The 140782-nt window shown below is 34.6% G+C and overlaps 18 protein-coding genes across 34 annotated transcripts in view; 8 read left to right on the top strand and 10 right to left on the bottom strand.

Moving 5' to 3' along the window:
* Positions 1–11023: 11023 nt before the first annotated feature.
* LOC104887984 (glycerol-3-phosphate acyltransferase 9-like) lies at positions 11024–20121 on the top strand. Of its 4 annotated transcripts, XR_007272366.2 has the most exons (10): positions 11027–11206; positions 12569–12751; positions 12852–12909; positions 14798–14916; positions 15594–15693; positions 16395–16490; positions 17627–17746; positions 17863–17964; positions 18795–18884; positions 19731–20121. XR_007272366.2 is itself a non-coding variant. In XM_048640762.2 (7 exons), exons 2-7 carry the CDS (start codon positions 12615–12617, stop codon positions 16664–16666), a joined length of 579 nt encoding a protein of 192 aa, XP_048496719.1. In that variant the 5' UTR covers positions 11025–11206; positions 12569–12614; the 3' UTR covers positions 16667–17052. The 4 variants fall into 4 exon arrangements, 2 of the variants coding, with proteins under 2 accessions (XP_048496722.1, XP_048496719.1); XR_007272367.2 differs by lacking the exon at positions 18795–18884; XM_048640762.2 differs by lacking the exons at positions 17627–17746; positions 17863–17964; positions 18795–18884; positions 19731–20121 and adding an exon at positions 16598–17052 and having other exon boundaries at positions 11025–11206.
* Positions 20122–20310: 189 nt separating this feature from the next.
* LOC104887985 (zinc finger CCCH domain-containing protein 56) lies at positions 20311–24688 on the bottom strand. The gene is made up of 2 exons (XM_010672782.4): positions 23136–24688; positions 20311–20869 (listed from the first exon to the last, which is right to left on the bottom strand). Exons 1-2 carry the CDS (start codon positions 23896–23898, stop codon positions 20592–20594), a joined length of 1041 nt encoding a protein of 346 aa, XP_010671084.2. The 5' UTR covers positions 23899–24688; the 3' UTR covers positions 20311–20591.
* Positions 24689–26688: 2000 nt separating this feature from the next.
* Positions 26689–32034, bottom strand: LOC104887986 (uncharacterized). The gene is made up of 5 exons (XM_010672783.4): positions 31342–32034; positions 30157–30419; positions 29538–29655; positions 28182–28390; positions 26689–27255 (listed from the first exon to the last, which is right to left on the bottom strand). The coding sequence occupies exons 1-5, from the start codon at positions 31771–31773 to the stop codon at positions 26838–26840; spliced, it is 1440 nt and encodes a 479-aa protein (XP_010671085.2). The 5' UTR covers positions 31774–32034; the 3' UTR covers positions 26689–26837.
* A 5358-nt stretch (positions 32035–37392) lies between these two features.
* Positions 37393–40669, top strand: LOC104887987 (hypothetical protein). Its single transcript, XM_010672784.4, has 2 exons — positions 37393–37586; positions 40314–40669. The coding sequence occupies exons 1-2, from the start codon at positions 37453–37455 to the stop codon at positions 40435–40437; spliced, it is 258 nt and encodes an 85-aa protein (XP_010671086.2). The 5' UTR covers positions 37393–37452; the 3' UTR covers positions 40438–40669.
* An 871-nt stretch (positions 40670–41540) lies between these two features.
* On the top strand, positions 41541–48350 carry LOC104887988 (hypothetical protein). The gene is made up of 7 exons (XM_010672785.4): positions 41541–41880; positions 42028–42129; positions 42873–42987; positions 43672–43787; positions 45972–46160; positions 47010–47152; positions 47939–48350. Exons 1-7 carry the CDS (start codon positions 41759–41761, stop codon positions 48118–48120), a joined length of 969 nt encoding a protein of 322 aa, XP_010671087.1. The 5' UTR covers positions 41541–41758; the 3' UTR covers positions 48121–48350.
* Positions 48351–49025: 675 nt separating this feature from the next.
* Positions 49026–53124, bottom strand: LOC104887989 (cinnamoyl-CoA reductase 1). Its single transcript, XM_010672786.4, has 5 exons — positions 52596–53124; positions 50430–50593; positions 50123–50323; positions 49329–49708; positions 49026–49235 (listed from the first exon to the last, which is right to left on the bottom strand). The coding sequence occupies exons 1-5, from the start codon at positions 52807–52809 to the stop codon at positions 49157–49159; spliced, it is 1038 nt and encodes a 345-aa protein (XP_010671088.2). The 5' UTR covers positions 52810–53124; the 3' UTR covers positions 49026–49156.
* A 3277-nt stretch (positions 53125–56401) lies between these two features.
* LOC104887990 (uncharacterized) lies at positions 56402–62743 on the bottom strand. Of its 5 annotated transcripts, none has more exons than XR_007272373.1 (11): positions 62560–62712; positions 60539–60662; positions 60361–60455; positions 59968–60173; positions 59094–59282; positions 58543–58743; positions 58063–58216; positions 57885–57948; positions 57737–57802; positions 57336–57639; positions 56402–57090 (listed from the first exon to the last, which is right to left on the bottom strand). XR_007272373.1 is itself a non-coding variant. In XM_010672787.3 (11 exons), the coding sequence occupies exons 1-11, from the start codon at positions 62616–62618 to the stop codon at positions 57563–57565; spliced, it is 1299 nt and encodes a 432-aa protein (XP_010671089.2). In that variant the 5' UTR covers positions 62619–62743; the 3' UTR covers positions 56402–57562. The 5 variants fall into 5 exon arrangements, 2 of the variants coding, with proteins under 2 accessions (XP_010671089.2, XP_048496724.1); XR_007272372.1 differs by having other exon boundaries at positions 56402–57128; XR_007272371.1 differs by having other exon boundaries at positions 56402–56841; positions 56962–57639.
* Positions 62744–66144: 3401 nt separating this feature from the next.
* Positions 66145–67393, top strand: LOC104887991 (inositol-tetrakisphosphate 1-kinase 1). The gene has a single exon (XM_010672790.4). The coding sequence runs from the start codon at positions 66214–66216 to the stop codon at positions 67207–67209; it is 996 nt and encodes a 331-aa protein (XP_010671092.2). The 5' UTR covers positions 66145–66213; the 3' UTR covers positions 67210–67393.
* A 3506-nt stretch (positions 67394–70899) lies between these two features.
* LOC104905807 (uncharacterized) lies at positions 70900–73313 on the top strand. Its single transcript, XM_048641446.1, has 3 exons — positions 70900–71066; positions 71225–71904; positions 72016–73313. The coding sequence occupies exons 1-3, from the start codon at positions 70900–70902 to the stop codon at positions 73311–73313; spliced, it is 2145 nt and encodes a 714-aa protein (XP_048497403.1).
* An 842-nt stretch (positions 73314–74155) lies between these two features.
* LOC104887992 (inositol-tetrakisphosphate 1-kinase 1) lies at positions 74156–75722 on the top strand. Its single transcript, XM_057393464.1, has one exon. The coding sequence runs from the start codon at positions 74524–74526 to the stop codon at positions 75481–75483; it is 960 nt and encodes a 319-aa protein (XP_057249447.1). The 5' UTR covers positions 74156–74523; the 3' UTR covers positions 75484–75722.
* A 9362-nt stretch (positions 75723–85084) lies between these two features.
* On the bottom strand, positions 85085–86829 carry LOC104887993 (transcription factor MYB53). Of its 2 annotated transcripts, XM_010672792.4 has the most exons (4): positions 86743–86829; positions 86375–86644; positions 85502–86281; positions 85085–85390 (listed from the first exon to the last, which is right to left on the bottom strand). In XM_010672792.4, exons 2-4 carry the CDS (start codon positions 86638–86640, stop codon positions 85354–85356), a joined length of 1083 nt encoding a protein of 360 aa, XP_010671094.2. In that variant the 5' UTR covers positions 86641–86644; positions 86743–86829; the 3' UTR covers positions 85085–85353. The 2 variants fall into 2 exon arrangements, with proteins under 2 accessions (XP_010671094.2, XP_019103974.2); XM_019248429.3 differs by having other exon boundaries at positions 86375–86826.
* A 14181-nt stretch (positions 86830–101010) lies between these two features.
* On the bottom strand, positions 101011–105734 carry LOC104887994 (histone acetyltransferase MCC1). 2 transcript variants are annotated; one of them, XM_010672794.4, is made up of 7 exons: positions 105409–105734; positions 104364–104409; positions 104138–104266; positions 103896–104040; positions 102971–103070; positions 102667–102895; positions 101011–101414 (listed from the first exon to the last, which is right to left on the bottom strand). In XM_010672794.4, exons 3-7 carry the CDS (start codon positions 104242–104244, stop codon positions 101234–101236), a joined length of 762 nt encoding a protein of 253 aa, XP_010671096.1. In that variant the 5' UTR covers positions 104245–104266; positions 104364–104409; positions 105409–105734; the 3' UTR covers positions 101011–101233. The 2 variants fall into 2 exon arrangements, with proteins under 2 accessions (XP_010671096.1, XP_010671095.1); XM_010672793.4 differs by having other exon boundaries at positions 104138–104409; positions 105409–105733.
* A 1454-nt stretch (positions 105735–107188) lies between these two features.
* Positions 107189–114728, bottom strand: LOC104887995 (uncharacterized). 4 transcript variants are annotated; one of them, XM_048640772.2, is made up of 12 exons: positions 114544–114728; positions 112001–112099; positions 111797–111854; positions 110743–110823; positions 110504–110575; positions 110181–110428; positions 110006–110077; positions 109500–109622; positions 109284–109365; positions 109131–109177; positions 108683–108764; positions 107189–107548 (listed from the first exon to the last, which is right to left on the bottom strand). In XM_048640772.2, the coding sequence occupies exons 1-12, from the start codon at positions 114621–114623 to the stop codon at positions 107465–107467; spliced, it is 1128 nt and encodes a 375-aa protein (XP_048496729.1). In that variant the 5' UTR covers positions 114624–114728; the 3' UTR covers positions 107189–107464. The 4 variants fall into 4 exon arrangements, with proteins under 4 accessions (XP_048496729.1, XP_010671097.3, XP_010671099.2 ...); XM_010672795.4 differs by lacking the exon at positions 114544–114728 and adding an exon at positions 112277–112485; XM_010672797.4 differs by lacking the exon at positions 114544–114728 and adding an exon at positions 112277–112320 and having other exon boundaries at positions 111797–111864.
* Positions 112656–116008, top strand: LOC104887996 (DAR GTPase 2, mitochondrial). 2 transcript variants are annotated; one of them, XM_010672798.4, is made up of 8 exons: positions 112656–112841; positions 112953–113063; positions 113162–113239; positions 114158–114308; positions 114505–114575; positions 114649–114745; positions 115018–115220; positions 115452–116007. In XM_010672798.4, exons 1-8 carry the CDS (start codon positions 112656–112658, stop codon positions 115713–115715), a joined length of 1161 nt encoding a protein of 386 aa, XP_010671100.2. In that variant the 3' UTR covers positions 115716–116007. The 2 variants fall into 2 exon arrangements, with proteins under 2 accessions (XP_010671100.2, XP_048496732.1); XM_048640775.2 differs by lacking the exon at positions 113162–113239 and having other exon boundaries at positions 115452–116008.
* Positions 116009–116983: 975 nt separating this feature from the next.
* LOC104887997 (heat stress transcription factor A-1e) lies at positions 116984–124128 on the bottom strand. Of its 3 annotated transcripts, none has more exons than XM_010672801.4 (3): positions 123596–124128; positions 118500–119765; positions 116984–118217 (listed from the first exon to the last, which is right to left on the bottom strand). In XM_010672801.4, the coding sequence occupies exons 1-2, from the start codon at positions 123848–123850 to the stop codon at positions 118521–118523; spliced, it is 1500 nt and encodes a 499-aa protein (XP_010671103.2). In that variant the 5' UTR covers positions 123851–124128; the 3' UTR covers positions 116984–118217; positions 118500–118520. The 3 variants fall into 3 exon arrangements, with proteins under 3 accessions (XP_010671103.2, XP_010671102.2, XP_010671101.2); XM_010672800.4 differs by having other exon boundaries at positions 118477–119765; positions 123596–124127; XM_010672799.4 differs by having other exon boundaries at positions 117867–119765; positions 123596–124127.
* Positions 124129–126349: 2221 nt separating this feature from the next.
* On the bottom strand, positions 126350–132024 carry LOC104887998 (syntaxin-22). 2 transcript variants are annotated; one of them, XM_048640776.2, is made up of 7 exons: positions 131565–132024; positions 129811–129904; positions 129503–129642; positions 128390–128464; positions 127365–127522; positions 127178–127278; positions 126350–126670 (listed from the first exon to the last, which is right to left on the bottom strand). In XM_048640776.2, the coding sequence occupies exons 1-7, from the start codon at positions 131753–131755 to the stop codon at positions 126665–126667; spliced, it is 765 nt and encodes a 254-aa protein (XP_048496733.1). In that variant the 5' UTR covers positions 131756–132024; the 3' UTR covers positions 126350–126664. The 2 variants fall into 2 exon arrangements, with proteins under 2 accessions (XP_048496733.1, XP_010671104.2); XM_010672802.3 differs by having other exon boundaries at positions 126350–126652; positions 131565–132023.
* Positions 132025–134698: 2674 nt separating this feature from the next.
* LOC104887999 (hypothetical protein) lies at positions 134699–138901 on the top strand. The gene is made up of 5 exons (XM_010672803.4): positions 134699–134955; positions 136342–136445; positions 136601–136676; positions 137893–137976; positions 138071–138901. Exons 1-5 carry the CDS (start codon positions 134950–134952, stop codon positions 138593–138595), a joined length of 795 nt encoding a protein of 264 aa, XP_010671105.2. The 5' UTR covers positions 134699–134949; the 3' UTR covers positions 138596–138901.
* Positions 138902–139228: 327 nt separating this feature from the next.
* LOC104888000 (pectinesterase) overlaps positions 139229–140782 on the bottom strand; it is a 5460-nt gene continuing 3906 nt past the window's right edge. Inside the window, exons 3-4 of the mRNA XM_057393223.1 lie at positions 140294–140433; positions 139229–139935 (exon numbers count right to left, since the gene is read on the bottom strand). Coding sequence (XP_057249206.1) covers positions 139229–139935; positions 140294–140433 — 847 coding nt within the window. The remainder of the gene's footprint in view (positions 139936–140293; positions 140434–140782) is intronic.

A 140782-nucleotide genomic window follows, 5' to 3' on the forward strand; every position in this document is an offset into this window, starting at 1 on the left:
TTGGTTTCCCATACTCAATCTCAGACTTGGTTGTGGGCTTTTGGTAGAATAAATATTATCTAAAATAATATGTTCAACTTTTGGTAGAGAGTCTGGAGTGAGTCTAAGGGATAAAGTGTAAAACTGGAATGAACCTGAAGTGAGTCTGAAGAATAAAAAGTAGATAAAAATTAGTGGCACAGTCCGAAGGTTGGGTTTGGGTCTGAGGGACAGGCTCGGCCCTGAGCATTGTTTGAAGGGGAAAGGGACAAGGGCCCAAGGCTAAAAGGGCCCAATCCTAAAAAAAAAATTGAAAAAAAAACGTAATTAATGACCCAAATCGCGCGTACGTTTCTTCAGACCTTCAATCCCCAAACTGAAACAAACTCTTCGACTTTCTTCCGTTCTACTTCTTTACTCCTTCTCTCTCTCCTTCCAAGATTCATTAAATTCTTCTTTAATTTTCAAAATTGTCTCTAATCTCCATTAGACTCATTGAAATTTTTTCATTTTTCCCCAAAAAATTAGCTGTTAAATTTACCTTAAATATGGCAATAAGAATTTTTTTTCTACAATTTAAATAGGGAAGATTTGGATTTCTATAATGCAATACTCATACGATTTAGTCTAAATCAAGTGAAATTATTAAGATTTTATGAAATTAAGAATAAGAGTAAGGTTTTAGGGACACTTTTCGATTCTAATTTGGCTCAGTTTAAGTTATGATTTTCTGATTCGATACTGACGCAGTGACGCCTCGTCGTCGGTGGTTGCTGCTTTGCCGGCATGCCGCCTGCCGGAGCCCGGATCCCATCGCAGTCTTCGATTGTTGCTGCCGCTTGCGGCCTACTGTCCTGGCACCTGCTTGTTGTCTTGCGGCTGCTTTGGCCTCTATTCGTGCTGCTGCCCCGCTGCCGGCCTGCCGTGCCGTCTTCCGGTGGTTTCAAGGTATTGTTGTTCTTTTCTCTTGTCTGTAGTACGGTTTTAGTATTCTCAATTCTGTTAAACTGATTGTTAATTTCTTTATTTGTCAATTTGCATTCGCTTGAACAACCGGTTTATTTCATAGAATTACTATCAAATTTTTTTATTTTGTTTTATTATAATTTGTATTTTTTAAAGGGGTCCCAATCTACCATTTTGCCTAGGACCCCAAAAAGATCAGGACCGGGCGTGCTGAGGGATAAACTCACCTCTATAAAAATTTGTTATCTTAAACTATCTTACAAGTTGAAGATAAGTAGTCTTTAATCTCGCCTCATCTTTCATCTTACCGTACCCTTCAAAAAAACATAAGAAAGAATTAACCCAGCCTAAGACTACATAGTATTCACTACAAATTAATATTGTTGTAAAAAGTCAACTAAATTAGTTGACAAAGTAATATAAAGTTGTATACTTGTATTTATTAGATTTAAAACACAAAACATAATTCCACGTTATAAAAGATACAACAAAAGAATCTAATTTGAAAGAGTTTACCTACTAGATTTTCCTTTTAATAGTTTTCCCTCCGAATTAGGGTTAGATTCGTCTGTATTAGTCATTATATATATGTACAAAATTAGAATAAAGAAACAATATTATCCCATACTATAATTTCTCAATTTGAGTTTGTTACTAATACACTAACTTTTTTCTTAAGAGCCATTTTTGGCTCATATAATGCAAATGAAAGGAAATAGTATTACGTAAATGATAAAATAATAAAATAATAGATAATAATAAAAATATTTAATAAAATAATAGACGATCATATAAGTATAATACGATATAATTATTGTGGTACTTTAATTAAAATTCTAATAATAACATAATCAACTAATAGTGATATCAATAATAAAATAATGGACAACAATACAAATGTTTATTGATCATTGACTATTTTGACCTTATTGAAACTTATTTGACTTGATTAGACCTAATTAGAACTTATTGTACCTGATTGTAACTTATTGGACCTTATTATACCTGATTGGAGGTTATTGCACCTGATTGGAACTTATTGGACCTTATTGGACCTTATTAGACCTGATTGGAACTTATTGTCCTGATTGGACCTAAACAGATCGAACTTATCTGAATTGAACTTGTTGGACCTGGAACTTAATTTATTAAGGTGAAGAGAACGCACCCTAAGGAGGAGAATCTCAATCAACAAGGAAACTTTCAAAGAATGAAAACTGGGTATTTATACCAGTAAACAAATATATCGTTTAAGTTCCAATCAGATCAATAAGTTTCAATCAATTTCGATAAGTTTCAATCAGGTCCAATAAGTTGAATTATGTCCAATTTTTGGTCCAATAAGTTTTCTTTTTTTTGGTAAATCAAGCATCATAAATTAAAAGAGTTCATTACAATCCTCAATATATTGAGTTCTACAATAACTAGGGGGGTTGTGGAAAACCCTTGTTACATTAAAAACCATATCAGTGGTTCTACCTAGCTTGGCTAAACCATCTGCCAAGTGATTACAATTCCTCTCGCAGTACTGAAGCTTGACATCATGGAGCTCCTTCATCAATTCCCTGCAGATGTTCACAACAACATGATATTTTTCATTATTAGTCTCACCAAGGATAAGTTTCACTGCATTCTTACAATCCGAGAATATCACCCCCTTTTTTCCGTGAGTGCTTTGTACCATTGTTAACCCCTCTTGAATGGCTAGAAGTTCAGCAGCAATGGCATCAATAGCATAGCTTTTCTTGGTAAACCCCCAAATCCAGGTTCCCCTATGAGTACGAGAGACCCCCCCCCCCAAGCCTACACATGTTTGAATATTTAAGAAAGAGGCATCCACATGAACAACAAAATCCCATAGAGAGTTAGCAAACATAGGAGTAGTATGACCCATACCCGGATTGACACTAGGGTTTCTAATACAAGCTTTCGCAAAGTCTATAGCACAACGAGTGGCCCGGTAAACTACTTGACTAGGAGACACAGGGTTAGAATTTTTAAACACACATTCATTTCTATCTTTCCAAATCTCGTAGCAAATATAGGGGAAGGTATCTCTCCACTTAAGCGTCGCAAACGTATGTTTACTATTAAGATTGTGATATAACCACGAAGTGAAAGGGAGGTCAAGTGAGGTATGAACTTCCATTTTTTCCCATATCTCAACAGAAAACCTACATTCTTGAAAGATGTGCGCAGCATTTTCAACCCCATCCTTGCACCGGGGGCACATAGGGGGTTGGGGAATAATTTGTCTGGTAGTAAGTAGGCTCATATGTGGGAGGCGGTCCCTCCAGACGAGCCACAAGAAGAACTTTATCCTTGGTTCCATAAACTCTTTCCAAATCCATGACATGTTCAAATGTTCATTATTGTTTGGGAGTTGGGCATTATAAGCTTGTGTAAGGGAAAAACCATTTGACGTAACAAATTTTGGAACTTGGAGGTCATTTTCATGCAAACTATGGGGGGGGTGGGACACTCAATATCCTATCCATAATACTTACAGGGAGACTTAAAGAGAGGTTTTGAAGGTTCCATTCCCCATCCACACATAAGTCAGCAACTCTAACCCTTCCTTCCTCATAAGTCAAGGGACCATAGATGAAACTCTTGATAGGCCCAATAGACAACCAGTTGTCATTCCAAAAGTCGATATCACACCCATTTCCCAAAATCCATTCCATATGGTCCTGGATAAGCTCCCACCCTTTCCCTATATTTTTCCAAACTACTGACCCATTTTTAAACTTAGTAACCTTCCCATTATGTAAATATTTAGAGTATATGCAATCCCGTGCTAGGGAAGGGCTTTCTTGGGCGAGCTTCCACCCCAGCTTAGCCAAGTAGGCAACATTCATAATCCTCTGACATCTAATTCCCAACCCTCCCTCATCTTTGGGTAGAAAGGTAGTTTCACGGTTCACAAGGTGAATCTTCTTTTTCCCCTTCTCCTCCCCCCACAGAAAGTTATTGCAAATTTTATCTAAGTCAGATAGGGTAGATACAGGAAGCATGGATGCCTGCATATAATAAGTCGGGATGGTAGAAAGGGTAGACGATATAAGGCATAACCTACCAGTTTTAGAGAGATAACTTATTTTCCAATTTGCTAGTCTATTTTTTACTTTATCCACAACAAATTGGACTTGGGACCGAGAGGGTCTCTTATGGGAGATAGGGAGGCCCAAATATAGCCCTAAATTTTCAGACTCAGATATGGTGAGGGTCTCCTAGAATAACTCCTTATATTCTGCCGGGGTGTTTTTTGAGAAAACAAGCTTACTTTTACTCTCATTTATCTTCTGACCCGAAGCGGCACAGAACTCCTCTAGCACCCTACGCACTGCGAACGCAGTGGACTCATCTACCCTCCCAAAAAGCAGCAGGTCATCCGCAAATAGCAAATGGGATACAGGAACTTTACGTTTCCCAACTCGAAACGGAAACCAACTCCCATCATCAGCTGCCCTTTGTATACCCTGTGAAAGTGCTTCAAGACAAATATTAAAGAGGTAAGGGGACATAGAGTCTCCCTGGCGGAGCCCTCTGGAGTGAAGGAAGGGTTCTGTTTTTGTCCCATTTACAAGGATAGTAGATGAAGCTTTCGAAACACAGTTCATAATAAGTTCAATGGAGGCCAGGTCGAGGTTATGGTAGCTAAGTTTAGTTCAGGTCAAGTCCAATAAATTCAGTTCAGGGTTATATAGATGAAAAGAACGCACCCTTCCCTCCAACTCATGAAAGATGATCATGTTTGGGTCAGTTAATTATCGAACCAAAATATACATATATATATTCACCCTTCTAGATTGAATTACCACATACTCTTTGATGAATATTCATGTTAAGATCGATCTTAATATTAACTTTTGAGTACATGATGCATGTTGATTGTTGAGCTAGCTAGCTGTCTTGTGGTTGTGCCCAATCAAGGACAAAGATCGATGTATGCGACACCTAGCTAATTAATTAACTCACGTCGATTTCGTTTTCATCCCATTGAAAATTTGATTTTTACATGCATATCTTTGTCAAACGATTAAATACTATATCCGTTATTATTTTTTTATCTCTAAAGAAGGAAAAAGAAAGGTGGAGAATATTAGTCTTTTATTATCAGCCGTCGAAAATAGCCCGAAACGCTTTGCGATGGCTCACACTGATCAGTTACACATGACGGGGAATGAATCGAGTTCAACCGTGGACGTCGGACGATCTAGAAATTAGGGGATGTGAGGAGTATTTTCAAAATTCTTCATCCATTCTTCAATGTTTTTGTCAAAAAGTAATTTAGACACGTATATATATTTAAAAACTCAAATTTTATGTTTATGTCCCATATGTTATTGTTTTGTTAGTTGATTGGTGTGCCATAGTAATAATATAATGATAACCAATAAAAAAAATTACTCCCTCCGTCCCATAATATAGTGCTTGTTTTTTTTTTCACGGTCTCCAAAACGTAACTTTGACCTTTAATATTTTCAATTCCTTATTAATAAAATATAAAAAGTTGATATTTATGAAACTACACATTGAGACAAATCTAACAAGATCCTACATGAATAAGTTTTTTTATATATACAAATGAGAATATTCGGTCAAAGATTTTAAAATTTGACCACCAAAAATGAAATAGGCACTATATTATGGGACGGAGGGAGTAGTACATTATGAATATACGAAATTGTGAAATATTTTTTTTTTTATTTTATACTTAGAGTTTAGAAGGGTAGTTCACTAAAAGTGGTAAGATATAACAATAAAGAAATCGATTTTTGTAACATAGGGGTTGTATCACGTATGCATGAAATCTAGAAAATAGTGTGAATGTGTGATAGGGAAAAAGTTATTTAAGAAGAAGGATCTAATACATCACATAAACAAAGTAGATAAGACTTTCACTCTAAATCACGATAAAGTTTTTGAGCTTAAAATTGATGGGTAAAAAAATTGTATTTTTGTTTTTGTTAGCTTCTCCTAGGCGAATGTAGCAAATTTACCCCCCCTGACTTTAATTGATTATCGAGGTAATTGCTATCTCAATATATCAATTAGACACTATTACTTTCACTAATTAAGTTAATGATGCATTGTAAAATTCTCACAAGACACAATGACATGAAACACTTTAACAATCTTAAAATAATTAGACAATTAAACCTTTGGAATATCTACGAAACTAATTAAATTAATCCAAATGTCGTAGTGTGTTTTCTCACGTTTTCCTAAGAGAATTTCACTGAAAATTGTAATTGAAACTAAATCTTTATAGTTGGTGAAAGTTTAATGAAATATTTGCCACACATTATGTTTTTCCTCGCTCATGTATTATTAGTAATTAAACGATCCAATAGTTGAAGAGCATTGATTATTTGATTTAGGCCTATCTATCGCTAGACATAAGAGTTAGTTGCAATTGATGTTGAAAATTTCATCTTTGGATGTTTTTTTTTGTTTGCACCCGGTTCACCCTTCGGGCTACATCCGGATCAAGGTCAAGTTCGGGGTGTTAGGTTCCATTCCTCTCCCAAGAGTGTTGCGGGGATTCGAACACGGGTCCGTCCTATCAAAACCAGTCTCCATCACCACTGGACCAACACTTACTTGGTTCATGCATGAATATCAACTATCAAGTATCGAAGTGTGGTTTAGGCCCTCGTTATCGTTAGTGTTAGTTAGGCGATTAACCACAACACCAACCTTTTGAAAGCGCAAATTATTTGGATTAATTTGTGGTGCAAATTTAATGTGCTTTTCATATTTCAAATCATGCCTGTCGTTTGTAATGTTCAAAACAAAGAAAGAATTGATATTACAACTATTCAAATTAATGAATAATGACATGTGACTTGAAAGTAATGTTTTGTGATCGAATTCTTTTCGAAAAGCAGAATTTTTCTACACCCTTGAACCTACTTTTAAATATGCGTGCGCTACTCATAATAATAACATTACAAAATAGAGTCAGTACCGAGCAAACACAAAATAAAATACATCTACTTACTAGTTACTACTACCCTTCTAAAAGTATGAGACGCAAAACTGTTCAAAAGAACAGTGATCTGAGTGGTAAATCTCTCAAATTTTACTGTAATTAAGAGTGAGTTTATCCGTCAGAATTAACTCCAAATTTCATATTGTGTCACATTAGATTTTTTACTACTTTATGATTTTATTCCCTTTCTTCTTGGATACGTGCTAATCTCACCCTTACCTATGAAACCCTAATCCCTAAAAAAATCTTTGCTTAAAATATTTATTTTAGGGAACAAATATTTTAATTACTTGAATAAATACTCAAAAATATGTGGTATCACATTTAGGCCTACGCATATGAAGCCCCATGGGATGATCTCAAGCCTATAATTGGACGGTTTGGTGGGCCAATGAAGTTGGGTGATTGGTGAGAAATGGTGGATTGTCGGCACCATGAACAAAGAGGGAGATGGGTGGTTGGAGGTGCAGGTGGGATGGGTGGAGAGAGAACAGAGACATAGTGGGGTGGTGGAGGTGGTGTAATGACTAATAATGGTCGGGAGTTGGCTGGAGATAAAGGATAGATAAAGAGTGTGGTGGTGGATGGGGATTGGATGGATAGAGAGGAGAAATAGGGGGTTAATGAGGCCAATTAAGGCGAACGTCTGTTAGTCATTAAGGTTATTTTGTGAACTTTTAGGAAATTGGGGGATATGGTGAATTTTGAAACTTAGAAGGGTAAATAATGCAAAAAAATATTTGTCAAAGGTATATGGTGAAAAAATCGTTAGAAAAAATAGTTTTAATACAAGCGGCTTGAATGATATGAATACGAAATAGTTAATACTCACTTACTAACAAGTACTCCCTCTGTTTTTTATTGTTCTCACTTAGAATCTTGACATTATTCATACTTAGAGAGAATCTTCTCAATTTTTTTCAATTTATAAGAAAAATGTAGTCATGTGGGGTCTTGTTTGATTCGTCTCAATTGGCACATTCGTTATAATTTTTACGAATATATAATAAAAGATATTTAAGTTCAAAGATCTCTATTATATAAGGGAAGGGGGGAGCAATGATGTCCTCTTTTGAAATGTCTATCTTGCACCCTTTCCCTTTCTAAATTACAAAAGGAATGTCAAAATCAAAATCGGCACTCAAAGAAAACTACCGAAAATTAATTTACAACACTCACTCACAAATCAATTAAAAGAAGAAACTTTACAAATTACTCATACAATTGAGAAAATCACGTTATAAAAATCACGCAAATCACGTAAATAAGCAGGAAACTTTATTCAAACTTAAAATTAAACTAAAACTAATAACCTAGAACGTCAATACATACAAAAACATTTACAAAAATTTACTTACAAATCATTATTTTCAAGAACCATTCACAATTAATGGTGAGTCATGATAAAAGATAGACGTGTATTTATAGTGAAAACAGAATTTAGAAGTTCGACAAGGAAAAAAATTATTTGCGTTTTTATAGTGTACATGTTTCCTATATATAATGAAACTTTTACATATATTTGGACCTATCTTTTCTATTATATAATAGCGATTAATTATCAAGGTAAAAAGGTTTATGTAAAATATCATTCAAGAATTAAAGTACAACATTTCTCTATTATATAAGGAGAGGGTGAGCTATGGTGTCCCCGAATGAAGAGACTATGTTACCCCTTTCCCATTCTAAATTACAAATTCACTACAAATCAAAGGGGGCTTCAAGCAAAAATACCAAAAATATAATTATAACAATTACTCACAAGCCAACTAAAATCATAAAATTGCATAATTTACGTTATACAAATCACTAAAATAAGGAACCTTTACAAAAACTTGAAAATTCACTTACAAACTACAACCTATGAAAAAATTGACTTGAAATCAAAGTGTCAACTTTCTTTACAATTTATGAAGTATTGTACTTATTTCAAAAATCAACTAAAAAATTATAATATTAGAAATCATAAATAAATTCAATAAAATTTCTATTTTGTTCATAGAATTATACTTCGTATGTCTAATGTTTAAATTTGACTCTTATGCCCAAGAAAATCGAGTTTTTTGCTTCGAGAAAAATTCAAGCACGCATCGCGTGCAAAAAATTCTAGTATGCATTAGGAGATGTGTACAGGAAAGTGAGAAATAATAAAAAAAACAGAGACATTAATAACTAATGGGAGAAAGAGTATATACTTAATAAAATCAACTATATTTCACACCTGCATTCCACAACTTTGATCAATATTTGAAAAAATGCATTAAGAAACATCATGACTTATATACGACCTTTATTTTTATTTTTTTGTTGCAACAAATGCTTTTTTGCACAAATATTATTTATTAAATTATTTATTTAAAAGTGAGTAATTTGGGGTGTTACACTAAATCGGGAAAGAGGGTGGAGAAGTGGGTGGTGATTATAGGTTGAAATTGGGGAGAAGACGGTTGTAACCGTGCAAACCAATAGTATTTTTTTGTGGGAGACGATCAAACTTCAAAAAAGATGAAAAACCCGAAACTGCGTTGAATTTTCGATCGCTGCTGTTTGGACAATAGGCGAAGGGGCTATGTGTACCATGAGGTGGTGTGTGGATGGAGCCTTTTTTTTTTTGGTATAATGAAAGTTAGGACACCTTTCTCTCAAGGGAGACTCTCAACGAATTAAGAAGAACTAATTTATTTAACAAAGGTTCCGTAAAAATATCCACGCCTACCGAAGCAACAGTGTGGATGGAGCCTATTTGTCTTGGCCCTTCACTTCTCTAATCTCACTTCTTCTTTTTTTTTTTTTTTTTTTTTTTTTTTTTTTTTGTTGACACCACCACCCAACTACTAGCTCATTTCTCTTTGTCTTGACCTTTCTCTTCTCTAATCTCACCTCTTTTTTTTTTTGCGCCACTTGCAACGCTAGTTGATCACCACCAAAGTCGCCCTTCACAATCTCAAGCCACATGCTTCGGCCTACTGCCGCATTAATGATGTTGCTTTTGCTGATTTAGGGGAGAGAAAAAATGGAGATATATGAAGTAAATATTCTAAGGCCTACTTGGCAATAGCGTTTTAAGTAGCGTATAGCGGTTGGATAAGATCAAAACGCTATTTAATAAAATTATGAGTATTTGGTAAGGTAGTGGTAGTAATAGCGAGTAGAGGTTGCAGTAGAATAGTGATTATGAGTAGCAGTTGTAGAACGTTAATACAAGTAACGTTTGAGATTTATGAGTAGCAGTCTAGCAAAAATACACTATATAATAGCATGAGATAGAATTGTTAACCAATATTTTTAAATTTTTTTTCCTTTGTTTGTTTATTAATTGTTTTATTTTATGACAATTCATTGTTTTTTCTTTATGATACCACAAATGTAATTTAAATATTTATTCTAAAGATAAGATATAACTAATATTTCACAATATTTATACTCTTCATTCCACAAGCATTTTAGTTAAAATAGAACCGCTAGTTAAAATATAATTTATTTAGGGTTGAATATCATCTTAAATTTATACATTTCTTTGAGCAGTTAAAAACTCATATACTCTTTATTGTTAAATTTATACAATACATTTATTGTGTAAGTTCTTTGAAAAAATAAATATTGAATCTAATTATTGAACGAACATATGAAATTGTTGTATTAGTTCATTTTACATATGAATATATCTCATTTATTGTGTCTTTTACAGGTTCAACAACTATTTTTGGTACACTTTTAATTTAAACAACTACTTTAATCGCTAATCGCTAACAACTACTAGTAGTCCGCGAGCCGCTACTTTCAACAGTTATTAGAACCGCTAGTTTTACTAAACATGCCCTAAGCCTCTAAGAAATAGTGCCTCGTGATATAGGTCCTTGTTTGGCTCCGCTCGACCCAATTTTGGGCAGATTTTTTTGGCCCGCGGTTGAGCCAACCCGACCCGATTTTTTCTTCTTTGGGCAAGCCAAAAATGATTTTTTTAGTCTATTTTTTTTATCCGGCCCTACCAATGAATTTTTTAACGCCCAGCCTGACCCAAACTCAACCCGACCCATGATCACCTCTAATATTAGCATAGATTTTTGTTTTTGGGAGTATGTTTTAGGTTGTTGCATGTTCGGGCCTTTTGCATCAAAAAATCTTAAACTGCATGCGTATAGACTATAGAGTATAGATGAATATTGTTGCGAATTTTGTGCCCAACCTACACTTTAGAACCTCTCAGCTTCCCTACTCATATGCAAATTCCAAAGCTCGAATCGCAGAAGCTAGTTCCAGGTTCTTGTTTTGTTCCTTAGATGAATTTACTTGTTTAGACGATTTTTTGTTGCGAATTTTGTTGTGAAATTGCGATTTATATGATCTATATTATTCATGCAATTGGTTTTATGCAGTTGTTATTGTTTGTTTCATGAATTCAACTTATTTTTCTTTTGTCTCATATACTTCATCCGTTTCGAATTAAATACAACAAAAGAATATATTATGTATTACAAATAATACCTCTGCATTTAATTTGATTTAATTTGAAACGTAGGTATGTTATTTCATGTTTTTAGGGATAATGTACATGTTATAAACTTGTGATTCGAATTTTGAGTATAAGTTCTTGATTCATGGTTGTTTTATGGAACCAAATGATAAGAAGATTTATGTTACAATTTGTAAATGCGCATATATTCATGCAATTGTTCACTTGTTCTTGTGTATTTCATCAAATCAATTTTTTAGGTGTTGTGGCTGGAAATCAGGAATGAATAACCTCCCCTGGCTTAGGGACGGGCCTCGATTGGTCGATTATTTGATGCATAAAATAGGATTATATGATCTGTCATCTTTAAGGTTTTGATCATTTCTCTTAATATTCAATGATTATTTGGTTTTCATAGGAAGTAAATAAGTTTTTTCTAAAATTACTAACAGATATGTATGTATAAAGATATGGTCACAAATCTTTTGTTTTCAAATTTTTCTAGAAGAATGAAATAATAAAAAAGAACTTATGACGAGTGATTGACATGTAGGTCAATTTGTGAATTATGGGCAAAAAATATGAATTTAACAATGACACTAGTATTGAAGGCATGTCTAATTTTATACTGTCTTGCAAATTGACCAACTTTGGAGGTATTGGATGTATGTGGTGATTCTTAACAGAGGAAAATGAGTATATGAAGTTTAATGATCATATGATATTGATGAATATTGAGCATATGATGTGAGGAAGAACTTGATGATAAACCTCGGGATGTTGGGTTTTTTTGTGTGGAATGGCCATGGAAAAGGTTATGAGGTAGAGGATGTATAAGAATGGGAAGATGAACCTTAAAGTAATTACTGGTTTTGACGTGGAATAGTTTTGGTGTGTAATAGCAGTTCTGTTTGCATTTATCTTTAACTTGGTATGTTTTATGCGAATGCGATTTTATCGTTGTAGTTCTTTGGTTTCTCATATTTTTCGGATGTTTATGGCTTTTCTTAATGATTCATTGAAAAAAGCATGATTTTGTTTTTTGCTACATCATATGATATTCTACTTTACTGTACACATGTCCTCTTATTTTTCTTGGCGTTTCCAATGTTCAGTATTCGAATTTGTGCAACCTAGTAATGACAATGTTGTCTTCTTTTTCTCACCAGTCAAAGAAAAGGCAGTGCTAAGATCTAATAGGAGAACAGTGAAGAAATGAGTGAGAATAAGAGCGAGAGTGAAGATGGGAAGTTATATTCATCAGTAAACTCTGAATTGGATTTGTATCGACCTAACCTTGAAGATTATCTCTCTTCTGAATCCCTCCCTGAACCTCATGGCAAGCTTCGTTTGTATTTCTCTCTCTCCCCTTTTTTCTATAATTTGACCTTATTTTTACTTTTAATGGGTATACATCGATGTCACTGTGGCATTGAATTAACTTTATTTCAGGAGGGACTTAATTGATATTTCTCCTGCTCTTACTGAGGCGGCTGGTGCCATTGTTGATGTGAGTGTTCCAATTTTGATTGAAAAGATAGTAGGAACAAAATTATGTGAACTTTATGATATACCCTCTTAGAATTTCTTGTTAATAGCTGCCTACTTTGTCTTTTGGCCATCTATTTGTTTTTATTGTTTGCTTGTGATTTGCTGTCTAGGAAATTTGACTGTATTGCCACATTGCGACTATTCTTTTCTGTGTAGCACGGGTACTTCTACTAGGTCATGTACTCGTACCCGATACGATACGTATCCTGTATGAGTACGTGCCCATTTCTAAATTTTTTTGAAATCTTGTCTTTTCTGTCCCCGTACCCGAACCCGTATCCGTCTCTGTGCAACCTAGGTTCTTATTATTGCTTGGAGGCAGTTTTTATCGTAACATTGTACCATACATTGTCAATTTTGGAGTTGTTTAAGTTGGGTTGGCGTGGTTGGTTTAGTATAATCATTTAGATCAATTTTGTTAATGTCTTCCATATCCTGATCATGTTCAAGAACTTTTTTGTTGGTCGTAAATGCATATGGGAACCCTTGACAAACTCATGTACCTTTCTGTTTGGATTTTGACGGAAAGAAGGAAGGCTGTGTGTGTTTTGCGTGGGTGGGGGGTGGGGGGGTGTTGGGGTGGGGGGGGGGGTGGGGGGTGGGGAGGGGGTTAGTAAAGAATTCTCCAACCGCAAATTCTGAAGTAGACTAATCCAGTATTTGTGTATGAGAATGATGGGAGTTTCTGAATTTTGCTTTTACTGATATAAAGGATGGTCTATGTTTGTATCACAGAGGGACTGATTTCCTTGTTTCAAGTGCACCTGATTGTCTTAAATTAATCTGCTTGTTTCTGTGATGGTTGCTAGATGATGAGCCTGTGTTCTATAAATTTCTTGGTTTTTAGGATATAATAAATTAAACTAGTTGCTATTGTCAAGTGTGCTAGTATTGAACCATTTGAATCATATGATGGCATGAAAGAGATAAAGCAACATAGGAGACATTTAAAGTAGGACAGCTGTAACTTACAAAAAACTCTACCAATATAGATGAACATGGTAAAAGCCCCCTAACGGAAATGATAGGGGTATTGTGTAAGAGGCCTACGAAACTCTAACTAGGTTGTAGGTACATCATTGTAGTGAAGATGCTTTGTTTTTCTTCACTTTTGTTTTTTTCTCATTACCTTCTATAAAACTCCCTCGAATTTGATCTTCATCCTTTTATTTTGTTGTTCTCTTTACATATCCCTTGATTTCTTGTTCCTTGTGTTTTTTCCTGTCTTACTTCCCTCACTTTTGCCTTTTCATTTTTCCTTGTTGTATTAAACTTATTTCTTCACTTTTTTGTTCATTTATCATGGAAACGATCTCTTATGACGATTCCTGTCAGCCGTTCCCAATTCTTCAAAATAATTTTTTCACTTTTTTGTTCATATGTCCCGGATACAATGCATGTTAGCTGATCCCAAATCATTCATGTTCACTCATTCACTTTTCAAACTGTGAATTTAGCTGTATATGCCTTTGCTCCTTTGAGCTTGAATTTAAATAATTATTATGTTTAGTTATTTCTTCTAGCAAGCTTAATTACAATTGGAGTTCAATATAGAGTTTAGCTTGTATCTTTGGCTTTGCAATATCTGTCAGTAATGAGCTTTTACATGAACTTAGTTTGGTTATACTATTGGCTAGTGTTATTTGAGGAGTTATTTGTTTTTGTTTTGTCCTGTACTCCTGTCTATGAAATACGTGCTTTAGTTGCCCCAACTCAAATTCTTAAAGGAGAATGGATGAAATGAAAAAAGAAGTGCACATGTAGGATTTTTTCAATTTAATGCTTTAAAGTTTACATGTTTAGGTTTCAATTTCTTTCAACTCTCTTGTTATGTAATGTTTGTGCAGGATTCTTTTACGCGTTGCTTTAAATCAAATCCTCCAGAGCCCTGGAACTGGAATATCTATCTATTTCCTCTGTGGTGTTGTGGAGTTGTTGTTAGATACTTGATCATTTTCCCAATAAGGTTAGCTTTCAAACCTATTGGAATGAGTTTCTTTTCGATGTTAATGTCTAATAATCTTCTGATATAAGATCAGAGGGAATTTGAGAAAGTTACTTTCATCTGAAACTCCGTTATAAGGAGGTAACAAGAAGAAATGAAAATATTCAATGTTCAAGAATTTGGCAATTGGCTTTCTTACTCATGTCAAAGTCACTTTTACCCTCATGAAAATGTGAACTAATTCATATTTTGTTCAGTCAAATATGTTTAATATGATTTGGTGCAAGTTTATGTTAATGGCCACACTGAAATGATATGTTTAAAAAGTTGCTTGAAAATTTATGCAATATGCTGTAGTGAAGTTGGTATTGGTGTCTTTAGCTACATGGGAAGCGGCACGGTATAGATGATTGAAAGTCATGCCATAGTAGTTTAAATCTTGGACATTCTTTTGCTGCAATGTAAAAACCTTATGTCCTTGACTTTTTTAATAGTCCTCACTCAATTAGAAGGGTGAGTCCGCTGTCAAATTGCTGTTAAATGCTTTGAGGCTTTTTGGAATCTAAAAAGTTTTACTCATAGGTTTTTGCGTTTTATGTAGATATAGAGAAGCTCATGGCATACCGCCGTGTAATGGTGCTGAACTTATGCATGGATGCTACTCTTCCAGCTGACTTATGCTTTCTGAATTAACACAGGGTCTTAGTTCTGACGATAGGGTGGATTGTGTTCCTCTCCCTCTACATGCCAGTTCATTTCTTACTGAAAGGACAGGATTCACTGAGGAAAAAGTTAGAGGTACAGTTTGTCTGTATTCTTGTGCATTTTTAATTTTATACACATGCTTGTCCAATAATTATGTAAATATATCTTGCGAGTTTGGTTATATTTTTAAACTGTAAATTCTGCCAACAACTCCTACCAAGTATTTATGTGCATGTGCTAAAAAGCATGTTTTGTATATAAAGCAGCAACAATCATGTTAGGAACAATTGTTGATGTGATGCTTGTCTTCAGTTTTTTTATTTATGGAAAAACGTCGAAATAATTACAACAACAACTATAATAATCTATCATTGATGATTTTAAGAAAAAGTTCGATTTTTTTTGGAAATCCCAAAAGCATACATGACTATCATTTCCAGATAGAGGGAGGACAATGTCTAGTCAAGCCAAATTTCTGCTTAATATGTAGGTACTGATGAATTTAGGTTTTAATGAATTCGAGGAATTCCGGAACTACAGAAATAATGTAGAAAGAATAGCTGACCCTGTGAGATGTATCATACAATTTAGCTTTGAGTTTGTTAAATTTGTTATGGATTTGAATAGCTTACAGTAATTTATTTCATTAGCTATGAGTTTGCAGCTATATTGTATTGATTTGTTGAGGTGTTAACTCAAAATAGATGTGTTTCTGGGGTTCTCTATCGCCGTTTATATTGGTATTCTTCAAAGACATGCTGTGGTAATTCCTGTTTCTTTGAATTTTCTACCAGCGTTCTTTGGTGAAATTGATCTGCAGTTTTTTTGTTGCATCATGGACGGGGGTGATTAAGTATCATGGTCCTCAGCCAAGTATGAGGCCTAAGCAGGTGTTAGTTTTTCTGTTTTCCTGTTTCCAATAATGTTGTCCTGTGCTATATAGATAAGCTGTACTGACAACAATGCTGAACATTCTTACTCTCTATTCATTAAACAGGTTTTTGTGGCCAACCACACCTCCATGATTGATTTTATTATTTTGGAACAAATGACTGCATTTGCCTGATTCTATATAGAGATAAATGAAAAGTGGGATCCATGTGATAGGAGAGAGATATAGAGACGATATTACCAAATAAAGGAATGTTGTAGTTAATGTGAAACTTACAAATAAGGGAATCGTTGCAATTAAAGAACGGAGGAAGAATATGGCAACTCTTGTTTTTGGTTTATCTTCGTTTAAGAACAAAAAGTCATGTTGTATTTAGAAGGCTCCCCGGTAAGGATGGAAATGGGTGATGGATGATCCATCACCCGCTTAACCCGGTATTTTAAATGGATGAAAACCCGAATTTAAATGGATGGAAAGTGGGTGGTGGGTGAGAATTTTTTCATCCGTCACCCGATCCATCACCCGTTTAACATCCAACTCATTACCCAATTATTAAGTATTACATGTAAATTACTTATATTTTATATTTTTGATATAATTATTTTATATTATGTCATTGATTTCTTTTAAAAATATACTAAATATCATCACCCGTTTAGCACCCGACCCATCCGTTTCACCCGATGGTTGACGGATGGATGGATGCGGGTGGAGTAAACAATTGCGGGTGGTGGATGCGGGTGATGTTCCACCCGCCCCGAATCCGATCCATTTCCATCCCTACTCCCCGGTTTCTTTATTGTGAATGCTTTTTGCAACCACAAACTTTGGAGAAATGTCCATATATGTATAATCTAACCTGTTTCAAGTACCATGCCTTGTTGGAGCAAAGGTATGGGAAAAAATATATGGCAAAAGTGAAAATTGGAAGATATTCCATATTTTATCTGAATCCTTTTGTCCAATTTTTTTATTGTGCTTGTTACATGAGAAGCAAGCAAATTTTGATCTTAAAAAAACCGTCCTGAATATTGTTGCCAGCTGCCGATACTTGTTTTGTGGTATATGAAAGCTAGACGTCTTTGGTTGTCTGGTTATCTTAATCTTAGGGGAATATGCTTCATATATATGCAGACAATCATTTACCATGCATCTGCTTCAGCTAATGACGTCTTGGGCTGTTGTTTGTGATGTTTGGTATCTCGAGCCCCAGACAATAAAACCTGACGAAACTTCCATTGAATTTGCCGAGAGGTGATTGATCTCCCCCTTTTTCCTAACAGAACATATAATTTTGTTCATTTGTATAAATAATTTGTTTTGAATCTATCTATTACCTCGTTACCTGATGTATCTGTTTCTTTTTGCAGGGTTAGGCTCATGATCTCTCATAGAGCTGGCCTGAAAATGGTTCCTTGGGATGGCTACCTGAAGCATTCACGCCCTAGTAGTCCTAGGCTCACAGAGAGCAAGTATGTTTATTTCTCTTCTAGTATATCTTACACTTTTTTGGGCTTAGCATCTCTAATGTTTACCTCTAAGGCTCTAATGTCAATTCTACATCTCTCCATTCTGTCCTCTTCACTCATTCGAAGGGCCATAGATGCTCAACTTACATCAACAATGGGATAAGTTTGTCGATACTCATAGCCTATGTTCACAATATTTTAAAGAAGCTAATACACAACTCTACTGCTGTCCGAGTTTATATAGGTTCATATTTATTGGTGAACATCGATGCACTATCTAGATTGCTTTGTAAATGTGGAAAGTGCAAGTGCCGTCTTTATGACTTTCAATACCTTCAAAGTCACTCATTTCAACTTTTAAACTTTGGTATGAATGATTATCATTGTCTTGCTGTTGGGCAAGTATTCAGGGTCTGGGCATGATTTATTTGGAGCCTGATTCTAGGCTTCTAGCGGGTTTGTGTGGAGAAATTCTGGTTTGTAGATATAGGCCTGTCCCAGCCAGCCAACTCTATGCCACTTTTTTGGGCAAACACCAGGCCCAACTCATATGATCATCTCTACTTCTTTGTCTGTTTCCTGTACCCTTACTTTGAGAAGAATGTCTTAGAATTTGGTTTCTGTCTTCCAATTTTAAGTTTCTCTTGGGTTTGGGTGGTAAGATGGCTGTTGGAGCCTGTAGGTAAGCATGAAATGTATTCATTGAGGACTTGCAATATTTTAATACTCCAAATCTTATTGTTTGATCACGGCATTGGATCATTGCACGCATGACTTCAGGTTTATCTCTAAATTCAGAGTACAGAGCTTGACCTTGATATGTTGATGCGCAGGCAACAGAGTTTCGCACTTTCGCTGACTCGATATTGCGACGCTTTCAATGAAAGTGAACTTTCATATTCCAGCGTTATCTCCTCTTTTCGGTTCGCTCTTTTCTTCAACAACTTTTTTGTGTATTACTTGTCCCTCTTGATTCCTAAATCCTAATACTATAAGGTATAAAGTTTTTGTTACATGTGAATTTGTATGTAGTTGTCTTCCCCTTGAGACATTTTGCAGAAACTGAAATTGGAGGACATTTCATCAAAAGCTTCTCGAATAATAATAAACTTGTAACTGTAAAATGCTAATGTTCTAACTTGTTTGCCTACTCCTCTGGCACGCACTAGGAAGAGACAAAACAAGGTTGCTTCTGCTGGTTTTTTGGGGATTCTTTTTTATACTTCAGTTGTAGTGATCTTGATTCTTGATGTCTACTTTTGGTTTGTCTTAAAATGTTGGTTTATTGTATACCCCAAGATTTCTTTGGCTCCTAGGTATGGCGTAAACACATCTGCTGCTTAGCAGATCGAATGAAAAAAAACTTGAACGGCCGCCAAACATGGCATTTATTTGGGGGATTTTTCTTAGGAAGGAGTGAAGACTTTCTCTTTCTAGTTTATCAAATTTGTGCGCAATCATAGTAAATGAATGTCCAAGCAAATGCACACAATATCATGCACCTCCTGAAACACTTTGAAAGGAGCAAAATTTCTGGATTTTTGATCTTGCAAAATTATGTAGACAATATTTTGTCCAGTGTTCTCTGAATTTTTATTGTTAAAGTATTGCCTGTTGACAGTAACCCCGAGGTAATGGATTGTTAGAGAGTTCCAACTTGCCTTTTGTGTGTAAACATTTGCGCTTCCGGGTTCTATTAATGCAGTGAAAATCTTATGCACTCCTGTGGGTGAATCTGACAAATATATGAGTGTGATATGTGAATGCAGAAAGCAGTGGAGCCAAGTCCCGCTAGTGAAGATTGAGCATTGTGGAAGAAAAGAAAATTGAGTTGCGGATGTTTTAGCTAAGAATATTCGCTATGCTTTTAGTTTTTTTTTTTATTAGGAAAAATAATTGGTCCGAAGACGAACCCATGTTAGGCTACTAGTCTGCTGGCTCAGAGGCTGGGTACAAGGCTAACCAGCCCAAAAGTAAATCTCCAACATATTGTTGGGATGAGAATTCGATCCGTGGGCAACGTCTTGAAATTCGGGGTGGTACTCCACTGAGTTACCACCTCTACCTATTGTATGGATGCTTTTAGCAAATGCAATGTAACTCGAATTTTCCCCTACTCCCCTAGTTATTATATCGATGATTTAGTATTGAATTGTAAAACTCTCTTTAATTATTTAATTTAAGTTGGTTGCTATTTCACCAAAAAAAATACACAAGTGCAAGATAATTTGTTCGCTGTATAGGATATAATTTGCGCCCCTAAACAAACCCAACAAGCTGGTCAGCACTCTATGTCGAGCACACAGATAGATAAGAGAAAATACTTACTAAGAAAGAAAAGGAAGAAAGTTATACAAGTTTAATAACACTTAATTTATTAAAAACCAAAGGCATCATCCCAGGAAAAGTTCTGGCCCTGGATTTTTAAACACATCAAGGTCACGTATGTATACAAAACCTCAACCTCATTACACCAAATACATTCTACATAAACAAATTCACAATAACCTAATGAGACAACCTAAGAGAATTTTCCGATTCCGAACCTGCTATCATCATCATCATCATCATAAACTTAAAATGGCAAACCTTGATGGAGCTGGTGTAGCTTAGTATGTATAATTGCAGAGCTATTCAATATCATCGATCCAGTCACCATATATCCTGCTTATTTTGTCAGGTCCTTTCCACTTCTGTGCAGGCCTCGGCCCGGCCCCCTGTGTCACATTTGAAGACCTCTGTGAAGGAATTCCGAGTCCCACGTGGTGAAACTCCTGACGAGGGGTTGATAAACTTTGAGTTGCTGATGTATCTGGTTTTGTGGCCATACCACTTGCCTTTGTTTCGGGAGGTAAAGAGGAGTCTCTAACTTCCCCTTCCATAAGTCCGCCCCCGAATTTGTGCAATTCTGCCACACAACAATATATTATTAGCCATATGCATTGCCCAATGATAAACCATGAAAGCCAAACCTTTTTCTTCTTTTTTTGGTGGGCAGGGCTGGTGGAAGAGGAGAGGATGGAGGGCAGACAAAGCTAACTGTCAGTATTGGATGAGCAATCTAATTTACAGAATGAGTTAAAACATACCGTAAAGTAAATGTCACAAGGTAGTTTTCATTGGAATTCTTAGTCAGGGTGATACGAGTATTATTGTTCACATCAGATGTAAAATACATCAGGTACTTCAAATTACATAATGGTAAACTTTACAATGGTGATGTTTTTTGTAAATTGGGGTAACTTAACCCTATTGTATACCATACACCCGTTTATATAATTGTGCGTGGGGGTGATATAATGGGTACAAGGGAAAACTTCATAGTTCACTAATCCATATAATTTTGTTGTTTAAACGAACCCAAAATAGGAATGTGATTGCGCACGGAAGGCAGGTATATAATTCAAGAATAGAAGCTGCAAATTGCATAGCCAGAGAGGGAATCCTCTGACCTCTGCAAAGTGAAAGAAATGATACTGGCACTGATTTGGTAAACCTGTTGATTCAAGATTATTCTTGCCTCAGGCAGGGTCTTAAGGGGCCCTACATGTGCACAGTATCTACCACTAATTATTCCAGGACTCGAAGAAAGCATCCACAATAAATTCTTTCACACTAATAGGAGAATGGGAGCAGAAGATCCGTAGTATCCAATAACAGAGCAACCACAAGAACCAGAACTGTTGCTTGATAAACCAGTCATATCTCATCTATATATTTTAGTCATTTTGAAAATGCATTACCTCTTATAAAACAAGTGAGCTGAAATTTAACAAGAAGCACAAGCTAGTCACTTGGAAACCTACGTAATATACAAGTTCTTTCATTCTCCAGAACTTTCTTTTCAACAGCCCTTCTTCCCCCAAACCACAATTCAGGTAGACAATCTCTTAGAGGTAAAGGCAAGAAAATAGGAGTCAAACTCTTAGCTCAAATCTTCACAGCATAGAGTATCAAACTCCCTAGGTATATATGCACATCTCCATCTGGCCTTCAAACTACCAAAGGAAAGATATTTCACATCTTCCATGAGAGAGAAGGTTTTAATGGTATAGAAACTACAACATTGGTGTTAAAGAACAGATGAGTTACATAGGATCAAAAGGCAAATGCTGGAGGGTTTATCACATGATATACAAGAGAGTCAATCGATTCTGTAAACTTTGTGGAAGTTATTAAAAATCACATAACTGAGCCATTCGGCCACCTTCTCAATATACTACAACTGGAAACAACCCAACCTGAACATGTAGGCATCAAGGGCACAAGTGATTCCTAATAACTGGTCATCAAGAAAGAAAACGGGACAAATATTTTGATAGCCCCAAATAAAGAATCAGAAATTGTGGTAAGTGAACTGGTAACACGTAATAGCAACTAGGACATGCAGATTATCATTAGCATGCAGACTTGTATCCATGATGTGAATAGCAGATATATCCAGAGGATCCATCATGCCACAGGAGAGATCATCACGTAGTCATCTCTTATAAATAAGGCACAAGTTTTATGAGTGACCGAGCAAAAACCAGGAAGACATTAAGCTAATGGTCTGACTGGAACCCCAAGTGGAGGAAAGGGAAGAAGAGACAGAGAAAATATAAGACGATGGTTATCGAGTGAAGCACAGAAATTTAGCCAACAGCAAGGATGGAACTCATGGAAACTTTCAGATTAGAATGAAGGAATGCCAGAACAACATAAAAGAGGAGACAAGGGTATGCAGACCCTGTAATCTATCTTGTCCTTTTAGTCAGTGGATGCTACAAACATTAATCAACTTTCAGATCTAATAACTCCATTTCATAAGGTTATACGCCAGACTGTTTAACGGGAAATATAAGCTAAGGAGTTAAGAACATATCAGCTCCTTATAGACTGTAGTTCTAAAAGGTAAAAACATGCCACTACTATCCATTAGCCCCTATCTGAACCCAAAATATATTGCTCACTCTGATTTGGGAACATGGAGTGTATTTCCCACCTTTTGCCTATTAAAGATGAGTAAACTCAAAACTATGATAATGGGGCCTGATAAAAATCATAACAAGAAGCTGAAAAAATGATTTTAGGAATTCATAGCAAGTCTTATCTCCCGTAGAGTGTGCCATTATAACGCATCACAACCAAAAGTACATATAAAGAATAATCTTGAAAGTGGGCAAAAAAAGTACCTGCTAATCCATGAGCAAAATGGCACTTGCTTCCAAATGGGCAGCTACCTGTCGTCTCCCACTTGTTACAGATTCTGGTCTTCCAATTAGAAGGCTTCTGAATTGGGCCATTAGCACCAAAAGCACCGCCCACGGTGGGGCTCACACTTATTGCCACGCTCTCTCTTGATCTAGATTGTTCATCATGAAGGAAAGTACAATTGTCCCCGTAGGGGCAACCCTCTTCAGTGTAAAACTTCTTGCAATGCCTCCCTTTGTAGGACCTCTGCGATTCAACTCGAGAATCAGTGGTACTAATAGTAGGTATCTGGTGCTCCTCCCTCTGCTCAACAGTGACACCTCTCTCCTCCTCGTGAGCAGCCACAATATCTTGCCAATTCGGGGGTGGCTTCCGCAGCTCTTCCAGACCGTGAGCAAAATTACAATTAGTGATATAAGGGCAAACCCCAGCACGGAACTTACAGCAAAGCTTGGTCTTATAAAACATTCTTCCAATGGCTTTAGAGCGGCTACCACCCGAGTCTCCACTCTGGGAGCTCCTATTCTTTTTGTTGGGTGGCTCACCTCCAACACCCGAACCCGAACGGAGTAATGGATGTGGACTGAAATTACCACTAGGTGTTTCACTGCCATTCCAATTCCTATACTCATCTTCAGTAGCCCAAATTGCCTGATCATTCAAACCGCCCCCGCCCCATAAGTCAAATGCTCCACCCATATCCGGAACTCCACCCGGAAAACCAGCTTCAGCTCCAAAATCCATCACCCCAAAAAGAAATAAAAAGACCCCCAAAAAAAGGGGGAAAAAAGAAAAAAAAAAAAATCTACTTCTTAAACCCCAAATGCAAATTTGAGAGAAAAGAACACCAGTGACACTATATACTGTGGTTAAACTCCTCAAGCCCTAATTTTTCTTGAACATGAAAAATTAAGCAATAGGGCAAATCAAAGCTACAATTTGGGGGAAACGACGCAATTTCTTTTACAGCACTTAAAATCAAAATTAAAATCAAATTACACAGATGTTCAATTCAATGTTGAAGAAATCAGAAGCAACAATGTATTTAAACACAAGAAACTACAATTAAGCAGAATTTCAACTTAGGGAATGAAGAAAGAAGAGCTAAAATCAAAGACGAAAATGTATATGAAAATTCAAAGAACAAAGCACATTTACAAATACCCAGATAACAAAAGTTGAAAATTTGAGCATAAAAAGATAAGATGAGCAAGTTCTTCCCCCAGAATTGAGAAAATCGAGAAAAAAAAAATTGCAGAGAATCTTACAGCATTTACAGTCTACAGACAGGAGGAGAGAGAAAATGATGAGTGTTACAGAAAATGGAAAAACTTACAAGGAGAGAGGAGAGAGAATGAGCAACATTAACATGATTACAACCATGGAGATGAATTGATGTTTGTGTGTTTTTGGTTCAGTGACAAAGAGCAGAGATGGCGGATAATATACAAGTAAATTGTTACATTATATGTAATCTGTACGATATGATTTTGCCAAAATATAGTAATTAGTAACACTCATGTGGTAATTTTTGGATTTGTTTATGCTATTTTGGGGATGTGATTGGATAAGACAAGTTTCCTCACTGTGTTAGAAGTTAAAGCAAATCTCAACTTAAAACAGTAAAAAAATTAACAAATGGATTAAAAGAAAAAGGATTTGTAATAGTTTGATTGGTCTTGATTTACTAGGAAATCTAATCATGATTGACTTGACGCGGCTTGAAAAGTACTCGGATTTATCTCATATTCTAACAATAACAATGCATATAATAGAAAATTCATAAGTGGATTTAGGAAATGAAGATTATATCAGATTGTTGTAACACAAGTGTGGTGTGCACCGGAGTCAGGCTTGTTTTAAATCTGTTTTTTGTGAATATTTAGATTGTGGTTGATAAACATGCCGAGTGAACTATTGTTCTAGTCATTTTGGGTGAACAACGAGCTAGGTCAATAAATTAGGTCGGATGTGCAACAAATCTGGTAGAATAAAGTTATGGGTTGTCAAAAGCAAATCAATAATAGGTTATTTTGAGTTGTAACTGGGTTCACGTTTGGATCATGAAAAATCAGGTCCATAATAAGTCGATTTGTCATCGAGTCGGGACAAGGCTTGGGTTCGAATAATGGAATATTGTTATATGTTAACCTGATATCGGGTTTGGGTCGGTTAGAGTTAACCAATAAACCACTTTTTTTGTATGTATACGTAACCGATCACTATGGGTTTTGGATTAATTTTTTACCAGGCTAGTTTTTCCAACTCTAATTCGAACACAATAGACTTGTCTTTCACTATGGAGGGGTCGCCGAAAGAAAACTCCAAGTCTCCAACGTAACCATGATTGAACTAAGTTTGTTAGTAATGATCATAAATTATATTAGTAATGATGCATGAGATGCACATATTATATTTCTTTTAACATTATCGGCCCGTTTGGTTAATGTTAATAAATAGTGGTAATAGTAATGAAATTTATTGTAAATTTATAAAGAAGTTCTCTTGTCAATGACCATGGGAATGAAACTTTATCACAAAACACGTGTTTCCCTTTATAAATTTTTTATAATACCTAATACCACATTTTCAAGTGATAATGGATAATAATGAAATTTTAGGAAGAAAATGAATATCTTGGGATGAAGTAGCATTACCATAGGTAACGACATTGAATTTCTAGTGCAAATTTACACTATAATGCATTGCCATTCCGATCATTTATAGCCTCCTATCAAACGGGCCGATGTAATTTTCCGGTAGTATTTGAGTACATGCTAAATTATTAACTTGCACCAATAGCTTGGTGATTCCTAACTCACTAGCCAAATCAAATCCTCTAGCATGAAAGGCAATGCATCTCTCAAAGTTTGCAGTAAAGGCAAACTTGAAATACCTAAACCTTAAATCATATACTCCCAACCCTACCTTCGTCACCCTAATCGTAAACCCCAAATGCTAAACTCTAATAAACCCTAAATTAAACCTAAACCCTTAACTATCAACCATTCAACCTCAAACCCTAAAACTATGCATTTTGATTATTTGATATGAAGCTAGCTTGGGAGTATATATACTGTAGCATGACCGTTGAAGTTGAATGATTAATGTTGATTACAAAGTTGAAGAGAAAGATCTACTTAAATATGTTCTAGGCAAATTATTGATTGTTGTTCTTGCTCCCATTTGAGAATGATAATGTTAATTTAATAACTAAGCACAATTTGACTCTTGTAAATGAAAAAAATGACTTGATCATTTATGACTCTTGTAAATGAAAAAAATGACTTGATCATTAAAGAGTAAAGACTGCATATAAAAAACTAAAATAGAAAAAATATGCATTAATTGATCATTTATGGCATCGACTGATGCATAATTTTTTCATAAATTCACAACTGATTTCTATTTTAGGTAGTGTATAGTAATATAAAATGACCCGAAATTAAACTCCAATATAAGTTAGAAATTGTAGAATACTACCACCTGAAAAGATAAGGATAAAGTAAACGAACATAGCATTGAAGCAAAAGGGAAGAAAGAAGAGTAAATTTCTACCTGAATTATATAATCAGTGTAATGTACAATGAAGAATAGAAGAAATTACTATGGACAGCTGGAGTAATCAGAAATATGGGTCTGTTCAACATACAATAAGACACTATGGAATTGATGTACTCCAGTTAAAATGCGGAATTCTCCAGATGAAAATCAAATGACTCCGCTAATTCGACAGCGTCTTGCACCCTAAGTCGAGTCCCCTGTTGGCCAACAACTACAGCCGCAATCCTAGCTGCTAATGTACCCATGTCTTTCAGATCTGACACCCCTCGTAATATACCATACAAAATCCCAGATGCATAGGCATCTCCTGCACCACATGTATCAACGGGTAAACAAGGTGATGGAGGGATATATATGGCTTCCCCTCTGACCCCAATGTAGGATCCACGAGGCCCATCCGTCACAGACACAAGTGGGACAAAATGGCTTAGATACCTTGTTGCAGAGATAGGGCTTTCCTGCAGTGAAAAATTACATAGAGCTCTAGCTTCGTCGTTATTTGCAAAAACTATATCAGCATAATTCCCTATTATTTCCCTGCAAAGATGACAGATGCCACGATTCAGTCAATGGATATTGAGAAAGTTATGGGAAAAACTTAAAAATATAAACCTTGGAAAAAGATGCATTATGTTAGTAAGCTCAAAAAAGGGTAATTTCAGGTTAATCCAACTTGGTGGCTGAAATAGAAGTTAAATGACGGATGCCTGCCTAATGTTATTACTGCACAACTGAAAGTTTCAAATTTTTCATTAGAACACCACCTGGTGTAGAAGATGCATATATATTGCTTTGTAAAATGTATATCCAAAAAGAGAACATAGATGTTTGACCAGTATGTTCTAGCTTCAAGCCTTATATGCCAACTACCGTAGATATGTAGTCAGCGTGGAAGGCTATCCTTCCAATACCCATTAGGAACTAAGATTACAGTTTAACCACTGGTTGCTAAGGTAACTATAGAGCGAAAACATCAAGCATGCTTCTACAGCCTATTTGATATGAAATATGAGAAATATATCAAGAATATCTTAATGAAGGTTGTATGTAACTTGACATGGAAAGTACTATGAATATCCAAGATATTGCATCTCTAGTTATCTACTAGCAAATGTGTGTTTTAGTTTATTTCCATCACCATCAATTACCACCCAGAGATGTGGATATACTCATAAAAGCAATACATAATACGAAAAGTCCTGAAGTGGTTTATTTTATATTTTCTACAAATAGTAAGGTGAAAGAACAAGCACATCTCACAAGTCAATTAGTGAGCTTAGTGAGTGAGGCCCTTTGGAGTAGGGGGAAAAGGATAAGAGAATCCCCACCCCAAAAGAGCCCCTAGTGGGGTTTAATCCCATGACCTCAAGGTCTCAAGGAACAACCTTAACACTAGGCCAAGTATACTTGGTTCTTTAAGTGGTTTAAAATTAGCATATGAGTATTAACAAAATATGTCTTACCAGAAATCATCGTAGTGCCTCTCAATGCAGGACACATCTGATGCTGTAACTGCAACCAGAGCTCCATTGCTGTGTGCATCTTTGCATGCTTTTGTTATTGACTTGATAGTATCAGGAAATTCGAATAAATAGCCTTCAACAACAAGAATACTTGTCCTGGAAACTATGTCGGACAATCCAGAATCGTAGTAAACTTTGGATGATGTTCCCTACAGTAAGCAATATTGACAGATAAGTCTCCTATAATGCAAATATCAACTAGACTAGTATGTGCTTCATACAAATCTTACGAAAGTGCTAGATGGAAATAAAACAGGCCTAAGCAATAAAAACATAATTACATTATTGTACTGAATAACATATATAAGCATACGACTCTAAGAATGTATCATAATCCATTGAGAAAAAGGGAAAGAAGCAAATCACAAAAATGTGCAGCAAAAAGCCTAGCTTTAGTTCAATCAGTCCAGCTGATTTCCTGCATATATTTCCACTCCCACTTGATTGTCAGGATCAACAAACTACTGATCTCACAAGTCCCAAAAGAGAGAGAGAACACTTCCTTCCAACTGCCTTGTAAAATCAAAGTTTCATACCGGGTGTAGGATCTAAGCTCTGTACGAAGTGCTAAGCTGTTAAACAGTTAAAGACGTGAGATTTTTCTAAATGCAAGAACATGAGAAACTAAAAAAAAGCTTGTTGAATACCTTTACAAGAAGCTGGCTACAACACTCAAACCTAGTAGTGACTTATAATCTCCAATGGGAGAGAGCAAGATTAACCACAATATAAATAACTTAACATATTAACCTATTGCAGACGTTATTTCCTTGGTCTTGGGTCTTGTCTACTTATAAGGATACCTCTATGCTTTACTATATCTTTATTACTTCATATTAAAAAAAAAAATGTGTGCTTAAGAAACAACCAGCTCTCGACCAGTTCTCCAGTTTTCAAGAGTAAGGCTGCTTACATGTGGTCCTCCAAAAACCCCAGTCAATGAGATTTAAACTGATAAACAATTTTAACTGAAAGGAGGAGACTGAAACGGTGCTAAATGCCTAATTCATGCTTTTCTACCCCATGATAACTGAAGAAACATGACATTCAAACTGTGAACAAGCAGAAGGCACAAGTTTCACATTTATCAGATCTCGAGAGCAGATAAAAAAGAAGCCAACCCAATTGCAACTCCTCATAAAACTTTTGATTGTAAACACAGACCCAGGACCAAGACCTGCCTTGGGTGATTCATGAAAGTAGTGGCAACCTTTCTTACTTACTCGTGAACGACAAAGCATTTTGACAAATAAAATTTAACTAATGACCATATGAGATAGTAAAAAGATTAGAAACCTGATATGCAAGCATTGTGCGCTGGGCATCAGGAGTCGTAAGAACTATAACCGTCCCAGTAGTCCCATCCTTGACTGGTGCAGAAAGAAAATTCACACTTGCTCTTCGCAATTTAGCCCTGTATAAGTATCAAGGCACTTCACATTACTAGTTGCAGATTTGCAGAATAGCTAAAACATATAAGCACGTACAAAGGGAAAAGAAGAACGAAATCTTCCACAACTGTATACAGCCACAGAAACCCTACAGTAACAAATTACATATAGGCTGCAACATCTAACATAGTTCTCTAAATATTGAACAAACATAATATTGCCTTAGTCAAATTAGTGAAACAATAGCAACAAGCAAAGCTCAAAAACCTAAAAGTGACATAAACATGCAAGATAAACATGGGCAATATATGAAAAGTTGAAAACTCTAAAATGCATCTTAATGTATAGAGTTGGATCATGTAGTTGTAGTTTGACTATAGATTCTACTATTGAAGAAAAAAGAGAGGAGAATATTGCATCCAACAGTGTACATTGCCTCATCTATAAAGGACTTACTTAGTATTTCCACTTTTCTTTGTACTTATGCTAAGTAAATGGCAAAAGGAAAAAAGAGAAACCCTCACCTGTAGAATCCACCCAACGGATCACTACCAATACTGCCTGCCATGGCTACATTCAGAACAGGTCCTCCAGCAGGAAGACTACCGAGCCTTGCAAGCGCAACCAGGCTATTCGACAACGATCCACCAGCAGCAGCCTTATAGCTACAACCATCCATTGCACGCAAAACTTTACCTCTCTCCTCATGATGCACAAGCCTCCTTGTTCCCTTCTCTAAACCCAACCTCTCAAGAAACTCATCATCAACAACTCCAGAAAAATCAACCTAATACCAGTGAGAAAGGAAAAAAAAATCAAAATATGCCTAGAAACTCGTGTACATAAAAATATCATGACAGAACAACAGACCTCAAGGGCAAAAACAACTTAAATCTCTCTCATCTTCCACGGCAGAAGAACAGATATACAATCAAAAACTCTATAAATCTCCAATTGGCAACATAACAATTAACACGTTCACTATAATCAGATTAACCTATACAAAAAGAGGACTTTATGTACCTAATAGTGCGGTAATTACGAAGTTATAAAAGACAAGAAAATCAACATTGTCATATATGTCAAAAGACCAACTCAACCAACGCTTAAGCTACTGGTTGGAGCCCCAAGATTGGTTTTATATCCTATCACGCCTCCTCCCAAACTCGCCATTCGGCAGCACTAACTGTCCACTTTGGAAAGGAGTTCTTGTCACACTAGCTCCAATACCATTTCAGACGACCAACTCAACCAAAAGTTTAAGCTAATGACCGCAATCCCAAGATTACTTTCATACCCCTGTCACATAAGAGCCATCGGGAAACGCTAACTATCCACTTTGGAAAGGTGTTCTTGTCACACTAACTCTGATACCATGTCAAGCGACCAATCAGCCAAAAGTTTAAGCTAATGACTCCAACCCCAAGATTAGTTTCATACCCCTCTGACATAAGATCCATTGGGCAGCGCTAATTATCCACTTTGGAAAGGAGTTCTTGTCACACCAGCTCTAGCCTCTATACCATATCAGACGACTAACTCAACCAAAAGCTTATAAACTAATGGCCGCCACACCAAGATTAGTTTCATACATAATCAATACAGAATCAAAAAAAAAAATATACTATACCAAACCATGTGCATAATTATAAAACTTAAATAATAGCTCAACAATCACAGCAAAATAACAAAAATTATAAGAAAATTACCATAGCTTGACCAAGTCCAACAACATCCCAACGGTCAACTTCAGGAAAATTAAAACAATGATCTTCCTCCTCAGCATCACTATCAATTCCGGCAGGCCCCTCAAATAAGTCGTCATCACCGGCGGCGCTAGGAGTGGAAGCATCGCTTTCGGAAGCCGAAAATGTAGAGATAAGACGACGAGACGAATGTAAATGTAAATTCCTCGACATTAAACCATAGTAACGAAGTTGTAATTTGCTCAAATTAAGTTGAATTTGAGCATGATTTCTAATTTTACTACTTCTGCATAATAGATGATGATACTGAAATCGGAGAAGAGAAGAAGATGAAGAATTAGGTGAAATTAGGGTTGGATTACGAAGAAGGCTGATTATCAAAGAAGATGAGGTTGAAGTTGAAGTGGAAGTAAAGATTTGGAGAGAGAATGACATTATCTGAAATGAAATGAAATAAAAAAAGTCAATTCAAAGTAGAAAGTTGAATTTTTCTTCTTCTAATAATAGAAAGTATATGAAGGTTTCTTCAAATCTTCAATGGCGGATATGAGAAGGTAAGAGTTTTTTCTCCTCCATTCAATGGCGGGAGGAGAGAGAAAGTGATGAGAGGGGAGAGATAAAATGAGGAGAGAGAGAGAGTTCCGGTGTAGTTAAGAGGGGTGTTGTGTCATGTGTGTGTTTATGTATGGTTCGTTTGCTTTATCCTAAGTTTTTGGGATTGTGGCCTTATTATATGGGTGCAACTTGGTATTTATAATTCGTAGTGTTACATGCACGCAACGCGTGCGATAGCGTGTGAAGTAGAAAATAAAATTAATTGAGTTGAAAAATCATCTTTATATTTTGTTTTCTTAAAAAATTGATGTTTACCTTAACAGCCCGTTTGGTAATCGTTAATAAATTGCGGTAATGGGAATGAATTTTAAGTGTAATTTATTATGGAAGTACCCTTAAAATCTCCATGGGGAGGCATTTTTTCTCCATGGACAAGCAATCTCACCCCTAAACTTGTGTTTTTGTCTCCAAGGGGAAAGCAATTTTCATTACCACTCATTACCACTCTACAAGGTGGTATTGGATGGGAATGAAAATTCAAGAAGGAAAGTGGACACTTTAGGATAAATTAGCATTATCATGGTAATGGACAATGATATTTTTCACAAATTTACACACAAATTCATTCCCATTACCACCATTTATGACCAACTACCAAACGGGCCGTAAATGTCCTACTTTTCCCCCCTTTTCATTCAAATGAAACGGTTAGTTGTCCCTTTATTTTTTTTTTCTTTTATTCCTTTTTCTATCTTTTGGTGTCCCTCGTGTGTTGCCTTATATAATAGAGATACGACCTGTGCAATTGAATTAATGGTGAAATTACTAATGTGTCTATTACGCCACGTGAATATACAACTCTCTCACAACTTGAAAATATATGTCCAATTTGGCAAATAGAGTTTAGAGTTTAGATGTTAGAGTTTAGAGTTTGCTGTTATAATTTTAACTTTTTGTTCAGTAAATTTGACTGTTGATTTAACAACTTTTTTTTATAAATATATTTTGGTAAAAATTAACAAATTGCTAAAAGCTTGTTGTCATTTGTCTGTGTAAAGTGACATTTATAGACATTTTAATACAAAGTCATTAAACATATTTCTACCTAATCCTCCAAAGAAAAAGCTCCTAATAGGAGTTTTTTCCATTTTGAGAGTTTTTGTACCAAAACTTTCTCTAAAACTCTCTTTTACCAAACACCCCTTTTAGAGGTTCCAAACCTCTCTTTTTGCTTCAAAACTCTAATTGCCAAACACCTTCATAGAGTCTTGGAAATTAAAGAACAAATTAAAATAACTTTTAAGATATTTTGATTGGTTGAGAAAGATTTAATTGTATAACATAGGGAATAGTGCACAAATTATAATTGTAATTAAATTCACATTATAATTTAAATTCACATTTCACAATTTAAATACTAGATATCCACAAATTTGTAAATCCAACAATTATAATTTGTCGAGGCAAGCAATTTACACCAAAAATAAGTAAATGAAACATATTCCTCCACAAAGAGAATAGTAAATATATTCTTTTAAACTAGTGCAAAGGACATAATACTACTGTATTTCACACCATTTAAAAACAACTTAGAGGCTGATGACCTTTTTTCAAAATGAAACGGTTGTGTAGAAGTTGAACTTGAAGTTTTGATCTGGTAGGAGCCCACTACTCCTTACCGCCCGTTTGGTAGTTGGTTATAAATGATGGTAATGGAATGAATTTATGTGTAAATTTGTGAAGAATATCATTGTCCATTCCCATGGTATTGCTAATTCATACTAAAGTATCCACTTTGCTTCTTGATTTTTCATTCCCATTCAATACCACTTTGTAGGTGGTAATGAGCGGTAATGAAAAATGCTTCCCTTGGAGACAAAAACACAAGTTTAGGGGTGATATTGCTTGCCCGTGGAGAAAAAAAAGTCTCTCCATGGAGATTTTAAGAGTGCCTCCTTAATAAAATTGCACTTAAAATTCATTCCCATTACCGCAATTTATTAACGACTACCAAACGAGCCGTTATTGATTTGAGTTTTCAGAAAAGCAAGTCAGGGATACCAATGGCGGCCACCGTGGCCGACAACACTGTCCCTTCAGCCACCGGTTTCCGCTTCAGCCTTTAGTAGGCGATGATTTTGTCTAGCTAGTTTTGAGTGAACCTGATCCATATTAATATGAGTGCGGACCAAAGTGACTCATATGACATAGTGATCCTTTTTTGTTTCTACATAATCTTAATTTATAATTCAAAGTTATAATCTACCATTATCTAACACAGTGATGGTTTTTTATTCATACAATCACTTTTCTTACATTAGTTTATTATAGTCAAAGTTATATTTTATAACATATTAACATTTTTTCTCACATTATCATCATTTCACCAATTACAAATTAAACTATAACTACTCTATTAATATATCTATTGTTTTTCAACATAATGACCCCATATTTTATTTATTAACTATGTTCATACTAGATTGAATGTGAAACACGTCTATATAAATTTTTTACTTTTCTCGATATCCTTGTGGACTTGTAGATATAAAATCGCCCTTATTATGAGTGATGACTGTTTTTTTGATGTTTCTCCTTTCCCATGCAACCCAATAAAGGAAAGTGAGCTCAAACACCTGAGATCACGCATTATACCATATAAATTGTGGATACACGGCTTTTTTCTTGCCTGATGACATCGGGGTCCCTGACTCGGAGAAGTGAGTTCTCCATAACAGCATGCATCATAAGCTAATACTGCAAAACACTTGCACTTTGTTATCTTTTAAGGTGTGTTTCATAAATGTTCTTTTTTTTTTTTGTCTTTTGAGAAAAGGTAGTCAGGCGTCTTTGCGTGACAAATTAAACTATCGACAGTAATCAATGTGAATATTTGGATTTAATTACTTGCTTCGTTTTTTTTTAAATGTTACAGTTTTTAAATCACGGATTCCTAGGTAATTTTTGGAAAGGAGAAAGATAGAGAGAAAGAAAATAAAAGGGTCCTATGTGAACATGTGATGGGAGAGAGATAGAGAGAACTTATTACCAAAAATAAAAATGTAACATCTAATTTGAAACTTCCCAAAATAAAAAAATATAACATGTAAAAAAAATCGAAGGAATTACATTATTCTGAGCTGATGACTTTGAAAGAAATTGAATAATTGTAGAAAGCTTGTTGACTATAGGCTTCTTATAAATGTGCATGAACTATAATGAGTGGAAGGTAAAATATAAGGATGGCAATGGAGCGGGTCAAATAGGAGATCCGCCCCATCCCCGCCCAAATGAGGCGCGGATGGGTCTAGGTTTGGCGGGGATGGGGATTAAAATCCTACCCGCAATGGGTGGTGGAGCAGGTATGAATTTTATGCTATCCCCACCCCATTCCCGCCCGCCCGGCTGCCTGCCCCACCCCCGCCCGCCCCACATATATATGATTAAAATTCTATTTATATACTTATATTATTAATAATTTTATCTTGCAAAATAAAAATATGTGGGTATGACGCAGGTAAGAAGATGGTGCGGATACCCATGCGGATGGTGGGGTGGAGATGAAGTGGGTACGACGCGGGTATGAAGCGAGTGCGGGTATCCATGCAGGTGGTGGGGCGGGAATGAGTATAAATACATACTTGGTGGGGCGGGGATGGGTCTGGAATTTTCCCCCGCAATGAGTGGTGGGGCGGGGATGGGGATTGGAATTTTATGCGGGTGCGGGTGTGGAGGTACGATCCTCCGCACCCGCCCCGCCCCGCCCAATTGTCATCCCTACTAAAATAAGATGGATGACATCATCAATGATGACATTGATGATTTAAGGAGTTTCGAATAATTTTAGTAATGTTCATGACAATAAGGTTAGCACCTTCAATTATGAAATAAGGGGCCTATTTTCTTTACAAGGGCCCCTACTTCAACAATCGATAAAGTAAAAATGTCTGCTTTATAGTTTTTACTATTGAGAATTGTACTGTCCTTAAGGAGATTGATCTCTTATGAACAACCAACAATCAAATAGAAATGAAGGTTTGTGTAGAATGGTTGGTGGCAACCTCTAGATTCTCGTGATATAGATCGTACTATACATAATTGTTCCCTGTGGGATGTTTTACATGCACATGTGTCAAATTTTGACCCCTAACCCGTAAAATTGATCAAAACGACTTTGTAGTTGACTCGATTATAAACTAGGAGATTGTGATCCATAACCAACTTGATTTAACTTGAACTCAACTCATAACCCGTTTCGATCTAATGATATGAAATTGAACTTTATTTTCAACCTAAAAACAACTTAACCTTATTACATCTCGATCCCTTATTGACTCGATCCATATTGGCCCAAAAATCGATTCAAGACGATAAAATAATTGACATAGCAAAACCGATTACAACGCGTGACATGATTGATTCGATTTATTTTAAAGCTAAATTGTTATTAATCCGACTTGTTATTCAATTTTACCTGACTTGTTTTCAACATTGATTGATTCGATTTATTTTAAAGCTAAATTGTTATTAATCCGACTTGTTATTCAATTTTACCTGACTTGTTTTCAACATGATCTATTATTAACCTGACTTGATATATATATTCATTTCAAAATATATATCCCGTGATATGCACCTCATTTTATTTAAAAGATTTTGTAAATGATTGTGATTATAAAATATTTACACCTCATATGTATACATCACTCATGCATTTCGATAATAATGGACATGTCTCATTTAAATAAATAGCACTAATTTGAATTTCATTGAATATTATTGTCTTATTTACTAGTTTAGACTAGAAAAGGAGCCGATAAAGACCCAATTTCGAAAATGACCATATGCAAACATAAGTTGAACCAATGGAGCTTGGTCGAAAATTTAACCAAAACTGAAAATAGTCTAACTTAGTGATCCAGTTTCGAGATTGGTATAACTTAAATATAGCCCCAATCCGACAAGATTTGATTTGAAAGTTAAAATGACCCGACCCAAGATAACTCCATATCAAAAACCTATCTAAGTCGAGGTTAGTTTGAACCCAATAATGACCATTTTTTAATATGATTTGGTTCGAACATAACCCGAATATGATAGGAAGTGACCATAAATTTAACTAAAATAAAAAATGACCCAACCCAAGATAACCCTATACCATATGATATAACCTGAAGTAAAGCAAAACTAACCCGCTTTAAACTAACAACAACATAAATCAGGTTGGTATAAACCAAACATTACCTGATAGAATTTAAGATCTAACAAGAACAAGACCAAATTGATCTGCTTCGACACGATTAGATCCAACAAAGCAGATTGACCTGATTCAACTCCACCCTATAAATTATAATTACTAAATTGACTTTGTTATAACCTTATCTGATTAATAATATCGACTCAGTCGATCTGAGTATCCAAATCGATACTTTTATTTACATGTACTAAAATAAGGGTTTGTTTGGATCAATATTTACATGTACCACAATATGGGCTAAAAAGAAGGCTAACCCTAAATAAATTTGCTAAAGCCTCAAAAGTCTGAAAGAGTCGGAGCAAATGAAGGATACGTTAAACAAGGAGAAGTTGTGCAAAAGATGCAAATCTACCTTCATATCTTCTTCCAACACTCCATCTTCTTGCCGTTTTCACCCTTCCTTCTTCGTTTGTCGTCGTCACGATGATCAGAAGAGGTTTTCTTCTTCTCTTCTCTTCTTCTTTTTTCTGTACTTTCTCAACATTTTCTGAGTTTTTCTGTATTCAATCGAATTTGTCATGGAATCTCGTATTGTTGGTTATTTATATTTGATATCTCCATTGAATTATAATGTGTTTGGGCAAAAATATTCTAGATTCTAGATGCTGCTTTTATGCTACTCTTTCGTAGTCGGCATGCTTAGATTGAGGGTAATGTATTGAGTGGGTAATAGAAGATAATTACTTAATTAAAGAGGATGAAGGTGGATGAGGATTTATATAATGAAGGGGAAATTAGGGCAAAATATTACCCCAAAATGAGGGTATTAGTTCTCATTCAGTGTCTCCATCGTAATGCATTACCCCCAATCCAAGCACGCCTCATGGAGAAAAAACACAAACTTTGCTGTTGAAATTGTTTCCGGGAGATTTTAAGGGGTCGTTTGGTTCAAGATATGGAATGGAAAGGGAATGGATACAAATAGAGGAGGGGAATGGTAACAAAAACGGTTACCTTTATTGAGTGTTTGGTTCAAGCCAAGGGATGGAAATGAAGGGTAACCATTAACTTCAAGTAATGGATTTTGTTACTTGAGGGAGAGAGAAGGTAACAAATTGGGGGAATCCATTACCATCAAGTAATGGTAAGGGATTGATGAGGGGTTGCACCAAACAAGAAGAAAGGAATCCGGTAATTGATTCCGTTTCTTGAAACCCAAAAATAGTGAACCAAACGACCCCTAAGGGTGCTTCCCTTGTAACATTACACAACCATTTATTAACAACTACAAACGGGCCGTTAATGATAATGGTTTTTCTGAAGCACCGTAGTATAAATGAGAGGTAAATTATATTTACAAAATGTGTTTAAAAGTGTTGTATGTGTCATGAAGTGTATGATTACCTTTAGGAAATAATGTAGGTGTTGCACATTTAACTTACTCTTGATTAGAATTAGCTATTGAAAAATGGGGAAAGTGTTTGTTTCCTTTGTAGTTTGAGTGCTTTAAAGTTTTTTAAAAAACAATACTTTTGTAGTATCTTTTTGCAATACCTTGCAACTGGATGCAAAGACAATACTTTGATTTTTAGTCGTGTATGTGTAGCTCATGACATATTTGTACATCTTGAAGCATCAGTTATACTTGATTTGATAGGTTTTGGTGGTTTTTGAAATATTACCAAAACTGATAAACGATGCAAAAGCAAGCTAGCGTGAAGTATCAAACCTAAGGGATAAGCATCACTTTGGTCTATAATATCATGCTATAATTTACATTCACTAGTTACAAGTTTCCATCATGTTATATTTGTTAATTGAGTTGCTCAAGGAAACCTCACATGCTTGCCTTCACCTTTATTCTTTATCTTTTGCTGCTCTGTGCAACCTGATGCAAAAAATTATTTCTATTTTTGCCGATAATTGTACTTTAAAATCTTGTACATCTTGAAGCATCAGTTATGCATATTTGAAAGGTTTTTGTGGTTTCAGAAATATCACTGAAACTGATAAATGATGCGAAAGCAAGCTAGCATGAAGTATCAAACCTAAGGGATAAGCAATACTTGGGTCTATAATATCATGCCATAATATAATCTATATTCACCAGTTACAACTTTCCATTGTGATATATAAATATATTTATATACGTTGATTTGAGTTGCTGAAGGAAATCTCACATAGTTGCCTTCACCTTTTTCTTTATCTTTTGTCCCCCTTTCCGTGCTTTCACTTTCTTTCAAGAACTTCTGTGCATAGTAATCCGTGGGCCGAGCAATCCAACAGATACTGCACCAAGGACCACTAATGTTTGAGTTTGGTGAGGAAGTATAATTAGCGGTACCAATAGCCATGAAACACTCAGCTAGTATTCTTCCTCCTGCCCTTGGACGCAACACTATCTTTAGGAACATTAGTGGCCCTTGAGATCTTGTTTGTGAATTGGTAGTAAAAAAATGATCTGATCTCAAGTCTAGTGTGACCCTTGTGGACCTTTTACTTAACACTATCTTTAGGAACACTAGTGGGCCTTGGAATCTGTTTTAGTTTCGAACAACTTTTAAGGGTTCTTATCGATGATATGGACTTTACATGAACCCTTACTTAGTATAGCCTTGGTAAAAATCATTTAGAAACCATATCTTATGGCATGACACTTTGAAGGCGCTAATAGAAAGTCTGAACAGATTATGATGGGTGGTAGAAGTCCCAAAGCTCCCCAAATTGATTCACGGGTCAGGCAATAAAACTTACACACCCTATCTACAGGTTTCCCTTTTAAGGGCTAGACTGCTGGAGGCATCATGGTCGTCATAACTCATTAGGTTCAAATTAATGCCCCATGTGGCATCTGCAGGATAGCTCTTTGTACAAAGGGTGACGCATAAACGTATTACTATCTCGCAGGGGACAATTTTGACAATGACAATTACGAAGTTTCTCTGCTTTACACATTCCAAATTGGCAATACTTAGGCAGAACACGATTTTGCTATTATTAACAAGTTTTTATGACAGAGTAGTCGTAAAGTTGAAAGATTGTCATAGTCAGCATAACTGTCATTGAACGTGCCAGATTTGCAGAAAATCTGTCTCTTAGGTCTTGATGTGCATGCTACATGGCAGTGCTTTCTGCAACACCAGCATGCACTTCCTTCAAATTGCTGTATGTGTCATCCTTTTTTTTTTGTTGTTGATGCCTTCTCGTTGTTCTTTTTGCACAGGTACTATGAGTTGGGGCCTGATGATCCACCATATGCAGCTAAGTTCTATGATTGTTGTGGTGCTGAGAATCCTGAGGCTCCTGGCTGTACTGTAGGTCCCCATATCTCGTATGATGAAGAATGATGTATAGTGATATAGCGTATATATTGGTCATCTCGAAGACCTTAAGCTATAATAATACGTGTAAATCTTGTTTGTATCGTTAATGAAGTAATTGTCAAGTAAAGTCTTCATCAGTAGTTATCTTCCTTTGTCTTATGATTATTCTCAGTTGATTGTATAGTGAATTAGTGATATATCATCTGACAGATCGTTTGTATTAGTGGTTTCTATCAAGATGTTTTGTGAAATTTAACTCAGAGTTTCTAACTATAGAATGGGGTGTTTTTTTTCTTAAACGTAACGATTACTAATTTGTTGCAGAGTTGCAGTGCAGCTGAAAAATCTTTGTAAATCATGCTATATATAACGTCTGCTTAATTACGATGGAAACAGTAGAAGACCCTTTAAAGCAGCTAGGCTACTTTAAATCTAAAGTCAAGGAGTACATTGCTCCCAACTGTAATAACTTATAACCAGGAATTCTGGGAATAAACTTGGCAGAAAATAGGGCGTTTTTAAATGAGTGTAAGAAATATAGAGCGTTTTATAATGTTATAAGTTATAAATTATAAATTAGATATCTTGAGTTTCACCATAAAGTCTAACCTTCAAAAACCAAATGCAATAAATGCATGATATTTGGTGGCCAACTATATATGTATATATGGCTCGTTCCATAAATTTGTGTTTATACGCTAACGGCCCGTTTGGTAGTTGGTCATAAGTGACTACAATCGTGTTTGCTCAACGTTGAAAAATTCAAAACTAACATGATTCATTTATTAATTGTTAAACTCATGTCGACTTTCTAAATTATATGAGTCAAAAAGATTTACTAACCCATTTAAGTTATATCCAATATCTCGTATAATTATCGAGTCACTTCTCGCCAGTAGGAAGGTACATGATTTTCAAACCAAGGCAAAATGATTCCAAATTAGTACATGCACACGTTCGTAAAAAGAGAACCATACTCATGATGAGCATGAAGGACTATATTATTTACACAGAGATCAATGTCAATGAACATGTGCCAATTAAAGATATACATATGTTCTTTTTAACGGATTATTATGTATTAGCGTGTGCATCATCTAAGTTTCGCAAGACGGCATTTTAGGCTCCTAAGTTTCTCCGACGAATAACAAAACAGCGTCGACTTTCCACTCTCCCAAGTCTTTGTGATTCTCTAAAATTCGTCGACCTTTCAACTGTATTCATTACTTGAACATTAAGATTACATACACAATCTCACATTTCTCACTTTAAATTTCCCAATTTCTCTCTCCTCTTTCATCTTCTTCAATCATCTCATCTAACAGATTCAAATCAAATTAAAAAAATGTGGATTGAGTTACTATGTGGTCTCGTACTCTACAAAGTTCTTCGTTTATTCTTCAGTAATGATGATGTTCTGGATATTGAAACCTCCGATTTTAACGCCATTTTCACCGTCGCAGCTAGGTTACTTTTTTGTCTTCTTTTTATACTATACTCTGAAAACTATATAATTACTCTCATTATCATGTCATTATATGTGAAATTACTCAAATTAGGTTATAATTTTCAATTTCATTTTCAAAATTTGAGTTGCGAATTTCAATTTTTCAGATTAGAGAAGTTATATGGAGGGAAAGCGTATGTCGGTCTTCGGATTCCTGATGCTGATTCTGGTTCTCGCCAAAATATTGATTTGGTTCTCGTTTCTAAAGGGTAATTTTTTTGTGGTGATTTTGATCACTAGTTTTTTCAGTTACATTGGAGTGATCAGTGAATGGTGAAAATTAATTGATGTGGTTTTAAAAGTTTGTGCGATTGGTACTTTGTATTTGGTGTTAGGGGTGTTACATTGATTTTGGGTGTGGGTTTAGGTGGAATTTATGGATGAGTGTTTGTTGATTGTTGTAATGATCTTCTATTTGTGCTGAGACTCGAGTTGAATGCTTGAAATTTTGAATACTTCATTGCTTCAGTTTTGATGGACTCTTTTGGAGTGAGCTAAGTCATCTTAGTGTTCGCTCTTGGGTGCACCAGTGTTTATGTGTGTGTCCATGGCTTTTGGCTTTGTGTTGAAAGAGGAGGATAGGAAGTTGTGCCTTTTGTTATCCTTGTATTTTATGTTGCAGGGAAATGGGAGTCATGTGAAAATGCAACGTTCAATGGAAATTAGGATACTTGAAAAGGCGCAATTTTTTGAAATTAATTTATTGTTCTTTGGAGCAGTTTATGTGATGGGAATATGCTGCATTGTAGATTCCATCTTTTAAAAGGATTATAGGCAGCATAATGGTGAATTTGATTATGTTTTGAGGAGGAAGCTAATATTTTCTCAAATGTCGTTCATTAGTCCTCCCCTTTGCTGTTGATCGAAATAATCATCCTCCCTCTATTACTTTAATGTGTTCTTTCATATGTCACTTTCTTATGAGGTAATTGTTTTGTGCCTCTTTATTTAGGGAGGCTGTGGTGATCTGTGTCAAGAATCTGGCTGGGTTTGTTTCAGCTAATTCTGATGGAAGTTGGCTCTGTATAAGTGATCACAAACATAAGGAGGAGCATCATCCAGATCCTGTAAGTGTTGTGCACAGTGCCTTAAGTTTTTTTTGGCACGTTGCAACTGACAAGCCTTTAGGAGTTTTAGCATGTAACCTGCATGTACAAACAAAACAAATTAAATTTACCTTTTGCACAAGGGCTAATAGCCTAATAGGCTTTTTTCGTGAAGAGGCTTAATTACAAACGCGGAATTTTATCATAAGAATTAGAAGACCACAAATTATCGAAATCTTGGTAACTTTTTGAGCTAAGTGAAGAATTCATATGGTACTCTGGCCTGTTGGTATGCAACAATGAACTTCCCGCACTTTGTTCCTTTTTGCCGTATGATTGGCGCACATTTGTGGTGCAATTGATCCACTATGATGTGATTGTGGCACAATTTGCTTTCCCAGTGCTAGTTTTTAATGTCAGAGCTGCTTATTCAAATACGTAACATATTGCCTGAGCTTGAGGTTTCTTTGGGCGATATAGCCGCTTGTTCACTTTCATGCATAGTAACATCTTTTAGATGTATAAGTGTATATGCCATCTGTTCACATGTACTGAAGTTCTGTGTGAACATTTCACCTTGGGGACGTCTTATATCATTATGTTTATTGTGATTGGCTTAATTTTTATCAAGTTGATTGATTTTTTGTCCCTATATAATGATGTTGTTTATCCTGGATCTGAGTTTATGCTTTTCTTTTCTCACAGGTAGCAGAGGCTAAAAGGCAGGCCTCTGTTCTAGAAGCATATCTTGAACAAAGGGGAGTTTCCCTTCCTGAAGGATATCTGTCTTCTAAAGTCATAGTTTGCAATCCGAAGTTCCGGTAATTCATAATTGATTGTTGTAACTTGTAACCTGTTGTCTTTGTATTTGCTGCAATACTTACTACTAGAATCAAGTTGCACTTGGATCCTATCTTCTACAGTTCGCATCTGGCTTTATGGCATTTTGATGGTATTAGTAAATCAAGCTTTTTGACCCTTGAGGAGGCATAGCTCTTTTAAAGACTTTGTTGTGCACTTTTTGGGCATCCATGTTTTACGTTTTTGTTTTGTATTTCTTGTTACGGCCTGCTTGTTTACTAATAAATATTTGTGGATCCAATTTTTATTCTGTATTTGCTAGCTTAGAATGCTGCACTACTTGAGTTTTGAGTTGATGAATCTGTGAAGCAGGTTAATGTATATGGACATGATTGTAGGTGTATACATAGTTGCTTATTACTAGAACATAGAACAAGTTTTGACTAGATTACTATGTATTACATGCAGCTTTTATCCATAATACACTTGATGTTGCTATTGTGCATGATTGTGTATATGATTCACTTGATTGTGTTCTTAGACATGATTTCTTGTCTCTTTCCATTCCATTTTAGTCTTTGTTGATTGACTCTGAAAGTCAAAGTTAGAGAACTTCCAATATATTTTTTCACCAGTGAACAAGATGAAACACTATCATGTCGGATCTTGTTAGATTTGGTGAAGAATAAGGTTTGTGGGAGCATAAATAACTAGATAGAAGGGGATAGGGGGGCAGAGGATCTATGTTGACGAGTGACGACCATGTGATAAAAAATCTTGAGTCATGCAAATAATCCCATCCTATTAGGATTAGGGTTTAATGTTGTTGTTGTTTTATATGTCATGGTAGCATTTAGAGGGGAGCTTTTTCAATTAATTTGGCAACCTTGGAACATTATCTTGTGATTACATGGTTTCCATAATCGAAATGCGAAATTGAACAATAATTGACATTAGACCTGGAGTTGGCTAGGTCCATGAGTTTAACTGATGCTCGTGAAGAAACTCTAGAATTTTTGGGAAATTTTGAAGAACATTAATCTGAGATCAATTGATATGAAGGGATTGTAGGTTACAAGGTACATTATGTTTATTCTTGACTGACTTAGTCAATGTCTTGTTCACGTTCGTCGGGGTTGGATTGGGTGGTATACTTGTGTCTTAGTGGCGTGAGTGACAAACTTTGACTATATGTGACAAACCCATAGGGACATTCTTTTGAAGAATGATGGAACATCTCTGGAAATCCAAGAGGATGGTTCCTTGATGTTTAAGTTGCCTACCAAGGCCTCTGAAGGTTTGCAATATGTTCGTGGTAAATAGTATTCTTAAGGAGCATTTTCAAAGGAATCAAGTATGCACCTCCACAGCTCCACCTCCCAAACCATGCCAACTCTTGACTAAAATTGAAACCATTTGGGTAACCCTTACTGAACCTTTAGAAAGTCTGCAGAGTTTGGTAGTTCTCAAAGGTCCCAAGCAGTCACGGGGAGGTCCTTTGGAGTTCGCAGTGTAGGTAATGTCATGCAAGGATGGAAATTTCGATCAAACAAGACATAAGGTTGATAACCTCCATGATGACTGTGCACTCACCTAGCCTAAAGTTTGCTGAATTAAATAGCTTGACTTGTTTTTCAAGTTCTCATTGAAGGTATCTGCAATAGCTAGCTGTGTAGGCTATTATTGTAAGTGAGAATTTTTTTTCTTTTAGTCCATTTTGTGGTTCCGCTTTCCATTTTTTTTTTCCCGTTTATGGGTGTTTATGCTGGTAGCATGTTTTATCTTGAAAAGATGATCGTGTATGATGTGCTATTATTGTAAGTGAGAATTTTTTTTCTTTTAGTCCCTTGGACTATATCAATTCTATTAGGCCTTTGGACTATAGTAGCTGATAGTTTCTTTTACTCTAATGACTGAAATACATCTGTGATGTCTGCATTATTTTCCAACCTTGAGTTTATTCTTTTAGTTGGATTTTCACTTCAGTATATTCGAAGAAATAGGCGAAGGTCATTCTGTTTATAAAATCTCCAATTGTCTATGTTTATGTATATTTGCTTTTCTTGATGGTTTTAAGAGGAGAAGTGTGCTTTATGTTTTATATAACTTTTTGTCACATATCCTTTTCTTATAGATTTGTGGTCCTTCTGTCGATGGATCATCAAAGACATCTAATCTTGTGCTTTTTATTTTATAAATCGTAGAACACTAAATCCAGACCACTTTCCACCAGAAGTCATACAGTATGAAAATTGGGTTAACTTGAAGCCGGAATCAAAAAGTGTGCTTTCTGGATGGATTAAAGGGGCCTTTCGTGCTGCAAAGAAAGACGTTCAGGAGTCAACATATCAGCAGCTTCAGTCTGTTCTTAGCACATCACCAATGTGGGATAGGTAAATTTTTTATGATTTTGGTTCTTTGCTGCAGTTTTGTATTGTTTCTGCGCTGCTATAGAAGCATATGACGCATATAAAATCACAAATGACACGCAAATACATGTGAATCAAAACTTTGGTGCATGCTACATGTTCAGTAGCAATTTATATATGTCTCAAAAGTTTCTTATCATCTGTTTTGCTCACATAGAGTGTGGAATGGTGTCTGAGTGCTATTGTATGGGCTTGGGAAGCTAAAAGAGGAGGTAGTTGAAGGCTTTGTCATTTGAAGCCGTTCCTTGCTTAGAGACCTTGGTTTTTTTTTTTCCTAATCAAGTTCATTTTCTCATTCTTCTACTTCAGAGCTTTAAAGTAAGATTTTAGGAGATTCTCAAAGGATTCTAATGATCTTCTGCAAAAGTTGTTTTGTTCTTCCGTTTCATTTTTTTTTTTACTTATTGAGGTATAAAATGTGTTGGTGTAATGGTGTTTGAACTTCTTTTGTACATTGTTTTTTATTATCTGGTCAAAGTGGGCATCGACTCTCCTAGAGATATATATCTTGCCTGTCTAGCAGTGTTTTAGGTGTGCATCTTGTCTCTCTCAAAGTAGGTGTACATCTTGTCTCTCTCAAAGTAGGTGTAAAGCTGCATACATCTAGACCCCGTTTTAGCGGGATTTATTTTGGGTTATCATCATCGTAAGAATTGCACACAAACATTGATAATTTTACATATAGTAGTTCCTTTTTCCTTGTCAAGCGATAATAGGAGTCACAGAAGCTTTCACTGGCTTGCAAATGGTTATATGCTTAAATTTAGCATGTTCTCATTACTAATGTACCAAGCTTTTTTGTTTGCTGCATAGGCTGGAGCTCAAAGGCAGCAAATATGTGCTAGGAGAATTTCTGGAGTTCAAAGGCAAACATGATGATCTCCAGGAATTACAATACATCAAGAGGTCAAAAGTTGGCCGAATGATTGTACAGAAAACATCAATGTTTGGCTTAGGTGACTTTTCTGCTTCTGCAGCTATTTGTTACACGCATTTTTTTCACTTTATAGTGCCTTTCATATAGAACAAAGCCTTTAAGTATTGTATGCGAAGGTGTAGCTTCCATCTGAAGCTGCTGCTTTAAGGAGAGGAATAGAGGATGATAAGGATTAAGAATTCAATGCTCTAAAATAGGGATTTGACATTGTTTTGATTATAAGAAAGTGGTGTCTTGAAATAGTCTCGCACTTGGGGGTATCAGGCATATCTTTGTGGTTCCTATTCTCATATTATATATTTTCTATCTTGGAATCTCTCTATGTTTTTTGCAAGTTTTCTGTAGTAGTATGCTATTTCAAATAAAGTATATAAATTTTCTACATAAAGAAAGCTCACAAGAAATGCCAAAAACTGGTAACAGCTACATGTATGCGATTTGAAATATGCATGTATTAGATTAGATTGAATGTTATTGACTTGACGACCATGCTAACAGTCCAATGAAGATCACTGAACTCAAAAGTCACTGAACTATTAGTGTATTTGTTCATGATAGTATTGTCTTGGGCTTGTAAAGTGGAACCAAGGAGAAAATGAAGGTGGTAGTAATGTAAAGTTGGGGTGCATGAAATTGTACTTCATGGTATTCTTCTTAGGTGCATATGATTTGAGTTGTCCTGCTGTTAACACGAATGTCAGCTTCTTGCTTATTCTAAGTAAAGGAATTGGGAATGTGTTCTTTCCTTTGGGTCCATACTCCATACTAGCTGCTGTCATTTCATTCATTTTATGTTTTATTGCAGCACCAACGAAACTCCAAGTTTTGTACTCTTTTCGCGATTATCGAACTGAAGGATCTTCATCTTCTGAGTGGAAGGAGGTCACTGTTAGGTCAAGTACTGAAGCTGTATTTCATCCCCAGAATGCTAAAAAAGTCCGCAAGTTCAAGTTATCTGCTATTACTTCTCTGACACTGAGTGCCTGAGACAAGTATACTGCTCTGTATTAGAGGTAACTTGAGAGGTCTTGGGCTTGTCTTGATAGTAATATCCTGTGCCAATTACTTAGAATTGTATAAATGTTGAATTTTGACTTGAAATTAGCATACTATAAGTTTCTCCAGTTTAGGTTATGGACAGATGAGTTGTCTATGTTTTTAGACAAAGTAAAGGCCAAAACAATCAACATAGAAATATATTTTCTAATTGCTCTGCACTTGTTATTGGTGTTTTTTTGCTCCATTTGCAGAAGCTAGTCTCTTTGTTCAGAATTTTCGTCTAAATGTGAATTGTTGTTTATTTTTCTCTTGCTATGATGATGTTAGAGTTCGCAAGTTTTGAATTAATGAACACAAGCCGAAGCATTTTTTTTGTAGTTACTATGGTCCTGAAAGTAAGAAGAATCTGATAGTTCACTCTATCTTCCAAGCTCTCCAGCCTTTAGAGAGATTTATCATGGACAAGGAGAAACCTTTCTCGGATGTATTAAGATATGGTCGTAGTTCCCTTTTTAAAAATGAGTATAGTCGGAAACTTAAGGCAAAAAACATAGGTTATTATAGATTAGGAAATTATGTGGATTTTTTTTTTCTTGAATAGAAGTTTTATAGCACAACTTTGGCACTATGTTTTGGGAATGCTAGAGGCTCCTATCTTGTTATATATAAGTCCGTCAGAAACCATGATATGGATGCAATACATGGACCGGAGCGTGAAATGCACATTTAAGGCACACACCAGGCTGACGACTCCACGTTTGTACACTCGGATGTATAATAGTACCCAGTATAATAGTAGCATTGGGTACGATATGGATATATTCTCATGTTGCAGATAAAGAAGTCCACGAGGTGTAGGTGCTATGTTTATTTTCCACGTCTAACTCATGAAATGGATAAATGGTGTATATTGCTTTTTGTTGCTGTACACAATCTTCAATTACATCAGAACAAGATGAAAGCATACTCATTTAGTTACAAGCTTTTAAGTAAATGCCACAGATGAACAGAAATCCAACTAGAATCAATCATCAAAATTTGTCATCAACTTGTTGAGCTTCTTATTGCTAATCCGTTGTGGAAATACTGTTGTATCCTCCAAGCTGCACATAAACAAGAATAAATTTAGGATAGAAGCTAAATATATTGGTGTTTTTTTGATAATAATTGTTTATGTTCATGATGTGTTTAATTACCTCTGAGGAGGAGAGGACATGAACGAGTTGGCAAGCTTGACAGCATCTATATGGCAGTTGATGACATGGTTGAAGCACAGATAACGGCCAAACGAGGAAACGTCTTCAAAGACGCAAATATGGGCATCCACCAAATACCTGAGATCTACACACACAAGAACTCCTTGCTCATACATCTCAGCAGCGCCTTTAAGGTATGGAGGGAGATGACTGAGAGTATTGTGCTTTTTATTAGTAGTAGCAGGGAGAGCAGCTGTAGTATTGATCAAGTTGTTACCCAACAACAGTCCTCCATTAACAGACACCATGCTCACCCCTCTATCCATTGCAAGTGCCCACGCTGTTTTCTCCGCTAGCGTCTTGGACAATGCATGCCATAACTGTTAAAAACAATTCATACATGTTAATTGAAATCATACTACTATTAGAATAGACACGTTATTTTATCTTAGAACTGTTCATGTTCGATCCTCAACACTTTTACATCTATATAAACACTTTGGCAACCAAATTGATGCCGAACATTTCTGTTGACTAGCACCATCTGAACTTCGACATGTATACGTGTCTGATATTGGAATCCAAACAAGCTATGTAGTTACGTAGCATGGGAACGATTGGTATTTGGAGGAAACATTTGTAACTGGGAAGCCTCAAGTTCCAACCATTTTGGGGCCTCATTAGCATGGTAATGGCTGAGGTTTCGCGAACAAAAATGTTTCTGGAATAAGTTTTACCTTAGGTCCTAAAAGGAACATAGGTTTTGAACTTTTAACGGTTGTTTGTGTGAGTACCTTATATTTCTTACAGAAGTTGATATCACTCCAGCTCCTTTCATCAACATCAGCATTTGGTGATGGAGAATCGTTACGAGTTTCAGTCCAGACAACAGCTGTGGCAGAAGAAGTAAAGATAACCTTTTCCAAGGTGTTGGTTTGTGCACATGCTTCTAATACATTATGTGCTGCTCTCACCTCTATTTCCGCCATATGTTCCTGCAATGTACCATTCCAAACTAACATATTAGATACAACGTAACCTTCCAATGATGAACAAGAAATAACTATTTCTACTAGGCATCAGTAACAGCAAGAGGCATACATCATAAACAGGATGCTCAAATGGCGGCTCGAATGTGTAGAACAGGGCAGAGCAGCCACTAAGAGTATCGACGATACTGTGATAATCCAATAAATCAGTATGAAAGATCTTCAGTTTTCTGTTATTGTCACCATAACACTGCAGATTCATATTTTGGAACTGCCCTGTAAAAGATGCTTCAAGATTAGCAAGCTGATATTGCAAAAGAGGATCTTATTGTGCTGCAAACACAGTAATTTTTTGTGCTGTTCTTTCAAAAAAGATTAAATCTTCATCTCCAATTAAAGCCCGACTGAGTGAAATCGAACTTATGTGAACTGAATTGAAATAAAACTAAGTCCAAAAAAACAAGGCCTAACTTATATTTGATTTCGAAACGAATAAACCCCTCTTTCAAGGGTATGAAAATACTTGTATTATGTGCATAAAAATTAGAAGAATATACTAGTATTATGCAATAAGGTTGACTAAGACATAGATGGATCCAGTCTCCACATTAGTTTGTCCTTTCATTATTTGGAGGCATTAATGAGCTAAAGACAATTATAAGTACTAATCATAATAAATTTCTGTTTTTGCACTTCTGGGTTCCATTATGTTGGAGACATTGTTGGGATGGTTGATAGCATATAAATCTTTAATTGATTCAACCCATAGGATATAACCTCTTAAAATATCTTCTATTGTTGTCACTATAATAGTAATACAAAGTAAAATACAACATTATCTCCATCTTTCAGAAAAGTTCACATTTGAGATGTGGCTGCTATTTAGGCAATGTGTTATAATACTAATACTTCTTCCGTTCTGAAATAATGAAATAAGAGAGAAGACGGAGGAAATAATATTGTTCATGATATAGACTAAATTTTACGTTAATCATGTAAAAATTGTAATAGTTTTTCCCTAGAATTTATTTGTAAAATTTATCATGTGAAAGATTATTTGTTTAAAATTAAATACTAAGATTTATTCTTAAACCAATAACTCTACAAAACTATCCCTAGAATATATTTTTTCGTCCTACTACGAGGAGTTTCCACCGCATTTGGCGAGTGGACTAATCTCTTGTTGGAGTTTGCATGGGTATCTCAGAGGGTAACATCCTTCTCAACTAGGATTTTTTCCATATCCGAGACTCCAACTCGAGACCTTAGTTAACGAGCGAAAAACCCTTAACCACTCACGCTAACTCCAATTAGTTAACTATTGCTAGAATATTGGAAAGTTGAAATTCAGGCATTGAACCATCAAATTATTCTTCAATAAGGGGTGGCAGAGAGGGAGGAGAAAGTATCAGATTTCCCACATGACATGACATGAAATAAGACTGTTCATCACGTTTTCGCGTTTTTTTATTTTCTATAAGCTGTAATGATATATTTTTCGAATATATATTTATAATCATGTAGAATTTTGTTATTGATTTTTACTTTTAGTACTACATAATCTACAGATATTAATAATTTAATTGTACATTGGAGACTTCGAAAAAGCAAATGCAACTAATAGATCACAAAGAAAAAGTAGAGTTTATTCTCTAATGACAATCAATCATGATTCATGAATGAACAGACAACAAAAAAAAAAAAATTTGAATTTTCTTATTGTTCTTTACAGATAAAAAAGAGAACCTTTTGGCTGTCTTTTTGGTAATGTAAATAGTCCTTTAGATTTAAATTTAATAGGAAAAAATAATTTTAATAATCCACTATCTGACAAGTTCACTGAATTTATTTCTACATTTTAATTACTTTAGAATAATCCCTTCTTCAGAGGATAGCTTCTCATCAAGATGATCCGAACTCTTACAATAGACTCGAAACAGATGGGCAACAATAAGAAAAATAAAAGTCCGCATTATTTTAAGAAGCTACCCAAAAAGTTGGGATTACTATTAATAAAAACAATAATATGTTGTAGGATTGAATTTGCGAACGGCTAAAGATTGGATTATTAGAATCAATTTTCTCAAATTTTTTAATAATGAGAGTGAATTAAAGGTAATAAAGTAAAACCCATACTAAATTAACATGAAAAAGCTAAAAATCCTGGTTGATCAAAACAAAAAAAACATATGAATTAAATAGATATTGTAATCTAAATTTTGTTAAGAACATTAAAATTAGAAACAAAAATATAACAGAAGAGAGAAAAAAAAAAAACCTTGGGAATGAGATTGTATAGCAGCATGAACAAAGTAACCTCTTTGCAAAAGAGTGTTAACAAGAGCAGACCCAAGTGAGCCTGAAGCATCCATTACACATACAACCAATGAATTTGACACACAATTTTCTCTCCTCTTCTTCTTCTTTTCGCTTTCGCCTATCGCGGCGATGGCGGCTGCTGGTGGTGGTGCTGGTGCTGGTGCTGGTGCCATTTTTAGAAGGCTAGATTGGCGGGCTTACTATACAAAAAAAGAGGAGAGAGAAAGAGAGGGAAAAATAGTTGAAGTTTTGGGGTGATAGTTAAACTAACACAAATAAAAGTAGGCTAAAAGTATAAATACTATTTTTAGAAAGGAGTGGTTTTAGTGTTGGTAAGTTTTAAGTTAAATTAGTTGGGAGACTGGTAGTTAGCAGGAAGTGGGAAACAAACCTTCTTAATTACACCTATTATTGTTAATTAGTTTATTGAATTGAACCAATCACAAGAAGACTTGTGGAATCACTTAATTCTTTGCGTATTTTCAGCCACAAATGAAAATATTAAGGTACTAATTTGAAGTTATTGTGACTAGGAAAGATGAAATTATCAGTAAAGGTTTAGATTGGTATACTTCCTCCGTTTCAAAATAGATGGTACATTGTGATTAAAACGGACTCCTAGGCAAAATTTCATAAGTATGTTTAAGTAGTATAAAGGGAGGTAGATTAATTCTAGTGGTCCCATGTGAAAAAGGAGGGAGAAAGAAAAAGTTGGGGACCACATGTATTAATTAAGTAAAATGGTAAAAGTGTAAGGCAAAAGTTACTAAATAAGGAAAAAAAAAACAATGTATCATCTATTTTGAAACACCCATAAATAGACAATGTATCATCTATTTTGAAACGGAGGAAGTATATGAATATAGCCATATAAGGGTTTCACAGTCAGTGTCTATTTATTGTACATCTGGATCATCTAGAATACACATATTTATTGAGGGAAGTTAAATTTCAATTGTTGAAGATTATACAATGCAACATTTACAATAGATATGGAAGAAAAACGAAATACTTCATTCGTTCCATAATAAGTGAAACATAGGGATTGGACACAAAATTTAATAAACATCACTTTCAAAAGCCAAAAAGTCATAAAATACCCTTTTTATTATCAAAAGGAGGAGAGAGAAAAGCAAACCACACAAGTTTGTGATGGACACTTTTGTCATTTTGTCACTTTCTTTTATCCATTTAAGGTATGTTTCACTTATTTTGAAACGTTCTAAAATAGTAAGTGTTTCACTTATTATGGAACGGAGGAAGTATAATTTAACTTGATAAAAAAAATTCTTCTATATTATAACATAGTTTACATACTCTCCATTTATTCGTTGAATCATGCAACATTTTATGAGAAGTACATAAGTACATTTTTTTTAGCCTCCTTTTGCAAACCCATTATAAGATGAATGTCTTCTGGGCTGCTTTTGTATAAGAACACTCACCCAGAGGCCCAACAAGCCCCAAACCCCTCCTCTCCCCAACAATATTGAAATTTTGCTTTCACCAAAATTTGAACTTTAATATCCCATGTGAGAGATAGGAAGCCATACTATTGGACCAAAAAGTCCTTCAAAGTATGTACATCAGTACATCATACATGATAAAAGAAAAATTGTTGGTTTATCATCCTCTAGATACATTTTTTTTTTGTTGAAATAAGGAATAGTCTCACATCCTCTAGATAGATTTTGATGTTGATAAAATTGTTTTTCAGTGTGGTACTCCCTTCGTTTCCTAAAGATCTTCCCTCTTTTCGTTTAAGGGTGTTTCCAAAAGATCTTCCCTCTTTTGCTTTATTCCTTATTTGGCAAAACAAATTTCCCTATTTACCCTATCATGTCACTATCATATGGTCCACCATTATATTATTAATTCAATTTTACTCCCTTTCTCTCTCCTACTTTAACCCCTTTTTATTTGTTTATTTATCTTAACCCCTTTCTCTCTCCTACTTTACTCACACCATGCCCCACACAACTTGATTTTCCTTGGTATCTGTAGGAACAGTAAGTGGGAAGATCTTTAGGAAACGGAAGGAGTATAAATTTATAATAAATTACCAATGGCAACAAATGCACCTATATGTTGGTCGAATCATGCCTATTAATTTGACTACTATATCTTATTTATACCATTTTTGTCATGATATTAATCTTCTCTTGTTTCATATTATTTTTCCCTCTTATTGAAGCTCTAGATACCATAATAAGAAGAGAGTATGCGAAGTTGATCATTTTCTGTATAAAGAAAAAATTGACAAAGATTGTCCTAATTATGAGCGTTCCACTAATATCAGTCCCAATATTTGATTAATTTTTAGTGGTCTCAACTTTAGGGTATGTTTTATAACCATGGATTAGGTTAACCAGTAATCGTTCAAACAAGTTAAAAAACTTATTGGCGTGTACAAAAAGGAGAGAAAATGTTACAACAATATGTGAAATTAAGTAGGTCTAAAAAGAATAGGTTTATATAGAGCAAACAATAGACATATATATTCATTTAAAAAAACAAAGAAAAAACCAAAAGAAGAAAAAACTTACTAAACCGAACTAGAACAATAATAGAAAAGAACTATAAAACGGCTGGAGTGATTTATGACAAAAATTAATAATAACTAATTCTCATTTAATTGGATTATGAAGACCATTTTACCATACTATTTTAGCTAGATGAGTCGCTTTAAAAATAACATAATTCAAAAATAATCTTTTATCATAAATAGTGAGACAGTCTTACGATGAACCTATAACATTTGACATTTTTTGTTTGTCATCTAGCTCAAGTTTTTTTTGGTACACTTGTATATACATTGATTATAGGTTTGATAGCAAAGAAGGAAAAAAAAAGCCAACATAGTACACGCTTCTATTACGCCAAAGATAAATTTAAGTACTTGACCCCATTGCTATTATGTTAAGAAACAAAAGAGGAAGTGTACAACTCAAATAACGTTTTCTCGGGGGTGCACATACATACGTCATACGTGTGAGATTTGAGAATGAGACAACATCACAACAAGTCTACAAACAAGAAAGTATACTCCCATATTTGATATGGAGAAATTTTTCTCATACCAGATACTTGATATGATTGGATGTAGCTCATATATGATTTAATAACTAACTGATACGATAAGATATTGTTAGGATATGATATAAGATTTCAACTAACAAGCCTCCCAAAAAAAAAAAATTATAATTTTTTAATATTATACTTTTATCATAAAAATTACATAAATGCCATGATATTAGTACATACCCAGTATGAAAATATCATTGCTCGTCTACAAACTACTCTTATTACTCAAAAATATACCAAAAGATGGTCGTGGCTTCTGCAAGTATTATGGGACACTTTACTTTCTTTTGGGGAAAAAACCTTTTTCTTGGCTCATACATTCTTCTAGGATAGAAAATGTCATAATAATAATTCATGGGTAGATCATAAATCAGTGCAGTTTAATAAGGAAAAAAGTATTAAATAAAAATAAGAAAAAATATAAAATAAAAATAAGAAAAAAGTATTAAGAAGGTATACACTCTAAAACAATATAATTAACGTAGGATAATTATTTAATGTAAATTGTTGCCACAACTGAAGACCGTCAAATATGCCGATCTCACATTCACTATGGTGCAATCAAATATGGGGTTGCCTCTTAAATTTTCATACAATACCTCATTGAATTGTGTGATCAAATAAGGAGATTTTAAAACTCAGCAATTTTGAGAAGAGCATCAACGTCAGAAGGATGAACACTAGAGGAAGAAGAGAGAGTATCAAGTATATAAGAGGGTAAAGAAAAGAGAAAATGTAATGTGTGCTTCACGTGCCAAAAAAAGGATTAACCAGATGACTTAAAGTTCGACTTTACGGGAGAAAACAGCCACAATGAGTCAATCTTAAACTAAAAGACTTATAAGGTACATTCTCACAAAAAAAAAAAAATTACAAAATACACTATCTTAAAAACTTCGTATTTTTGAAGGTGCACTTGGACGAATTTTCCATATAAAACACTTGAACTGAATAATAGCATGGACAGGATAAGCTTTAACCCTAGAAGAACATTTTCAAATTGTCAACGTGAATAATCTGCTGCAGTCCTGATGTACTTCTAAGAATCTCATGACCAATGTACAGGATCAGTTCACTTGATCATATTTAGTCAGGAAAACCAAAGACATCTTTAGATATACCTAAGATATCAACAAGAAGAAAAATGTCATCAAGACTACACAACTTTTCTAGAGAACTTTTACAACTTACAAGTTAAAAGTGTATATAGGTACAAGCTCAAAAAGCTTGTGACAACTTACAGAACAAGGCCAAGTCCCAACACACTGCACACAGTGACACAATGCATATGATCTCAACTCACAACCTGCTCATCAATCGACTTTCCCCCGATGAAGACAACTATTTGTAGTCAGAATGATTTGACGAAACTACACGAACAATGTCTTTTTCAGTTACTCCCTCTACTCTGTTCCAGTTTGATTGTTGCACAAAATATAGTTATATACCCCAATTCTGACCAATTTGAAATTCTTTACAAAAAAGACAATGTCACTAATATATATATATATATATATATAGACATTAATTGGATCAACTTTTAGAGAATGAAAATGGGTCTTCTGCGACTAATAACTAACAAGCATGAATAAGAACCCAGCTTTAGGACTCAAACCTGTCTTCGCAGTTGGACCATACCGATATAAGCAATTGAGTAGCATCCAGTAGTGTATCCAGATTCCAGTGCTCAAATCAATAGGTCAGATTCCTGATTCTCATTGACTCAGGCTGGCGCTGGCACTGGCTCTGGCTCTGATCCGTGCAGGACTGATTGTGCTTGTGAGATCCATATTCGCTATGTACAAGTACAAGAGGTTGCACCTTGCAGAACTCATGAGGATGTCAAAATGAAAATTCCTCCGGTAATTCTGAATATTTACTCCGCAAAAACCTCTTGAACTTTGATTTCAGGTCTCCACCTGCTCAAGAAAGCAATATGGTCAGGAAAGCTGAGAAAACCAGTAAACTTCACTCGCTCTATAATCTTCACATAAGACTGAAACTTGCTCATGTTACCTTTAGGTTTAAAGAATGATATGTTCTTCGAAAGAGTTGACTGAACTACGTCTATAAGGTCTTTCCCTGACAATAATTGAATTTAGCTTTAGAAAACACTAGGAAACCACTCGGTAATACACCATTTTGAATCACCTCTTTTCTTTACCAGTTATATGCTTTTCTCCATCGTTAATATTTATCAGGAACGGAATCATTGAAGTGTCCTTCAACTGCGATTGTATAACCCCAAAAGAATATAAATAAGTAGCATACAGCAACAGAAGTAGTGAGAACTATACATCAAACCCCTATTAATAATGAAACATAAAGTTCATACTTCTTACCTGGGCTAAAAGAGCCTTTGACAACTCCAAGGGATCAATCGATGACAGTCTACTATTAAATGCAGGAATGTAATTGCCATTCTGATATCCAGCTAGGAAATGATAAGCAGCTTGACCAGGTGAAAGCCTTGATACAGCAGGAAGGACTTTGGAGCTGATTCCAAAAAAAAAGAAGTATAATAAAGCAGTAACTGAAGAGATCTCAAGGATATATACACTTGAAATATCTCTATGGGCAATGGCACATGTCTTTATTAAGCATAACAACATCGCACACGACTTTTCTTTTTATGATCTAGTTTGTCGATTCTGTTGCATTTTCATTGTTCAGAGGACAAGAATATGAAATGGATATTTAACCAAGAAAGAATTGGTCACTCTTTGACTTCTGTTTTTTTGACGAACATACTGTTTGATTTTAATTGTTCAATACTAATCAAACTGAAACTTGGTTGTAAACTACTCATGTGATTTCTTTACCTATCAGAACATGCAAGAATTATAGCAGCAGGCAATTTGTATAAGCTTGGTGCATTTGATTTCTTGGTTCGGAAAAAGGGTGCAACACCTTGAGACGCAAGAATTACACCTGCATCTCCAGACACCAACTGATTGGAGGAGCTCCAAATGACATCTTCTGGTGCAAACAAGAGTATCACCACGTCCTCCAACTCCAGGATCCTATACAAGTTTAATATTAAGAAGTAACAATCTCACTAACACTTTGTTTGGATAGCAACATGGAAGGGAAAGGAAGGGGAGGGAATGAGGAGGAAGAAAAGGGGAAAGAAAGCCAGGGGTGGACCTCCAATTTTCCTCCAAATCTTTCCAATGTTGAAGGGATGTTCATTGAAGAGGGAGGAGGAAAGTGGATCCCTCCCTCTCCGTCCCCTTCCTTACCCCAAACCCCTTATCTAAACAAGGGAACTTGTTCCCTCCCTTTCCCCTCCCTCCCTTTCTCTCCATTTCCTCTTATCCAGACTAAGTGTAAAAGAACATTTGAAAAGCCATCGGATATAGGATCAATTTACCTAGCTGCCAGTGGGATGCCTCCTCGAGCTGCTAATATAGGTTCTGATAATGCTACCAAACTTCGTTTCACCCCATTTGTATCACCGAAAGCATTACCACATAAGATAAGAGAAGAACGCTCTGTATCAGCAGCTATAAACCCTGTACTTCCTTGAGAACCAATACCAACTGTGCTCCCTATTGTTTCACTGAAGAGTCGAGAGTAACATCAAACATTGTTCTCACAACATGACTAACATAAAGAAACAACTAAATAGCCCTACTATGGATGTCAAAAAACATGTTTCCGTTTAAACAGAAATGTAACCCTTAAACCACTAGGCAATCATTCATACAAATTCTACATCAGTAGACGGTAGCCAATCTCAAAATCCTATGTGGAATGCTCTGACTAGAATCTAGATTTCTACGCTTGTTGTAGGGGTCAGTCCATATCCATGTTAATATGCATATTCTAGAGTATCCTAATCACCAAGTTGAAGACCAACTATATAAGTCAGCATGATTACAGAAAACTGAATCACTGAATATCAGAACACTTTTTTCACCAATCCCATCAACTCGAAAAATTCAATAGACTCCATCGGCATAAATTGACCACAGGCTGGTTGTCACAAACATCAAAATTAGAGGTTGGGACAAAACACTATTTAGGGCTGTATTCTAAATATATTCTTCTGCCCCTAATGAAGCAAAAATGAGCACAGAGAACAAGTTTCCCAATTGGGGTGCCACACATGGGTTGGCAACCTTATTAATTTAGCATTTGGTACTTGAGATAAGCCTTACACCACTCTAAATGGTAATTCCACAGTGCAAATTTCCACATGGCCCTATAATAAACAATCCATAGAAAAGTCAAACTGAACACACCTTATAGAAGACGCAACATAGATTGTTATAGGACAAGTATCATGTGAAACTGCACGATTCGAGGCACCCCAAAGGATATCCGAAAGAGAGAGTACAGCTGAAGGGTTGTCACTTATCACACGGATTCTTGCACTACACCTCGATGATGATCCAATAGCTCCATCATGAATAAAGATGTCTGGGATTGATGACAAATGACTAGTGACCTAAATCCAAAATCAGCACACAAAACGACTAAATCAAAAATACACACAGAAAACATCTAAACCCAAAATCTCATCATTTATGACATCATTGAATACCTTCAACTTTAAATTCCATTAGAATATCGCAATATAAGTAACTTATTTCATCGATAATGTCAACTGAAAAGCCTAGATGGTCTATACATGCCTGTTTCAATAATTTACTGAATTGTGACTTTGAAAATTCTGAGCTCCCTCCAAAAACAGTTCCTCTAAAATAAATATGAAGTCCTGACAGAGACTCTGCAATGATGAAATGAAGGCAGAAGTTGTTGAGCTATTGAGCTGAAAACACGGGGAGAATATAAGGGGAGACGATTTGGCACCTGTAGTTGTCGCTCCTTTCTGCTTTAGTTCAGAGGCATTCAAATTCAGGAAAACTTTGTCCTCCACAATCACACCTCTCGCAGCCAAAGCTGAGTTCAGGCCATATGATGCTCCGGGGTGCCCCTTCACAGAACAACAGATAACATAACAAGTGATATATACCTAATCATGGGGCACAGAAAGATACAACATGGCCAGATTTTTTTAAGGAAATAAATTACAAGAATCACATATTAATCATCACTCATCCCCTTAGGATAGTTAACTCGGAAATATGAAACCAACTAAACTTTTCTACAAGTTGGCGTTAGATATATTGATCTCCCCTCATTATTCACTGCTTGAACATATACTACATTCCTGCCCAACCAATTGACTTGGCATGCATCAGAAGAAGTACAACTTCTTTTTAGAGAAAAATGTATTTTTTGGCCCAAAGTAGTTCATACATACGTCTGTATGATGAGAACCGTACGCACAATAAACATAAAGGACTGGATTATGGACACAAAGACAAATACCATATGTACCAACAGAGATGTATATATGTTCATTTGGCTTGGTGTTCATGTACATATGTTCATTCAGCTTGTTAACCATGTACATGTGCGCAACATGCTCTATGTACTAGCGTGTGCACCATCTAAACATTGGTTGTTTGGTTGATAAAAACAACTTTGATAGAAATATACTTTTCACAACATGGACAAAATTCCTTACTTAAACTACTTAGGTAAGATTGGAAAATTCTACTTCCTGGAATAGTGGAATCAATCTAACACTTCAGACCTAGTAAATGCAACTTCCTATATCCAAGCAAACAACCACAAAGAATACACGGTGGCATTACTTCTCACAAGACGGACGAAGTTGCTTACCTAATCCTACTTAGGCAAGGTTGGAAAATTCTACTCCCTAGAATCAACCAAACACTTGGACCTGGTGAATGCAACTTCCTACGTCCAACCAAACTACAACTAAGAATATATATATAGTGTTGCATTACTTCTCACAAAATGGACGAAGTTGCTTATTTCCTACTTAGACATGGTTGAAAAATTCTACTTCTTGGAATCAACCAAACACTTAAGACCTGGTAACGCGTAATGAATCCACCTAGGGAAAAGTGGTACTTTTGTTATAGCAATAATTAGTTAGCTTTTAGTAGTAGCTCGAAGAATAAATTAGGGAGTGAGGGAGAAATATCTCTTATAAATAGAATGGAATATGGAGATAAATCATGTGGAAAATAGATGAAAATTTGGGTGAGGTTTTAAGAGTTCATTTTCGGAGAAAATCAAGTCTCTCGAAAGCATGAATATCATTTACTTTTTCTGTAATTTCAGTTTATCAATCAAATACTCTTTTTCTTCCTTATTTTCTGCCATAAATGGTGTCCAAGTTATCTTAGTTCATCACATAGCGCAACTTCCTACATCCAACCAAACGACCACTAAGAGTATATATACATGGTGGCATTACCTTTTACAAAATGGACGAAATTCCTTACCTAATCCTACTAAGGTAAGATTTGGAAAATTCTACTTCCTAAAATTAACCAAACACTTAAACAATACCTAGTAAATGCAACTCCGTACGTCCAACCAAACGACCCCTAAAGATATATATACACGCTGACATTACTTTAGAGTTTACATAGGCTATTGAATCATATGATATATTATAATTCATTTCACAGTTACTATTTTTTTTTATCCGTATGAGCACGAAGGCAGTACAAAGAAGGGGAGCAATGATTCAAACCTTGACCTATCGTTCACAACATCTCAATCTTAACCACTCGGCCAAAAGTAACTAAATTACAATAGTAGTAACTCTAGTAAGTTTAAGAAATAATTACGTGATAAAGTCTGTGATGCAAGACAATTGATGGTAATGGTGGTAGAGTAAACTGTCGATGAATTCTGTTCGGAGAAACAAAGGTTGAATAAATTACTAATACTAGTAAATAAATAAATCAAAAAAATCAGGAAAGAAAAAAAGAAAAAGAGAATCTCACTGAAAATTGCGACGGTGACGAAGGTGAGGTAACAGTCGGAATAACAGCTTCTTCCTCATTCTTCGCTTTCACTGCCCTTTTCCACTGAATTGCTGATGATACAAAATTGAGTTGGGCGGCCCAATTATTCAAGCTCATTATATTCATGGAATGTATGAAGTGGATTGTTTGGGAAAGTGAATGGGCCTCCAGACTCCAGATCCACCAGATTGAAGTGGTATCTATGATGCATCGTCATTATTAGAGTTTTTGACTTAATATTAATAGTTACTTTACATTTTTATTAAATATGCAGTCTGGTATATAAAGTGCTACTTTTTTATAAGGTAAGGATAGATCTTGACAAGTTGGGGAATAAAGGAAATTCCAACTTATCAAGAGTGAAAATCAATCCCATAACCTCATGTAACCAGGAGGGGAGCTCTAACCAGTAAGATATCCCTTACTCTCATGTAAAGTGCTATTTGGGAGTTGAGACGGTTATTCATGCTGGGAAGTATAGTTGTCTAGGAGGACTCAACAAAAACCAAGGACCCTTAGGTCCAATGGTATGGTTTCCTATCTCCTACACGGAGATCTACCAGTTTAATCAATTTTTGCTCAAAATAAAATATGAAGATGTAAAAGTGTATTAGATTGGCGTATAAATATTTACATTTAAAACCATAACTCACATGTTTCGAAAGGTGGATCCAAGCATTTTAATCTCGAGCGGCACCGAAATACTTACACTTTGTTTGGTATTTTTTTAATAAAGGAAGGAAAAAGAAAGGAAGAGAAAAGAATATAGTTGTAGTTTCTAATGTTTGGTAAAATTGGTGGATTTGAGAGGAATCACATGTTTGGTTGTCATTAGTAAAGGAAAGGAAGAAAATAAAGAAAATATAGGTAAAAGCTTCTTAGATTTATTTCCTGTTTTCTAGTTTTTATGAATTTTCATTTTTTTTTTCCAACTCATTGACAGTATTTTCCCCTTGCGGCGGGATTCAGCAAGTTTTCAGGGATTTTTTGGATTTTATAATTTTTTTTTAATTAATTAATTTTCTATAGTTGCTTTTGCGTTTTATATGTAAAATGATGTGTTTTGGAGTGAGATCATGTAAAGGAAGGTGGTCTCTGGTCCACCATCCAGGCTTTGGTCAAATTCCTCCAATTTTGGGAGGAAAGTAAAGTAAAGATTTAATAGTATTCTTTTCCTTCCACTTCCTCTCCTTTCCAATCAAATCTCTCTTGTTTTCTTTTACCAAACATGAGAAAGTTTGTTTTTGCCTTTCCTTTCTTTTCCATCCAAATCCTTCCTACCAAACAAAGTCTAGTGCAAGGGGGGAGGTTCCATATGGCACATAAAGACACACCTGAATTAAATTATATCTGTAATCAAGGAATTTGTGCTATGATCAACATTACACTGACCTCCTTATGGGCATTACCCTGTGACCTTTAAACTTCATCTCCTAATTCGTATTTTCAAACAACAACAATAAGATATGATTAGCATCAAGAATAATTTGTAACACTACCCCATTAATTACGAAGTATAAGACTCTAATGCTCATGGTGAATTTTGAAAGGGGAGATGGATCAAGGGGATGACTGTAAAAAAATCAAATAAATAAAATAAATTTTATGGCTAGAAGTAGGAATTGATTGTCACATTACTAACTACAACACATATCTATAATTTTGTGGAAACACGAATCACTAAAAAATGTTAGATCAGATGGTGAGTCTTTGGAAATCCTTACTTAAGGTCAGGGATTCGAGCCCAAGCTTCAGCATACATATATTTTTAAATGATGATGGTAAATAAACATTGTAAAGTACACCTTTTAATACATCACAAATTATTAGAATATCATAAAATTAGACGGACCAAAGACTGAATTTTTCTAACAAGTCCATTCAATTTGACTCTAATTTAACACTATGGTAGTCATCTCTTCTCTTCTCCTTCCTTTTTTCTTGAAGATCGAACTACAATAGATAATTTTAAAAAAAATAACTCGGTAGTTTTACCAAACGTATTAAAATAATCACTAAATAGATTAAACTAGTCACTGAATGGAATGTCATTACTAAATAGATTAACCTGGTTCCTAAATAGACTAAACTAGTCACTATATTAAAAAAAAGTGGCATGTTCTCCTCTTAATATTGAACTTAGATTGTACCTAATTTTAAGTTAAAATTAAGCAATCTCTTATGAGACTAACTGTTAATATATTTGTATAGATTTGGAGAATCCATGCCACCCAGGACAATACATGTGATACAAGAATTGTGCCTTAAGTCTTCATGAGTCTCTAAGTTCCACCAATAGGCAATATCACACTTTGAACTGTTTGAAGTCGGTGAGTTTTAGATCTATGCACAGCAGTGACCCTCCATGGAAAAAACTTAGTGGGATTCTATATGGTATCAAAATTCCATTTTGGCTACTTTTTTTTCTTTTTTCCTTCTTGAAACCATTCAATTTTGGCTACTTCTTAAGAAACAAATTGAGGAGATAGAGAGAAGTAAAGAGTGTGAAATTTACGTTGTGGCACTGGCCTGTGGGCCAACAAGAAAATCCTTTTGTCACTTTAGAATTATTGACAAGGTTCACCCAACTTATTAGTGGTTGTGTGGTACACATTTGCTCTCAGGCTGAAAAGCATTCATATTTTTTTTTTTAACTTTTCTTTAAATCCAAATTAATTAATTTAATATTTGTCAGTAGCATCGAAATTCGTACCTAGGCAACCTAGTCTAGACGTGGAACAGATACATTACTTTAATGAGAATCACGTGGGAGCCCAATGGTTGGAGCTCCCACCTCCTAAATTCATGGTCGGGAATTTGATTCTCATTAATATCCACTGTCCAGTCTCTGAAAGTTTTCTTATGGATCTTGTCATCCCCTTACTCATGAGTGCTGAGCTGAGCCTACTTGATCAGTTAATTAACAGAATCGAAAAAAAAATATATACATTACTTTAATAATTCACATGCAAAATGAAAAATAAGCACTATATATTGAGACAGAGTGAGGAGTATGTAAAATATCTTGTATCTTGTCCTAATAATCACTCTCAATATTTTCATTTTATTAATAAGAAAAACTTGACAATAGAGATCTGAACTTTGGATGATAATTTTTAAAAGGTCTGAACTATTGATTAACTTGTGTAGGTCCCAACTTTAGGAGGTCTTAACTTTTAGCGGACCTCGACGACTTAAAACGGAAGATTTTTTTTTAAATCTCACCTAGTTCCTACATCACTCACTCAATTAACCCTTCTGATGTGACCCAAGTTTTACAAGTGATGACCTATTAAGCCAGTTTTAACTTTTAAGTCACTAAAGCCCGCCAAAAGTTAATACCCCTAAAGTTGAGACCTACACAGATTAATCAATAGTTCAGACCTTTTAAAAAATATCACCTAAAGTTCAGACTCTATTATCAATTTTTCCTATTAATAATCAAAGTTTTACATTAACAAGTGGCGACTATAAAAATCAAATAGTGGCGATTAAAAAAATCCAAAGCGACTTTTAATCCAACTTTTTTTCTTTTTGGCTGTTGATGCTGCCGACCTCACTCTGCTCCTTTTATAACCCCAAACTTGAGCTACATTTTCCTGCATTCTTTTAGTACAATTCACTACTACAAAAATGGCAGAGAAGAGAGAAAAAAAGCTGAGAATATCAGTAGGATATGCACTTCTCCCAAACAAAGTAGAATCCTTCATTAGATCATCCTTATTCACTTATGCCAAAGATCATGGCATTGATCTTATCCTTGTAGATCGTCACCAATCTCTCCTTGAACAAGGTCCATTCGACTGCCTTGTTCATAAGTTTTACGACGACGAATGGAACCAACAATTACATGAATTCAATTCAGCACACCCTCATGTCCCTATTATTGATTCCCCTGCAGCCATACGCCGTCTACACAATCGAGTTTCGATGCTCGAAGCTGTCAAAAAGCTCACCCTTTCAAAGTCCTCAGATACTGCAGGAATTGCAGGATCAGTTCCTACTGTTGGAATACCCAAACAGATTCTGCTGACAGCAGAATGCAGAGAAGAAAGATCAGGTCTGAAATATCCAATGATTGCGAAACCAATGGTTGCAAATGGTACAATCAAGTCACACCAAATGTCACTGGTGTTAAACTCACATGGTTTAGAGAAAGTAAAACATCAAGCTCCTGTTGTGCTACAAGAATTTATCAATCATGGCGGCGTACTTTTTAAGGTTTATGTTGCAGGAAATCATGTCAAATGTGTTCACAGGAAATCTTTGCCTGATCTTCATGTAACTGATCATCCAATTTTTAAACTAGAAGAAGATGTTTTACCATTTTCTCAGATTTCTAACTTACCTTCTATATTTGATGAAGAACAAGAAGAACAGATTACTATGCCTCCATTGGATTTCATACAAAATCTTGCTGCAGCAATAAGAAAGGCTACAGAACTTAATCTGTTTAACTTTGACCTCATTCGAGATACATCAGATTCTGATATTGGTAACAAGTATCTTATAATTGACATCAATTATCTTCCAGGTTATGCTAAATTGCCTGGATTTGAAGCTATGTTTACTGATTTTTTCTGGGATGTTGTCCAGAATAATGACACTGGTGATCAAAACATGACATAAAATTGCTCTGACATTTGTTGGCGTTTGCTGCTACTGATGATCACATTCTGTTGTATTTTTCTAAGTTTCTCTAATGTTTTATGATCTAGAATGTAATTCCAAGCTGTATTTTACTACTATTTTCAGTATGTCATGTGAATGTGTCTTGAAATTACAAATATGAATGCATCTAAGTGTTTGTTTCTCCTTTCTTGCCAGAATATTTTGTTCAGTTATGTGGACTATGTCTGAGCTAGTAGGATCTAGTTTTAGTGTCTACAATGCAAATGGATAGTTCTGGGTTTCGCCCACCCGGGCCAAACCCGAGCTGTTTTTATTGGGTGTTTTTCGCAGTTATTCAAAGAGATGTCTCAGTTGTCACGCCCAGATGGGTAACTAGTCAATTTCAATCATCTTAACCAAAGCGTGGATTATGTATTAGGGTAAACAGTGTCTGAGCTAGTAGGATCTAGTTTTAGTGTCTATAATGCAAATGGATAGTTCTGGGTTTCGCCCACCCGGGCCAAACCCGAGCTGTTTTTATTGGGTGTTTTTTTGTAGTTATTTAAAGAGATGTCTCAGTTATCACGCTCAGATGGGTAACTTGTCAATTTCAATCATTTTAACCAAAGCGTGGATGATGTATTAGGGTAAACAGTGCTCATTGTGCACCCTAAAGAATATATATCATTCTTATAAAAGAACATATAATTTAAAATTAAAGAATAGGTAAATCTCCCATTATAAAAGAACATACTCCCTCCGTCCAAAATATATTTCCCATTTCTATTTTGGGAGTCAAATTTTAAAAACTTTGACCAAATATTTTTACTAATGTATTAAAAAAAACATATTCATGAAGAATCTTGTTAGATTCGTCTCAATGTATAAATTTGTAATATCAATTTTTTATATTTTTTACTAATAAGAAATAGAAAATATCGTAGGTCAAAGGTACATCTTGGAGATTGTGCAAAATGAAATGGGAACTATATTTTGGGATGAAGGGAGTAGGTAATAATGAAAAGAACATACAGTATTCAAATTCTGAAAAAAAGGAATCTCGCTAACAATCATATTTGAAAAGGTGAAACAAGTCGTAAGATTTAAGGAAACAAAAACCATTTTTTTTAAAAAAATCATATACTCTTAAAATGTTAAAACTACGTTGTTTAGGAGAGGGTGCACCATCCTCTACATGCACTTTGATGCATGTTCCTATTTGTGCATTTTAACAGTCTGTAATTTTATTTTATGTAATCCTCAAACACTACTGCTTAATTTAGCACCTTGTAATATAATGTACTTAGATACTTCTCCAAATATAACCATTTTCTTGTTCTTAGGGTGCGTTCTATTCAACTTATTGGACCTGAACTTATTGGAACTTATCTGAACTGAACTTATTGAACCTGAACTGAACTTATTGGAACTTATTAAACCTGATTGGACTGATTGGACCTGATTCAACTTATTGGACCTGATTGAACCTGATTGGAACTTATTGGACCTGATTGACCTTATTAGACCTTATTGGAACTTATTGACCCTGATTGAAACTTATTAGACCTTATTGGACCTGATTGAAACTTATTAGACCTTATTGGACCTGATTGAAATTTATTTGACCTTATTAGACAAAAACATTGACCATGAATAACATAAATATTACCACTAACGTAAATACTACCCTCAAATTTTTTATGGAATAATAATTATTATAATTCGTCCTTTAAAAATAATGATTATTAATTATCTCTTATGATAATTAATTTAACAAAAAAATTACTATTTATATATTTGCCTATACATAACTTTCATCACTAATATATCTAATAGTGTTGTTTTAATTTTATAAAACACTAGTAGAAAATCAAAAAATTAATTTTATAAAATACTAGTAGTTACTAATTTAAGCTGAGCAAAAGGCAGTGAACTTTCATTGTAAAGGGCTTGATTATGGGCCTGATTCTCCTTTTCCTAATCAATGAAAATAAGCTGAACATTTATTGCTAACAACAACTCCTTCATTCATTTCTTCAGCTTTCTTCACCTTTCATTTATTTGAATGTTACTAGAAGAAAGAGAAAAAAATGTTCAAAGTCACAGTAGCTTCAACTCGGGCGAAAATTGCAGATGAAATATGGTTGGCTGTTGATGAAGAAAACGTATTGATTGAAGAGGATGATGTAGAAGATGAAGAAATATACTCCGATAAAGAAAGATACTCCAGTGATGATAATGAAGCAATCAGTTGATAACATTTATATCTTTCATAGTTATTAGTAACAAAAACATGTTATCTCTAGTTATTTAAAGACGAATTGCGAAATATTGTAATTATTATTATTATTATTATTATTATTATTATTATTATTATTATTGTTAACCTTAATTATTTGACCATGATTATAATATTATTCAATAGCAATATGAATAATCAAATAATAGACAATAATACAAGTATAATACTATACATTGTGGTACTTTAATAAAAAATTCTAATAATAACATAATCAGCTAATAGTAATATGAATAATAAAATAATAGACATAATACAAATAAATAATAAAATAATAGACATAATACAAATAAATAATAAAATAATAGACATAATACAAATAAATATATTAAATATAGACATAATACAAATAAATAATAAATAATAGACACTAATACAAGTATAATACTATATAATCATTGTGGTACTTTAATTAAAATTCTAATAATAACATAATCCGCTAATAGTGATATGAAATTATGAATAACAAAATAGTGGACAATAATACAAATGTTTATTAAACATTGACTATTTGGACCTTATTGGACCTTATTAGACCTGATTGGAACTTATTGGACCTTATTAGACCTGATTGGAACTTATTGCACCTGATTGGAACTTATTGCACCTGATTGGAACTTATTGGACCTTATTGGAACTTATTGCACTTATTAGACCTTATTGCAACTTATCTGAACTTATCTGAACTTATCTGAACTTATTGGACCTGAAACTTAATTTTTTAAGTTGAACAGAACGCACCCTTATTGCGATTCAAAGTTGTGCTCTTGGAGTCGAGCGGATTCGTTTGGGCACTCAAGCGGGTTAGCTTTTTTTTTTTTATTTATTACGAAATTAAGTCAGCCCAAGGACTAACTCTTACAAGGCTACTAGCCTGCCCCTGACCTCAGGGGCCAAGGGGGAGCGCTCTATCCAATTGAGCTAACTCATATCCTTACTCAAGCGGGTTAGATGAAGATGTGGAACATGTCTTTTCCAATTTTGTTGCAAATTGTTTTCCTACTTTAGTATCTTAAATTATTAATAAGTAAAAATTATTAAAAGTTGATATTAAGAAGATATATGTTGAGACGCATCTAACAAGATCCCACATGACCATATTTTTTCTACCATATAAATCACCCAAGACAATCAAAGTATAACATATGAATAATAAATATTATGCAAATGGTGTAACTATTTCTAAACGGAAGAAATATTTACTTATGATATTAGTCTGAAATTTCCTAGTTTTCTACTTCTGATATAGAAGTAAAAAGGAGAGGCCTGAGGATGCAAGCCAGTATTGACCAATAAGTCTGTGCAATGTGATTTACAAAATCATTTCGAAAATCATCTCCAACAGGCTTAAACCAATATTACAGAGCATAGTTTCCCCTTTTCAGAATGCCTTCGTCCCAGGGAGACTAATGGCAGACAACTGTCTCATCGCTCATGAAATTGTGAGCAGCATCAAACAACGCACAAAAGGGAAGCAGTACGATGCCGCTCTAAAAATTGACATGTTCAAGGCGTATGATAAGGTTGATTGGAACTTCCTCCATTGGTTGCTCATTCAGATGAAGATTACAGCTAGGTGCTGTCACTGGATCATGCAATGCGTCACAACAGTATCGTACTCTATTTTTTTATAACTGGAGAGCCAACCCATAGATTCAAGCCTACTTGCGGCCTCAGACAGGGAGATCCTTTATCTTCATATCTTTTTATTCTTATTATGGAAATCCTCTCTAGGTTACTAACAAAAGGATCGGAGGAACACATTTTTCAGGGTATCAAGCTGTCTAGAACTGGACCTTCTGTGTCTCATCTGTTCTTTGCGGATGACTCACTTATCTTCTTCAAGGCTACGCCTGCATCATGCGAGGGTCTAAAGAACATTTTGTCGAAGTTCAGTAGGCTGTCAGGAGAAGTAATTATCATGTTCAGCCCAAATACTCCGCCAGAGAGTCGTCACCAGATGAGGAATATCGTTAACACTCCTTCTGCTGAGTCTTTGGGAAAGTATTTAGGATGTAATGTTGAAGTCAATGGCAGAGCGTCTCGACAATTCCTTCCTCTTGTTGAGAAAGTGGAGAATCGACTTTCCAGCTGGCATCACCGCTCTCTCTCCATGTCAGGAAGACTCATCCTAATAAATAGTGTGCTTGCTATGCTCAGCCTATATATTCTTAGTGTTTTCCTCATCCCGAAGACGACAGCAGACAAGTTAAATTCAATTTTTGCACGATTTTTATGGGCGGGATCCCGGGAAACAAAACCAATTTATTGGAAGAGCATGGCTATTCTGGAACTTCCCAAGGGAGGAGGAGGTCTGGGCATCAGGAATGTTCACCTCTTCAATAAAGCTCTTCTAGCTAAGCAGGCAGTCCGGATACATTCCTCATCAAGCTCTCTCATTTCTCAAGTTTACTGTGCCAAATACAAAAACTCCCATGTGAACATGATCTTACAAAAACATAAGTTAGGCAGAGTTTCGTGGGGATTTCGAGGTCTATGCTGATCAATCCAAGACTGTTCTGAAGGCTTCGTCAAATTAATCAGGGATGGTGCTGGTACAAGCATTCTTGAGGATAGATGGTTAAAGGGTGAAGCTATCAAGCTCAAACCGGGCATCAATTTAGAAGCCATGGGACTCCGGCAAGTAAAGGACTTAATGAAACAAAATCATAGAGCATGGAATACCCCACTCATATGGAGAGTATTCTCGCCAGACACTGCTATCAGAGTTCTTTCAACATACCTTCCGCAGGAAACCTTCCATGACCAATTTTCCTGGAGTGAGTCCAAGTCTGGCATTTTTCGGGTCAAAGACGTCTACACTCACTTTCTGCGTCAAAAAGGAAATTTAGATCTTGCACAAACTCAAAGATCGTTTTGGAGTAAACTTTGGGCTTTAGATCTCAGACCCAAATGGAAAATGTTCGTGTGGAGACTTATACATAAGGCCTTGGCCACTAATTCCAACTTGATAAAGCGTAACATCCTTGTGCAGCCTGATTGCTATCTTTGTCATCAGCAGAAGGAGGATGAGAACCATCTTTTTAGAGATTGCAGTATATCAGCCCATGTCTGGTCGAGCTCAACCTTAGGCCTCAAATCGGGTTCGAGCCAAGTTATTCCCTTGGGTGAATGGGTAAGAAACTTCTTACAGTTGTTTTGGAAGGAGGATGGAACCAAGTCAGAAAGAGCTATAGACTTCGTTGCCATTCTATGGTCGATCTGGTTACACAGGAATAATATCGTGTTCAGACAAATATATGACGACCCCTCTAGCATCCTACGGAGCAAAGACATCCTTCTCAGAGATTGGACCGAGAGCAAGATTGTAAGAGGAAGTTCGAGTAAGAAGACCCTTTTCACATATGAAGTTCAGCAAGAGATTCCTTGCTACCCATCTACTAACTCCAGGGATGATATATGCGTCATGGTGGTGGATGGGGCCTGGAAAAGACATAAGGATAAGTTTCCACGAGCAGGTATTGGTTGGTCAGCTAAGGTAAATGGGACACGAGTCTTTGAAGGAAACGCAAGAATAGTTGCCTCATCGTCGCTTCAAACTGAAGCTCAAGCTGTTTTCAGAGGTATCTATGAAGCAAAGTTGAAAGGATTCCAGCATTTACACATTCACTCGGATTCAGTGGATGTCGTTCGCACTATTGGTAGCACACATCAACCTTTTGAGATCGCCACCGTTATTCATGACATTAGAGCCTTACAAAGGGAGTTTAGTTCTTGTATTATAAAGAAAGTTGCCAGAATGGATGTCCTCCCAGCACATAGGTTAGCCGTTGCAGCAAGGCAAGGTAACTTAGTGTCCTAATTGGGTTGTTTGTGCTTGTCGCCAAAAAAAAAAAAAAAAAACAATTCAATAATTTGAATTGACTTTTGATCAAGTCATCATATTCCAGTAATGTGTTATTTATTTATTTATCTACTGCTCGTTTGGGTCATCTCTATTGTCAAATAGCCTATTATGATTCAACTGATTTGTAGGTTAGCTCTGTTCAAGATTTGTCCATTTTAATTCATACTATATTACCCTCTCCTCTCATAATATAGTATTTGTTTCTTTTTTACCCGACCTCCAAAACGTAACTTTGACCTTTAATATCTTCAATTCCGTATCAATAAAAATTATAAAAAGTTGATATTATGAAACTACACATTGAGACGAATCTAACAAGACCCCACATGAATATGTTTTTTTTATATATACAAATGAGAATATTTGGTCAAAAATTTTAAAGTTTGACCCCCTAAAAATGAAGTAGGTACAACATTATTTTTTTTTGGTGTTTGTACCCGGTTCACCCTTCGAGGGACATCCGGATCAAGACCAAGTTCGAGGTGGTTAGGTTCCATTCCTCTCCCAAGGGTGTTACGAGGATTCGAACACGGGTCCCTCCTACCAAAGCCAGTCCTCATCACCACTGGGCCAACACTTACTTGGTAGTAGACACTATATTATAAGACAGAAGGAGTAATACATGTGATTTCAAGTAGAATTAGAACTCTTTTTTAGATAATCTATGTGACATGAAGTAATAATTGGTCAATTTTGCCGGGTCCATAATGTCCTACTCACAATTCACAATGCAACTTGGGTTTAAGTTGGTTTTGTCTTCAAAGGAGGGCTGATACATATCATGATACGTGCAAGAGTAGAAAATACCGCAGCTAGGCAGAGGCGGCCAAGAATGCATGCAAAAATTATTCTCATTTTTCCTAAACATTCAATTTTGTCATTACAATTGAAAATGGTACTAACCTAGCGTAAACATGGAGCAAATGTAACAGAATCAAATTCCTATGATTCTACTTTCGAATTTTCAACACCTCTTTTTTTTTCCTATATAAGTGCATTTGTCTTACAATCCAAATGTAACAAAATAGTACCATTCATTACTTATCGAAATCAAAGAGTTCATTACAATCCGAGATATAAGCATTCATACAATAACTGAGGGTGGGGAAAAGCCTAGTTACACGGATCCATAATCCGGAAATTCCTACATTCTTAAGCTACCAAAATGGGAGAGGAAAAACAAAGAAACGTAAGAATATCAGTAGGATATGCACTTCCTCCAAACAAAGTAAACACTTTCATTATACCATCATTACTCACCCATGCCAAAAACAAAGGCATTGATCTTATACTTATTGATCATACCAAACCTCTCCTCCAACAAGGCCCTTTCGACTGCATTGTTCACAAGCTTTACAACGATGATTGGGATCATCAATTACTCGAATTCAAATCTAAACACCCGTATGTCCCTGTTATCGACTCTCCCTCCGCCATCCGCCGCCTACACAACCGTGTTTCAATGCTTGAAGTTGTAAACAACCTCAGCATTCCAACATCATCATTTACTATTGGTGTACCCAACCAGATTCTGATGACTGAACAATGCCAAGAAGAAGGAATAAACTTCAGATTTCCGGTCATTGCGAAACCTTTAATAGCTAATGGCACCCCAAACTCTCACCAAATGTCACTAGTTTTTAACTCTGATGGGTTAAAAAAAGTGAAGGAACAAGCACCAGTTGTGGTGCAGGAGTTTGTTAACCATGGTGGTGTTCTTTTTAAGGTTTATGTTGCAGGAAATCATGTCAAATGTGTTCAAAGAAAATCTTTGCCTGACATTCACATTTCTGATGATCACCCTGTTTTTGAAAGTGTTTTACCCTTTTCACAGATTTCTAGTTTACCTGCAAAATTTGATGATGATGAAGAAGAAGAAACTATTAGTATGCCTTCTTTGGATTTTATTAACAATTTAGTAGGTGCATTAAGAAAGGCTACACAACTTCATCTGTTTAATTTCGACGTAATTCGAGATACATCTGATTGCAATGGTAACAAGTTTCTTATAATTGACATCAATTATTTTCCGGGTTATGCTAAGTTGCCTGGATTTGAAGAAATGTTGACAGATTTTTTCTGGGATGTTGTCAACAACAAGCAGACTGTGGATCAAGACACTTAATTAGACTGCTTCTACATAATTTGTTGCTGTTTATGCTGCTACTGATTCTAATTAATTGTCACTGATTTTGTTTTGTATTCTTTGCTACTTCTGTTAAATTTATAACTAGTTTTTTTTTTTCTGGAGCGACGGCTCGGGTTAGTTATAATAAACAAATATGTTATTATTTTTAAGTTTCATAATTTATTTTGCTTTTTTTGTATTTTTTGTCCATTAAGAAAATTGAAAAATTTACGTCACGATGTGATAAGTGAAAAAAATTGAAAGGTTTGAATTTGATTACAATACATTAGGAATTTTGCCTATTTTGGTAAGAGAATATGATATCAATATTCTCTTGTAAGCTACGTAATAAAAGTGTTAGAGTTGTTTCAGTCTTTTTAGTTAATTATGATTACTACAAAACTTCATCATATTTATTTGAAACATTAGACAACAAAGTCATAGTGTATTGATGGTTAATAACTTACTTTTCATTTCAAAGGTCACGTATTCGACACTTTGCACTTACACATTTTTTTTAAAAAAAGAGTACACATAGACATAAAACATTTGCATTAGGAATTTGAGCAGAATGCCACGTGGCATATTGATATAGACTTTCTTTCGCACACCTTTTATATATTTGTATAGATATATAGTTAAATTTAGCTACATGCAAGATGCAACATACCTTAAAATGTCAATTTCATGTTAATGTAGGTTGAAATCACAAATTGAAGATGAATAATGCATTAAGTATTTTTGCTAGCAGAATATTTTGGTGTTTTTTTGTGGCATGTTATTCTAGTAGGATCAAATGCTAGTTATGGCCTATGGGTCATTTCGAATCTGGTTAAATTGGCATAAATTGAGTTGACAAACTTCCAACTTGAGCTCAACCTGTTTACGTAAATGGGTTGAGATTCTTATCCCAACACAAATCTTTTGCAGTTTCTTTTATTGCAAGTGTGTTTCCGTATTAGATTTCTATTTTCTAGTTCTCATTGAGTAGTTGAAGCCTGTGCTTCAGTGCTTGAGGGTGACAGATCAATTGTATGGACAATATATTTTCCCAACTTTCAAGCTTGCCTATTAATTATTTCATCCGTTCTAAATTAAATTTGCACGACTTCTTTTTCGGGTTGTCTCGGTTTATTTAAGATAGAATTCGAATATCGGTTTGATGAACTCCCACGTCATATTTCTCCCTACCATTTCACTTTTCTAAAAATTTTGTATCGAAATGGTTCGTGACAATTAATTTTGGACATGAAAAGTATGATAGTACTATATGATTTACTACAGTAAAGAAGTTGAGATGCGCATATATACATGATTTTCTTCTTATCGTGACTAAAGAATTGAGGGGTATCTAATCAACAAGGCAAAGCTCATGAATTCGTGTCCATTGTGATTTCTTTCCTCCTCATTTTACCTTAGTAAATGCAGGGTTAGAAAGTTACACAAAAATTTAGAGGGATCACATAACTTCACAAAAGTTACTAATTCAAATAACTTAAAGCAGGACAATAAAACTACCGACGTTTCAATTAAGTACTACAATAAGTTCTAATAAGTGTATATTTAACTAGACGAGTTAAATTCAACGATGATAAGTTTAAATAAGTTAAGTTCATACTAATAATTGACGAGAAAGGTATAAGGAGTCAAGTGCCAACTAAACAATTGCGAATAATGTGCTCTCACATTGGTACGTAATAACGTATGCACTATACATCGTGTCCTCTTAACATGCAACCATCGTAGATTCCTTGACTATTGAAGCATCTTCATGCACTCTGATTACTTGAAACGAAAGTAGGTATGGATTTGGTTGCTAAATCAGGGTCAACGTTGAAATAGAATACCTACTGATTTGATCAAGTAGAATTTTAGAGATATACCAATCTCAGCTTTGCATAAAAAAATAATCTTGCATAAATTGTATGTACTACCTCCGTTTTTTAGTTGTAACATTTGATTATTTTAATACACCCATCAAAAATGTAAATGGTACATCTAAAAAAAAAAGAGGAAGATATCTAATCAAATTTATCATCTTAATCGCGTTTCTTGTTCAATATATATCGGACTTTTGTAAGTTGTCTTCTCTTGAAAATTTATAATTAGGCTCATTTATTGATATCAATAATTTGACACTAACATATTACTATTAGTATATTATTATCATTCTAGAAACAAATTGGAAAAAGACAGGAAAAAGCTTAGGAAATTACGTTGATGGCTTGTTTTAACACTACAAGAGATTAGTCAGTCGTACCTAATAGTTAACAAATTGTCTTGACTTTTTATTTTCTTTTTATAAGAACTCAGAATGGAGATAGAGTTATCAATCAGTTAGGCCAGCATATAGTATTTTTCAAGGCCACCTTTTGCTTAAGTATTTGATAATGTAGCTTTCATATGGAATGACTATGTCTGTCATCTTTTATGGAACGCAATTTCTTGTATCAGACGGTTTGTCAGAATCGCCGGCCATGGGAAAATATGGTGAGAGAGAAAAAAAAAATTAACCTGGCTCTAGTACCATGTCAAGAATGATTTAGGGTTATGATTTCTTGCCTTTCGTATTGATTTCAATATAATATATATAGTACACCAATAAGGTAACCGAATAAACCTAGGGCCCTATACATAAGGAAAGATAACAACTATACAAATCTGTACAATATCGCCTAACAATAATACATTTAGATTTAAGCAAAATACGTAAAAATTTGATGATACATAATACATACTAGTTTTCCACCCGTGCAAAAATGCACGGGAAGTTTATTTTTTGATTTAATTTTTTATATCAAATAAGAATGTGTATATATTATATTATACATGGTAAAATACTGCAAGTTTACATGTAGCATTTATTGAAGAGGAAACACGAAAAAACCCTTTTATCTCAACGAAGTGAATGCACATCACAAATGAATTATTAAATGACAATAATAATAAGAGTATTTTAAAAACATTTTGAACCACGTCTTTGTACTAAACATTTGTGGTAACATTTGAGTTTTCACGTTCTTTATCAGCTATTAATGTTTTTCAAACCCTTTTTGCTAATAACTCTTGATATAACAATATATATTTAAAATTATATAATACGTCCCTTGAAATCATGGTGTATCTATATTTATATAAATATGTAATGAAATAGTATAAACATAAAAGTAGAGCAGGCAGCCAGCAAGTTGGGCTGGCAATCAGTTCAAGTTTGGTTGGATTTGCTTTCGGGTTTACTACACATTTAATAAACAGGTTGAAATACTCAACCCTGACCAGACCTATTTGATAAGCGAATTACCCGTTGAACCCATTTAATCATAATTAGTACTCCCTCTGTTTTTTTTATTGTTCTCACTTAGAATCTTGGCACTATTCATACTTAGAGAGAATCTTCTCAATGTTTTTCAATTTATAAGAAAAAATATAGTCATGTGTGATCTTGTTTGATTCGTCTCAATTAGTACAATATTAATATTCAATCGTTATAATTTTTACTAATATATAATGAAAGATATTTAAGTTCAAAAATGTGCATTGGGAGATGTGCACAGGAAAGTGAGAAAGATAAAAAAAAACAGAGGGAGTATTATACCAAAAATTAATAATTTTCTTAAAAGTATATATGAGAGAGTTCACTGTTGAAAGTATGCATGTTTAATATTTCTTATAATAATTGTGACCAATTTTAGCAATATTTACTTTTTTAACCAAATTTTAGATTAATCAATATATTTTTCGAGAATTTTCTACATATATGTAAGTTAATAAAGTCAAAGCATGTCAATTTCGAGTCGAAAATGTCAACCTCAACCTACCTGTTTAATCAATGGGTTAGAAAATCGGTCAAAGTTCCAACCCTAACCTGCTTATTTTGGGTTAGTTTCGGTTCGTATTTCGTATTGAGTTAGCTTTTGCAAACCCTACATAAAGTAGTGACATTATAATTTACACTGTATAGTAAATGTAAATTAACAAAAAAAAATTAAAGAGAAAATATATTTTTCAATTTAGTTTATTAAAAAAGTAACATATAACTCATCTTATCAAATAGACAATAAATTTCACGTATATTGTAATATATAAATTCATATATATTGTAATGTATAAACTTTTCTTCTAATATTTACCTAAGAAATGAATATAGAAATATCAGTTATTAATGTTCATCAAACCCTTTTTGCTAATAACTCTTGATATGACAATATACATTTAAAATTATATAAAATGTCCCTTGAAATCATGGTATATATATATAAATATATATGTAATGAAATAGTATAAACATAAAAGTAGAGTAGGTAACCAAGTTGGGCTGGCAATCAGTTCAGGTTTGGTTGGATTTGCGTTCGGGTTTACTAAACATTTAATAAACAGGTTGAAATACTCAACCCTGACCCACCTATTTGATAAACGAATTACCCGTTTAACCCATTTAATCATAATATTATTATACAAAAAATTTCATGTTATTGTAATATATAAATGAAATATATATTGTAATGTATAAATTTTTCTTCTAATATATACCTAAGAAATGAATATTGAAATATCCTACACGATATTATGATCTTGTAATGAGAATTGTATAAATTAAAATGGGTTTAACCTTAAACAAAATAACTAAATGGGCTTGTTATCTAAAATGATATAATATTGTATTAAGAATAGTCTAAAATTGGCTTACAACCCGTGCGATGCACTATACTGAAATATAAATTATCTATAATAATCAGTATTATTATTATCCATATAAATGATTAAATGGTACTAAGTTAATAGCACATACATTGCTTAGGTTAATTTGATTAACTTTGAGTAACATTTAGTGTCAAACTTGTTCAAACTCGCTTTAAGCTCACATAAATTTTCTTACAATGAATCTAATTGTTTATATCATATATTTGTTACATATTAAAAAATATCTATTCCCCCTAGATAGCATGGTTTTCATTTGCGGGTCAGCAAAATATTCTTGATAATTAATATTAATAACATATATCTAAGAAAAAATATGAAAACCCAAAATATTTCAATTTAGAAATTGAATATTTTGTGATATTTACATTAGAATCATGAAGTGATCATACACAACTAAATATTGAAATAATTTAAGAAAGATATAAATGAGAAATAAAAGATTAGATGGCTTTTAAAATTTGTTACTATTGACTTGCGAAATAATTTACATCTTGACTATTTGAGAAATAATTTATATTAAGATTATCTGGACCCGTGCATAATGCACATGGATTTTTTTTAGTTCTCAAATAGTTTTTTTAATTCCAAAATTATTGGAATGACTCATTTAAAATTGAAAGATTTATAAATTGTAAATTTATATTTCATGATATAATCTTTTCATTAGGGCTGTCAAAATTAAAGCTGATCCAATATGATAACCCGTCTCGAATCTAACCTGAAAATTTGATTGGGTTGAAATTTTCAACCTGAAAAAAAAGATGGGTCAGCCCAACCCGACCAGAAAAAATAATGGGTTAGGTTCAGGTTGAATTTTTGAACCTCAAAACAATCAGAATAATCTGACTTTGAAGTGGGGTCAAATTCAAGGCAGGCCAACCTATGTTTATCTAACTTGTATTAGATCAAACTCGTTTCTTGAATATTTTAAATTTGATTAAGTTGGTATTTGAATTCAAGACTCACTCAATATGTTGAATTATTGCAATGATTAAATTTAAAATCAAGTTATTTTGGGTTGGTTTCGGGTCAACCTGAAATCGAAAAGGTCGGGTTCAAATTCTAATTTTCGACCTGAAATCATAATCAAGTCAAGTTTGGATTAGGGGTAAGTGACCGAAATAGAAATCAGGTGAACTTGAAATTAATCCAACTCGAACTTATTGCTACCCCTACATTATTAATATAGACAAATGACACGTAAAGATAATTATTGTATACTACAATAATATCTAATAATAATGTACTCTACTGGAGTAATAATTAAGCAATATAAAAAGTTGTGAAAATAATCAATCCCACAACTCCAAAATAAATTGTCTACATTATAAATCAAAATCTACGACTACGGGTAAGTTACATAAATGGTAATGTAAAATGGTAAGTTATATCAATATTAACATTGTTTATTATTAGTTAGCAACAGTGCCGGAATTATACACGAACTAATTAATATGATTGTAAAGTACTTCCATTTGCTGAGTGATATATAATAACAATAATATCTAAGAAGTAAATTAATATTAGTATTTTAATAATTAGATTAAATAATATAAAAATATTTAGTAATAAAAATAATGATTGGGTTGGACCGCGAAAATTACATCATAAACCTTCTTGACGCGATTTGATTGGTTTATGGGCTAAAAAAAGTGGGTTTATTTGTGCTTTGACCTAAACCATGTTCATCCTAATAATAATAGTAATAATAATGAGTAAAGGTATAATAAACAAAATAATATATAGAAACAACAATAATAATAATAATAATACTTAATAGTAATGATATATATTTAAATAATAATAATAATAATCATAATAATAATAATATTAATAATAATAATAATAAGAGTAATTAGTAAAATAAATTATATCAATATAATAATAATATTTGACAAAATGGTTATAAAAAAAATGGAGCTGAACTGAACTGAACTGAACTGATTGGAGCTAAACTGAACTGAACTGAACTGATTGGAGCTGAACTGAACTGAACTAAAAGTAAGTTGGGGAGAACAGGCCCTTAGTTAAGACATATTTAATATGAGATTTTAAGGTATTAGGTTAATTTGATGAAAAGAGAACATGTCATTTATGTTTAAAAATTATGGATATTAGTACTTATAACTCAATTACGTGTTTTCATAGTTGTCGAAGGTTAACCGTCGAAAAAGAAATAAAAATAATAATAATACGAAAACAGGTCATTTGGATAGTAACTGATAGTGATAGTATGCGAATTGCATTGGTTGTTATAAGAAATACAATTGAATGGAGTTCCATTCTCTTTCATATTTTCGAAAGAACATGTACCCATGTGATGTTTGTCTTTCAGTATACACCTTCTTTTTTGTCTTAAAATATGTGCATCGCTATTACGAATAGAGGTTGCATAACTAAAAACTGTTTAAGAAGGTAGATCAAATTAGACAACATACCGTTAGATATTAATTGGCATAAAAATATTGTTATTATATTAATTGGCATAAAATATTAATCGTCGTACCGTTAGATATATCAGATAAAGGTTGAGTTTGCTCCTTCAGTACATAGTTACTTGTTGATGTCAAAGGTTCACATGATATGAATTTTATGACAGGAACAAAATCTACATTATTACATACTGTGAAATAGTATTTAAAATTCTCAATTGCACTTAAGTACTTAACCCAATTACACTTAAAAAAACATGTATTGTACTTCTATACTACTTAACCCAATTGCACCAAATTAACCCAATTTTTAGTATGCTTAAAGACTCCTCATATTTTCTTTTGCTTAACCCATTTCCACGTATACTTTCAATCACATTTATGCTTAGCCCATATTCTTCACACAATTGCAATATATCACAATCCTTTAATGATAAAGTGATCTATCATTTGTTGCTTAACCAATTTCTATTTGCACGCATATCTTCCTATCAAAAAACACTCATTCCTCTTTTTACCTCTTCACATCCAAGAAGCTTCACAACCCAATAATGGCTCTTGTTCACAACCCAATTTGTGAATTTACATTTTCTTTCCCCATAATTTTAGTACGCAAATTGGTTGTCTTCTAAACAATGAAGGCATGCAATTCAAGTTTCAAAGGGTGAAGCAAATAGAAATTCTCTAAAAAAATAGAAAGCAAACAAAAGTTGCATCAATGGCAAAAAAAATTGAAGATATATTCATCACCAAGAGGTTAAAACAACATGCGTGTTGGTTATGGTGGAGGATTGTTCACTTAATGGCAACACAAAGGACAATGGAGGGTAATATCAATGAGATCCAATATATGTTCCAAGTACCGTCCAAAACAGTAAGTTTTATCTTTCATTTTCTTACTGACATTAAGGTTTAAGTTATATAGAAGATAATAAACATAATGCATGTATAATTCACATATCAGTTAATCAAATCTCACGTTTTCATGATTAATTTGAATATTATAATTTAATTCATATATAAATCAAGTTTATAAAATAACAACCACAAATTTTTTTGGTTATGAATTTGCATGTAACAAAATTTAATTTTTTAAATATTAACAAATAATTTTTACATGGGTTCACAATTTTTTATTAAAACGTCTACATTTTAAGAAATAATAGACCATGGTAAAAAAATCATATTCTAATTTATTTGTATATTTAATTTATATATAAATCAAGTTTATAAAATAACAGCCACAGATTATTTTGGTTATCAATTTGCATGTAACAAAATTTGATTTTTTAATTTTTAACCAATAATTATCATGTTACAATATTTAAGAACCGGTTCACAAATTTCTTTATTTTCAAATTAAATTTCGAAATGATAGACCACGGTAAAAAATCATATTCTAATTCATTTGTATATAGTGAATTTAATTTTGTGATTTGTTAGATGAATCAATCACACGTTGATTGTGATTTCAATCAAAGTAATTAGCCTTGATTTTCGCATATGATTCTTTGCTTGGAATAAACAAATTATATTTGACTTTCCTAATATAAATGATTATGATTGATATCATGATTGCAATTCCCTAGCTATTAAGATTTGCACACTATGTGTAAGCGACACGTAAGCAATATCTCTCAAACATCTTACATGTGGCAGCTCAACTGTAGAATAGCATGGGAAGATGACATGTTGGCGAATTCATTGAAAACATGACACATAGGCAAATTTTTCTAGCTTTATATATATATATAGATAGTATTTTTCAAGGCCACCTTTTGCTTAAGTATTTGATAATGTAGCTTTCATATGGAATGACTATGTCTGTCATCTTTTATGGAACGCAATTTCTTGTATCAGACGGTTTGACAATGTGTTAGTTATGCATAATACATTTAGATTTGAGTAGAATACGTAAAAATTAATCATGAATTAAAAGACAGTCCAATTATTTGGATTATGTACTTTATTTTTGACAGTTCTTGTATACTAGTACCTAGCTTGACCACTTGGCATGTCCGAAAGTCTGACTAGATACTAGCTGTATATGAAGTGGTGAAAATTAGATTGTACTCAAGAAATTGGAGATTGGTTATTCTAGAGCTGATCAAATCAGCCCGACCCGATTTTTGGACAGATTTGGAAAGACTTTTTGGCCAGTAGTCGGGCTTGGTCCGAATTTTTTTCCTTTGGGCAAGTCAAAAATGATTTTTTAGTCTATTTTTGGCCCAAAAAGCCCGTTTATTTTGGCCCGAAATAGAGGACTTTGGGCACAAAAAATTGGCCCTAATTTTGGCCCGGTCCGACAAATGGGTAATTTTTTTAAGGACTAGCCCGGACCATGATCACTTATTATTATTCTACCAAAAATAATTAGTTTGATTTAATGTGCTCTAATTTGAGAATAACATGTTATTGTGGTCATCTTTACATGATGAATCTCATTGAGTTCGAACAAATAAACAATAAGAGAAGAAGAAAATGATGCAAAATGACTGTCAAATTGGCATGAAAATGGAATATACTTCTAATCTTATAGCTGCAACCAAGTAGTACTAAAGGAATGAAGTGGCAGAGATTTTTATACAAGAGGACTTCTTCAATGTATGTAGTATAACATTTATATATTGTCCATATGTAACACTATAAATTATGCTAATCTAAGCATTATCCTATGTACCTAAACAAACCATTTGTCTCTGCATATAATTCATTCAGCCAAAATTTACATGCTCTACGATGAGATAGGCCAGGAAGGGGAGGATGCTTGCCTGCCAACGACGAAAAAAGAAGAAAGTATGAGCAAATCACATAGTATATGCAAACAATTGAGTTAATCATAATGCAATTATTAGAGGAAAATATATTATGTAATGTCTTACTCAATGATGTCTCTCCAGTAAGAGTGTTCAGTGTCATCAATAAGGTCATTAGTCCAACTTGCAGCAGCTGTTTCGAAAGGATCAGTTGCAGCAGTTGTAGCTGAAGAAGGATTTGACGACATTATTATTGTATCTATCTGTGAGGTACTGCAGTGGTCTGGTGAGGCCGGTACTAGAGCAGGCATTAGACTCTCAGGTGTCCGAATTTCAGCATCTGTTTGTTTAGTGTCGTGTTGATTGGTTTGTAGTTGTTGATGAGTTGCTGGTGTTTCAAAGCTGTTAGAACCACCTAAAGTATTCAAAGCCGGAAATTGACTGATTTCACTTGCTGTGATCCCAGCAGTGACCCCTGTTTCGACTCTAGAATTGGCCATTCTAAGTAGGTTATAGTTATCATTCACTTGATTTTGGAAAGGCATGGTTGAATTACTAAGGAGACCTGCAGGTGGCGCGTTGTTGCTGCTGCTTGGGCTTAGAACCTGCAGCAAGTTGTGCAGTATCTGAAATTTCGCAAGTTGGGCAGCGTCTGATTCTATCAGCCTTAGTGTATCTTCCAATGTGTGATTACCAATATTTCCACTGTTCATCATTAGACTGCTGCTGATGTTAGCTGCCATGAGCAACTGAGGGAGGTTTGCGAGCAGATTGAGGTCTGTACGCGGCCTGTGAGTGACAGGATCAATACCCATCTGTAGTAGCTTCTTTTTCAAATGGGTGTTCCATAAGTTTTTTATCTCATTGTCAGTCCTCCCTGGAAGATGACTTGCTATTGCTGACCATCTGCAAACAATGAACAAAATATAATATATGAGTATACATACGCACATACATAACAGAGTTGATAATTTTGATTTGGATACTTCTCATTCATACTTGTTGCCAAGTACAGAGTGAAGGTTGATGATGGTTTGTTGTTCTTCATCAGTGAACTTTCCGCGTTTGATATCAGGGCGAAGGTAGTTGGTCCAGCGAAGCCTGCAGCTCTTACCACAGCGGTTCAATCCAGCTAGTTTAGGCAGCGCGCGCCAACTTCCATGGCCGTGTCTTTGGATGTAATCAGTTAGCTGCTTGTCTTCCTCAGGTGTCCATGGCCCCTTCTTTAGCCCACTTTCATCACAGCATGGTGATCTTCCCATCATTTATCTATAGGGAAATCCAAGGAATGATTAAAGATCTTATGTTATAATAATCATATACATAACATGAAGATTTTATTTAGTATGGTCTAATATTATAATTACCAGCAAGTTCACTGTTATTTTGAACTCAACTGTATGTTAAGGTGTTGTGTATTGAAGGCAGAGTTGAGGAAGAAAGTTTTGTTGGAGTAGATGAGAATTATGTTAATTTCTTTGGTGTAGTGTAAGGAGGTTTTTATAGCATGTATTGGGATATAATTATATTATTAATGTATAGTAGATTGACTTTAATGTTGCTGATTTTAGTTTAGTGTAAGTGAGAAGCTTTTATACACCCTTTTGTTACTTGGGATGAAACCAAAGTTACCTAATCACCCAATTAAAGAGTTTATGCTTCACAAAATCATCCTTAAAAGCTTAATTAACTACTACTATGTGGTAAAATAATCCTGATTTTGTCTAGTTTTGCGTAGAATTTTTGTGTATTATTGACCCAATCACATGTTTTCTCCCATTGAACAAGATCACATGTTTTCTCCTTTTGGATTTGGTAGCAATATAATCACTTTTATTGGTTATGAGAATAACATGTAATTAAGCTAGTAATTATCTTCATCATCCAGTTTGTTATTCTATATGTATTAGTGAGAGGAGCTATTTTCTCTTGTAATAACGACTTTCGACATTATATATATAATATAATATAAAAAATATGTGAACCTAGTTCACGCACACTCATTTGTTTATACATGTGATTTATGAAAAAAGGGTCGTTATATCAGAAATTACATTTGTTAGGTGTAGAATGTATGAGGAAAAAATTATTATCATTATGATAAACTAATATAAGAAATAGTAACTATATAAAAAAATTGTCACTATGTCTGATAATAATAAATTAGTGTAACTTAAGAATTTAAAAGGTTACTATAAGCAAAAAAAAAAAAAAAAAATACAATCAGCATATGAGTGACTTTGATTTCGAATAATATTAATATGGATCTAGTCCACACATGTCGCATGACTAGCTTTTATATAATTATCTTACATGCATCCTCATATAATCTTCTTACAGTAGACCTAAATTCTGATTTCTCCAAAAGATAAAGTTGGAAACAATTGTATTATGACTTATGAGGTGATTTGAGATTTATTTAGTAACAGTGACACATTATTTGTGTAAATTAACTATAATTGGAAACATCATGAGTGGATTTGTTACAAGAAAAAATAAATTGGAATGAGCCTTAGGATACAACAAGAATTAGAAAAAGATCATGAGTGTCAGTGAGATACGTAAGACGGTGAGATTAGTATTATGACTTAATTAAGCATTTGCATAATGCATGTCTAAATACGTAGCACGTAGCAAGGCTCGTCGAGTGGTAAAGACTTGGCCTCATGACTTCAAAATTATAGGATCAAATCCCACTAGAAGATCCTTGGGCGTAAGGTTTCCCCTATCATCCCCCTTTTTCTAAAGAGTCTGACCTGCAAACCTGGCTGATTATACCTGTACGAAGTGCCAATTCAGTAGAATCCCTCTTATCTTACCCACTAAAAAACTACGTAGTACGTACTACAACCACATGAAGATATTCAACGAAAGGAACAGTAAAATAAGGCATATACTGTTAGTCTGTTAGATATCATATGGTCTTCTTGATGTAGACCCACAGGCCATATATGGATATGGCAGCCAGTTTGGTTAAAGACGTGGCTCGCTATTTACAGTCAAATATGAGACTGATGGATGATTTCTTCAGTTTTAGGCTATTCATAGATTGTTAAAACGAGTCATATTTTGGTTCTTGTTTGATCTATTTGTCTGATCCTTTAATATGTAGCTTTTTTGGCAAAATATTGCATTGAGATAAAATATACTTCGATTTATCATAAGATGAAAGTATTTTTTTTCTAACTATATATATGTTCCAATTTCTATTTTGGTAAGTGTTAATGTCTTCTAGTTGGCAAAACTTGTTTCAACACTACAAATTATGATGTGGGTGCACCAAGCGCCACCAACTTTGACTAGTAGTCAAAACACCACAAACTATTGGCGTGTTACAGTGAGTATCATAAATGACGCTGAAACTAACTTTACTCGACACATGTTCATGTGACTTAGGCTTCCAATCAATTATGAAAAATAGGATAAATGAAAGAAAATGAGAAAAACAGATTAACACGGATTCCCCATAATCGGCAAAAAAGTTAACTCCGGTGTCATTTTATGCTACTCGCTGCACCTAGGCTAATAGTTTAGGGTGTTTTGGCTACTAGTCAAAATTGGTGGTGTTGGATTTGCACCGCAGGTCCGCAGCCATAATTTGTAGTTTGAGCTAATTTTGCCTTTTAAAAAAAAATTAACTAGTATATTTGTCTTGTATTTTTACTAGTATATACTTCATCCATTCTGTGAGAATTTTTTTAGAGAAGTGATTCACTTATTTCATAATGGATGAAGTATATACTTCCTCTGTTTCTTTTTACTTGCAACAGTTTGACTTTCACGCTTGCCAATGCATATTTTGAATCATCAATAAGTTTAATTACCGATAAATAAAAATTATAAAAAGTATATATTCGGAAAATATACATTCAGACGAATCTAACAAGATCCCACATGAATATGTTTTTCCTTAACTATAAATCACCAAACATAAACTAAGTAGAGTTAGTGAATAGTGTAAAAGTCAAACCGTTGCAACTAAAAAGAAACGGAGGAAGTATATTTTAAAGTATTATTTTTCGATTTATCATAAGATGGAAATTTTAATGTTTATGTCTTTTATTTGACACATAATTTAGGAACTTGATAAGAGTTCATTTGAAACTATTTTTTTTTTGTACATTTTGCTCATTTGAATGGTTTCAATTAAATAAGTAATAATGAGTAAAAATTAGTCTTGAAATGATCATGCTTACGGTACACCCGGGTGTAGGATAAATTTTTTGTTTTGATAAAGAATATATAAATTAATGGTAAAATTAATTAAATTAATTTTAATAGTACCTAATAGTCCAATAACTCGTCTTACTTGTGTTAATATAATTTTTAATATGTAATATGTTTATTTATCTTGTCTATCATTCTCCTGATTGCATGTATGTCAAACAACTTATTTCGAATAATAAATATCGAAATGGAGAAAGTATTAAGTTACTTAGTACGCATATGATTTCATCCTAACTTGCTAGCTCTTTAAGAATGCATCTTACTCATGCACGACAATGTTCCCATGCCTCTATCCCTAACCTAAGACAACTAACTTTTGTCTAGTTTGAGCTCAAGTTTAATTATCCCTTTAAGGGTAAGACTAATTTCTCCTCAATATACTATACTAAAGATAACATATATAATATCATTCATATTGAAATTACTCAATTGAAATATAAACCATATGCAAAATCATATAACTCGATTTTCACACAGGATCATAACCAACCAACAATTAATATGATTGTCGTCATAAATTGATTTATCTGATAATTTTATTCATAATAGATCCAAATATGACCAGAACTAACGTACCTCTCATGAAGTGCTTTAGTCTTAAATTCAATTGAAATCCAATCCAAATGACATTGTTACAATATTGATACTGATATAGTTGGTGATGCTCACTTCAAGCTCTTTAATTTACTATACAAGACCATGCTCATCAAGCTAAGTCTTGAGTTTATTTCTGAAATGGTCTTCAAATCTATTATTATTAGCTAATTTACAATATTCATCCACAAGCCTAATTTTATATGGAGTATCACATGGATGGACCCAATTTACAAAGTATAAATATAACACAAAATGTTCACTTTACCAACTGTTCCATAAATTAACTTGACACTTTTTGAAAAAGAAAAGTTAACTTGTAGGCCTTTGGATTACATAAGCACTTTTTAGAGCTTATCAACTCTAATCCGGTCCGATTTTTGGGCAGGTTTGGACAGAACTTTTGGCTCACAGTCAGATCCAGTCCGACGCATTTTTTGTTTGCTTGGACGGGGCTTGGAGCAAGCCAAAAATGACTTTTTAGTCTATTTTTTTTGGCCCGACTCAATTTTGACCCGAAAACCCCTTCATTTTCGCCCGAAATAACGGACTTTGGGCACAAAAAATTGGTCCAAATTTTTGCCCGGCTTGGTCCATCATCACCTCTAGCACTTTCCATGCAAAAATGACTTTCAAATGCATATTAAACAGATATGCACAATAAAGACTTGATTGGAGTATATGGTTTAGATCATAATTAAATAAATTATCGACGAACTTTTTGTTAGTGAAATAAATCACTTGTGATTAATTAGAAATGATAAGAACTAAAAGAAATTGTTTTTATAAACTAATTTAAAATGAAGATAATTTGAGTTTGCTTGAGCCCAAAATGTGCATCTAAAATCCAACAAAAAACAAGCAATGAAGCAGTAGGTCATCCTACATATATATATATCACATCAAAAGATATACTAAGTAGTTTTGGATTGTTATTTGGTGTGTTGTTTAAATCTCCGGTTGAACTACTATTAACATTTCAATTTACGGCACCACATAAAATGATATGAATAGTGTCTAACTGCTCCTTAGTGTCGTTATTACACAGTTCATCTTCTTCTTACCAAACAATCACTTATAATGCATTTTATATGTACAAAGAATTATAAGTTCACCCAATTAGATAAACCTTGCTTCCATCTTTTTTGTCTGATTTTTCAATCTATGACGCATATGTTACTCCATATAATTGTTAATATATTGTGCCTTGCTTGTTGGAGTACTGCATAGAAGTAGTATAATATTATGATGTTCATGGTTCACTTTATGACTTAACTTGGTAGGGGACTACTAATCTACTACAGCTAGACCAACTATTTTTTTTTGAGGGGAAATACCAACTAGTTTATGTACACGTGTGTCGTGTATGCGTTAACACGTCTATGTACTCTTTTTTTTAATCTATATGAGCCATGAAGGCAATATAAAGTATATACAAAGAAGGGGAGGGGGATTCGAATTGAATCTGTGACTTATTATTCACAACACCTCAATTTTAACCACTATATCAAGACACCCTTGCGAGTTGCGTCTACGTACTGTATACATCATGGTATTTATTATTATGTTTTTATCAACAAGTACATGTCTGTTAAAATTTCTGCTACTCAACCGGCTATTCTCTACTAATTACTATTACTAATGAAGACATCAAAAGAGTGAGAAATGTGGTTGCCATCGCTTTCTGTTATCATATGTAACGATTTACCATACATCTTAATTACTTAATATTGCAATTAAGTATCATATAAATGTCATTAATTGTTATAATGGACATAGTAAAGCAACAAATAATTAAGGATTTATCGACACAAGAATTAACGTGGTTCACTAACATTGTGTTAGCTACATCCACATGTAAAGGAGAAACGACGTTAATCATAGCGCCTGATGATCAAGGCCTATTTCAACACTAATAATGTTTCTTTGAGTATGTAAGGATAAAATCATACTTGAGCAACTCCTCTCTTAAGTTAATAAGTCCAATTAATTTAGCGGATTAAGCAAAGTGAGGGGGGGGGGGAATAAGGGAATCGCAACCTACAAAGATCTCCTATAGTGGGTGTTAATCCCATGCTTCAACATGATCATTAGGAAAATTTAATAGAGTACAAAACTATACCTGAGATTCCAACTATCAGCTTAAGCTTTTAGTTGAATTGCACATTTGACATGGTATCAGAGCTAGCATGACATAAATATCATGAGTTCAAATCTCATCGTCTACCCTTCCTTTCTAATTAATATCTAGCATCAATATGAGGGAGGTATGTACTGCATCCACACTTTAAGCCCAATGGTTCTCGTGTAAGAGGGCTTGATAGAGTATAAACTATTCCTGGACTCCAACCATCAGATCAAACTTTTGGTTGAGTTGGTCCTTTGACAAAATCCCCTACCCCTAGGCTCATAGTCATGGCCATGTCCTACTTGATTGGCACAGTTATTCTCATTCAACAAAAGTAAGTTCATGTCTCTAAGGGAGCATTTGGTTCATATGTATGATTTTGGTATGAGGTACGGGTTTAGAATAAGCAAAACTCATACCTAGTGTTTGTTTAACAATTTAATAGATTTAAAACTCATACCTCAAACCCATAATAAGGAATGAGGTTTAGAAACCCAAGGGGGGAGATGGGTTTGGCTCATACAAATACCTCTAGATATTAAATAGAAGATAAAATTTCGTTTCCAAATAAAACCTAACACATATTATTCTGAAATTATATTCATCGCCCTGAAATTACTTAAAATTGCCCCACAACTACTATGTAAATGTACTATTATACCCTTGACTGTTTTTACAACTCTCTTACACCACCACACCTAAAATCACTAACCACCAATCGCTACCTCCAATAATAATCCACCGATTATCACCACCAATGACAACAATGCCTTCTAACGACGTAATTTTTTTACGGCAAGGTTATTTTTTTAAAACGAATTTCAAGGGCTAACGTATGGCCTGGACGTTGCATCCATGGACACAACGTCCAAGCCAGACGTTGTGTCCATGGACACAACGTCTGTCCTGGAAGTTGTGTCCATGGAATGTCTAGGCCAGACGTTAGCCCATGAAATTCGTTTAAACAAAATACTTTGCCGGAATTTTGTTCTGATCGAAATTTTGTGTTAGTCGGTGGTGTTCGCCGGTGTTGAGTCGGTGGTGATGGTAAAAATGAGAGCAAATATGAATTAGAGGAGGAGTTAAGTTGGAGTAAAAAATATAAAAAAAAATCGTAAGGATATAATAGTACTTGTAGAGGGGAGTTTGGGCGATTTTAAGTAATTTGGAGGCGATGTTTAACAATCCTCCATAGCATTAGGTGTCAAGTTCTAAACCTACACCGTCTTGGTTTCATTCCTGATTCCAAACTCATACCACCATATAAATCAAACGCTCCCTAAATATATGATTATAAGTTGGCATTTGGCAAAGCAGTGCCGTTAGAACACAGACATTGTAATTAGAAGGATTTGTATGATTGACAATTTACATAATGCATTCATGCATGAATCTTTGGCAAGTCAATGTGGGAGTTGAAAAGGACGGAAAGTTTGCCGGGAAAGTGGTGATGTGTTTTTTTACCTTGCCTCATTTCTAATCTTCTTCCTAAAGTTTATCTGTTTTCTAACAAATTATCCTTAACTTTATTATTTTCCATGTTTAGTAAACTGCACACTAGTTTAGGTTTAATAATGATAACATTTTACCAGTTAAAAGATTTCTTGCTCAACTGGGTTTCCTTCTTTGGGATATTGTAGAACTAAATTCAAAATAATGGCGTGAATTGGACTGTTTTTTAGTTAATAACTTGCTCATTCAAACAAGGACAGCAAATAAGAGGATACTTGGCACTTTTTGGTTCTATAAGATAATTAGATATTAAAACTATTGGTAAGAATTAGTTTAGAAAGTTGTTTCCTAGCTTCTATAAATTCAACTGTGAGAATTAAATATAATTTGATCCATATGAGCCACGAAAGCGGTAGAAAGTACAAAGAAGGGGATGGGGGATTCGAACCTGTGACCTATCGTTCACAGTACCTCAATTTTAGCCACTAGGCCAAGACATCCTTGGTATATAATTTGATCTGTCCATATTGAAAAGATACGTATCAGTTAATATGTTAAATGTTTTTTAAGCATGCAATTTTATTATATATGTTGCAATGGTGTATGCTTTTTCTTCTTCTTTGTATTTCCAATGTTGCAATGATCTCTGCACGTAGAGTTATTCCTGTTTATTTCGACGAGAAAAATATAGGTTTGTGTTGTACTTCCTCCGTCCTTTATTAGTTTACCTCTTTTGACTTTTCACATTTATCGATGTAAAATTTTAGGTAATAATATCTCTAATTATGTATTTGTAAAAATTATAAAAATTTGATATTCCAACACTACATATTGAGACGAATCAAACAATATCACACATGATTATATTTTCCTTACATATAAAGTACAAATGATGGTCAAAGTAATAAAGATGAATAGTGTTATAAGTCAAAGTGGGTAAACTAATAAAGGATGGAGGTAGTTGTAACGAGCACGGGTGGATTAGTAAGTCAGTTGACTCCACTTAAATCTAGAAATTTTGAAAATTTTCCTTATATAATTTGATACTTTTTGAAATTTTTTTTTAAAATTAATTGTTTGAAAATTAGAAATTTTATTTCGACCCCACTTAATACATATTTTGAATGTGCCACTGGTAACGAATCTAACCATAATGTGACATTTGAATTAAAATGTGCTCCCTTGATTAAGTTGATTGGTATAAGATGTGTTATCTGAAAAGCTTCTTTAATATAATCGTTTGCTAATTATAGTTGAATTCGATGAAATTGGATCTTAATTTTCCATCAAAGCTTGGCATCATTGTAGTATGCTTATAGTGTCTAAGTTGTAAGGTATATTGATTATAGTCTGTTTGTTCCAGTGAGTTCTTGACATTTAAAATTGGCACACAAGTGTATATAAAGTAGGAATAATCCTACCAATTTGATTTATTCGGATAAAGAAAAGGTAAAGAATTAAGGTAAAGATGGGTTGGGTGGGTCGTTTTTAATTGGTAAGGTCAAAAAAGCAAGTTTTTTGTGGTGGGATTGAGGAGGGTAAATTAGGAAGAAATAATATCTCTATTATATAAGGGAATGGGGGAGTTATGGTTTCCCCGAATGAAGAGACTATGTTACCTCCTTCTCATTCTAAATTACAAATTTACTTACAAATTAAAGGGGGCATCAAACAAAAATACCAAAAATAAAATTATAACAATCACTCACAAACTACAATCTATGAAAAAATTGACTTGAAATCAAAGTGTCAACTTTCTTTACAATTTCTGAAGTACTGTACTTAATTCAAAAATCAACTAAAAAATTATAATATCAGAAATCATAAATAAATTCAATAAAATTTCTATTTTGTTAATTCATAGAATTTGACTTTCAAAAGTAAAAAAAAAAAAACAAAAACAATGGTGAGAGACTTAAGTGACAGAAACTAAACAATCAAATTTTGCAACTAAAAACAATTATACTTCGTATGTCTAATGTTCAAATTTCGACTCTTATGCCAAAGAAAATTGAGTTTCTATTTCGAAAAAAAATTCAAGCACGCATCGCGTGCAAAAAATTCTAGTAATAGAGAAGGGGAAAATAGTATAAGTAGCAAAAACTTCATGGGACAAATATATATAAAAAAATATCGGCAAAATTTTTTTGAAACGAATGGAGTATATTATATTACTATCAACTTCATAATTAGTATACAAACATTATTACACTATCATAGAAGTATTTTTTTTAGCAATACATAATTTAGTATGTCATTTAAAACTTCAAACCCTATCCTTCGGTATTCATTAATGGTTTAACCGTGACTTTTTCACTATCACATGAAAATAATTTAATTTAGTGACAAAAAGTTGAAGATATTCATAGTCAAAGTTGTGAGACAAAAAAAATAGTTGATAGTATAATTCAATTTTGGTAATTTCACCGCCAATTAACAAACAGAGGAGCATATATGACTATTAATAACCAATATGACCAAATATGAGAATAAGAGTCCGCGTCATATTGCAAACAGATAACAGAGGAAATCACATCAAACGAACAAAAAAGAGACCAACTAACAAGATTGTTAAATCTGTGCAGGACACTCCGTGGGAAACTTCGAGGAAGCTTAATGTTTGAAGGAAGAGAAGCAAATATGTTAGCAGATGAAATAGCAAACCAAGCGAGACTGGATAGTAGAAAAATCTTTCCTTTTGAATGTATTTTGATCCCCACCCCGGTTTGTACGAATTTAATTAAACATGATACTCGGGTGGAGGCAGAAACTCGAAACTCTTAACTCTTAACTCTTATGAATCTTGTTGTAGAAACAATTATCTCACGGGGACACAGTCCTTAGCTTAATCTTAATTACGTCGATTTAGTCAAAAAAAAATATATATAATATGCCCGCAAACAAATGTTAAGTTATAAGTATAATTCATTTTTGGTAATTTCACCGTCTATTAAAAGAAAATTCCACAACAAATATATATCAATTAAGAGCATAATTCCCTACAGGAAAAAGTATTAATTTATAATAATTACATTAGATATGTATGGAAAAACCCCTAAATGTTAATATGTCGTTAAGTTGATCAAACCTAAGATGAAGTTATCATCACACATACATTCAGGCTATGTTTAGTTCACCTGAAATTTTCTGATCTGAACTTATCTGATATGATATGAACTTATTTTTTCTGATTTGATCTGATCTAATCTAAGCTGAACTTATTTTTTCTGATATGATCTGAACTCATTTTTTCCGACCTGATTCGATCTGATTTACAAGATCTTATCTATTATAAAATATATTATTACTTTGTAATGCATTATTATGCAATACATTATAAGATCTTATTTATCGTATTACTATTATTATCATTTAATTTCTATCACAATTTTTACACAACCTTTATTAATAATAATGATTATTATTATTATCATCATTATTATAATAACAAGAACAATAATTATATTCATAATAATAATAATAATTACTAAAAATAATTCTATAACCCAAGTCATTAATTTATAAGAGCACTTCTAAAATGTTTCACAATTTTCCTTCAAAAAAAATTTTCACACTTGAGAAGTCGGCAGACTCAACTCACTTTTTTTCATATAAAATAAAATAAGATATATAAACAACTATGAAACTTTACCTAAGCACTACTATTATTTCTCTTTTACTACTAATGGATAGGTTGCAACTTCAAATAGCTAGAGAGATTTGAAAATCGGTAGGAATAGGTATATACCGGATCTAAATTTATAATTTGTATCTCGCAATTAGCTTATTTTGAAATGTAATCTGAACTTAGTAGTTTCGTTGTTATGAATTTGAGCTATCATATTTTATATATTTCTTATTTTTGCATCAATCTTATGTTCTTAACACATGACTTTTAATTTTCTATTATTTAATAACAATAAAATAACTTAATATAATGATAACAATGACATTTATAATGATAATAACGAGATTAATAATAATTATCAATCTTAGTAATTAGTAAGTACAACAACAACAATAATAATCCTTTTGAACAAATATACTAGTAAATAATAGTATTGCTAGTAGTAATGAGTTTTTTAAATATAAGCATGATCTGATCTGATCTGAATTGATCTAATCTGATCTGAATTGATCTAATCTGATCTAATATAATCTGAACTTATTTTTTCTGATATGATATGAAATTATTTTTTTGATCTGATCTGAACTTATTTTTTTGATCTGATCTAATCTCATCTGAATAGATCAGAAATAAGTGAACTGAATATAGCCTCAATAAGGATATTATCATCTATAGGTCATCATGATTCATGACTTTTAAAGATATGGTTGTTACTTGATAATCATGATGTGAATAATTACTAATTAGAGATGATAAAAAGATGTTACTATATTGATCCTCTAATCAGTTTGTTACGCAAATGGATAACATTTTCACCATTCTATTTTCAGAATGTTCTTAAACTGTATACACTGCAAAAAAGTATAGAATATTTTAGCCATTCAAATAGAAAGGAAATAGTCAATAAAGTTAATTCCAAATGCTAAAAATCAAATGAAAAAAGTACTTGAAATAATGAGGCAGATTTTGCAAGAATAAATCGCACGTTTCATAACATAAATCGATAGAACAAATAAAGGGTGGGCTACATTGTAGCTCTTAGCTAGCTAGCTAGCTTTTATGCCGACCTTAATGGCAAAAACAACTAGTTTAGGAATGCCAAAATTCATTATAGCAAGCTTAATCCTTTGCAAATTCTTATAATTGGTGTAGATGTGATTTTGTTCTTGAAAATTCTAGTAGAAGAAATGTGAATTTAGAAGAATATGCTTGGGATAATATGATGAGTGTCAACCTTATCCTCTCATTCCCTTGATTTCTTCCATCTTTTTTCTTGTTCATGAATTTTTCTAAACTTGTATAGCAATGTCTAAGCTTTGATCTCTAAAGCATATACAGTACAAAGTACAAAGAAGGAGAGGGAGATTCGAACATGTAACCTATCGTTCACAACACTTCAATTTTTAACTATTAGGCCAAGACATCCTTAATATGACGTGAGTTCGATGTATGTACTCCATCTGTAAATAGTTTAGATATGTCCCGTCAAAAAAAATAGTTTAGAATGTCGTATTGGAATTTGTCTTTGTCACACGTGGAAGGAATAAATTGTTATTGATGTCTTTCTATTAACTCATGTGCTATTTATATTAAATTGGACAATAGTCTAACTACTTGGAGCAAGTGGATCACTGAGCTTATATAAATACCTAGGTTGTTTGAAATTTTATATAAATAATAATTTTCTGTTATTTCTTTTGTAATCACTACAACTTAATATATTTTCGCAAAACCGTTGGTTTCGCTCCATTAATGGCTTATGAAATTACATTTTTACCTTACATTAATCTCCTCCACCACCACCACCAAAACCCCACGAAACTCACTACCCTTATGATCATCTTCTCGCTCCTAACCACCATTATGTGGTTGTGGTGGTTTTGTAGTTGGTTAGTATTGTGTGTGGGTCAATTTTTTGGTTGTTGGAGGTGGTGATGGTTTCATACTTCGTTAGGGGTGGTGGGGTGAGATGATTATTGAGTAGGTGTAGGTAGTGGTGGTTTTGTAGTTGATTGTGGTTGTGGGATGGGTCGATTTTTGGGTGGTGTGTGGGGGTGGGGGTGGCGGCAACGGTTGTTGCATGTGGTAGGAGCGGTGGTGGTGGTGGGAAAAGGGAAAAATCGTAATTTTACGTGCCACTAACATAGCAAAACTAACGTTTTCTGCAAGATTCCGTTAAGTGGTAGTGTTTTCAAAAAAAATTAGTCAACTTTGATATTTATATAAAATTTCAGACAACCTAGGAATTTATTTCGAAATAAGTACCCAAAGTTATTTATTTTCTTATTCTAGTTTTTTTTTTTTCACAATAACGGCCAATCTGATCTAATCTTATTAAAAATCTTTTGGCAAAACTTATTTGGTTAATCAGTTTTCTATGTCATTCCTTCACAAACACTTCCCTCTAAAAAGAACTACAACAGTTTTCAAAGAGGATGGATGATCTTGTTGTGAATCCATTCTTAGATTAGGGAATTTTGAGGATAAATTAGTAGTTAATCCAAAGAGCATATAAGTAGGGTTAATATTATCCTAAAGACTACAAATTAATCTCTGAAATGCTAAACATCGTCCCAAAATTACTTAAAATCGCTCTGATCCCACCACACATTTCCATCTTTAACCTTCCCTTTTTTTTCTTTTCCTTTCCCCAATCACCACCTCCATCCCTCCACCACCCACCAACAGGCCCTCACCTCAACCTCCTTCCACCCCCACCAGCAGCCCTCACCCCAACCCTTGCAACCACAACGACCAAGCCGCATAAACCAAAAAAATCGCCCCCAAATCCACCGCGGAAACGGCCGTCTTGGACGAGGCAGACGTTTCCACGGTGGATTAGTTGGTGTGTATGGCCTCAGCAGTGGTTTGCGTGGTCTCGATGGTGGTTGTGTGTGTGGTGGTGGTTGTTGGGTAGTGACGGGTTTAGTGATGGTGATGATGAAAGAGAAAGTTAAGGGTAAACTAATTGTAATTTCAATTGTGCTTTGAGGCAATTTTATATAATTTTGGGACGATGTTTGACAATACTTATAATTTACTTTATGTAATTTCAGTCTTATTTGTAATTGTTCTATTTTTACTAGCTCGAATATGTAAAAATTTGCATTAATGTTTAGAGGAAACTGTCTTCAAGCCAAAACTTAAACTAAGCATAGTGATTTACTAATAATAAGACAGTAGTAAAACGGAGAAAGTACATATTATAAAATCATACTATTACACTTTTGTATGTCAAAGCTCAACCTCAAAAAGCAAAGAGAAATTGAAGGAATCGGAGGTAAAACTAGATTAGTTGGTGACGGTGTCTATAGCTGTCGTAGTACTATGGATATCATAGGTTCATAGCTCTTTCAAGACCAACACAAATGCATAGCATACAAAATAATCTCTTTCTGATAACACTTATCATAAATATTTTCTTCGTTTCGTTTTAAATGTAACAAATGAATATTATTTGTAAGATATAAAATATTTATTTGTTACATTTAAAACGATTCGAAGGAAGTACAAAAAATGGAGCATCAATTTGCTCAAGAGAAAAAGAAAAACAGATGGAGTACGTATTCAATACTTCTCGAACAAGCATGAAAATAAATTCTCTCGTTTTCGGGACAATAATCTTAAGTTAGTATATGCCTGTATGGGAATAAAATTCAACTCGATATACATTACTATCGAACTACTACTTTCAATGAAAAAGCAGCACACTTTGGCACATGAGATACAATAAACACAAGATTATTTGTTTGTTCAATTGGTAGATCCAAACCAATTTAACCAACTTGAGCTTCATGGCAAAACTAAACCATAATCAAGTTTTTACAAATCATACACACTGAAACTCGGTAGAACCTTCATTGACGAGATTCCTCTTGCTCTGAGAAGGTGTGATGATACCACAACTTTCTCTACATCTCCACGGCTTTTTATCGTCGTATCTCCATAGCCTCCCAACCACTGACTTCAAAGTAGTTCTCAAATAGTTTACTGCACCTACAGCGAGCTCCCTGCACAGTCACGTAACAAAGTTCACCAAACAAAGTTCCGGGCATTTAATCTGAAAACCAAAATCATCAGCATTCTGCTTCTGAAGAAGTTTATAGTTAAGCACTTGTAACGACTCAGACACAATCAAAAGTGCCTTTGAAGTTCATAGTATGTTAGTAACTACGACAAGCAAATTAAAAACAGCTGAAACTGTCTTGTAATATGATGAATTATGACTAAATGACATACTCGATTTACTTCCAGGAATGAATAAAATAAGTCTGTCGCAAAGCGTTTGTCTACTTTAAGCGGTCGTTTAGTTGAATGTAGGAAGCAAGTATTCCTAAGTAAATTGTTTTCCCTTGAAGTTCAATTTCTTAGGGATGCAAAAAGTTGTTTGGTTCATCTTGGGAAGAAAAACTTCCCATGGGAAACTTTATTTACCCATGGGGTAAGCAATTTCTTTCAATTTGTGACAACTTTTTTTTTTACAACCAAACAACTTCACAAACAATTTATTTCCTAGGAAATTTCACTTCGCATGTTTCTTTATCTCAACTAAACAAGCACTTGGTGTTTTTGGATAGGAGAATTTGGAGAAAAGGAAGGGAGTGGAAAGGAAAAGATGCATTAACCCTTGTTTGGACATGGGAGAAGGAAACGGAATGGACGTATTCATTTTCCTTTCCTTCTTAGAAACCCAATCCTTTCAATGTTGGAAAGATTTGGAAGGAAAATAGAAGCTCATTCTTCCCTCCCCTTCCATTGCTTCACCTTTCCTCTTCTCTTCTCTAACATTCCCATCCATCATTTCTATCTCAATAAAGTGTTAGTCAGGTAGGTTATATAGCAAACATAGTATAATCAGGCTGGATCACCTAATACAACACACCTTAATCCATAAGAATGTAACTTAAATTCAAAACTCTTTAAATTACAGTCGTAATTTGACTGTTTCAGAATTTGTAACCCTTAAATGCAAAAACTGCCAGCTATAACGAGACATAGGGAGCATAAGGTCTCTTTTATCTAGCATGATTTATTATATGGTAAAAGTTCGCCATCTTTGACCCTGAAAAAGGTCCAAAAAGACGGTCAAAATGAAATGAAGAAAGTATTTAGATTTCACTGAATTTTCTATTCTACCAAAAACCTCCATCATTCTAAATAAGAAGCTGTGATTATGCATTAACTATAGTAGCAACTGCGAATTAGTCAAAGGACAGAATAAACAACTAATAGAAAATAAATTCTCAGTGGATTTTTACTTACAGTGGTGAGCAAGGCGATCGACCACCATTTACATAGTACACAAACAGATAGGCATCATAGTGCTGGCCGTGAATGAGATAGAACCCATAGAGCCTTCTTACACACGTGAATGACATTTTCTTGTACAAATACATGGCTGGAGTATTGTAAGATATCACATGCAAATATGCAGCTCGGCATGTTGGAATAGTTTTAGCATATCTAGTGACCTCTCTGATCAGTGCTGAAGCTGAAGGAGAAAGCAAAATATCATGACATGTACCAATAAATCAATAAGCAAAGGCAGTGAGGAGTAGGCACATACCTATGCCAAAATTCCTATATGATTCAACTACTCCCAGGGTGAGAATGTAAACAAGAGTTTGATCTGATCTGCTAGAGTCATATCTAATCAAATCAGTGATCTGCAAATTAAGAGAATGCAACATGAGAAAACTACATGCATATACCAATATACATACATGTCCATCATTTTGAAAGGTGAACTTGTGGCAAAACCACATAAGCCCCCATTTCTCATGAATGAGAGTGACATTACCAACCAGGCAGGATCCTCTTGGAGAGAAAAAGGATGAGAAGTTTTGGGGACTCTTATGAATCATTGCATTAAAAGCTCCAAAACAGTGTCCTAATTTGACCTGAAGCTGTAAGGCTTTAGGCCACGGCTAGCAGAGGTCCTTTTCTCATTAAATCTACCCCAAATTATGACAAGCTGCACTACCTAGCAGACACCCCAAATGAAAACAAACAGGCGGCAGGAACATATATTTTTGTGAAAGCGTACATGAGGTATACAAAAATATCTACTTTCTTTTATCTTTTCATATCCTAATATTGAAATTATAATTATCATCGAATTTTGATGTATCATAACGACTATAAAGTATGATGCAATATGATTGTATCACCAGAAAACAATTGATTATGTTAAAAGTGAATTGTTGTGTACTTGTGTAGCTCACGTGTTAAAAACATAACAAAACCTACTCTTTCCCAGTTCACTAAAGTGTAGTTTTCTCAACAATGCATCATCTGGATATCAGTGAAGATAGCTGATCAAAAAGGAAGTTAAATCTACAAAAAAAAAAAAAGAAAAGAAGTTTGTAGCGCACACAAAACTCATCAATGAGCAACAGCATATAATCATACACCCACCACTTCACAGGTTCATCTACCTTAGGAAAATAGGATCGTCTAGTTACCACAACAGCATAAGCCAAGGGGTATACCTCACTTTCTCTTGCTAGAACAGTCTTTATGGTGACAAATCCAATAAGTTCGTCACGCTGGGCACTGGGCCTACTACGATCAACAGCTCCCCATGAAATTATATCATGACGATTGACAACGTTTTGGAAGAACTCAGACTCATACCTAAAAGAAAACAAAATTAGGTCATGACTTACTCTAATTACCTACTTAAATTAGATCAGAACATAAGATAAAACCAAAGCAATAGAGAACAATCCACCTGATGGGAAAGAGATCTGCATGAAGTTGTTGAAGAATTTCTAGATCAGAAGGTCCTATCGGTCGGTATGCAATTGATGGACGGTGGGATGTCTTTCGGATTATCATGGAACTCTAAAACATTAATCTCCTGTAATATTTTGATGTATGTTGAGACAACGGATAAAAGTTTCTTCTTCCATCAATACACCCTTAACTATAAAATTTGATACAGCAAATGCCAGAACCTGACAATATCACTCGATGTTTAAATATCTCCATGTATTGCAATACCTGATATGGGGAAGAATGACTAAAGTTAATTTGGTTCAGATTTCGTGGAACCCATTGTAACTGTTTGAATTGGATTAATTGTACATAAATCCAAGACAATAATCAACAAATTATAAAATCAATAGGCAAGATAGAAGTCATTCGTCAAGCATAGAAATATAAAGGACACTATCAAAGATTTACCCTACCTTCATGTAATCCTCTCATTTTGACATTATCAAAGATAGTATCTGATCCCCTACCCAAACCTATTTAGCGATGGTTGCAAATCGAAAAGCACAACAAAGTTAAGCTATTGCATTCAACAAAAATTCTTGCAATATAAGAGCTCCCCAAGCCATGGTTTTATATCTTGGATATGATTGTAATCACATATAACCATTTCGAGAGCAGCCGAGCAATGCGATGTTTTACAGCTGTTGCAGCCTAATATCTCGTTTATGTTAACCTCAAAAACCTTTACAGTATGGCCGTGATACAGTGATGCAGACGAGATTCGATACCATGCTTGAAGCCTTCTAGAGTGATTAAATAAGAGAAATCTAGAAAGTAATTATTCTTTATCCCAAGATACTAAAAATCAATCTAGCAACACAAATATCTAACAATTCATATTATATACAATTCTTTCCAGTTTGAAACCCAAATTACAGCACAGATAAAATCAGACAAATTCAACAACAGTAATTAGTAAAGTACTATAGCATCACAACAGATTAATTCACTAACCTATTTAATCAAAACCTCGTCATTATAAATCAAATCAAATATCAAACTAAAATTCAATTATATAAACATAAAGACAAACAATAATAATCTAATCAAGCTGAATTTTCTATTAAAAAATAAAAACAAAAATACGCTGAAACCTAGTTGAAAGATTCTAACTTTAGGAAAAGAAATCTATCACAAACAATGAAGATCTTATTCAAACATAAACAAAAGTGAAAATAACAATAATTTAGTGGGCGAAAATTGAAAATCGAAACTAAAAATTACCTGGGACAAGAAGAAGAAGATTTGAGTGTGACAGGAATTTAAGGTTAGGATTTAAGGAAGGAGAAATCTTTGTATATTAATTGATATATTACGGAGGAGTTGGATAAATCAAAGAAATTTTGAAGAGAGAGATTATGAAAAAGGGGTTTAGAATTTCCAGATTTGTGTTCCACTTTTGTTGTTCTAGTTTAATCTTCAAAATTTGTGCATTTCTTTCGTTGACTCTTCAATTTTGCTGTCTTGTGTCTTGTCCAATGGATGTAAGTGTTCCGATTCATGAGTTACTGTGCACGGTTACATAATTGATTTTGTTTGTTTTAACTTTTTAGAACACAGATAGTGATAGTCAGATAAGATAAATGATACCATCGATCTGCTTTAGGGATGATAGTAGGGCGGGTCGAGTAGAAGACTCGCTTCATCCCACATGATTGAGTGGGGAATCGGGGATGGGTCTAGGTTTGGCGGAGACGGGTGGAATGGGGATGAAAATCATACTTATAATGGGTGATGAAGCGGGTTTGGATTTTATAATATACTTGTCACGCCTCGTCGCACCCCATCCATGTCCTGGATTAGCGGGCTATACTATTATTATACTAGCCTTCATATGCACGCGATGCGTGCGTTAATTTCAGAATTTGTTATTCTATTAGATACTTCATTCGTACTTTATTTATGATTAAACTTAAATGTGAAAAAAACAGTTAGATGAATTTAGATATATTAATTCGCTAATGTAAAAAAAAAAAAGGTTGTGAGTGATTGTTAACAATAATTTTTTGTGAATGAATATTGAACAGAAAGAACAAAAATAATGAGTTGGTTTAACTGAATTAAGAGTATCAAAGGTAGTGAATGTTCAGACTTTTTATGTGCACGTTATGTATGCCATATCTTTTTTTTATAAGGTATAAATATTTTGTCCATTTAATTTTTGATTGAAGTATTTGATGCATATACCATTTTAAACTTGTTTTAAATGGCAAGTTGGAATGAGAATTTTTAAATGATTTGCTTTTGTAATTTTTTTCATTTCATTAATTAGATCATTAAGGGTATTTTAGTCACTTCAAAAGAGGACACCACACCTCCTCCCTTGGCTTATATAATAGAGATATATGAACCCCATGCACCCGTATTAGAGTAAGTCGTATCATTATTTACACATGATAATGTTGCTTAATGTCTTCACCCTTCCCTTCCTCTCTTAGGAAAACAATAGTAATAATAATAAAACTCTTATGTACTTATCCTTCTATCATATACAAAATATACATTCAAAGCCGATGGGGGTGAAAGTTTCTACGACAATAGTAGTAGTGAAACTTATTGATGATGGCTAGTTACATAGATTGTTTCACCAAGTAGTACTTGGTCTAGTGGTTTGATTTGTATTTCACAATCTTGAAATTGTGGGATCAAACCCTATTAGAGGCACTTTAGAGGTGGGGATTTCCTCTTACCATTCCCCCTACTCTCAAGGGAACTTGTCTGCAAACTCGGACCGGGTTAACCTGTGTGAGGTTCCAGTCCGATTAAGACGCATTCTTCTTACCTTTAAATAAAAGTTACATAGGTTGTTTCACTCGAATATAAAAAGATTATCGAGCATACCCAAACCCAATTGCTAGTTGAAGACCATTTCAAAAGGGCAATATCTATTGCTAGGAGAAGGGGGTGTTTCCTAAGTTCTTAGTTTTTTCAGTAATAACATCCCGCTTTAATCTATCAAGGGAAATGCGAGCATCAATTTGTACATGATAAAATACTCTTTGGGTTTGTATCATGACCTAAAATGGAACTTGATTATCTCCTTATGTTACAAAAAGAAAACTTAATGATGGTAGGCATTACAAACTAGTAAGTTTTATAAGTAATTACATATATGCATCTTACAACTCTATAAATTCAATGATTCAACAAATAATTCGAGCCAAGTCAAACTCGTCTTTTTATCAAGTTAGCTGAACCATCAGGATAGTTGCAGAACTCTGAAGTCTCAACTCCATGACGAGTGAGCGACGGGAGGTATAATTTGCCAGACTTGACATGCCTACAAAAGAGCTCCGCTCACAAAACGATGGCTCTGCACAGCTGCAGCAACTGGCCGCTTTCTGTAATCTGGATTCAGCATCGCCTGTAATTTGGAAAGCAGAACATTACTTGACAATTTTGTTGCACAACAAACACGTAGAAACAACTTAACAAAAGAAAATTCAACAAACATCAAGCAACGGTATATATTCCACAAAGAATGGATTAACTATTTACTATATATACAAGATTGGATTAGTTCAGAAAGTAGGTGTAGTTTTGGTGAATGTGAGTTTTGGTGAATGTGAGTTTTGGTGAATCCACTTGACATGGACCACGTACCAATTCCTCTTCGTTGTTAGGTGAATTCTCCCTTTAATCTTTTTCTTTGTTATTTTGGTGTCTAAGCCACAAAGAACAATGATATTCGATTTCAGGTTTTGGAGACCGCCACCACAAAGACTTTAAACTAAGCCAGTTTGCATTCAGATGCATGATGATGAAGCTTTCATTGTTGTTAATTCATATGGTTGAAACAGAAACAATAAACTCTTCTCTCAGTTACTCAATGTGGAGTACGGAGTCGAGCATTATTCCCATATGTGAGCAAACCAAAGGTGCAGCCACGCAAACCAACACTTTATATTAATGGTGCAATAACAAGACAGTTATGACTAAAAATAGGACTCCTATTGGACATGAGTACGTGTAATTTTCTGAAAGTTTTCCATGATTATGGCCTATTGAAATGTCAACGTGTCCATACCCATGTTGGAGTGTCAAGGATCCGACACGGGTACTTATGTGAAATGAAGAGTTTCAGTAACCAATGAGTTGCCACAGTTGCACTTGCACATTGAATTCAACTAGCATGATCATTTCTTAATTACTATTTTAAATTAAGGAGATGTGCCTTACCGAACCAAAAGCCCACACAAGCCAACCCTACCTAACTTAACAGACAAGACCCCTAGGGGAGAGGAGAAAGGGTAAAAAGTAAAGTGAGTGGGGTTTTATCCCACAATGAGATGCAAATCTATATATTGTAACTAGCATGATGATTTAAGTGACGTAAAATATCAACAATAAAGCAATAGAGATGAATGTCTAATTCAGTAGAGCAGCAATTTGAGTTAACAACACAAGATCATGAACTTAAATCGATCACCAGAAGCAGGAAGGACTATTATAACAGACTCCATGAAATTGCAGATAAAAGAATGAAGTGATCCCCAACCTGGAGAAGCTCCCAGCCAGCACCATCACCAATATCTAAGAATTTGACAGCCTCCAACAAGCGATCATCAGCCAAACAGTATCTGAAAAATGTTTCAGGGTGCAGGAATGAAGCATTGGTCAGACAAATTACCAACGTGATTCGTAAGAACCTGAACTGGCATATACATATGCAAATCCGTCATCAATCACAGTGTTTCCTCTGAGAAATTAAGCTAGAAAGTGAGTCTCCAATACAGCTATGTTCTGTTCGAAAGTTAAGGCAAAAAAAGTAGGACTGTTGTAAAGAATCGAATTATTAAAAGTAAAAGATCACATGGTCGTTGGATGGTTGCAGGTTAAGCATCTTTTATCATAAATGGGGCAAGGAGATCCATCATAGAATGCAAAATATGTCTAATAACGTGCTTATGGAGGAAAAAAGAAGATCATAAGTTCCCAGAACATACTCTCTGACTGCCTGAAGATCTAGCTGAAATGTGTTCTCCAAAAGCCTCTGCAAGTCAGGTGTAATTCAGTTTTTTTAGAGAGAAAAAGCGGATGTTGCAGGCTAGCAGTTCATGTAAAAAGAAGAATGTTATAATTTGAGCAGTAGCACTCACTCGTAAAGTAATACTATCCATGACGCCTGTTTCACAAAATGGAGTGAAAGCCAAGAATGCAAAAAGAAGACCTGCTTCATATCTGCATAAAGAGTTTAAAAGACAACATCCAAGTAACTATGCAGGCCATTAACTCAGACAGAGATAATCCAGTCAGAACATTATCCTAAAGATACAGATCATGTACAAGTCTCCTCACGAGGCTCTTGTTCTTACATGTCATCTGCAATCCCAAAGTTTCTTTTCTCAATGGGATTGAATGCACCAGCTGCAGTAGCTCGTCTCCAAAGTCCTTCTGACAAAGTTCCAGTTTCAGGGCCTTTCTCTAATGATGAGTAACTGAGAAAAGGCATTGAACTCAATCAACTTCCATTTATCATGAACTTACATTGACACACATACCCAAAAAGAAAGATAAAAACAACTTATAACACTTTGTTGGGGTCAAAGAAGGAGAGCCATATGCTTAAAATGATGATATTGGCTGAAGGTTCAATTTCAGAAATAAATAAATATGAAGGTTTAATGCAGAGACTTGTTCCTCTGAACTCCTATCATGCAAAAGTCAGAAAACAAATTCCAAGCTCCGCATACACAGAACAGCAAAACTAAAGTTGTAATTTGTAACACTGTAGCTACTTATGCTGTTAACCCCAGCTTAATTTGGACAATAAGTGAGTAATTGTTGGAACTATTCGACAGAGAAGACATTGGTAACAAACCTTATATCAACTGCAAAAGCAAGATCTCGGAGACTTGCAACCAAATAGGCAGCTTCTCTCTCTGATATTGTACTGCCAGTAATAGGACAGGAATTTTTAAGCAATAATGCAAAGGAAAAGAAGCCTTATTGACATAACAAGTACTCGTAAAATAGAGTGTAGTCAAATAGCATACTTGAGAACAACAGAAGCCGGTCCAAGACTTTGATGTAATCTGTCATGGTCATGCATGTAGACTAGGCCACTAAAAATTCCCTGGAGCATCTTGACAACAAAATTTCTTTTGCGTTTAAATGTTACCGCTTGTTCAAATGGATTCCAGGCTGACTCTGAGTCTAGAGTTTTTCTTTTAGTTAGTCTTTCACTGGCAATCTTTGCATAGTCTGCTGCACTGTATTTTCCATCATAGCGGAAAGCAAGCCACTACACAAGAAAGATATAAAATCAGTTGCAGAAAACAAAAGTGAAGTAGAGACAGGAAAGTTCAATGCAATATACCTGCTCACCAGTTTTTGTCTCAAAACCACCTATCAGTATCTGGAGATTTTGATATGTTTCTTTTGATCTGCTCTGAAAAAAAAAAATTATATAGAACTATCAGTTCACAAGAAATGTAGAGAAAGTGCTCTGAATAGAATGCATGTAGAACTATCAATTGACAGGATCTGTAAACAAGTGATGAGCCCAAAAGATCAAGAAGTCTGCATTGTACTACATGAAAAAACATTTTATCTTACCTGAAGATAAAGATGAGTGCTTAGCTCATTGGCTGCCATCATATCAGCCTCGACACCACCGGCTCTCTGTCCAGGATATACCTGAACAAATTTTGAAATGAGAATCAATACAAATGTCTTCTTTTGCTTATATAAGAATATTCAAAATGCACACAGCCTAGTCCATGAATGAGTTATGCTAGTCATATTAGTATGATGATGTTAAATTTGAAGAGTATGGTCCGGTGAACAAAATCCAAAGGCTTTTACACAGACCAAATCTTTGGCGAGTATATTAAGTCATTCAAAAGATAAATCTATATCTAAATGAATAATATGTTAGCTAACTCACAAAACACTAAAATGAGTGAACTAAGGGATAGTGGACACAAAATAGAAAATTTCACCTTTTTACTCTCTTGTTCACTGAGTACAGGTAAAATTGTCAATGTACTGAACACGAATGTTAGGTACCTAGCTGTTATGGCTCATATTCAAACATTGTTGCACTCATAGTGTGTTTTGGTAGAGTATTCTTTCTCACTACTACTGGACCGAAGCACTGAAGCACATGCGTGTGAAAACATCAGATGTGAAGAAGTATCTGGCCCCTATATGACACGGCCATGCCACATGAACAGATTATGAATAGTGCCTCTAGAAGTTTGACAAACTGTTGTTCCGCAGAATCACTTTTAGCGACTTGCTTTTGTCTCCTATGTTACAAATACCTCTGGAGACAGATTTTTAGATTAAAATCTGAAAAGAGCTTTGATCTGTCTTATACACTTTGTTCTTCACTAAACAATCATCCTTCTCATGACTGTTTGGTTTATTAGTTATTACTCCTGTCATTGAGGGGTTCTCCCACGTATATTTCTGGTGTCTTTCTATTGTTTGATTGTTCTCCTCAATTCGCTAGTGTGATTGGTTGCATAACTACTCAAAAAAGACGAGTATCCAAACACTAACAGTTATCAATTTATAATGTTTAATCTTTACAAACAAAGGTCCTAAAAGATAATAAGGCGGAAGAATACTTATAAGACAAGGAGGTGAAAAAAGATGAAATAACCTTAAAAAGAACAGAAGTGCCTTTATAAGAACCTTGAGTAATTCTCCCTTCATATAACCTGCAAAGAACTGCCATAAACAATTTCACTCCCTCAAACTATAAGAGTAAACTATTAATTAACCAACTCCGAATTCAGCAACTCCCAAGTAGCAGAAAGCAAACAGTTTGTATGTAATACAAGGATCAACCATGGCAATGTCTTACCTGATATTAACGCCGCCTTCGCCAACATCTTGAGTTCTCAATTTCCCCATATCTTCTGATAAATACCCATAATCCACACCACTTTCAAACCCAGAATAGCTGAAATAACACAGTTATAGCTTATCTTTCAATTTGTGACTGAAAATCAAAAACATCGAAATCGACGAATCATGCTAATTGAAATTGATACAACTAACGGTGAGCATAAGCATTATTATTACTAACAAGTAACATAAAAGTACAAAAATGGCGAAATTTTATGGAAGAGAGAGAAACCTGGTAACATTAAAAAATCCATAGCTACCAAGAAAAGGACCAACTTCAAAAGCATCAGGATTAGTAATCAAATTCAAGCTCGCTTTCCATTTGCAATTACTTCGCCCTAATTTAATTGATGAAATTGGGATTATTCCATTTCTTCTTCCCGATTTCAAATTTCCCAACCCTAACCCTAACCCTAATCCTAATTTAACTGCTATCAACATTCTTCTTCTTCAACTTCGTCGATTCCTTTTTTTTTTTTGGCTTTTTGAAGTTCGCACCATTAATTTCTCTCTCTTCTTTACCAGATAAGGTTTGAACGGCTATATTTTAATTTCAAAAAGTACTATAAAATCTCAACGGTCAAAAAGTGAGAAACAAAAAAAAGAAGAAAATGACAAAGAATGAAAGCTTATTATTATTAATGGCGAAAAAAGTAGGAAATGCAGTGAAAAAAATGGCGGGAGAAGAGAAGAAGAAGAAGTGGAGCTGGTATACTCCATTAATGGCGGCAGCTTCTGACGCTATTTCTCGACGTATTTCTTCCGTCGATTTTGTCCTTGATCTTCGTGATGCTCGTGTATGTAATGTTGTGTAAATTATTTTGCTTATTTTTACTCTATGAACGTAACATGTTCGATGAAATGTCAAAGTGATAATACTCTTTTATTGGAATTACAAATTTATGTAGATACCATTATCATCAGAATGTGAGTTGCTTAAGAGATTATCTTCCTCTTCTTCTTCTCGTCGCATTGTAGTATTGAACAAGGTTGATCTTGCAAGCCGATCCTATGTCAAGGTGATTTATCTTCTCGTCGTGTAATAAACACTGTAGCGTTTATAGTATATATTAACTCGTATTTTTCGTATGTTTTGCTCTTATACTTGTGTTTTCAGGATTGGTTGCGGTATTTTGAACGAGAAAATTTTCCAGCATTTGGCGTGAATTCACATAATAAAGACAATATTCAAGAGGTGACTCAACTATTGTCTTCGTATTTTTTTGTTGTGCCTATTTGGAAAACAATTCAAAATAAGAATAATATCTTGAAATGGAGAGACAGGAGGTAATTTTGATCCTCTTTTCATTGCAAATTCAGATAATCCTACTGCTTATTTGGATCTGTTCCATTTACTGGCACAAATTTTAGTAGATGGAATAGAAATGTTAGGCGTGCACTTATTGCTAAGAATAAGGAAGGTTTTATCAATGGATTAAATTCCTATGCCTGCAAATACGGATAAAGATTATCTACGTTGGACTAGAGCTGATTACATGGTGATGAGTTGGATTCTTAGCTCTAAGAGTCCAACCTTAGCAGATGATTTTGCTTATATATCAAATGCAACTGAACCATTATCGCAAAGAAAGTTTGATTCAGATGGAGAAGAAGAGGCAAAAATTAGAACAAAAATATCATTTGATTCGTCGATCCTAGGAAACATTATGAAGCATGTACTTGGATGTTATAGGGGAAATATTAGAAGTTCTTCTGATGCATACTTACCTTCCTGTTAATTAAGCATGTATGTCTGTAATCAGGACAACCCATTTGGTAATTGGTAGGCAGTATAGTTGACAGTAATAGTACTGAGTTTATGTAAGGATCAATAATGTATGATTTGCAAGAAACGTCTCATGCTAAGATTGCCAACATTTAGGTTAGTAAGTACCCAATATCATATTTATGCTGTATACATTGGCATACAAGTAACCCTGAAAAATTACATCAAAACTCATGGCTGTTAAGGACAAATTTTTTGCTTAAGATCATGCTGAGCTTCTCTTCTATTGATAAATTTATTGGTCTGTTTGTTTGCCTTTTGCTAAGAGTACATAAAGAATCCAAAACCTGTTTACTTACAGTGTAACTTGTGAATGTTGTAAATCAGTTTCTAAACTTCTTGCAAGGCCAAGTCAGAGCTTTGAGGAAATCAGAGCCGGAAAGGCATACGATTACGATGATGCTGGTCGGAATTCCTAATGTTGGGAAGTCAGCACTTGCAAATTCTTTGCATCAAATTGGCCGTATTAGTGCAGCAGGTATAGACAGCCTCAGCCATGTAAAGTCCTTTTTTGTGAAGCAGAGGGTGTGTAAGAGAAATACCTAGTTCATAACCTTATAATCTGTGTATCTTCTTATGTCACATTATTGTTTTCTAGGTAAAGCTAGGTTAAACAATGTAGTAATATGATCTAATTGTTTCTGATGCTTTTGACATTCTTCTCCTTGCAACAGAGAAAGGAAAGCTAAAGCATGCAGTAGTGAGCCCATTACCTGGAGAGACGAAAGGAATATGCAGCTTGAAGGTTGTTGAACACTCGGATGGCTTCATGTTTTGCTTCTTCTGTAATCATGCTGAACTAATAATTCGCATTCCAGGTAGCAAGCCATCCTAACATTTATGTCTTAGATACCCCGGGAATTCTACCCCCACAGATAATTGATGCTGATGTCTGCGCCAAGTTAGCTTTAACTGGTAAGATATCATCTACTGTATTGGAACAATTCCATGTTAGCAATTCGAATCAGACTCTTAATGCCAAAAACATTTATCTGCTTTGTAATATAGTTAATGTATGGTTCGAATTCACACAAAAAAATGTGCTTTTGCCAAATTATAAACTGTACAGTCTCTAGGAAAGGTAATGCAATGGAATTCGATTTATTCTTAGCTGTTTCTTTCTTGCTAACGTTTGGATTCAACAGCAGAGGCGATCAATTAGTAGATTTTTGCATTTTATATTTCAGGAGCTTTTAACGACAGTTTAGCAGGAGAGAAAGCACTAGCAGAATTTTTGCTTGCGGTCTTGAATTTGAGCTACGAGTATCAGAAATGGGAGAAACTATCTACTGATGCACCTCCACCTTCAAGAACAGATGATAATGTGGCACTACATCATGGTAGCTTCGAAAACAGGAATTCGAAAGGAGTCTCCACTGATCATACTAAGGTGACTTCAACACTTAGTTAGTTGGGCAAATCTTAGGTCTTCTCAATTGCATTGTTATGTTAAGCTAGTAGGCTTCAAAACGTAGGAGCATGATGCACTTCATACTTTGAGCTACATGTTCTAATCATTACACCTGCATGTTGAAAGAAATATGTGCATGTAATGAAAATAAACATGTAAGATCTAATCCCTTTTCATCTCCGAATATAACTTCTGTTCATATATGCACAGGATTGTGTAGTACTCTCTGTTCGCAAAAGTCTATTCGAAGTTGCATCATCCTTTAGAGGTAATTTACAAGACGAAGACGAATTGTTGAGGCTTATACAAGCAGAGTTCGTAGTTTTGAGAGAGGCTTTCAATCTTCCAACAAAACCAGAAGAGGAGACTGATCACAAAGTTGCTGTAAAACTACTGAATCTTTTTCGAACCGGGAGACTTGGGCATCATACATTAGACTCCATACCTATAAACCTTGAAAATGACCTACCATAGTTTGGTGAAAACCATGGCTTTATATGCAGAAGATTAGAAAGAACTGTGACCAGAGTTTGGTCTGCCTTGGGTTTATTATATCGTTTAGACAACAAATCATTTTCTTATTCCCTCCGTCCCATAATATAGTGTTTACTTCTCATTTTTCACGAGAATTAAAGAAAATGGAAGGAGTAAGTGTGCTTTCTTGGTACCTATGTCTTGGAACTGACTCTTTACTTTCCTTTAAATTAAAAAAAAAAAAAGTAAATGTCCATTCGAATGGTGTAAAACAATATTGCAATCCCAACGAGCAAGTAAATGAGCAACAACATTCTACGCTCTTTTAACATGAGAAATAGAAAAAGAATCAAAACATTGCGCAACATTATTAATGTCATAAAAAATATGAAAAATAGGAGCCAACCAGCCAGCGCTATCTTCTTCTTATGAACTGCGTCCACAACTCCCAACGCGTTGCCTTCAAGAATAATGCTGGTGAATCCAAGTCTGTGCGCCAGACCCACACTAAAACGCACATCCATAGCCTCTAACGTCGCAACATCCCAGCACACCACATCACGCCTCACACCTGCAGCTAGCAGCGAACCATGTACGTTGCTGACAACAGCTCCCATACCCACCTCACCATTGTCACTTCACTGCATAGCCACAATAATCGTTCCAAGTTTCGAACCAAACCACTAGCTAGCTCCACAGGATTTGGGTTCTCAGATTCAAAAATCATCTTGTTGCGACAAAACCATACCGCCCAGGTTAGACACCCAAACAAACTCAACTAGTGGGCTACCTACTCAAAACGGTCCTCAAAGGATGATGATGGAACATCCGAGATAAGAGCCGAGAAATTACCACTTAAAAAGGAATGGGGGTAGTTCATAAACGTTTACATTGTTGGGTTCAAGTGTAAGGTTAGAGACTGTTCAAGCTTCTTGCTCATTTCCTAATACACTTATAAACTTGTAAACAAACAAGAGGCTACATCTGAATCAAGTTCAATCTCGACCGAAGTTTCCTTACCAATATTTCACAATTTTAACTAATGTTTGATATTATCATCATTTTTAAATAGGTCAACAGTAAACAGAGATATTAGCCTGCTATTTTGAGATAGAGGCAGTAACATAACTATTAGTCACTTTGACTGCTCAAGTTCTCCACATCGATCTTCGAGGATAATCGGTTTTATTATACCTTGGGTTTGCATATTCAGTTTTCTGGGATTTCTCTGTTTACGCAAGAATTGGACTATGCAGACACAGCCAAAATTTAACAATATAAAGAGTAGCCACAATAGGTGTTGTGAACCAAAACGAGGTCTACTCTTCAAAGGTAACAATACGTTGAGACTGTCTCTAAACATACAACTTATGACTGTAGATATATAACTTCCCGAGTTCCGACACTCCAGTCGGATCTTCATAATTCATCAATAGAGTACCTCCAATTCAAAACAGACCATCTTTCTAAAGCATTACCTCCTGTGTGCAATATCATATAAATAGGGAGAGAGATTCCGTCCATGCATTCATTTTACACTGCAGAAATGTTCATATCACATTGAATCATTGTATGAAAGACGGCCAACAGAAACAAGACCATCTCATTTGTAACTCACGTGCCAACTCCAGTTGGTCACTAAGCCTAAAAAGCCGCCTTACAAGGTCTTCAAACTCGCATCAACAGGTGCACTATCTGTACTAATTTCCCAGGTATTATTGTGAGAATATTGGTACAAAACAAGGTGAATTTCCCAATCCCTCAGAACGGTCTTAAAAGAGTGACGCCAACATACTCATAACCACAATATACTTGCTGCTAATTTACCACCAGGGTCGGATCGGCACTAAACCAGGAGCGTGCGATGTGCCCGTCCTCATTCAGTAAAACTAACCTGCTCTACCAAACTTCTAGTATTAGCTTAAAGCCCAAAAATTCCACGACAAGATGCCGATTCGGCAAGTTCCCTCTTAAACACTGAACACTCCCATTTACTTAAACCTGTAGGGGCCAAAAGAAACCCACAGCCCAGAAGTCTGGAACCACCAGGGCTCATTCAACTGCCTAGCCCAGTCTTCTTTTCTGACAGACTAAGAATGCCAAGCCAACACTATAATATAGCATCAGAAGCTCTTCAAAGGCAACAATCACTTGAACATAAAATTATTGAGCCTTTGAAAGATTTAGGAGGTAAAATGGGATAGAGCACCCAATAGCTCGTTTAGACTGACGTGAGAGATGATTGCCAAAAATCCCCACGGCGTCATATTTTCACAACCAAATTACCTAATTCTAAACTATATCAAGATATATTCATGGAATCACAGTTATCTCATAAAACTCTGACAGAAGGGTGCATGTGGATCTGAAGAGGTAATTTGCTAAGCACAATAAAGAACTTATTGATACAAATTCAAAAATGACTGGAACCCTTTCATGCTTGCCATCACCAGAGCTTTGGGTGTATGAAAGCTTTGTCTGCCAACAGCCTGGATCACAAACCTGAAAAGGATTTGTCGTAAGCGAACAGATTCTTCGTGCCTCACTAACAAGAAGCATCTATAAACCTAGCTTCTTATCAGGCAATGGACTACATTATAGAAGTCTTGTCAATATATAACATACATAGCTAATACAGAGTTCACCTTTCGCTATCATATTGGATACTATAGAATATGACACAAGAAATTAGAATCTACGTAGCCTTGATCACCCAATTCAGAACTCAAATGAGAATCAGGAATATGAGCTGTACATTTACCTCGAAACGATATGAAGACTTACATACAGTTGGCCAGCTGAAGATCAAACACTTTCTGTCTCTGCTGTGAGAAGACCCATTTGATCAGTTAGATGATTCATATAGTGCAACTTCTCCCAACCATTGTCTTTTTCTATTCCAAGCTCTCTGGCAATGCTGGCCTCCGGTGTACTTGAATCGACCTCTTCTCTAATATCAGGCAATGGGCTCATGGGAAAAAACTGCTCCCAGAACACATCATTACTCCCAGGAAGTAGAACATCCAAATCAGTAGCAGGAGAAAATGCCTCTGCATCTATTGGTAATGTCCCGTTTTGAACTGTTGACATTGAATCCATAAAACCAACATCAGGATTCTGGATCTCGGAGAAAGTCAAATCAGGGAATTTAAGACCGCTCTCAGGAATAAGCACTTGGTTGAAGTCTGGCATCATTGCATCTTCTTGAGACATGTTCAAATTAGCTCCTTGAATATGAACTTCCTCAGATGTGTCACTCACGGGACAAGATGAATGCATCTCTGAATTTACAACATTAGTACTTGAAAACCCTGTTTCTTCAGGAAAGATGGTCTGTTTAGAACATTGTGCTACTTCAGAGAGAATCACTCCTGAGGTTCGAGTAGAGGAGCTGCCACAGTCTACATCAGAAGTGGAGGGTACATGATCAAGCAAAAAAGTATTAGGATCCTTGTGCGACTGATCAAGCAGAGGACCGCTTAACTTCATAATCTCTCTGAGCATGGACTTTGCAGCTTCATTTATCAACGGCTGATATTTGACAATCTGACCATCAGAGAAGGCACTATGTGTACTTTCCATACTAGCATTTTCTTCATCATGGTTAGGAAGTCTCCGCTTTTTACTGCCTCCAGTGACGTGTCTATTGCCATCATTTTTCTGCTGTACTAGTTGGGCCAAGAAGCCTGGCCTCTGCATAGCTTTGGCGAGGAAGGACATCATTTGTTGCTGTCTCTGCTCCATGCCTTGAACGCGCTCCCCAACACTCTGCAACTGATTATCTGTTGTTTGCTGTTGTTGCCTTAACCTAACAAGTTCTTGCATAAGAACATTCTTGTCCCTTTTAAGCCTTTCAACTTCTTCTTCGATCCCAAACTTACCTACCTCAACACATGCTTTACCTGAAGTACTCTGTGTCGAAGACTGCTGCGAATGAGGATGAGCATTAACCGGCTTGCGCCTGTTAATCCCCTTCAACAAATGTTTCTGACCTCTTACAAACCCCTCATTAGCGAACTCCCAGCGGTCTGGATCAACTTTCCTAAAACCCTGGTTTAGGAGAGCAGAACGAAATGATATCAAATGAAAAGGATTAAAATCCACATAGTATATTAATTCTGCGATACACTGGGTATAATATAATCAAGCAAAAACTGAAGGAAAAAAGAATGGTGAATTGCATAAATATTAAATAAAAAGAGATGTCTGTAGTTCAGTCTTTCTGAAATAGTGCCTCCACTAGTGCCCGAACTCTTCCCTTCAAACTCACTGCAATTCTGGCTACTTTTAGTTTAGACATTGATCTCATACCATACCTTCAGGCATTCTTATAAATAAAAGAACAAGAGATTCACAACAGAAGAATACGGAAACTAGATCTTTAGAATCCCCTGGTTTCCTTCTCTACAGGTAAGCTTCAGGTGATCAATTTATGGAAATTGTATTCGTATCCTCTGCTTTCCTTCTCTATGGATTCTAGTGTTTGGGTCTTGATTTCAGGATATTGCATTTTGTACTTTCTTTTCACACATACCTCATGTAGCTGGTAAGGTTACTTCAATAATTACACGCATTTACACATATTGTCCACTACTCGATTAGACTTCAGCCATTCAACCCTCTGACATGGTCTTGAAATAAACAGCACAATTTCTACCCTCTGACATGGTCTTGAAATAAACAGCACAATTTCTAATGTCCAAAATATCAATTAGGTTTATATTGGGCTGGCAATAACGGATAAACTGCAGATCCACTTCATTGTAATGGAAATCTATAAGATGTTAAAATTCAGCAACTCTCTCTCTCCTAGCTTCTAGATGGGGCTTAGTCAAAATAAAACAACTCTAGCTCACACTCATATCTTCCTCTTGACTTACAGTGAAGTAAATTGTCAAAATGAGTGAGCTCCATATTAAATGCAAAGATAAAGGCTACACCATGCTAGTTATAGGCATAGCTCTCAAAAGTTGAAAAGCTTGCTCGATGCTACATTTTGCATTTTGCTGCTAAGGTATGCCTCGTGAGTTCTATAGTGCATCAAGAAAAGCTCTTGTGAGCAAATATTTGTATGAGAAATGAGTGGAATGTTAGTAAGTTTGTAAAACCAAAATTCCAAGTGTTATATTATGTTTTAGTTTATGAGTGATAAAGAGCATTAGTCTTCCATATACAAAAATTTTGTTTAATCTTTCCACAAATATACCCCAAAATATCTTACATAAGAAGGCCAAGAAAAATGATGTGGTAATTTATTAACCAGCCTCCCCTCTGTGCTGCTTTCCACTGGTTTCCTTTTGGTCTATGTTTTCTACTTCCATGCTCTTTCTTTGGCCTTCTAAAAACTCTGTCTAGTTGTTATCTTAGGTTGTATCTTTTCTTAGCCTGCCTAAGAACTTGAATGATATACGTCGTTCCTTAATTTACTTATTTATAACATTAAATAAATTTCAGTCCGGCTACCTTTTCCTAGCCTGCCAGCTTAAATGGAATTGAAATTTATGTATTGTGAGTAATTTCACTGTCCTGTATTTACTAGTCCCTTGTTCTAAGTGAAGGACTTTATTTGTGAAAGTAGTTGTCATTATCTCACCTATTCTTCTACAGGTGAAACCCAGCCTGGTTCACTTGCATAGCTATATCTGCTACTCATCCTTTGCCATGACAAAAGCCTAGATGTTAAATATTTTACTAAATTGTTGCGAAAAAGTTTCAGAACTCAAGCAACCAGGAGTTTTTGAAGAAAAGACAAGCAGATCGCCTTTTATATCACCATAGAACCAGGCCACCAGTATGTTATACACAGAAAGACATCCAAGATCTACAACTGCTGCAATTCTTACAAAGCACAGATACTGAGAACAATTATAAGCAACCAATGAATCAATAAATGCATGATGCATTATACATCCATATATAAAATGATGTAATAATATTACTTTTGCATTAGAACCTGGTATCATTGTATCAAAATAAAAAGCTGTGAAATGGTAATTTACAAATAATAGTAGTTTTTGAAATAATTTGATAATTTTGTGAAAAGCTACCTTCTACATTCCACTCTATACAAGCAACTGCCTTGTAACACAACTATGTCCAATTAACACTGCCTTTTGACCGTTCTAATGAGTTACAAGTTAAGGATGGCCCACAAAACCCTCCCTTCTTCTCTTTACATTCACGCTCACAGGTTTCGTTTATTGGGTGATCTTTAATGTCTGAAATCTGAAACTTCCAGAAGCCGTTAAATAGTAATTCTAGTTGGACAACTTTCGTACAAGGTAGCTGCTTGTAGACACATATAATATAATATATAGTCTACATGTTTAAGAAAACATAATATAGTTTATAGACATCCACAAAGTCGACACAACGCTTTTTTTTTCATGCCAAGTGTCTCTATAGTCTACATGTTTAAAAAAACAGAATATAGGGTAATGTATGGAGAATATTTGATATTCTTAACCATATATAATCTTCCATAATTTTGTATGTAATCATTATAAAAGTATAAATAGGATTATAGGAATGTTAAGATAACAGGGAAAGTAGTTATATTTCTAATGGCATGCAATATTTACATAATTTATCATTTCAATCAATTTTTGATTTAATTAATTACTTTTTACATTTATTTAATTCAAAAATATATAAAACTATTCTATCTTTTTCAAAAAATATCATTTATATTTATATATCTAACCTGCAGACCACAAGTCTAGTGAGATAAATATTTGTAAAAAGTGGTATATATAAGGTAGCTCCCACAATTTTTCCTAAGATTAATGAGAAATGTAACTTTTAAAACACAATTCAACAAAATAATGCCGTAGATAGTGATCTAGTAAGTGAACTGAGTTTAAAGTAGCCAATTGTTGTAGTATAAATGCAGCAACATCAACCCTTATGAAGCAGGCTGTTCCTAGAAGTGGACTCTCAAGTGTCATGAATCAAAATTGTGAAGCAAGAATTACAAGCAAGCACAAAGATGAAAACAGTACTTTATAAGAAAAGAGCACTGAAATAATAGAACATCCGTGTAATTGGCACTTACAGACTGAAATGACTTCAGACTCAAAATGAAACTGAAGGCAACGAAAGACATACCAAGTCTCGATACATATAAGGCGGCATAAGTAGCCATCAAGAAAGTCTACAAGTATATGCAAAAGTGACACCATCCACACCACAAATAAGTCTTTACACAGACTTCATGAACCATTGAAGATTCTCAATAAAAACTGATAAGCAATGCCACAGGCCTACAGCGCCCACTGCAAGTCATAGATAGTCCTAAACCCTAACTCAGGGACTTACTATTTCAGAATAAATCCGTGGTAAGCAACCATTGATGACTGTCCTTAACCCATACATCATGCAAAACTCCTAATTGTGACTAAATACACGATACGCCCCAACCCACAGGCCCGTAGCGATTCCACTTCACTAGCCACTATAAGCCACAGGTGGTCTTCAATCCAAACCCAGTGACAAAGATCCACAATAAAGTAGTTCCATCATCATTTCAATTGCTTGTTCGGCACTCCTTACTGTAAAGGCATATCACTTGGCAACCATCTAGACAACCTCAAGGAACAAATCCGAATACTATTCAAAACGTTCTCCTACATTCAAAATCATTCAAACCTTCCCCTAACAATCTAATTATTCGCCAAAAATACGATCATACAACCGAATTCGACCTAAATTCAGAAGCAAATCTACCTCTAATCCATTCAATTATCCAATAAAGTTAAAATTCATTCCTTAAATCAATTTTAATCTAATCTTTCGCACAATTCAATCACAATCAAATACAAACTGAACCACAAACTCAAATCACAAAAGTAGTAACAAGAAACAGAGAAAAAATAACTTACATAAGTATTAAGCTGACGAACAAAACTAGCAAAGTTCTTATGCTTGAAAAACTTAGGCAAAAGTTCCTTAGAAAACTCAGGAACATTCCAAACAACAAAACTTTTGTTGTTAGAACTCCATGAAACCACAGAATCAGTGGAAATATCATCAACCATATCATATGTTTTACTCAGAAATGGCGCCGGCGAATTTACACCATTATTATTACTACTTTCCGACGCCATAGTTGTCGTTGATGAAGATTCTCCGATCATCGAATTCGATGAATTTTATATACAATTCGAGGAATTTAAAAGGAAGAAGAAGATCGATTTTTGTGAGAAATAATAAGGGTTTAAGAAGAAATAGTTTAATTTTTCTGGAAATGAGAATTTGAAGAGTTGAAGAAGAAATTATTTCACATAAAAGTGATTAATAAAGAGGAGAGAGAATTTGTAAGAAATGAAAAACTGGCAGTAGGCGGTTTCAAATTCGCCACCAATGAGAAATTGAGAATGCATATCACACACCACACCGCCTCTTTATCAATCTTCCTTTTTTTTTGTTTTTTTTTATCTTATATGTTGTTTTTTTTAGAATATTTGGCTAATAAAAATATAAGAAAGTTGTATTTTCGAAAATATCTTGTAGGATATTTCATACATGAGATTAATTTAGTTATTTCAGTTTTATCGTAGTTTGGTCGATAAAAAATATAAGAAGTTGCATTTTTAGAAATATCTTATACGACCTATGTTTTTATTAAGTTGCAACATTCACCTTTTTGCACAAACTTTAAAAAATGAGAAAAGAGAGTATAATTGACCCACTTGCCCCTGTTACTAGTAGTGTAATTAAATGGGGAGAGTAGGGGAAAGAAGGGTAATATAGTCAAATTATCCCAAAAGCTTTCCTAAAAAGGGAAATGTTGCAATTAATGAAAAACACATAAAAGTAGAAATTGTTACAACTAAATAAAAACAGAGGTAGTATATGATATTGTATCTCATAAAATGGGGTAACTTGATTAATATGGTGCATACGGAAGTATCAGATTTGGTAATTTTATTTTTTGAGAATTTTTAATGAAACGATCAAACGGAAGTAGTTATTAGGAAGTAATACTTCACCGATAATAATACGTAAATGAAACGTTGTATGTTGAAAAAGTTCTCGACTAAATTATCCATAACTATTAGTTTGTGTTCATCAAGCTAACATTTTTATTCATATGTGTATAGAGTTTACTACCACAAAGAAGGTACCGTTTGATTTCATTAAAAAAACCTATGGGCTTTATCAATTGACCCAATATCTCAAATAATTTGTTTACGCCATTAAATTACTTTAAAAAAAGATTGATTTTAATGTCAAATGCATATTAGTCAATATAAACTCAACTCTACGGTCTAAAAATTTTTACATTGTCCTGTTCAAACTTGATAATAATTCATTTTTATTTTCTCTATTTCCCAAGTCAACTTAAAAGTCTCACAACTTAAACGTAAACTTATTATATTTTCAATACTGTTATTTTTAGTGGGTATTCAATTATATTGTAGGTTTTTAACATAACATATGAGATCAAAATCCAAATTAACAAAAATGCTTGGCTCAAGCTTTAAGATCAACTTTTAAATTTTTGTGTGAAGGAATGTTTGTCTCTCACAAGTCAAGCAAGAGACCCACCAAAAGTTCCTGTCGAGTCACAAGGACTATATGATGTGGAACAACACTTACCCCTAATACAATCTTTAATCTACTGTGTTAGTCAAGCTGTTTATTTAAACTACTGTAGTACTGAGATTACTATGAGTATTTTCTAAAATTTTGAGAATCTCATTTTTTTTCCTGGTGCCAAAATCCTCCAAGCTACTAAAATTACTATGAAGGTAAAATCTGTATTCGTAAATTGAATATGTAAAAACTAATTATAAGACAGTTAAACAGTTATTAAATAGATATATAGTGAAAAACTAAAAATTTAATGTGTAAATATATTTTTTTTAAGTTATTGTGAATGCACCTCTGATAATATCTTCACCATATAAATTATGTTCATTTCAAATCAATGGCATTTGGAGACAGTGGAAGTTTTTTTTTTTTTTTTACAAGAAAATTATTATTCATTGAAAAAACATCTGACATCTACCTTGACAAATGAGATGAGGGAGTGGATATGAAAAACAACTAGAAATACATCATTTGAATCGATATCTACGCATCTTTAATTGAATCTTTATTGAACGTATTGTAACTCTTTGAATATCAATTCCCTTATTGTAGATCAAATATCAAATTCTTTTGTTTCACTTTCTCTAATCAAAATAGATGAGAGGGAAAAACCACAACCTACAATCTAACTAGAGCAAAAAATATAAGAACAAAACACTATGAGGATGAGAAGAAGATCAGGCGAAAAACACAAAGAAACAACAAAAGAAACTCGCGGAGGGAGAAGAGACACGCCTTACACCCACCATGAGGTTAAGCGGCGGCCTCCCCAAAGGGATTTTTGGAGAGAGTTTATAGGAGGGTTCTACGGTGCCTCAATTTTAAGTGACTATTGGACACATAGGAAGTTAATAGCATACATTTAATTTATTTACTACTCAAATAAAACTTCATCTAAATTCAACTAATTAAACCATATGAATATTCTCATGTTGTCTTCACTGGCCGAAATAATTAAGGATGTTAACCTCCACCACCAAAACCCATTTGTTTGACATCTTGTTTTCCACATACTTTTCAAACCAAGGAAAAACGGTACATAAAAAAACAATAAATACTATCGATTTTGTACATATTATTGAGTTATAATTTCCTTTGACACAAGTCGGAATATAGACTAAACAGTAAATCAGAAGACTGTACATGTAATCAAACGTTTATTTACCATAGATAGACACACAACAACCTAAATTACTCTGACCCTTCTTGAACACCCTTGTTGAAGGACATGGTGCAGGGATCAAGCTTGGTTGCTCGGAATTCACTCGATTTCCTCTTCAAAACACAACAATTATGATCACAATGAGCAGGATGATCCCAAAGATCACCAAAAGCAAACAAACCTGCAGTAATCATCAGACCTTCATCATGAAATTAGCAAGAATAGCGAGATTAAAGGTTCGGGAGAAAAGGCACGGATAAGCATCCAAGGTTTAAATGTTAGCTCATCCCACAACTAGTGTTTCTGGACTCTACAAGTACAACCAAAAATCTCCATAGCTATGCATAAAAAGTAACAACAGAGTAAGTGCTAGTTTAAGATCAAGAAGATTAATTTGGCCACAGAATATTTATGAAAGTAGATGAACAATACAATCAATACATCAAGGGATGATCATTTCAGTAGCAGACCAAGATAGAATCCTAATAAGAAAGAACACCCAAATACAAATTCCCACATATTCTCTTGCTAAGTGAATCAGAAAGGGAAAAAAAATGCATCAAGTAACCAACTTATTTGCTGTTCCACAGTTCCAGACTCCAGTCTCCCCGTTAATTATAATGCTATTCATGTTATCCACATTAAATCGTGCCATAAAGACTGGTTATATTTTCCACACATTAGTAAAGCTTAAGTTGCGACTTACCAAAGAAGAGCTAGATTTCTGGTACTTCGAAGCTTTGGAAAGTTGGGAAGTTGCTTGTGTAGTTGCAGCATGGGAATTTTCAATGTTCGAACTAATATCATCTGAAAGATGGTCATGTTAATCATGGATCATAACAGAGGGCATAAAGGAATAGCAAGTACAGTATGGAAAGACCATAATCCCCTACCAATCAAACCTCCCTGATCATGAACTAGCACTGCTAGATCTTTAAAAATCTCGTTCACTTCACCAATCTGCTGTTGGATTTCCTGAATACCATGCTCTCTCTCTTCTATAACAGCCTCATTAAAAACAAGCTCGCTATCCAGAAGCACTACCTCCTGTCTGCAAACAAGTTATGGACAGAAGATCTTAGTGATGGGGGATATTTTGAGAACGCATCCCTGATAGTCTGATACACAAAATTAACTGTTTTTCTGTTTGCCAGAAGACCATTTCTAAAACATAATGGGTGGAGAGGTTCTAAGCATTTAAGCAACTGTAAAAGAGAGCAATACCATAACAGTTGGTGTAACAATAATCTTTCTTAGAGTGGATCCGCTCACGACAATTACCTTCCTCTATGAACTGAACAGAGTTATACTTTTAGAGATCCACAGCTTTTCTCGTAGGAAATATGTGTGAGCATAACTTCAAATGCAAGAATCAGTGAACATAATTACAGATAAATGGAAACTTGTCTATATCTTTTGGTCACCTCTAGCTGAATCTTGCATTAGGTCTATTCTATTTAAGTAAATCAAGCTGCCATGGACATTGTTCTCCTCCTTTTCACTCCTCATGTAGTCATGTAAGACACACTTGTTCTCTGTCAGTGCTCACATATTCACTAATGTGGCAGGACAAAAATAAGGTTTAAACTTTAAAGGCTTTTTTTCCCCTTTTACTCGTCTTATCTGGGGGAGGATCAAGTTATGCTAAGGCCCTCAAACTCACATATCCTAGAACTAACACCAAGTTCTATCAGGCTGATAACTAGGTACACAATTTTATTTTATTTAGTAACATACTTGGATTGTAAATAGAAACAAAAAAAAAAAAAAATTAGTTTACTTGATAAAAGTTGCACCAACAGTCCACCTAGATAACCATCACTCACCTTTTTTTTGACAATCCTCATAACATACAGCAAAATCAGTTTAGAAGATATATATATTGCATCAACAGTCGACCTACAGAACCATCACTCACCTTCTAGACTCTAAGAGAAGGGTCTGCTGTTCCTGCCTTTGAAATGAGCTTATCTCCTCATTATTTCCAGTAGACCTGCACCCAGCATGAGGTAAATCATATACGCATTACAGTTACACAAATATGTAAAGATAAAAATAAAAGATGAAAGCATTATCAAAGCCTGAACGAAAAGACTATGGTTATGGATTACTATAACATAATGATACCTCTCAAGATCTCCATCAACAGTAATTATATTGTGACATTAAGGGTCTTTTGGTTCAAAAGATGTAACATGAAGGGCACTTTGTTACTATTCTTGTGCTTAATACAAAAAATTCAATAAAACCCTACCACCCTTCATTTATCATTGAACCCTCCTCACATCTAGTGACCTAGAGGCTACAACTCGCAACACCCAGTTACTCTTCCAGCACAAGCCCTGACCTGGTTCCATCTCCGATGGAACTGTGCACTGCCACTCCATTTACCACCAATAGTCCAATACTCTTATCAATTGGCAAACAATTGCAGTGGCTCCACCACCTTACCCCTGTCACGCTCTCAATGGCGTGCTTCCCTTACCCACAAAAACGGCCACATGTTTATCAGTCACAACTAACAAGTGGCAACCACCACCAGTATCTTACATACACCCAGCAATAAGTCAAATAGAATCACTAAGGGCGGTGGCTGAATTCGGCCATCACATGGTCAGATACATGTCGGCAATCAGCATGCACCAAAAAGGCACTACTTTCACAGGAACTGGAGATGAGCAGTTTCTCTCTGTTAACTCATGGTAGTAAGCTTAATCCTTCGATTCACAAAATAAAATTCCTCATACCACATTCCTCTGGTATATTTCAAGTTTCAACAGAGCCACAAATCAACCAAAGTTCGCAGCTCATGACCAATTACTTTAACATGCATTATTCATTCAGTGGAATTAGAAATGAAATAAACACAGCAGAGACTCGACCTAATATCAACTCATTGATATCTACAATCAAGAAATTAACTAAAGGTCCCCCTCTCAATATTTTCCCACAATTAGTTTGACAACTCTAACTCTTCATTCTTCGGAAAATGAAAGATTAAGAGATATACAAGCATACAGAAATAACTTACTCAGAAGATACAGCTTCTTTTGGAACAAAAGGTGAATATGCAGTTTCTCTCTGTGCTGCAAGTCGTTGTGCTTTCTGGAATTCTTTAAGAACTGTCTGGAAATCTCTAGCAAGTTTAGCATCAGCAATTTTCTTGCTAGCCTGCAGTAAAGTGAAGAAGTTCCAATAAGAGATGCAGCAATATATGTAAAGAAGACAAAAAAAAAAAAAAATTCCAAAATGGTGGTAAACAGACAATGGATAAAATAGAAGCAAAAACATTATATAAAGTCCATTGGAGTCTTAGAGATACTAAAATATGTGACTTACACTGACTTCAAAGCGCAGATCAGTTTCACTAGCTTCCTTAAGCTTTGCTGAGGTTTCTTTGACTAACTGCCCAATATGTAACCTCGTCTTATGCCTGCAAATAATGTCATTTTAACCAAAGCCGTAAGTCATTGTTGTTCTTGTACATTGGTTATAAGACACATATTAATAAAAGATAATAAGCTTCTTGCTAAATCAAAAACCAATGAAACAGAGATTATTTTCCTTCACTGAGGCCATATTTGGGAAAATATTTGCAAAAAGGTACTCAACATGAAAAAAAATTGAAAAAAGAAAGCTTAAAGCTAAGTGCTACAAATCATAAATGTCAAAAATTGGCAAGGCACTACCTCCATCACAAATTGATTTCACCCGTACTGCGAGTTATAAATTTCAAAGCTAGCTAGTATCTAGGATAGAGAGAGTACAATAAGCATCTAACAGATTAAATTTATCCAGGCAACAAACAAAAACTTTTCAGTTTTGTGTTGTACAGAAACTTATCAACTCTATGAAAACAGCACATATTTGCAATGCGACACTTAAGTGAACTGGAATTTACAACCCATTGTCAATGCGTTAATCAGTTCATCAATAGAAGACAACATAACCAGAGGACTGAAAGACAACAAAAATTGTCCTTGAACCCAAGTGGATATGATATTCAACATTTTGCCACGAATAAAATAAAAATCACCAATCTTAATATGTACAAAAAAAGTTGTGGAAGAATCCTATGTTTTTGTTCAAGAATGAAATCTTATCGGAACTCATAGAATGGCAGAGGCAAATAGAGATTTCCCACTTTTTGGGAATATGGGATTCTGACTCTTCTGAGGAGAGTAGCAATTAAAAGATCTCCTTAATACATGAAGTCTACAAATAAGCATTGAGTTAATAATAAGTTCAATTACTACACCTTGGTCATTAGTGTTAGAAAATCGACATATTTGAATTAGTTATGAGATAGAGTAATAATTCATCCAACAATGATCTAATTCCCCTACTTTGGTTAGACCCAACAAATCAAGATCATCATCATTCCACCAGAACTTAAACACAGTAAAATGCCGCCTCTTAGAGCAAGTAAAATTAGGCCCAAATGAGAATCTAACAAATCACAAGAAACTGATCCACTAATAATCGAGCTCCAATTTCACAAATACATCAATCTCAACCGAACCATCCCCTTGCTTCGATATGCCTTTTCTACGGCGGTGAGGTAACTTGACAAACTAAAGAATTTCTGATCCACTAATAATCAACTGCCAATCAACTCATATTCATCCTCTAAAACAAGCTGGACAAAATCGAGCTTCAATTTCGCGAATACATCAAGCTCAATTATTCTATCCCCTCGACCCTCACACTAAGAAAGTGCTTACAGTCTGAATAACTCCAAATATCTTCCCTTTTTCGTGGTAAGGAATGTCTAATATTCTGCAAACTCCTCCCAATCCTCCACAATTCTAAACTCTCAAAAAAATTATAACCTTCTTAGACCATCAAATTCATAATTAATAGCCACAACACAATGCAGCCGAATTCGAACCCGTATCACAAAATCAAAACACAATTCAGCATAAGCTAAGCCCTTAATCAACAAAACCGAAACAATCAAAATGACCAAGTCAAAACCCTAACCCGACAACACACATCAATCAATTTTTTTACAAAACTAATAATCAATTCACAAATAAAGAAAAGAAAACCCTAGTAATAATTGAAAAAAAAAAGAGAAGAAGAAAACTAACAATCGATCACGAAGATCAAGGGTATCTTTAGGAGTGCCGAGAGTATTAACGAGGCGTTGAAAAGTAGAAACAGCGGTGTTAATCTGGAAGATTCCAGAAGCTACGGCTTGAGAAGGGTCTTGTTGTTGTAATTGTTGGTTTCTTCTTAAGGAAGGTAAAGGTCTACCTGCCTCTAAATCAGCAAAACTCATCTTTCTCTCTCCTCTTTTTTTTTACAAATTGTATGAGAAATTGCAGAAAACGGCGGTTGAAGAAGAAGAAGAAGTTGTAGTAGTGTGGGATGAAGAGAGAGGGAGACAGAGACAAAGACAAAGAAGGAAGTTACGATGCTGAGGGATGAAGTTTCTGGTTTTTATGTCTCTTTAACTTCTCTCTCCTCGACCTCAACTCTTCATGCCTTGACTTGCTTGCCTTTTGTGTTTCCTTAAAGTTGTGGACTTGTGGTGTATTATATTCTTCTTTTGCGATTTACACATGTTGACATTATTTAATATTCACCCATGACTCCCTGAGTAGCGCAAATAAATATGGTAATGATGCAGACGGAGAGGGGATAGCTCAGTGGATTGCAATTCGGAATTGTGTTCGAATTTTTATTCTAACATTATATTGGGATTATTATTAAGGTAACAGACTGACAATGGGCTTGTAGGTTTATTGTCTTCTGAGCAGTTTAGTAAATGTATTTTAGTTGCTAGAATATTAGAGCAGCAATTTTTAATCATATCCAAGAATTAAGGTTGGCCTAGCTGTTCTATAAGGTCCTCCTTCCATCCTTGTTGTGTTATAGGTCCAATTCTAACCCCTTGTAATAAGAATCTCCAATTTCTCTCATTTCTTGCAATGAAATAATTTTTACCTTAAAAAAAACCTAATAGGACTCTCACAAAGGCCCAAATAAGGTGGTTTCTCTTACCATCTCCCTCCCTCTTAAGGAAAAAAAAATATTGATCAAGGACTCTCCAGTCTTTAGAATGTACATATACTATATATAGTTACTAGAATGTTAGAACGAGCAATCCATGATTCAATATGATAACTCGATCTCAATTCAGTCCAAAGTTTATTATAGATCTGAACATGATCTGAATCGAAACTGAAATCAATCCAATTTGGTCAATAATTACATTTTATGGTAGTTTTGAATTTGACACCAATTCTGACATTTTTCAGCACAATCGAAATTGACGCAAAACTTACTCATTGATCCGAATGCAACCCTTAAGTTGTAGTAGATTTCTAGGGTCGATTATATAATTTATATTTTAAAACTTATCTTTTATTTTAAGGCATTTTGTGTAAGAATACCTTGTTTTTTCAAAATCTTGTGAAGACACACCTTATTAATATCGAGTAATTCAAGGATTCGATTCTTGCTTCTTATAAAGTGACAAATCCAAATTCCCTCTTCCTCCACACTTGCAAAAGGATCTTCATATTAATACCTTTTAGAAAAAAAATATTAGTTATTATCATGTAAATGGTAAGTGACCACATGACCTTGAAGTTATAATATCAAACCTTACTAGGGGCGATTTAGGATAGAATTTCCTCATCCAGTCATCCTTTCCCACTCACAATCACAAAGTATAACTTGCCAAGTTGGATTGGGTTTCGACAAGACCAATCTCCCTCCAGAGTGTATTTCCTAATCCGATATATATATATTATAGAATTTGTCTTGTAAAAAACCGCTTACTTTTAAATTAAATTTAGGCAAAGATAAGCCCAATATTGAAAAGAGAAATAGCTCAACAGTGACTAGGTTAATTTATTTCGTTGACTAGTTTAATCCATTTAGTGACCGTCTTTTTTAACAATTTTTGTATTATATGTTATTCAAGAGTTCGAGAGTATAATTTTGTGCAAATTTTTTCTTCTAGCACCAATAAATTAACTTTTATATTATTCATATACTTATTCTAATCGCAAAAATTGCAATTTTTATACATTCAATATTATTTCCACATATTAGTAAAAATTCACATTATTTTAAGTTAAAATTAGTTATTAGGCCCGGGCTATGCCCCAGGTAAGAAAAAATTTCATTTATTAATATAATACTTTAGAATAATAACACTAAATACAACTTAGCCAAGTGGTTAAAACTTTGGTATATATATACTTGATCTCTCGAGATCAAGCATTATTTTTTTATAGTACATGAATTACATGAACTAAAACTCTCTAGTGGAAGCGATATATGACACAATTTCTTGTTTATGCACTCGTTTTAATATATTAACTAGTTATTAGGCTCGAGCTATGCCCCGGGTAAGAAAAAATTTTATTTACTAATATAATACTATATGATAATAACACTAAATACAACGTACCCTAGTGGTTAAAACTTTAGGCCTTGTTTGGTTGTATATGGGAAGTCATACTTCCTAGGAAGTTATTTTTCCCATGTATTTGAAATTCCTAGGAAATGTAAAATTGTGTTTGGTTGATAATGGGAAGTAAAACTTCCTTTGGTAAGTAGAACTTCCTATGGGAAGTTCTACTTACCTAGGGGGAACTAGGTAAGTAACTTCCTCCATTTTGGAGGAAGTAGAACTTCCTAGGAAGTGCAAATTCCCATGGTTTTGCCAACCAAACAACTTCATATACTTCTACTTCCTAAGAATTTGCACTTCCCATGATTTGTTTTGTCAACCAAACAAGGCCTTAGTATATGTACCTGATGTCTCATTTCTTAATTTTTTTTAATGTACATGGATTACATGAACTAAAACTTCATAGGAAGAACGCCACGTGGTACAATTTCTTGTTTTCGCATGCCTTTTAATATATTTGTACTAGTTTTTATATGCACGCGATGCGTGCGAAAATACATAAAATTTTTTTTAGGAAGGTAGAAAATTAAATTAATTGTTAATTATATTTAATAGATTAGGGATATTTGAATTGTTGATGGTTTTCTTCTTGTAATGTCTTTTTTTATTTTTTAAATTAATTAGGTAGTTTCCTTTTCCTTTTTAAATTAAAGTAAGCAGTTAGAATGTAGATGTAATGAGGGTAAAATAGGGTTTCTAATATTTTGGTGTCCTACCCCTCTTCCCATATAGAATAGAGATAGATAGATTATATTTGTCTAGATTTCCGAATTATATATCGACACATCAATAAGCGTAAAAGCTAAAATGTTCCAATTGCGATACAAGAAAGGGGGAAAAACGTGACTCCGACGTTAGCGTAACCTCCCCTCCACCATCGCAATTCGCAAACGACTCTCCCTCCTTCATCAGGCGTGCTACTCACATAATCCCTCTCCCTTTTTTTCATTCTTATAGCATAAGCCCTAACTAAAGTCAATCACCTTTTCTTTTCATTCAATTTTCTCTATTATCTACGATCGAATTTCTGCCATTTTTACTACTCTATGTCGGTGCGTTTCATTTCTCTCTCTTAATTCTTCTTAATTCATTTATGTTATGCGTTTTTTATATCCCTTATTATTCAATCGAATCACTTCAGAATATACGCAATTTGATCATCTTATGATTGTTTTCCACTTAATCTATCGATTATTAATCATTTGTGTTTGTTAATCTGTGAATTTAATCAAATTTGTTCCTCGTTTTGTCGTGTTAGAATTTCATTTTGATTTAGCTTGTTTAGGATGATAGGTTTTTGATGTCGAGATTTAGGGTTTGATTTTGTAATTTGGGTATAGATTTATACGGTTTTATTTGATAATATATCTATTACTCTATGAATTTCTATGAATTCATGTCTGAAGATGATCTTACATGATCATAGAGTCCATAGCCTACAGATCACATTAAAGGGTTGGAGATGAAGTACTGCCTTACAGTTGCTTCTTCTTTACATCTAAAATTAATCTTAATCACTTTGTTTTCGGTTTTCGCGAAAAATGGTTTGATTTTTCCTCGTTCTCGTTGCTTGCTGCCCAAAATACACGCTGGTATAGTAAATTGAAAGTCATTTGATCACTTTTGTGTTGCCAAAGGTGGAATTAAACAAGTATAATGTTGGAGCCCTTTAATTTGGAATAAATTATGACTTTTTTTGCTTGAATTAAGGGTCCCTATTGTTCACTCTAAAATATCTACGTATTATTAGGTGTGAAATTTCAGTCAGTGGCCACCCTCAGCTTATCTTCCCTTTTTTTTTCGAAAAATAGAAATGAAATTCTTTTCTTGTAGTTGACTGGTCGAGGATGAATTTTTTTTGTAGGTTCATTTTTTTGCTGGTAGGGTCTTGTGTGTTATCTTGTTGCCAGATAAGATGTAAAGGAAAAGTGTCATTGTTTGAAGAACCCAATAGAGCATGTCATTTATTGCCGGTGTTTGTTATATTGAACTCAAATTATGCATCATGTCATTCCATGGAAGATACTGATGTAAAACAATATTACGATGTTCTAGTTAGAATGTAAATGATGTAGTCCATTTAAATTGATGTCATATATCTTCTCTGCATTCATATTTGGCCGGATTTTATTCGGGTATTGTAGTTCCTATTTTTCACAATTTAGTCTTTAGACCACTTTTAGCATCCATTTCTTACATGCATGAGCTATACAGAGTAAATTTTGAGCGTTCTTTCTTTTTATGGTGGATTTCTGTTCGTATCGTTTTTCTTTTGTTCATACTTCTAGTATGTTAATTCTTGGTCTACATATTTGATAAAAGATCTTTCGAGCCTTTTGCATCATACACTATTACAAAAGGTAGTTAGGCCTTAGGGGATCACTGACCCACCGTTGACGTGAAAATGCATTCTCTTGAAAAATGTTGTGTATTTGCAGATAAAAAGTGTAAAAGTATGCAATGTCTCCCTTGGAGCATCTGAACAAGACATAAAGGAGTTCTTCTCATTTTCTGGTGAAATTGAACATATCGAATTGCACAGGTATGTTATTTTGTGTGCATTATCTTGCTAATTAATCATTTTGTCTATTTGGTTTTCTATAAATAGGAATTTAGAATGTCCATACCTTTATGTGTCTAAGTTATGTGATTTCTCTCTTAATTTTCTTTCCTAATTTTCTGTTATTCTATCGATAGTGAAAATGAGCGATCTCAAACTGCATATGTCACATTTAAGGATGCTCAAGGTGCAGAAACTGCTGTTCTTCTTTCTGTAAGTCAACTTCCAAAGACCTTTTGTTTGATTTTGGTTTTTATATTTGTTTCATCTTTTTATCTGTAGTGTACTTTAGCTCCAATGGAATCTTCAGGTAAGATAAATGATGTGAAAGTTGGGGATGAAGTTTAGTGTTGGGCCTTTTTTTTTTTTGGCTCTGAAGTCTTGCTTTACAATTATTGGTGTCAATCATCTTATATATAATACCTATCTTTCTCTTTAAGTTAGTTGTGCACTTGTACCTTTCCCGTCCCATACACAGCTAAAAGGCCCCTAAAATAGCATAAATTTGTAGATGCTGAAGTTAAGAGATCTAATTATTAGCTGCAGACCTTTATATTTATTAAGGTACTATATTACTTGGGCTTTAAGGTTGTTTTGGGTGTCATTTTGTGTTTTTGTTGCCTCTGACTGTTTCTTAGTTTTTAGGCTGAAATGTTGACAAGCTAGGTGTTGTTTTCTTGGTGAAATAAAATATACTGGGACCAGAGGCTAATAGAATTTTAGCCTTGTTGCTGAATTGATGCGGGCCTTTGAGGATTAGCTGTAGGATCTTCTGGGCTACAAGCCTACAACCTACTATAAACTCACCACTGTGGATCTCATTGAAGTTCAGAGTTACAGGGGCACACTTATTAATATTTTATTTGATTAATTTACTAGGCGAAGTTAAAGTCTCTTTCAGGAGTCATTTTGTTTGTTTTATTAAGGGACTTGCTAAATCTTCCTCGGGGATAGTCTCTTTGGAAGTGAATTATGTTGATGGTGATGCTGGTGCTTGCTCTCTTAATCTGTTTTTAGTGACCTCTCCATATCTTCAGCTTATATTTTTAGGAAAGCGTCTTGGCAAGTTGGCATCTGTGTTGAAGGCTCTTATTTTCCATGTCATTTTGATCTTATACGAGGATAATCAAGTCTTTACTATTCGGAATAGTATATTTTTTTCCTGGTTATAGCCAGAAGACGTACCTCACCCAAGCATGTGAGCACCAGATGCACCGATTTGGGTCTCTCTTTTATTTTTCTTTTCTTGGTTCACTGCACCGTAAAAGCCCCTTGGCGAAGTCCCGCCTTTTGCCCTTTATGAAAATGTTATATTTCTTGCATGTCTCTGCTGCTCTTTTTTTTGTTTTATCCCCCTCCCCCCGTCAGGGTGTGTGGAAGTTATGTAGTCAACAGAGTCCTCAAGATATAACTCATTTTTTTTTTTCAGGGTGCGACAATAGTTGACCAATCAGTAACTATAGCTCTTGCACCAGATCACAAGCCACCAGCTATTACATCAGCATCGCCTGTGGTATGATTTATCTGAAGCTTGCAATGAGATGTATGTATGCCTTTTCTTAAACATGAGGACATTAACAGCTAACTATTCTTTTCGAACTATGTAGGCCACTGAGAACGTCAGCTCTGACATAGTTGGTTCTCCAGTGCAAAAGGCTGAGGATGTTGTCACTTCTATGCTAGCCAGGGGTTTTGTCTTGGGAAAAGATGCACTTAACAAAGCAAAGGGCTTCGACGAAAAGCATCAATTTACATCTACTGCTTCTAATACAGTTGCATCTTTGGATCAAAAGATTGGCTTGAGCGAGAAGATTACCATGGGAACAGCCTTGGTGAATGACAAGATGAAGGAAGTTGACCAGAAATTCCAAGTCTCAGAGAAAACTAAATCTGCTTTCACAGCTGCTGAGCAAACTGTGAGTAATGCCGGATCTGCTATTATGAAGAATCGTTACATCTTGACCGGGACTACTTGGGTTACGGGTGCTTTTAACAGGGTTGCCAAGGCTGCTGAGGATGTAGGTCAGAAAACAAGGGAGAAGATGGCCGAGGAAGAGAAAGGAAGAAACATGGCGGCTGGATACTCGCAGGTCTCTGAATCTGGCTCCCCAAGAGCCGGTGGGCACCAGTGAGCAATCCTGAAGTCTGATCTCGTAATGTGACTGTTATACTGAAAGTTGTAGTTGGTGATATTTTATCATATTTCCTGTAGCTTGCTATTTTATTGGTTGGTTTTGTAGCTGTTTTAGATGTATAGATGATTTCCGAGTGATTTTGGGACTTAACTTTGCTCCAGTTTTACAGCGAGGTTTTGTATCTCTATATCCTGTCATGTATTTATTAGTTCTTTGTTATCTCGGTTTTTTCTTAAATAATTTTCCTTTTCTTCTCATTCTATACACTTGGTAGGAAATAAAGTATTACTATTGTTTCGTTTTCATCAAGATATTTTGATTTTCGCGTTTGTCATGACAGAAATTCAATCCTAAGTATTTTTAATTATCAATAAGTAAAAATTGTGGAAAGTAGATAATTTAGATAATTTGAAAATAACAAGATCTAACGTTTCTTTGTATATATAATGGTTAAAATGAAGTATGCGGAATATTGTAAAAGTACAAAGTTAGTTTTGAATAAAAAAGAAATGAATGAATAGAAACCATTCAATTCAGATGTGAAATTTCTAATCTACCTAACATTTCGATCTTACCTATCTTATGCATCTAAATTATAAAGTAGACAATTTTTTCTAACTCTACTAAGAGTTATTTTTGGTGTTTTCCTAATCCTGCTTGAAATGGCACTTTTGTCTGCCCAATCCACGATGATCCACCCATAAATTGATCAACTGTAAATCGAGTAGCCTCAACAATTGTCATATTAACGTGTATACCAGGTGAATTTATCCTATGACTAGTATCAGCACCTGGACCATAATTCATAAACTCACCATAAAACACACCATCTATTTGAGTTGTTGAATTCCACTGCAACCACCCTTGTGGGTCAACATGATCACCTATGTACGATAACATATACACAACCGTTGCTAACTCATTCCATGGACGTCCCAAGTAGGTTGAGTAGTTTGATTTCACAGGTTCCAAATCTGGCGCGGCGCGAATTTGACATTCATGGATGGATATACCTGAACATGTATAAGGACATGGTCGTTTTTGGGCTGTGATTGTGTTCTTTTGTTGCTCCATAGGCTTACGGGAGTAAATGGTGCAGTTTTGGAACATTGCTTGTGCCTTACCAAATATGGAATCTATTGTTCCATATATATCACAGTTTCGGTAAAACTGGCGGTTCGTAAGTACGTATAAAGTGTCTTGATAACCTTTCATCTCACAATCGTAAAACACCGATTGTTCAGATCTAACTAGAAGCGCCACAGCTTGGTGATTCTCTGCACCTGCTGTGTTTTCAAATGTTATTCCACGAGCCATAAAACCAGGCCCTTTAACACCTACAGAAAAATTTAAAATAAATTAAAATAAGTCATATATGATTAACAAAACCAGTATTTACAATCTCATGATACAATTGAATAGTTGATTTTTACTATCAAAACTAGTTTAATATGTTGTTAACTGTTTTTGTTTGTTCAATTTCTAAACATAATGATGGTGAAGCTTATTTCAAATAACCAGTATTTTTGATGCAATATACCTCAAAGTTTTTGAAAACTGAGTCGAAAAAGTTGTGATATGCATATTAAGTTTATTCCATTGTTAGATTGAACAATCGTCCTTTCCAACCTTACATGATACCATTTTTATAATTAAATATAAAATAGGGTGATATAGAGCGAGCGATATATTTACCAAAAGTGGGGGTCTTCAAAGTTGTTACATTATTACGTAACACACTTTTACTTCCCGTTATAATTGTCTTTCCTTTACCATCGCCTATAAGCCATATGTTGGTCTTACTTGTTCCCACCATTAAATTCGTCTCTTCGTATCTGCATCCATCGAAACAAAGTTATTATCATTATTAATGGACTATTCATTTTGAAGTAATAAGCTCCATTTAACTTATTGATCATGACCCTCTGATTTTGAGGGTAATATATTTAATAAATTGTTTTTTTTTACTTTTATGCAATAAGCAAAAATTAGTATTTCAAAATCCTATCCCAATTGTCATTACATTATACACTTTACCTTTATAGAAGTCCCTCATTTACCTTCGTTATCTTTTCTCTATAAAGATTTTATGTCTTCCTTATTTCTCATATTTGTCTTCAAGACGGAAACAATACTAATGCAAACGCCATAGTGTTGGGATAAATCTATATTTACTAATATATT

The sequence above is a fragment of the Beta vulgaris genome, chromosome 3 (genome assembly GCF_026745355.1).
Source record: "Beta vulgaris subsp. vulgaris cultivar EL10 chromosome 3, EL10.2, whole genome shotgun sequence".
Lineage (NCBI taxonomy): Eukaryota > Viridiplantae > Streptophyta > Magnoliopsida > Caryophyllales > Amaranthaceae > Beta > Beta vulgaris.

Coding starts and splice junctions, on each gene's coding strand:
- LOC104887984 (XM_048640762.2), top strand. CDS start 12,615: ATGAGTGAGAATAAGAGCGAGAGTGAAGATGGGAAGTTATATTCATCA. Junction 12,752..12,851: donor CCTCATGGCAAGCTTCGTTT/GTATTTCTCTCT, acceptor ACTTTATTTCAG/GAGGGACTTAATTGATATTT. Junction 14,917..15,593: donor TTGATCATTTTCCCAATAAG/GTTAGCTTTCAA, acceptor GAATTAACACAG/GGTCTTAGTTCTGACGATAG.
- LOC104887985 (XM_010672782.4), bottom strand. CDS start 23,898: ATGGATTTTGGAGCTGAAGCTGGTTTTCCGGGTGGAGTTCCGGATATG. Junction 20,870..23,135: donor TTTTGCTCATGGATTAGCAG/GTACTTTTTTTG, acceptor GTTGTGTGGCAG/AATTGCACAAATTCGGGGGC.
- LOC104887986 (XM_010672783.4), bottom strand. CDS start 31,773: ATGTCATTCTCTCTCCAAATCTTTACTTCCACTTCAACTTCAACCTCA. Junction 30,420..31,341: donor TTGGACTTGGTCAAGCTATG/GTAATTTTCTTA, acceptor CACTGGTATTAG/GTTGATTTTTCTGGAGTTGT. Junction 27,256..28,181: donor AGGCACTACGATGATTTCTG/GTAAGACATATT, acceptor TCATCTTTGCAG/GGAAATAATAGGGAATTATG.
- LOC104887987 (XM_010672784.4), top strand. CDS start 37,453: ATGAAGGATACGTTAAACAAGGAGAAGTTGTGCAAAAGATGCAAATCT. Junction 37,587..40,313: donor CGTCACGATGATCAGAAGAG/GTTTTCTTCTTC, acceptor CTTTTTGCACAG/GTACTATGAGTTGGGGCCTG.
- LOC104887988 (XM_010672785.4), top strand. CDS start 41,759: ATGTGGATTGAGTTACTATGTGGTCTCGTACTCTACAAAGTTCTTCGT. Junction 42,130..42,872: donor TTGGTTCTCGTTTCTAAAGG/GTAATTTTTTTG, acceptor CTCTTTATTTAG/GGAGGCTGTGGTGATCTGTG. Junction 43,788..45,971: donor GTTTGCAATCCGAAGTTCCG/GTAATTCATAAT, acceptor TATAAATCGTAG/AACACTAAATCCAGACCACT.
- LOC104887989 (XM_010672786.4), bottom strand. CDS start 52,809: ATGGCACCAGCACCAGCACCAGCACCACCACCAGCAGCCGCCATCGCC. Junction 50,324..50,429: donor TTGAGCATCCTGTTTATGAT/GTATGCCTCTTG, acceptor GGTACATTGCAG/GAACATATGGCGGAAATAGA. Junction 49,709..50,122: donor ACTTCTGTAAGAAATATAAG/GTACTCACACAA, acceptor TGTTTTTAACAG/TTATGGCATGCATTGTCCAA.
- LOC104887990 (XM_048640767.1), bottom strand. CDS start 62,706: ATGAATATAATGAGCTTGAATAATTGGGCCGCCCAACTCAATTTTGTA. Junction 60,174..60,360: donor TCAGTAAATTATTGAAACAG/GCATGTATAGAC, acceptor TTTTGGATTTAG/GTCACTAGTCATTTGTCATC. Junction 58,744..59,093: donor GGCATCCCACTGGCAGCTAG/GTAAATTGATCC, acceptor AAACTTGTATAG/GATCCTGGAGTTGGAGGACG.
- LOC104887991 (XM_010672790.4), top strand. CDS start 66,214: ATGGCAGAGAAGAGAGAAAAAAAGCTGAGAATATCAGTAGGATATGCA.
- LOC104905807 (XM_048641446.1), top strand. CDS start 70,900: ATGGCAGACAACTGTCTCATCGCTCATGAAATTGTGAGCAGCATCAAA. Junction 71,067..71,224: donor CAGATGAAGATTACAGCTAG/GTGCTGTCACTG, acceptor AATCCTCTCTAG/GTTACTAACAAAAGGATCGG. Junction 71,905..72,015: donor TCTCATTTCTCAAGTTTACT/GTGCCAAATACA, acceptor ACTGTTCTGAAG/GCTTCGTCAAATTAATCAGG.
- LOC104887992 (XM_057393464.1), top strand. CDS start 74,524: ATGGGAGAGGAAAAACAAAGAAACGTAAGAATATCAGTAGGATATGCA.
- LOC104887993 (XM_010672792.4), bottom strand. CDS start 86,640: ATGATGGGAAGATCACCATGCTGTGATGAAAGTGGGCTAAAGAAGGGG. Junction 86,282..86,374: donor CACTCTGTACTTGGCAACAA/GTATGAATGAGA, acceptor CATTGTTTGCAG/ATGGTCAGCAATAGCAAGTC. Junction 85,391..85,501: donor TACTGGAGAGACATCATTGA/GTAAGACATTAC, acceptor CGTCGTTGGCAG/GCAAGCATCCTCCCCTTCCT.
- LOC104887994 (XM_010672794.4), bottom strand. CDS start 104,244: ATGATAATCCGAAAGACATCCCACCGTCCATCAATTGCATACCGACCG. Junction 104,041..104,137: donor GCAGATCTCTTTCCCATCAG/GTGGATTGTTCT, acceptor GTTTTCTTTTAG/GTATGAGTCTGAGTTCTTCC. Junction 103,071..103,895: donor TTCTAGCAAGAGAAAGTGAG/GTATACCCCTTG, acceptor CTTAATTTGCAG/ATCACTGATTTGATTAGATA.
- LOC104887995 (XM_010672795.4), bottom strand. CDS start 112,485: ATGTTGATAGCAGTTAAATTAGGATTAGGGTTAGGGTTAGGGTTGGGA. Junction 109,178..109,283: donor TGGATAGTATTACTTTACGA/GTGAGTGCTACT, acceptor CCTGACTTGCAG/AGGCTTTTGGAGAACACATT. Junction 108,765..109,130: donor GATCTTCAGGCAGTCAGAGA/GTATGTTCTGGG, acceptor AACATTTTTCAG/ATACTGTTTGGCTGATGATC.
- LOC104887996 (XM_010672798.4), top strand. CDS start 112,656: ATGACAAAGAATGAAAGCTTATTATTATTAATGGCGAAAAAAGTAGGA. Junction 114,746..115,017: donor CGCCAAGTTAGCTTTAACTG/GTAAGATATCAT, acceptor TTTATATTTCAG/GAGCTTTTAACGACAGTTTA. Junction 115,221..115,451: donor TCTCCACTGATCATACTAAG/GTGACTTCAACA, acceptor ATATATGCACAG/GATTGTGTAGTACTCTCTGT.
- LOC104887997 (XM_010672801.4), bottom strand. CDS start 123,850: ATGATCGGAGAATCTTCATCAACGACAACTATGGCGTCGGAAAGTAGT. Junction 119,766..123,595: donor TTCGTCAGCTTAATACTTAT/GTAAGTTATTTT, acceptor CTCCTAAACCAG/GGTTTTAGGAAAGTTGATCC.
- LOC104887998 (XM_010672802.3), bottom strand. CDS start 131,755: ATGAGTTTTGCTGATTTAGAGGCAGGTAGACCTTTACCTTCCTTAAGA. Junction 127,523..128,389: donor CTTCTCTTAGAGTCTAGAAG/GTGAGTGATGGT, acceptor ACTTGTTTGCAG/ACAGGAGGTAGTGCTTCTGG. Junction 127,279..127,364: donor TGATCAGGGAGGTTTGATTG/GTAGGGGATTAT, acceptor ACCATCTTTCAG/ATGATATTAGTTCGAACATT.
- LOC104887999 (XM_010672803.4), top strand. Junction 136,446..136,600: donor GAACATATCGAATTGCACAG/GTATGTTATTTT, acceptor TTCTATCGATAG/TGAAAATGAGCGATCTCAAA. Junction 137,977..138,070: donor TTACATCAGCATCGCCTGTG/GTATGATTTATC, acceptor CGAACTATGTAG/GCCACTGAGAACGTCAGCTC.